General features: G+C 38.4%; 1 protein-coding gene across 2 annotated transcripts; it reads right to left on the reverse strand.

Moving 5' to 3' along the window:
* Positions 1-56,852: 56,852 nt before the first annotated feature.
* On the reverse strand, positions 56,853-107,061 carry SLAIN1 (SLAIN motif family member 1). Of its 2 annotated transcripts, XM_036386228.1 has the most exons (8): positions 106,310-107,061; positions 103,109-103,248; positions 78,236-78,385; positions 76,228-76,377; positions 73,808-74,146; positions 64,148-64,312; positions 61,905-62,196; positions 56,853-57,959 (listed from the first exon to the last, which is right to left on the reverse strand). In XM_036386228.1, exons 1-8 carry the CDS (start codon positions 106,756-106,758, stop codon positions 57,884-57,886), a joined length of 1,761 nt encoding a protein of 586 aa, XP_036242121.1. In that variant the 5' UTR covers positions 106,759-107,061; the 3' UTR covers positions 56,853-57,883. The 2 variants fall into 2 exon arrangements, with proteins under 2 accessions (XP_036242121.1, XP_036242129.1); XM_036386236.1 differs by lacking the exon at positions 73,808-74,146 and having other exon boundaries at positions 106,310-106,828.
* Positions 107,062-144,179: the final 37,118 nt, after the last annotated feature.

A 144,179-nucleotide genomic window follows, 5' to 3' on the forward strand; every position in this document is an offset into this window, starting at 1 on the left:
CCTCTTCATTGCTTTTCCCTTTACTTTTTGCTGTGGTCCAAGGTCTTCACCAACCACTCATTATGAGGAAGAGGAAGCAATTCTTGCACATTTTTTTTTAAGATCCTACAGCATTCTACAGGTAGGCCATAACTGCAGCTTGTTGTCAATTTTCTAAACATGCTAGAACTTACCCATCAATGTGCATGTACAGGTATCTTACATTCTTCAAACACTGCCTTACTCTGAACGCTCTTGAGCAGGGCAGATTTGTCACTCTGGTGTGGGTGATTCACATTTTATTGCACTGCTGCTCTGACCACCACATTTTTGTACTCTGCTCAGGAACGTGACAGAGTTCTCCAGGTACGTGATGTGCTCTTGGGTTCAAGTTTCTAAGCCAAGTTGCTGAATACTTCAGAAGACCAAGGCAGACAAAAGGACTTAAAAGTGCTGTCATTAAATGAAAACCATGACATCTCTTTGGTCTTGTCAGCCCTCCTATGTGCTGTCATTTAGCTGTGCAGGCAGTGAAAAGGCACTACACACACACCCCCCTTTTATTACTATCAGTAAGAAAAATCTACTGTAATGAAAAGTAAAACCTTCAGAAATTACTATTTTACCTTGGTGATCAGTATCCTAAATCTTCATGAAATCATTGTGACAATCCAAGGATGTTCTGATTGTGGGAGGTAGTATCTGGAAGGAATTTTAAAGTACAATGTGGCAAGTAGCCAGACACATCAATATCTATATGATACTCGTCAGTAGATATCTTCAACTTCAGTGTTGCTATAAAACTTTGCATCTTATGTAGGCACACCTAGAGGAGTGCTTTGGAAAAAAGTGGGAGTCAAATCCTAAACCCCAGTAAAACCTGAAAGGACACACTGACGAGGAATTAGGGTAACCAGACCTTCTTCAGAAATCACGTCCTCCATTGCTCATACTATTTTTGCTCTTGGGTGAGTGGGATGAGGGCAAGCATTTGTTGCCCTTTTGCCTTTTCATGATCTTCATTTCCCAAAGTTTGTGTGAGTAACTCATACACCAGATTGCCCTGAAGATATAGATCGATGGTGAAACCAAGGGAGTCAGAAAATGGCTCTCATTTGAAGCTATCAGGGAAAAGAATAATGACAAATCCCCAGAAAGCTCACATCTTCCCCAGATAAATGGGTTCAACTGTTGCAGGAGCAGAGAAACATGCCAAATTAACAAAACCAAAACTGGTGGATTTTATTGGTTTTAGCTGGAGCTGCAAGTGAAATGGCAAAGCAATTCAAGCAAATTGGAATTTTTTTTTCTTAATTAAACTGTACCAAGCATCATAATTGCTAATAGTTGTTCACAGCACCAGAGTGGATCTTACCAAAGATGCAGGAAGCTTCTTCCTGGAAAGCACATACAGCAGGTAGCACATCCTACAAATTTGGCCCCACTGGTCTTGAGGAACTAGCATAGATACAGTATAAAAGGTTCATATCTGCTGCAGTCAAATACTCAACACATGCAATAACCAGGTACATACATTTTTGATGTGTATTTTATATGATTACATAGATAAGAATACATATGTATTTATATATTTATACCTGTGCATATGCAAATAAAATAGATTTCATGTTATGTAGTATAAATTGTGTGGCATACAGAATGCTTTTAATTAGTTTTTATCTGAAAAATTTTCAATGAAATAAAGAATTTTTGAAAAAACCATATCACTCTAACAAAATATGACCCACTGTCTAAAAAACTACAAAGACACCATTTGTAATGTGTTTTATCACTTTAATCTCATATTTTTGAATTTTAAGGGAGTTTTAATATGTTTGGAGACAATTTTACATTTGTTCACACCATAATATGAGTAATGTAAGGTATGTGTGTCACCCATAAAAACAATGAATGTCTGCCTAACCACTGGACTTGTCTATTGCATTTTTAAACTTTGTGTTCATTAGCATGAATAATAAAGATTGCTGAGCACTGATGGAAATATTTTTATTGTTTTCTGATGTGGATATCAGTTTATATTAATAAAAGTTTGAAATGTTGACAAATCATGCACTACTTACACTGAATGGCTAAACTATGAAATGTAATGAAAATATGTATAAACATTTATTAAGTGGTATTCATAAATTCAAGAGAGAATTGGTTAGGAATATTTTTATAATTTTGTCTTTTTAATAATTTATAATTTAAATAATTCATAATATCTAATTTTTTAACTTTTTAGCAATTAAATTACAACAGAAAATACACTTTTCCAAAAAATTCAGAACTTAATGTTTTTATAGGAGATGGAAACAGATTATGAAATGACCCATGACATTAATGCTCTGCATTGAGTACCTCCACATAGGTTATGAAGACACTTCCTGTCAAACTACTAAAATTCTCTTGTTAAGTTTGCTTGCCCAAATTTCATGTTAAAGAACAAATAGACAAAGTCTAGTGCAAGCTTCTTGATATTTTCAACTCATAGTTTAGTATCTTGGAAGCACTTGATCTTTATAATAGTGTTCATACGGAAGTTGAAATATATCGCTTACAAACGTCTTCAGAGGAAAAACAATATGTTACAATAGGTGAGGCCATTTAATATTTGTTTACAAGTGCACTCAGTTCATGCAAGAATTCTACAAATGATTTTTAGTTGACTGAAAAAGAATAAATTGATATTGTAATAATGTGCAAGTCAAATGCCTTTAAATTACTCTATTAACATATCCATGCATATATGCATTTTTACTTCTGTGTGTGTGTAAATACCTACACAAATATACATAAATTACATAGATCACAATACAAAAGATGCTGAAAAAACTAGAGAAGGTATAGCTGGGGGTAAAAATACCAGAAATATATAACACATGTGATTTGCTGAGACTTCTACTGTGCTTTTGCCTGAACTGAAGAGCTTACAGCTTCCAGCCAGAAGTAACCAAATTTTCCAACTCTTCAAGGTTTGACCATCCTTACTCCAGGCTTCCCAATGAGTTGCAAAACCTGCAGTAGAATGACATTTCATGGCACTCTTACAACAGAGCAGGAATGCCAGCCATGGTGTCTTGGCCAAATTCCAAATTAAATAATTACAGTCTGTTTCCTCTGTTCCTCTCACTTCCTGCCAATTGCAGCCTGGGTTAGCAGAGCATCCTGCCCCACTCCTCAGTTTCACACTCTGCATGGAGACATCTGCTCTGTTGTGTGCTGGGGGTGACCACATTTCCATGCTAGAGAGTAGAAGCCTCCCAAATTTGTTGATAATTTGTAGAGTATTTGGGAGTGTTTCAGAATGAAAAGTGAAATTTAAATGTAAAATCAGTATCTCAGAGGTTCTTTAAGCACATGTCAACTCAAGGTTAAGTGGATCTAAATCACCTTTTTGTACTGACTTTGTTACGTTTTATAAACATGTCTTAAAAGGCTTTTAAAACTTTTTGTATCATTTATTTGTATAAATAAATGGAGAGATTTGTTGTGGAGAGATTTATTATGATCTGGAATTCCTTAAATAGTGCTCAAATATTTGAAAAGGCATTAAGGATGTCTACACAGCTGAGTGTAGAAAGTCATGAGCTGCAGAGATCAGTGTTCTCCAAGCTCAGACTTGAAGAAGTTGCAGTGCTTCCAGAGCAAACCAGAATAACTTCTGTTCAACTCAGATCTTAGCTAGACTGAGCTGGTGTCAGTCTGCTGCCGTGCAGGTGGATCCTAAGTGAGGGTTAACAAATTAAAAAGGCAAAACTAAATGTTTGAACCATTAGACTGTACAAGTATAATGAGTTCATCATCATTTATTGCCTGTATTTAAAAAAAAAAAAAAAAAAGGAGTTGCTTGCTTATACTCAGAAATTTCATAGACTGATTTGGGTGGAAGGACAGCAACCTGGTTGCTCAAAGCCCCATCCAGCCTGGCCTAGAACTCTTTGAGGGATGGAGCACCCACACCACAATTTCTCTCAGCAAACTGTTCCAGTGCCTCACCAGCCTCACTGTAAAGGAATTTCTTGCTAATATCCAGTCTAAACCTGTTGTTTCAGTTTAAAGCTGTACCCCCTGCTTCTATCACTATGTGTCCTTGTAAATAGTCCCTCTCCAGGGCCTCTCCAATATATTTGATTGCATTTGTTGGAAACAATCACAAAGAACTGGCAATATTTGCTTCAAGGTATCTAATTACTTAAATGCACTTTTGGAGGATTTGACAGATAAGGAGAGGTTGAGAGAAATGGGAAAATGGGACTCCATACCCTGGAGGAAAGAGGGCTGGGGAGGATAGCTGATGTGTATAAACACCTGCAGTCTTCAGTGGATATTTTGGAAAGATTTTCTTATAACACACCAAAACTGACTTCATTAATCAATGGACATTTGGAAGACAAAGTTGTATTGAACATTCTTAGATAATAGTTTAGTTTAGTTTAGTTAGTTTAGTTTAGTTTAGTTCAATGTGGGCAAATGCATATCAGGTGTAGTGCAAACAATACTAGGCAAGTATGTTTACTTTTTAGTTTAAATATTCAAAGTCTGCATGTCTTCTTTTTGTGGACTATCTGGGGTTTGTCTACACTTTTATATTCTTCGACAGGGCTTAAGTTATGATGGTGCCTCTCACTGCTTTATTATTTCATTGTATAGGAAATACAAAGCCCTGATCTCTCAAGAATTTCTTTTTCTGAATAGATTTTTTTTCTATAACTTGATTAAATAAGATGAACCTGCTGCATCTTTTGGAGGACGAGAAGCAAAGGCATATGTTATTTGTAAGGTGACACTAGTGATAATGTATACACTCTCCTCCATTTTGTCCCATAAACAATTGTATGCATTTCAAGTGACGTTGAAGTAATAATTCTGTTGTTCTGAAACCTTTGATTTTCTTGCACCTCTAGAAAAGCAGGAAGGAAGTTGTGAAACACATATCACATATATACAGATGTCAAGTACAGTTAATGAAGAGAAGCAGATGCATTCCTTAATAGCAATTAAACAGGAGGAGGGAACACACTGTCCGCTTTGATTAGGAATTTTCTCTTCAAGGCTCCCTACTTGACAAGGATTGCCAGCTCCTTCACCTCATTTCTATCAATATATTTTTACTTTACACCTGAAAATATACACCACATTAAAAAACCCCACCAGACTTCTATGTAAGACAGGATTATAGATTTTCAGCTGCAGCTATAGGGTAAGTACTTAAAACAGTGACATTTTGCTGTAACAGGCACATGATAGACACTGACAAACTACTGCACAATATTTAAAAGATATTAAAATAGAAGTTATCTCACAAAATACTTATCATACATATGATTCTCCTTTAAGCATGTTCCAAAATGAGATTTTGGAAAACTGACTTGATGAATCAGAGACCACTAAGGCAGATTGCCTTAGTGGTCTCTGATTCATCAAGTCAGTTTTGAATTCTAGTACCATCTCCCAGATTGCTTCCAGAGTCTATTTCATACTCAATTTCTTAAGTGTACACTGAGTATAAACAGCCCAAACCTGGAAAAGTGCAGAACAGAATCAAATGCACAAATGATTCTTGCAAAGTCTTGCTTGAAATGATCCACTTGCTTTACAGAGATAGGTCCTCCTTGAGGATGTTTTTAGAACATTATGAGTTCAGAACAACCTTAGAGTGATTATCTTTTAGATAAATCTTGTTCAGGGTGTTCACGAGGATATTACATGAGACAAGGTCAAGGAGAGTTGAAGTCCAGCCTCTAAGCTAGTCCTTATTTCTGTCTCATGTAAATCAAACACATCATTGCTTGAACCACCACTGAATACACAGATCTCTTGAGCAGACCCTTCTTTCTGTTCCTGTTCATGCTGTATCCAAGTGATTCTGTGGTGCCTTCTGCTGAAACTACCTTCCCACTCTGAGTTTGGACAACACGGATTGTGAGAAACAGTAAGGAAGGACTGGAAACAATCCTAGGGCCACTATGACTATCCCAGCAAGACACCTCTTATAAAGAGCTATTTTCTGGGATATCCCTTTTTCTGAAGCAGAAGTCAAGCGAAATTGGTGTCCCTGTCATGGCTACTACTTTGAGCACAGGCAGCTAGAGGCTCTGGGCCTGAAGAAATGTTTGTGTGCAAGGGGGCAGGATTCTCAGTGCTGAACTGAACAGTATTCAAAGGAGCTCTGGAAAGGGAAGGGAAGGGAAGGGAAGGGAAGGGAAGGGAAGGGAAGGGAAGGGAAGGGAAGGGAAGGGAAGGGAAGGGAAGGGAACTCAAAATCTATTTTCAGGTCTGCCACATGAGCAGCTCACTCAGTTCATGAAACTATATCTGAAATACCTTCTTGAACAAAAAAGACAGAGGCAGAGGGAACACTTTCTGGTGCAGCTTGGTGCTCTGTAGATTATATTCTGTACTCATGGTCCTCAGGTGTTAAAAAGCACAGTCATGGCACATGATCCTTAAAATAGCACAAAATGCACTCTGGGATGACACAGGTTTTCTCAGCAGCCTTGTACTGTCACATGTCTGTCAGATATGCATTGTCCATGACATGGACTCCACAGGTTCACACACTAATATCCCCATCAGACACTGGACACTTCAAATGAGATAGATTTTGTTTCTTGAAAAACTAATCTACTTTGAAACCACTGAAATGCCCTAAGGACCAAACCAAATCCCAGCAAGTGAAGAACATTTAAGGGCTTATTTACAAACTGCTGTAGACAGGAGACAGAAGCATTTACTTTAGGAGGAATAATTCAGGAGACATCTAAAATTTAAATACAGATTACTCCCTTAATCTATCTGAGTTAACCTACCTATGTGTTCACTACTTTTACACCCATTCTCAGCCTTCTCACCTATTTTTTGTGTAATTTCTATTTATTTTTCAAATTATTAAAGTGTTTCTGTGCTTGCATGTAGTGAGAAGGCTGTAATTTTAATTTTGAGTTTTCATCATATATTTGTGTATTGGCATTGCTTAGGGAAACCATTTTAGAAAGATGTTGTAAAGTTCCAAGTGACTATAGCATGTAGGAAACCCTTGTTGTAGCAAAGTATATCATATACAGCCCTAGCCCACACAGGTATCATGGAATCAGAGAACATCTCTGGAAAATTCCAAGGATGAGACCCAGTAATACAAATAATTACTTGCATGTTGCAAATATTTATCTGGAGTAAATAAAGAGTAAGAGAGGTTCTGGTGCAATGACTCACCTACTGATTGATATGATAAACAGTTACAAACAACTCTGAAAAGGTCTCCATTTGATTTTTGTCTTTTCACAGTTTTTCACAGAAGAGTTATTCATTTCCTCATCATCTATTTCCTCTTCTCAGTATGAATAATGTCACAATAAATCCTGTGTTCCATGTTTCTCATTAAATGATGCAAGTAGGAACATCAGAGCCAAAAAATAGCAAAGAAAACCAGGAATAATGTGTCATAATGTGGCTAATATGCGGAGAGAACCAGACACCCTGTCATGTCTCAGCTATATCTGGACACATAAAAGAGTTTAAAATACCACAATACAAGTTACAGTAATGACTCTACCTTCATTAAAGAGAGAAGCACTTTATTGTGACAATTTTTTTTAGTACATGAAAACAACCTTGCTTAGGGTCTATATTGAACTATACATGCATCAAACAGTTGCACAGCCAGCTCCATCAAGGGAAGCAGCAGAGTCACATTATCACAGATGATTGACTGGCCCTTGTGCTGACACGGTTAATTAGCCAGAGCTCATCACCGGAACAGCACTGCTGTGCTGCTTATCAGATCTCAGGTGGCATCAGCCCCATGTCATGACATACAGATAAACAGCTCTCTCAGAGCACATGTCCATACAGCCACAGATAAAGAGCAGCAGGGCTCAAATGCCCAGTCTGATCCCATCAATGACAGAGTCCAGAGAGTCTCACAGGGTTATTTTTGCTTCAGGATAAGCAAACTTGCCTTTTGAGACATGCCCAATCTAGATTTAAAAACTACCAGTGATACCACACCTCTTCAGTGAGTGAATATAGCCATTAATTTAATGGATTGCTAAGGAAAAAAAGTGCCTTATTTTGTGTTGAAGTTTTAACTTCACCTTTTTGACAGAGGAGTTTGTCAGACCTCTGACTGCTGGACTGAGCAGCTCTTTGCTATTTGTCCTGTTTTGTGTACCATGACCAGTTATCCTTAAGTCATCACGTTGATAAACTGAGTAGATTGCACTGCTGGAGACTTTCCAGGTCCTTAATATTCCCATGGCTTTTTGTTGACCCTTCTCCAAATTATTCACATCCATCATGAATTCTGAGCACTAGAACTGGACGGTCTATTCCAGTAGCAATTGCTTCTCTGCCAAGCGTGGCAACCCTGTAACCTTCCATTTCTGTCTGGATATACCTAAGGATAATATTAGCCAATTTTTTTCCATGTGGTCTAAATAACATGTCCTCTTCAGAATCTCTATTTCACAGGAAATTCCTCTCTCTTGTTTTTATGGCTTACTTTTCTGTCCCTAAATGATAGACCCTCTATTTGTCTGTACAGAACTGTCTCTTTTTTTTCCTATTCTTGCTTACAGTGTCCCTAGATACTCTTTGTTCCTGATCCATCTTTTCTTAATTTTTCACTCCTGTTATCCTGTGTCATCACCAAATTTTTCCAGACAAAATGTGATGTCTTTTTGCTCAGTTATGGTAAAAATGCTCAATTACATAGAGCAAAAATTGTCCCTCTGGGACCTCTTGGAATACACAGTTAACCAAATAAGACACAGATACACTCATATTTACAATTATGTTTGGAGATAAACAGTTTTGCATCAGTGTAATGTGTGCTGCATTGACCTGTTTTTCTGTGGTATATAAGTGAAAATCTCACACAGTACCAAGTCAAACCTCTACCAGAAGTTTCTCAGTTCTCCAACCAAACTTGGGTCTTCATTCAAAATATTCAGTACCTTTGCCAAGATATATTTCTCTCAGTTTTATTGACTGAAATTAATTATATTAAAATATCTAAATATTTTTAATCTGTGTATGTATACTGCTCCATTATTTTTCCTAATACTGTGCTCTGACTGCCAGACATGCATTATTCAGGTCTGGGCTTTCATCCATTTTCTTTTTTAAAATAATGGCACAGTGTTATCTTCTCTGCAGTCCTCTGGAAATTCCAAGGCTTCTTGAAAAGCAACCAGAGGTTCTTTACATTAATCTCAACATTAATCTTGACAAGGGTTTGGTTGCACGATTATTGGAACTGCTAACTTAAAATCATGTGATGTCTTGCACCTGCTAGCTATGCTTAGTGCCACTGGAGAATATCAGCATCATCCAACAGGAAGACATAATTTATTTGTCTCCCCAGTCCATAATAAAGAACTGAAGCTCTTATGGAATGCTTCTGCCTTCTCTATGGCAGACATTGCAATTCTATTAGGGTCATCCTGCTTTTATTATTGTTAGTTTTGGTTTTGTTTGGACCTACTCAGAAAATACTTTAACCCAGATGGTTACTCTTCCATTGCATAATATTTTTTCATTAATTTTCTTTATTTGCTGGCTTTTATGCTGTTCACTGACACCACTCATAAATATATCTCTGATATCACTCATAAATATGTCTTCTTTTTTATTATTTGTTCTGCTCTGATTTCTCGTACATCAAAACTGCTTATTTTCTTAGATACAATACTGTTTTCTTTGGGATACTGTAGCTTTTTCAACCTCTAGTAACATATTTAGAAGCAAGTGCTAGTTATTCATATTTCTTTTCACATTTTTTCTTCTAACTGAATATATATATCATATTGAGTGATAAGGATTAGTTCTGTGCATACAGCTAAGAGATGCAGACTGAATTGCAAAGGCTGCCACTCCCAGACTAATCAGGCATCCTGCCACTTCAGCTATCTGGCAATGGACCAGCACAGGTTTAGCAAGAGAAAACAGGCTCAGAAGGATCTAATTACCATTGCTTTGTACAGAAAGCAGTAAGAGTCTCCCCATCACCAGACAGCAGTACCACCGTCATGTCAGCAGAAAAATACATACAGGAAAGCTTTGCTGACACTGAAGAATTAAACTTGTGTAGCATTCAACAGCTACATCTTTGTAACAGCATATACAAGACCAGTGTCAGATATGAAAAAGAAATATATTAAAAATTTGTTGCAGTCCTTGGTAGTCTTTTTAATAATATATACTATTTGTGCATGCTTAAAATGTGGTTTTTGTTCTTTTTTTTTTAATATATATTTATTGCTTACTTAGAGGCAATTAGAGGAAGCCACAAAATAAAAAGATAAATCCCTCATCCAGTATTTGGTTTGGTTTTTTCTCTGGTTGTAGTAAGTAGAAGCTTTAGTGTGCGTGTTACAACTTACCCTGTTGTCTGATCCCAGGAAAGGGCAGAGTATCATTCCATTCTTTTTCTTGGCTCCACACATCTAGGCTGCCAGCACGAACACTTCCTGTAGCACCTCTGCAAAAATGAATCCAACGGTTACAAATCCCAGCTGTTCTTTTGATGTATGGCTCTGCTGTTTCTCCCATTAGCCTTCCATGCCAACTTGCTTTCTCAGCACCAACTTCATGGCAGAGCAGCATGGTGACAGAGGCCAGGTGGAAATAATCTCCCCTAGCCTAAAACCACAGCTTTTGTTAAACATGAAATGTTTTATTTGGGCAAAAAGGATGTGTCTGTACAGAAACTCCGAGATCCTTAGAACAGAATACCTCCAGTGAAAACTGCTACTGTCTACTATGATGCTTTGGCAATCAGCTGGTAAGAAAATTAAGAAACTGAAGCATAAGCACTTACTTATCACTAAATAATAAATTTAGCAAACTAAAACCCTTCATGTTTTCTCAGACATTAAATATGTCAATTAAATTATTTCATGTATTTAAAAAATAAAAAACAATGTTTCAGAAAAGTTATGTAATACATTGTCCTTTGCCTTTTTATAAGTCTCCTGTCTACGTGCCAGTACCTCCAGAGATCCCTTCCACTTTTTCAGCATTCACAGACACCCACTGATTTCCCTTTGACAACACATCCAACCATTCTATTATAGAAGGCAATCAGATTTGGTTAGGCATGATTTACCCTTGGTAAATTACATTCTTTTCCTCCGTGTGCCTGGAAATGGTCTCCAGGAGGATTTGCTCTATAACTTCCACAGACTAAACTGAAACTAACTGACCTGTAGTCTCCCAGATCCTCTTCCTTGCACTTTCTGAAGCTGTATATTACATTTGTATTTCTCACATCAAGAAACTCCTGCACTCTCTACTGCTTTTCAAAGACCATGCTGAAGAGTATCCCAATGCCATAAACCAGCTACCTCAGCAATCTTCAAGTCATTCTGTCCAGCCCCTTGGACAGAATTCATGTGTCTAATTTGTTTAAGCAGTCTCTAATTCTAACCCACCCTACCACAGATAACAGTTCTCTCTCCGCACAGAGATTTGGGAAGCTGCAAAACAGAACTTGCCAGTAAGAACCAAGTCACTCTGTCAATCTGTCTTTATTCTTCATCATTAAGTCATCCATCCTATTTAGTGGTGGATTTGTATTTTTGTTAGTTTTCCTTTTGCTCCCAATGTACCTGTAGAAGTCCTTCTCATTGCCTTTTCTATTACTCTCCAGTTTAAACTCCAGCCCAACCTGGGTTTTCGTGACTTCACCCCTTCAAGCTCAAGCTACAATTTCCATACTCCTTAGCTGATCCCCACTTCCATTTTCTGTGTATCCCCATTTTGTGTTTGAGCTCAGCCAGGAGCTTGAGTTCCCTGTTCAGCCGAGCTGGCTGCCTGCCACACCTGCTGTTTCCTGCACCTCCGGATGGTCCCTCTTGTGCTTTGAGGAGTTGTCCCTGAAGATCACTGCCCTGCCCTGCTCCTTTGAGAGAGGTCTTGCTACGGAAGTCACTGCCAAAGAGTTCAGATTTTCTACAGTTCTGCTAGAAGAACAGTTTATATTAGGGTTTCCTAATCCGCTTCAGACAAAGCAAACCAGGTAAACTGCTTAAACTAAAGAAATTAACCCAATCAATTTTTCCCAAAATGAGTTCACAAATTGCTTTAGGGCTGGATATAGGGTATTAAATGCCATAGAGGTGATAACAAACAGCTGGAGGGAAACAGACCACTGGAACACTGGTGTATCTATCTCTTCAGCCCAGGAAATACTTAGAGCAAATTCAAATGGGCAATACTTGGAGCGAAATTAGGAAAGGTTGATCTGGCACCAATCAAAGTGAATGTTTTTCAAGTTAGGTGGCAGAACTCCCACCTCCCACACACAACTTTATATTCATATACATCTTATATGTATATATATGCAATTGTCAAATAAATAATTTTAAATTCTTTTTAATATTTTAAATACCTTATATACCTCTAGATACCTGAGATGTTTTTATACTTTCTTTCATTGTCTTTTACTAACACTGTTTCATTTTCTCTTAAATACTTCAGTTCTTCATATGTGAGAATGACAGGTTCTTATAATATTCCAAGCATGGGCTTTCAGCCAGATGAGTGGCAAGAGTCAAGATCATCTCAGAAAAGAGTACTATGTTGAAGTTGCAGCTTCATGATGTAGATTATGGGAAAAATCCCTAATTTTCAGGGGAAAAAAAGTAGAAGCACTTTAAATTTTTTTAATGGATAAAGCCCTGAAAACATCTGAAAAATAAAAACTACTCTTGTAGCTACTGGCTGCACTTGACCTAGTTGTTTCCCTTCCTCGCAGTCCCACTGGGTATCTGTACTCCTGGAACCAAGTGCACAAGCACTCCAGCAGTGATTGTGGTGATTTCTGGCTGTCCTTACCTTGCCAGCAGGCTTGGAAAGGTTGAAGAATAATAGAGCTGGAAGAAACTCTCCACAGTTACCCATGGGCATTGTCACTGTGCAAAATCAAGCTCCTGGCCTTTAATGTGCCACTTCCCTGTTGCTACAAATGTTTTGCTGAATGGCATGTCCAACTGATCACAGATACCAGTTTTATGGTAGATATTCACTTGGGAAATGGTTTCTCCCACACTCTCAGCAGACATGATACAGAGCCTTTGCTAAGCCCTTGCTGTGCACCTCCATCAGGGCTCTCATTTTGTTGGGACCATGAGGGCAAACACAGCAAGCAGAATTCGGGGAGGCTTAATGACTGGTCCCCTGGTTGTGGGATACACCAGAGGCCACCTCAGCACATGGGTCCTATGTGATACCTCTGCCAAAATCTCAAGAGATGGACAGTGTCTATCTATCTGTTCCCAACTAAACAACCAAATTTTGCTAGTTGCAAATATAGGTTGAATTTACATGTACATTTACATTTACATTTCAATCACATTGCTGGCAAATTACCAAACTAATAGGAGAAAATATTATTCAGGTCCAGCCTTATATTTATTGAAACACTTTTATAAAAATTCAGTCACAAATAAATTTAAAACATCGGTGCTTTGGAAAACCAAAAAAGCAGCAATTTCCCTCTCTTTTTCAAATACCTGCACCTTTTTTCCCAGTTATTTCCTGGACAAAAATTCTAATGTTCCCTCCACAACTTGATTTTTTTTCATAATGATTTTGCCATTGTTAAATCTCCTCCCCTTTACTGGAAATAACATTTCATTTTACCCTCTCTTCAAACATCCTACTCTGCAGATGAGCAGGATACAGAAAAAGGCACACCTACTTACTGAATCTAAACATGCCTGAGTTATCATGACATCTTCAAAGTGCTCCTCTTCCTTCCACTCTTCCCCCCACCCTTGTTGCCACATACATATTACAATTGCTTTTGATGTCAATGTGTCTGGATTCCTGGTTCTAGTGACAACCATCATTTAGGATACTTAAAAGAAAAATTGAAAGAGGAAGAACGAGTCAGACTAGGTCTATGTATTGTTGCAGGAAGCCTTCAAGACATAACTCATTTTAGACACAGGAATAATTGGATTAAAATCAGGGGGATTTAACCCATTTGTTTTAAGAAGCTGTGGAAATATGTTGCAAGCCCAAGGTCTAAGGGCCAAAGCTAGATCCATAGTTTTGTAACCATAGCATCACTTGGTACATTGAGGCATGCTAGGAACCAGGAGCCCAAGAGCAGATTAATGGTGTCAGCCATGCTAAGGCCCCAGAAGAGGTCTTCAATTTCCTAAACACCAGTGACCAGAACAGCTGGAGATGTCCTGCCTGCTCTCCCCAGTGTCCTTTTGTGTGGCATAGTTGATGTTCTCAGTGTAATGTGTGGTGAGACACCTCCCTGAGGTCTCTGGGTCATCTCCCACAGATCCCTTCCCTATCCACCCTTCCCCCCCCCACAGTTACATTTTGGATACAGGCCCACATCTACACCAGTGAATGTCCTGTGACAGCCTGCGTCTAAGCAAGCACAAGATTGCTCCTATTTTGGCACAGCTGAGCAGCTCAGCATGTATCTCATGTTTACACATAATTGGGATTTTAAATTATGCCTGTTTTCCAAGAAACCCAGTCTGGCAGGTAGACTCTGCACACATAACACACTTCTAAGGCATAAATTCCATGAAGAATACACCAGTCATGACCACCTTCCTTCTAAAATTCAAAACCATGGCATTTGCTATGCAAAAAATGGTATTTATTATTAAAAAAAAAAAAAAGTTATTCACTGTCTTATTTTTTCTCAACCCTTTATAGAGCAACTCAAGAGACACAGTACCTTCCAAAGAGCAGTGGCTGACAACACTGTCTTCAAATGTCAGTTTGCCTTTCCTCACTCCAAAACATGTACTAAATATCAGGCTGCAGGCTGTTATGTCAAGAAAGAAAGCTTATCTGTCCCTGATGTTCATCTGTGCTACCATACACAAATCAAAAGTGCAGCCAAGATTGATTAGTCTGGAAAACAGCAGAAAGCTGATTACTCTTCTCCAGCAATTAGGACACTCACTCACAAATATGGGCTTCTCATTCCTAGTCCAATGTCTGCATTTGACATGAAACAGTCACTAGCTAGTATGAGCACCGAGTGCATTCATGATTTTCTTTTCTTGCTAAATTTTGCAAAGCCCTGAATGTAAAGAAAAAAGCCAATGAAGTCTTTCTTCACCAGAAAGAATACCTCATCAATACATTTCAAAAGTCATCACAAAAAAGCTGAATTTGCTGTCTGAGACTAAATAGGATCTATTCAAGTCTCTATTTAGAACAAGGACAGTAAGGTCATGGCAAGTCAATCAGCAGAAGTATTTAATTCAGAAATCAAATTATTTTGGATTGCTCTTTGTATTTCTTGCTATGTGTAAAAAGAGAAGAAACCCATTAAGCTGCAGCTTGTGAGACATGCTAGGTATTAGTTCTAAATTCAGAATTTTTAAGGTGGCATAGATAGCAAAGATACATCAGTGTTAAGATTGACACAGATGCACACAAATCTAAAATTGCTGATGGAAAAAATCTTGTACTTTTCTTAAAACAAACTGTAAATAAGACAGAGTCTACCTAAATGTCATGCAAAAGATTGCTTTGCAAATCTGGGATTTATGTCAGTGTAATTATGCTTTTTTTTTTCTTCTGCACTTAGAAGATTTTCTAAAATGTGTCGAGGGGGAGCGTGTGTGCAATATTTTGGGCACATAGAAAACTATTTAAATTCAGTTTCATTTCCAGTACCAGATATTATCTCTAAAGCAAAACAAACAATGAAACGTGTCTAAAATACCAAACCTAGAACTGTGCATGCAGGTTCTTTTTCTTTAAATAATTTTATTTAACGTTTTAAATTTTAACAAGATCAGTGGAGAACATTATGACTTCTTGGTATACAGGTTCTTTGGGCTCTTTTAAATAGATTAATTAACTTAATTTGAGAGTATAATGATGTTTTCAGTCCCAAATTCTAAATGTAGTCAATCCATATGTGTGCACATTTCTCCAGAACATCACACAAAATGTCTGGGAAAATCCAGCCTCAGCAACCAAGGGAAACTACACTCTTATCACCTCTAAAACCAGCAAAGCCCTATCTGTGTTGGCATCTGGTCTTTCACTAAGGTCAGAGAGCAGGCAAGCAGGCAACATTCCCCCTCCAGGACAGAGGACCATTACTTCCCAGGCTACGCATTGCACTCAGCTTTTGTCTGGTCCAGGCAGCCAACAGAGAAGTGTGCAGGATTTTTACTGTCTCTCAGAACTCCTGAAAATACGCACAGTTATCAATGGCCATGTTGCTTCACACAGCTTCATTTTCTGCCTGAAAGTTAATTTAGATAGATTAAAATATATCTATTAGGTAGATTTAAGAGAATTTTTGATATCCATCTAAGATTCAGTGAAGAAATCCTGACTATCCCGATCTCCTGTCTACATAAACTGGATTTGTTTGCAGCATGACTAGAGGTCAGCTGCACAGGAGGTTCACTGAGAACATGTCCTATTTGCAGCAGGTTTCATGTTTACTTTCACAGCTCAAACTGAAAGAGGGTAGATTTAGATGAGATATTGGGTTTACTCTGGGCATGGTGAGGCACTGGAAGAGGTTGCTTGAAGTTGTGGATATACTCCTCCACCCCTTCTCCATTCCTGGGACACAGAGAACACTCACATTCCTAGGACATTCCCTAGATCAGGGATGAAAATGCTCCCCGGAGGAATTTGAGTTATGATGCATGCATCAAGCTCTGTTGTAATCCTTTTATTAAAAAAAAGTGGTTGAGCAGTCTCAGCAGAACTGAGCTGAAGCCAGGATGCCCTTCTTCCCCAAATTTCTCTTCTCCCAAGGATTCAAAAGCAGAGACCTGGCTGACACCCCCATTACCTCACAGGCACTGTCATTCATCACAGAATCACAGAACAATTAAATTTGGAAGGGACCCTGGTGGTTGTCTGGTCCACCACCCCTGCTCAAGCAGAACCACCTAAAGCTGGTTGCCATGGACCATGTCCAGACAGCTTTTCCAGTGGGGGAGACTCTATAGCCACTATGGGAAGCCTGTCCCAGTGCTCAGTCTTTCCCACAATAAGAGTAGTGTTTCCTGATGTTTGAGTTTGTGCCCATTGCCTCGTACATTCAGCCCTGCCCAGAGATTCAGCTTTAACTGCAAATGAGGACCATCCCTGCATCTTTACTTTGGCAGTGATTATATAAAATAGCAACTAAGGATTCAAAGCTCTTTGCAAAAAGAAGGACTCAGAAAACAAAGGCTCCCATTTCCTATTTCATGAGTTCCATGTCCTGTCTATGTTCACACAGCGAAGTTGGGCAAGTGTTTTCCATGTGCTCAGTGGAGCACAGGCATCTATCAACTGCAGAGGGCTTTACCTTCATTTTATCTTCATTTTGTGCTGGTAGCTAAGGACTTTCCAGATATAGAAAGGCTTACAGTCCACAGGAATCACAGGTACCTCAACTGGTAGGCTTAATGTAGCCCTGCAGTTCTCATTGGCCTGTAAATGGATCAAGTAATGCACCAATAGAAGACAGAGATTCCTCGACATGTCAGATGGCAAAAGCCATTATATGAAATAAATTGTTAGTAGTATTTAGCAAACAGGTCTTGTCTTACACACTATCTTACTTTATTAGAATGTAACAGAGATTGGAAGACATGAAGACAAGTAGCAGTTACATTAATAATTTTGTTTATTGCTTGCTGAGTCACTTGAGCCATTCTGAAAGAGACTGAATTTCTAGTTTGGCAAGTCTCTCTGAAGAAGAGGTACTTAACATTTAACAGAAGCATTATTAGTTTGCCCTTTAATACCCCCCGTACTTCAAACCTGACAGCAGTTCAGCATTCAGCCTCCTCTGCACTCAATCTAAATCCCATTAAAGTCAATGCAAGTCTCTCCCATTTTAATGGGATTTAAATCAAGCCTTTAATCCTCAGTGTCTCTGTCCTTTGTGTCATTCACAGACAAAAAATTATGAATGTGTGTTCCTGATGTAGATATTGCTGCAATGGGAGGTGAATGATAGCAATCAGTGCAACTTACTGTGAAAAATATACTTCTGTATCTCTTTCCTATTGAGAGTAGAGTATCTTGTATACTTTAAGAAAAGTTAAAGAAAATATTTAAGCTGTAAAATCTTGGAGCCCTTCATTCTGCTAAATCTACATCTCTGAAGGGATTCATCTGCATTAATGAACTTGCCTAAATATTGGAATCTACTCCTTCAAGTTCCCTTTACAGTGCAAAAGAGTCACCTCCAGGGGGCAATTCATCTTATCTATCTTATGTGTATGTTTTCAGCTGAGATGAACACCTTTCTTCTGATGCTTATGTTTTGCCATTGATCATACTGGTTTAATGGATAACTCAACTATCTCATGTTTAGGTGTCTATAATTAGGGCAGATATATCTCACCCCTTACAAGGCAGGTTTTAAAACCATAAGAGCCTGGAAAGTAGGTAATCCATCTCTAGTGTGATGGTGTTCAGTTACATTTCTAAGGCTAGATGCAAGAGCATAACATGATGGTTTTGAAAACTAATTTTTTCTTTAAACTCAAATGCATATTTTAGGGAAAGCAACTGTTTTTATACACATATTTTGAATTACAGAGATATAATCACATCTTGTTAGGTTGTTGCTATGATTGATTATCCTTACTATTAAACATATTATTCCAGCTGTGGTAGACCTTCATCATTTCTTTAGTATTTGATGCAAATCCTCTCTAATAATTTGGTGTCCATACATGTAAGGATTGCATTTACCCTTTTAATCACAGGAGTATGTGAAGAGCACATAGATAATTTGTTCACTGAAACTCTTTAGTGCTTTTAGGCAAGTTGCTTTTTAAGGCATATATCCTTGAATAGTAATATGATCTATATTCACTTCTCCTGCAGTGAATGCTTCATAATTAGCTGTACTATAAACCTGTTTCTCTCTACTGAAGAGGCTCTGTGAATTTGCTCTGCTAGCAGAGCTATTTCAGCAAAACAAAATACTGAAAGTGTTTTTCCACCAGTGTGTCCACCACGCCTACTTTAATGATGCTCACTAAGCCTGGATTAGAGCTGCACATTGTGTGGACAGATAAATGAGTTTAGGATGTGTGATTTTTTTTCCCCCCAGCTCAGCTGAGACATCATACCAAGAGAAAAACTTTCCATCATCCATATCCATACGTAAAATTTTGCCCACAGAGCTTTACTAATAAAATTATTCTAAGGGAAAGAAAAGCAACCAAACAAAAAGAAAACTTAATGTACACATAGCTTTCAGTATTTACACCAGTATAAAAATATTGCCTCATTTCTAAGTATTTCATTGGTACAGAAGTTCCACCCCAAAAATCTGTCCCTTGATGTTATCACAGGGCTGAAAAAGTGTGGGACACCTGTTTGAGTCTAGCATGCAACATGAGCTGCAGGAATGATCTTTCCTCCTCACAATTCAACTGTTAATACTCTGTGTTATTGATAACATATAACTGCTATAAAAACTTATTGTGAGAGTAAGTTATACATGATGTAATTATCAAATAATGAATTCTTTTGTTCTTTTCCTGCCTTGTATTTGAGGAAAAAAAACAAAATACTAGTTAGAATTGAATAGAGGCAGGTAATTTTTTTTTGCTGAATTTTCTAATAGTATAAAAAATACCTGGTTAGGACTAAATTGCCCCTTATAAACTAGACAATGGAATACGTGTTAAAACACAGGAAAAGTTATTATCCTTTGGGTCTCATAAAAGATGTATAGCTATGAGCAAGAATGTTCTTCAAGTCACATGTAATTTTTACATATTAACGGGTATGTTTTCAGCTGAGGGGAGAATTATGGTGACACAGAAATGTAAGGATCTTGAACAAGTGAACAACTTAATAGGGAAAAGTCTTTTATAAAACTCAAAGACTTGTATGTGTTTGAAAGTCTCTAACATTTTTCTGATAAAATCATTATCAACCAAGATACCCTTGAGAGGAAAAAAAAAGAAAAGAAACAAGTAGGAAGAGTGAAGTGAGTAAAGAAAATTGAGAACCAGGAGTTAATTTTTAATTTGTGGGACTACTTGAGAGCTTACAGCTCACAGCTACTGGCAGATGTAACCGCAGCAGTCAGTCGCAGTAGGTTGCTTGTGCCTTGTCTTCACAATGCTTCCTTTTGTGTGATGGCTGCAAATGTTTGACAGTCATTAGAAAGTCATCCAAGGAAATACTTCCTTTCCATGTGCAAGATCCTTTTTCGTGGATTTTTAACACTGAGCATTCTCAGTAATTCAGCTATCATTAGCAAAAGAATAGTTTCTTACAGCCTGCCTCTGCCCTTAAGGGTCTTTTATAAAGAGGACAGAAGCTCTTTGTTGTCACTCCTTCACACGTTATTAACAGAGGTTTAACAGAAAGAAGAGGGGCTTGTTACATGCCCGCTGCAATTTGTTCTTTTTTGGGTTCATTCAGATTTCATGATGTCCTCCAGAAGATGGATTAACCCAGATCCAGGGAGACTGTTTCCATATTGAATAGAAAATGAATTCAAAAAAGGCAGACAGAATAATCTCTCCTTGTAAAGAATCAAATAATCTAACGAGATGGTGAATATTCCTGCATGCCAGACAACATTTTTGTAAAAAAACCTGTTGTTTGACAAAGGAAAGTTAACACCAGTAAGCTATATTATCTTGATAATTTGATATGATCATCATTTTGCCATCGTTTTTACTTTTTTGTCTCTGCTGCCTAATTCTTTCCATGCTACCTATGCACATCCGTTGCTGATCCTCCCGATTGTTCTGCACAAAGCAGTAATTTACGGTGATTGCTTCCAATCCCATCGCATTTGGGTCTGCAAACTGATAGCTGTGATGGGGCTGTCAGATGGTGTAAAATGGGAATGCTCTACTGATGGCAGCTGACTCAACACTAGCTGAGCCACAGCTTCCTTAGTTCAGCCTTTGGCAGGGTCCAGGCCCCCATAATGACTTGCCACTTTTAGAATTCTAGCAATATTTTCGATGAATTTGGGACCATGTCCAGTATGAATCATACACAAGTCTCCAGCACTGCTGCTCAGGGCTGCTCAGAGCACTGCTGCTCAGTTGTAGAATTTTCCATCATGGCCCAATGAGTCATTTAGGTTTCTGTGAAAATTTCTGTTGGTTTAGAACTTCATAAAGGGATGAAGAAAACTAAAGACACACAAATATGAAAAGGGAGTTCACAACAACTGTCAAGCCAGTGCTACACGTCATGCTGATATACTAAAAACTCTACTAAAAAATTTCTTGACAGTCATGAGGTCTCAACCTAAGATATTTAAGAGTATCTGAATGCTGAAGCTTAAAGACAAGATTGCTTATGAGCAGCTTATCCAGGAAAAGGTATCTAACCCAACTTTTTCTTAGAGCCTCTAAATCTTCCATATCAAGAACAGTACAGTGCAGGTCTACTGGTTTAGTTCACAGTAATTAGAGGACACTCCTTCCCTGCAAGTAAAGTTCTTCCAACTATTGGATGGGTCCTCAATTCAAGGAATGTAACAGTCTCAGAGCCAGCATAGATTTGGTCATGTGTGTGTAATGCAAGATGTTTTCTAAAGAGCCTGGCAAAGAGAGCCAACAGTGGAGCCTGTGGATGATACTGAGTCCTTCACAGTAGCGTAAGCAAAGAGAAGTGTCCTGAGTGACTGAGCAGTAAAATGGCAGTTTGAATTCAGGGCAGATAAATGTGAAGTCATGAGGAAAACCATTTGGAAAAACAGACCTGGTATCACATGTAAAAAATTGTATCACACGAGCTCATGTATTCTGCAGAAAGATTCTGCAGAAAGGAAAAGCTTAGGCTAGATAGCACTGTGAAAGTAGCAATTCAGTGTTCAAAAACCAAGCAGAATATCAGAAAACATTAGGAAAGCATAACCAGATATAACAGGAAAATCTTTATGTCTTTGTTTAAATCCATCATTCAGTCACACCTTGAATAAATATTGTGTACAGCTTTGATGCCTTAATCATAGAGGGGGTATTAGGAACTGACAAAATTTTGCACAATTTTTCCTTCTTTCATGTCCAGACATGGACACGGACACTGGTAGAGCAGGATACCGTACTGGACAGACTCTTTGTCTGAATCATTCCCACGCCCTAATGTGAAGATTATTTTGTGACTGAGAGGTACAGCTTACAGTTCTGAAAAAGGAGTGTCAGCAGCCAGTTCCAGCTGAAAAATGCAATTTGGCAATGGTTTACCTGTTGAATACTCAACATCATGCTTCCATCTGGGGATAGAGGGGAAGAAGACTCAATTACAAAAAGAGCATTTGAAGCACTAAACATATGAGATAATCCCAAATATAATCAGCAATCAGGGTAAACAACTTGCTATGCCACCTATACAGATGTAAAGTTGAATGCTTATGCACGTGGAAGTAATGCTGTAGAATGCAATAACTGCTCAGTACAGTGATCAGGATTAAAATACAGCTCAAAATCTTCACTGTTTGTGATCAAGCCATCACAGGTATAGACACATATTACAATCATCTAAAGCAATGCTCTAATGGGGTTATAAAATAACCAAAGGCTGCTGCACAGACAGGGCTTTTGATGCCATTCTCCCATGTCCAGCTCGAGCCCTCCCCATCTTTCCCAGAGCTGCATACAGGGCACCACCAATGCTGGAAATCTCACAGGCAAATTTATGTGAATTCTCATTAATGATTGCAAATCCCACAAGAAGCTGATTATTCCCCCTTTGTATCAGCAATATTTGTGATGTGGGAAAGTACAAGCAATTCAAAGGATAAATTTCTGCTGCTATGCCAAAATAAAATGTCATTTTCAGATCTCTGAGAATATCACAGACTCTGGTAACACAACAGTACCCCATTGTTGGTGGCAGTCATGAATAACACACACCCCATTCACTTGGCTGCTCAGACACTAAGGGAGGTATTCTCTTCCTCATTCTGCTTCCCCTCCACTCAGCTGCTAAAATGACAAAAGGAGGCCAGCTGAACACTGTGGGCATTTTTATGGAGTAGAAAGCTAATGCCTTCACACGGTCTTAGGAAAACAGTAGTGCAGACACACTCAGCTGCTTCAGAGAGACTGAGCAATATGGAGATACAAGTTGGACAGAGAGAGATCAGCATCGACTCGCATCAGCACTGTGTCTATGCTGCTTGCTGACCATGAAAAAAATGGAGTTGAAAACCTAGATATTGCTGACAGGCTCTTCCTTCCTCAAATTTTATTTGGATTAGGGCTCACAGGCAGTTTGAGTGGCTATTCACCCCTAGTACTGGTATTTCAGGTATCAGCTGGGAAAACGGGCTCAAGTTTAAGGAAGACTTTGATCAAAGCGGTGGTGAGTTCTGGTGGAAGAAGGTCTAACTGGTCTAACTGGTGGAAGCAGAGAGAACAGTTTTTCTGAAATGGAACTTGTGTACAGTATTTTTTTCAGAAACAAGGAGAATATACAACAATCACTGTGGCAGTAACAATGAAATACACCCTTAAGTGTTATTAAAAAATATGGCCCACTGTAAATGAAATGCAACATCCATTGTGCAATGGGTGTCAAAAATGAAGGATGCAGAATAATAGTAGAAACGACAAGGACAGTTAGCTCTGTGATGCCATTCACTATACAGTGAATCCTAGAAAATCTGACAGCCTGGACAGTATGCATGCAGCTAATAAGAAAGCTGCAGTTCATCCCAATACTGGTGTTAAACCCAGGATTGCACAGTGAAAGCAGAGGAAGCCACAAAAAGCATAAGAAGCCGGAAGTAGTGCTGGTAACAGAGGACCCAAATCCCAAAGATATCTTCAGCCTCAAACAGTCTTTATTCAGTGCCACCACCTTCTTTGTGTGTTGTTAAGTGAAATTAGTGCTCCCCAGGTGTGTTAACCAGCCTGGTCATGGTAGATCAGCCTCCAGGAGCTCAGGTTCCCACAGATCTAGATTGGGAAACTTTTGAGGTTATGTGGGATCCTGAGTTTTCAGTTCTTAGGGAACCCTGCACTGGAAGTCTAATAGAATTAGAGATTTGCAAGGGCCATTAGCTGTCTGTTGCATCCTTATTTTTTTTCTTTTGAATCTTGCATTAAAACTCAACCTGAATCCAGGTGAATGCATCTCAAATCTCAGTGTGAACATTCTAATGCAACACTGAGTGTGCCTTTCTGCACCTAAGCATAATCCCAAACTATACCAGTTCTCAAAATTTATTAAACAAAATTGCACAAATGTGTTGCTATTGCAGATAAGGTGGTACACATAAAACTTCAGACATGCTCACCTGGTGCTTTTCTCTCTTCCACATGGTAGGGCTTAGAGAAACCTCCCTTAGATTATGTGATACAACTAGATACCTGAATTTATGTGAAATAAACTCAGAACATATGGCCTGGACAAAAGGATGCTCACAGTGAACACTATCTAGCAGAAAGGCCACTGAAGTGTCTCTCTTACTCAGTGAAGTCAACCAGGTAATCATAAAATACTATTCATTCACAATATGTATGTGAGAACAAGAAATACTTTCTACAGAAGAACATTCACTGCTGCATTTCTTCAAAAAGCCAAAGCAGATCATTTTACCAGGCAGTGTTCAAGTTTGAACTCAGAAGGGAAAGCAGGAAAAAGAAGGAAAAACAACAGCTATGACCTCCGTCTTATACTTTAGGAAATACTTGTTTGGAAGAGTTGCATGAGAACATACAGAATTAATGTTTTTGGTTTCTTATCAGGCTGGACCAAGCTCAAACCAATGACCTCAAGGTTAAAAGTCCTACATGTATTTTCAGGTTTCTAAACAATCTAACCCTTCCTAGTAATAAAATACCTTATTTGGAAGTCCATATGGCTGAATTACATACAGCTTGTAAAAACAACTAAGTCTAGATAAGGATGCTATGAGGTCATGCAGGCAAAAGATTTTAAATTTTTTAGCCTAACTAGAACTTAATGCTGTCACTGCCATAAAAGACAGCTTTAAAAGTTTCTATAAATAGGTGAGCAAAAGAGGAGAATCTTCATCATTTATTGGATGGATATTCTGGCTTGCTGGATGAGCTCAGATGATTGTGGTAAATGATGTTAAATCCAGCTGGTAGTTGATCACAAATGGGTGAACCCCAGGGTTCAGTTCTAGGGCCTGTTTAACATGTTTATTGGTGATCTGAATGAGGGGATTAAGAGCACTTTCAGTTGGTTCACAAATGACACCAAGCTGGGTGGGAATGTTCATCTGCTGGAAAGCAGGAAGGCTCTGCTGAGGAATCTGAGCAGGCTGGATTGAGGGCCCAAGGCCATTTGTATGGGGTTCAAAAAGGCCAAGTACCAGGACTTTCACTTGGGTCACAAATCCCTTGCAGAGCTACAGGCTCAGGGCAGAGTGGCTGGAAAGGTGTCTGGCAGAAAAGGACTTGGGAATGCCAGTTGACAGTAGCTGATCATCAGCTGACAGTGTGCCAGGAGGCCAAGAAGGCCCACGGCATCCATGGCATCCTGGCCTGTCTCAGAAACTGAGTGGCCAGCAGGACCAAGGCAGAGCATTTTGGGGGACCTCAGTGCCCATGGGTATGTCTGAGATCTGTGTGAGCAGGAATTGCTTTGCCAAGAGCACATGGGTGCATATAAATGTAAGAGATGTGTGAGCAGAACTAGGCCAAACTCCATCCTGGGGAGGTGTAGTGGGCATAACTGGCAAGGTCTGGGTGGCAGAAGGCTACAGGAGTGACTTGAACAGGAGAAGGCCATGAACTATCCTGTGCCATCACAGCCAGCTCAACAATCAATCCAAGCTGTGCCAAAACCTCAGTGGTCAGAGGAACACACAGTGCCTCTGCTCTGATGAAGGGAAAGGGAAAGGGAAAGGGAAAGGGAAAGGGAAAGGGAAAGGGAAAGGGAAAGGGAAAGGGAAAGGGAAAGGGAAAGGGAAAGGGAAAGGGAAAGGGAAAGGGAAAGGGAAAGGGAAAGGGAAAGGGAAAGAAAGGGAAAGGGAAGGAAAGGGGATAGGAGCAGAGCTGCCAGATACCCAAGTGCATCTGAGGAGACCCAAGAGGAGGCACAGGAGGGGACATGTGAAAATACAGGAGGAGGGACAGAGAAGGGGACATTTTGAAGGGCACAGGGGGAGATGCATTTGAAGGAGGCACTACTTGCCAGAGGACTGGAGCCCATGGATAAGACTGTGCCAGGATGGATACACCCATCAAGGGACAGTAGTCTGTGGAGAACCCCACACCAGGGCAGAGCAATTAGAGCAAGTAAATGTTCAGGAAAAACCTGGTCTGGGTCAGTTGTTGGTGCTTCATTGAAGCCCCAAGTGCGACCCAGATAGATGAGCAGTCTGTTCTCAGTAGGTGTAATTTAGACAGCGAGTATAAAGAGGCAAGTTACAATTGTCCACAGTAAATCACAACTTGCTCAGTCTGGATAAGTCCAAAAGTTTCAACTTCATCAACATCAAAGAATAAGTTCACCTCATAACAACTTCAGCATTTCAGAGATAGGCACTTTAAAATGGTTAAAAGATGTATTTTCTTTTATGACTCTTTTCCATGTAGCCACACAAAAAAGCCAGACTATTTTGTTATGTGAATTAGCTTGACAACTCAACTAGGTAAATTATGAAAGTAGTCTTTGCATCACATTCTGAATACCTGGATTCCTATAATAGAGTTGCTGATTAAAGCATATACTGTGTCTGAAAATTTCAATTTTTTCAGTTTAATGAAATTTTTGTTTTACTAATTCAGTTCTCTATGTTTGGCTGTAAACACTGCATATATTAGTATTGAATATAGTTTAAATCAAAATGCTGTTTAATTACCTAAAATTTTACTTTATTACAAAGAAAGGTAGTTAGTTCAATATATAGGAAAATGAATGTGTAATTACTAGGATGTTACAAAGATGAATGAGTTGAGGGAATTACAATAATATTATGGGGACGCATTCCAAAAGACACTAGTTGAAAGAACTTTGTGTCATTAACTTTATTGGCAGTCCTTCTAAAAGACTCAAGTTGAAAGAACTCATACCATTAATATATTTGGGAGTAATTCCAAAAAACAGTAGTTGGAAAATATTTTTGTAGGTTGATTTATTTGTTGGTTGAAGCAGTTAACACTTTTTGGTATTAGATGCCAGATTTTGACAGAAATTCACTCTACTACCGGCTTTTGTAAAGGGAAGTAGGATTTCCTAGACTAATGCTCATTAAATGTTGAAGTTAACCACTTGAAATCAGGTAAATTTTCTTCTGTCTTCTCCAAGCCACTTTAAAGAATTTTTTATAGCATGAGCACAAACATTTATTTTCTTGATTCTTCACAGCTTAGCTTTTCTCTATTCTCTCTGTCTTGTATTTATCACTGACATGTGTTGCTACTATTACTTTTTCATTTGAAGCATGCTTTTTCTGCCATAACAAATCATGTTCCTGCAGACAAACTCTCAAAATTTTTAATTTACTGGTCAGTGCTTCTTTACTGGTAGTAGGTTGAAATGCTTACTTGTCTTCTTCCACTTCAAGACTGCCTGAAAAAAGGATATTCTCTGTAGCACATAGTACTGAATCCAGTACTAGGAAATTTTCTGCAGTCTCTTACATAATCAGGGAGATAGCGTGCATATTATGCTGGATCATACTGTATCACAGCTCCACCTTATTTTCACATCTCTTCATACCCCTATCTCCCTTTTTTTCTCAGATAATTTTGGGACAGGACTTGTGTTTTCTGTCCTTTTGGAAGAGCACTGAATATAGAGGAGTCCTGGCCACTGCTTAATTCCAAATAGTGTCCTATTTTTGTAGCAATGGAGAACAAAATCTCTCACATATCTTTATTGTCATGTTGCTGTATCCCATGTTTCACATTCCAGTCTCAGTCTATTGATCTTCCTGGCCATATGCATGCTGTTTACCATCCAGTATTCCACGTGTGGTTGTGTTGGAAGGTCTGAAGTCTAAAGAGTTTACTTGTGAAAAAAAGAAGTGCAAGCATGAACTGGAAAACAGTGAATGCCAGAGTTTTGTTCCTATACATAACAAAAAAATAAATCCTGGCAGCTCTGGTTTTTTCAGCCTGTAGGCTTCATGGCCTTGTGTGCCCTTCCTGATTCTCATGCTATAGACCAAAATAACTTGCCTTAACCTTGGCAACGTGCTACAATACATTCCTGTGTTAGATTGTGAGACACTTGTCTTGTTTGTGTCCATTGGTGAACAAAATGGTGCCAAACAGCATTTAAAGAAGTGGCAGCTGGAGCCAAGAGGAGATCAACACTCATGGTTTCACCACTTTAAATTCGGAAAACATCATCTGAAGCCAGCAAAGAAGCTAGAATTTGAGGGAAGTTTCAATATTTCCCAAATATGCACAACATCTTGGATGGAGAATTAGCTATGGAACATGCCTATGAAACCATGTGCTCAGGCCACACCCTATACAGAGGTGCTAGAGTCCAAGAGACAGGTCTGTGTCCCAGCATCTCCAGACTACCCAAAGCTGTGCAACATTCCACAGGATTAGCCTCCAGATGGTAGAAACCAGGGGATTAACTGGACAAGCACATGGTCGTGACATTCATGAATCTCCTCACTGATCATCAATGCTCTGCAGGATCAGGAAGTGATGCCTCTACTGATTCACACAGTTTTAGCTCTTAGCAGGGGGAAATCTGCAGGAAAGTGTCCCTTTAGTGTGGTATATGCACAGTCGGAAGGTGCACTTATTGCTTCAGAAAGGCCAAGAGCCCAAAACAGGGAGGACAGGAGAAGGGTCTTGCCTTACCTTTCCTCTGAGTCAGCTAAGTTAACTTTCTCCAAACCACTGTGGGGTGGACAGCTCTCTAGGGCCATTTCCTGTCCATGAAAGAAAGGTTCTGAAGATGCCACGTTGCTGCTGCAGGGCACAAATGAACCATCCTCCACACCAAGAACTTCATATGCTCCAATTCCTAACTTCAAGTTATGGAGACACTTTGAGCATCCCAAGTCTAAAATAGAATGCTGCCATCAGATGCTGCCATCCCTCTCATCAAGAACTGCTCCTCAACAACAAAGTCTGTGGCTTCCCTCCTGACAGAGTGAGATAAAAAGTTGTGTTACCATCAAAACAGCTTTGTCTGAGAGCATTGGAGACAGGAGGGGGCCATCTTGCCAAGGTCTGCTCATCCTCTGCTAGACATCTTTCCTCAAGCAAAGGAGGTGTGAACAAACCTGAAATATTCTTCCCAGTCATAACACAGTCAATAAGAAATCAGGAGCCACACCAATGGACAAATTATTTAACAGGTCCAAATAAGAGGCTAAGTGCCTGTCTCTGTCATACAGAGAACTGGAGATATTTAAAACCCATGTGGACAAGATCCTGAGCAACCTTATCCAAGGTGACACTGCTTCAAGCAGAGTGTTATATCAAAGAAAATCAAGAGGTCTCCTGCAGCTTAAATTACTCTTTGATTCAGTGATTCTAACATATATCTATGTTAGAATATCATTATAGTCATGTGTAGGAGAAAAAATAAACACCTAATTTAGAAGACCACTGTGCAGTCAAAATGAAATCATTGCTAGTGATTGTGATACTACAATATAAAGCTTGAAAGTTCTTCAGAGGCTGAACATACCACCTCTCCCTGCCTTCACTACGTATGTGAAAAATAGAATACATATAATAAATAGCATGGAGTAATTTTCAAATTACTTTTTATGTACAGCATTTTTCTTTGCAGTAAATCATTCACTATACAAGATACATTATGACAAATAATATGTGCAGCATGAAACCACAATTTTAAAATGACAGTCTACATCTTGTACTCAATTTCAAAGGAGAATGCAATTATCTGTAGACTTAAACATGAAACCCTGTTCTGTAGTCTGTCTTTCAAGACTAAATAGTGTAACAATGTGTATCTAAACACAAGAACACATATCAAAATAACAATTTTGTCTCATCCACACAGAGCAAAATTCTGCTTCCCATTGTCATCACAGTCTCTGACTCTTCATTCTCTCCCTCAAAGTTTGATTTTTCAAATGCATTGATTTTGAAATTTGGTATGCATATACTGTGCAGACCTAATAGAAACTCATATTTGCCTTCAGAACCACTAAGAAACATTTGATTTACCACACTTGTATAAATATACAATCAGAGAAAATATCAGGACCACAAAACTTAGAGCATACACAAGTCAGACAAAGGGCAGAGGAAAGGATGAACATACAAGCACAGCAAATAATGTGGTAGTAGCAAATACTATCTCTGTTACCATTGCTATAATTTGCTTTATTTGTTGCTTAAATCTCTCCAAGGAAGTTCTGAGAGGAATTAGATAGGTGGAAAAAAAAAAGAATAGGAGTAAATCTGTGAGAGCAAATGGCAGATTTACATGGACAACAGGTTATATGGAATTAAGACAGCAGAAATAAGCCTTTAAAGTCACCACAGCTTTCAGCTTCCACAGTTTCTGCATTGACTCTGTCAGCTTTACTGTTTGGCTGGCTCAGGTCTGCTGCTTCTTTTGTAGATTTTAAAACCTGTATGGTGAAGAAAGGAAACATTTAAGCTGTGTCCAATTTACCATCAGTGATGTAGTCCCAGATGTCCACACGATGGTCTGTTTAAGCAGAGTAACTTCTGCCCAGTGTCTCTCTCCATCACCCCAGTTGTAGATGCACTTCTAAGCCTGATCATCTAGACATAGCCTTAGTGATTCCTAGTCCATACTTCTCAGTTTGGAAAGTTATACAGCTTTACAGAAATCTTTAAGCATCACTTGCCTATGTAGAGTATATAGCAAGGCTGAGTACTAGCTGAGGATAAAGCTTTTAAAAAATAACAAATGCAGTTAGCAGAGGGTGGTCTCACCAATACTGTAGGAGGGAATTTCAGACTCAGATGGAATTTTGGACAGAAAAAGGAACATTTTTGCACTCCTGCTTTTATAAAACACCATACAGGTTATTTAAGGACTGAAAAAAACTAAGAGAACCAGAAATGCTTTATATTGGCTCAGCTGAACAGAGATATTGAGCAAACTTTCAAGATGTGTTGCATATGCCAGAAGACTAAGCCAAGTCAAGCAAAAGAGCCCCTATTGGTGGCACAGGAAAAATTGTTCCCTTGGAACAACATGGGCTTAGATTTGTTTAGATTGGCCAAGAAAATAAATGCACTTTTTTTTTTCTGGAGTAAGTTTAATAAGAAGCTGTATTTTGTAAGTTTGGGTATAGACAAGTTACCGCTAGTATGCCCTTGGTCATAATCCAAGTGACTTTTGAAAAATTTACTACAAATAAATTACAGGATATGACAACTAAATACAGGTTGTCATCTGTAGGTATTTGTTTTAGTAGACAGGGAGAATTCTAACACTTTTACTGATGATAGAAGTCAATGTCAGAGTTTTGTGGAAGTATAAATACAGCTGTATGCAATATGATCAATCACCTGACTCAAAGCACTGTCTATGCACATAATGGAAATTAGTGAGCAGAACACTAAAGAGATGGAGGAGCACAAAGTCCAAGAAAAGTGCCTCATGCCATGCACTCTATTCATATGATGATTGACCAAATTTCTCCAATTTTCCACCTTTTCCTAGTTACACTGTGCTAGACAGAGATGGACTAGGATATTGCTGTTCCACATGAGAATGACATCAGTAGACGGGTGCTGCTGCCTCCAGTTTCAGGAGAGGATTCAAGAATCATCGAGCGCTTTTTCTTTTTTTGTCTTTTCTAGTCATCTTAGGCAGAATAAGCACATAAGACTTACAGCACATAAGACATTTAAACTCCAGGTTCTTAATACTACCTAAATAAACAACTTACAATTTCCAATTAGCAACAGTTATGATATTTCCAGAGAGACCTGTCATCTGAGAGACTAGTCAAAAATACCTCATCACATGAAAACCAGTTTATGTAGTAGATTCATTGCAATATTATTGGAATAATAATATTGCAATATTGCAAATATTGCAAATATCTGGAAGCAAGCCCCATACATGTAGCTTAAGCATTAAGTGTTTTGGTCAGGATGTTGAGCAAAGAAGATCATGCTCTGCATGCATGGAAGACCTCTTAGATTATGCCTCTTTGCTGGCACAGAGGAGAAAGTAAGGAAGCTGGAGGAAAGAACAAAAGGACATGCTTAGGTATGTTTTATGTTCATTTCTTGTTGTATATCCATCTAAAAATTCATACTAAACACAAAAATATTATGCAACTGCAACTCCAGTAAAAAAGCCTCCTAATCCTTCATCCTAAACTGGGAGATATTTGGCTTTGACACTTGGATGGTTCTATAGTGACTGAGATACAACCAAAAGTATCAAGTAACCAGAGCTCTGCAGTTCTTGGACTCAAACTAGAAGCTGTGTACTTCAGGGAAGAAGATGTACATTGTTTCTGATTCTTTGTTTCCCCTCCTCCCCTTCCTTCTTCCCTCCTTTCTGCACTCTCTAGCACTGTTTAATTTATAAATTTGTTTGTTTCACCACAAATATCCGGAGAACTATTTTTCCAGACAAAATATGTTTATTTTCCCAGGTTTCCAGGTGAATATTCAAATCTCTTTTAGAAAAGAAACTTCTAGCAGCCTTGTTTTGCTGCCATTAAGGCCTGAGAAAAAGACTTACTGTCATTAAGTTTTAGCTTGGAAAATAAACTGTGATGTTTGAAATCTTACCTTTAAGGAGTTCATCTTGGAAAGTGTGTAACTGATCAAAAAGGGTGTATCCACAATCACAAACCCTGAGGTTACCTGGTTTGCCTGTTGACCACAAACTGCTCAATAAAGCATCCCACTTTGGCTGGCACCAGCATGCTTGCCTCAAACTGGCCTAGGACTAACCTCCTAGAAACTTGTCTTGGAGATATCTGGTTGAAACAGTCCAAAAGAAAGACAGGGAATGAATTAGGAATTAAACTATGTAGACCATGTTGGGTGTAGTTCCTGAGCTTCCTCCTCAGCTGTCTTCTTTTCAGGAGCAAGAAGTCTCTCAACCAGGACAGAACAGAGGAGGTATCTCTGCTAACTGTCTCAGGATTGCTCCTCAGAAAGCTTTGATTATTCCAAGCTATTATGTGGTGTGGCTGTGCTATTATGTGGCAGTCACACCAGCCTTGCACCACAGTTTACTCCTCTGCATGCATTGTGTTGCACCATTCACAGATATGCAATAAAGTCATAGGGAATCTCCTGCAAGTAGTTTCCAGAAGCTGACATGAACACAAAAGTTCTAGCTGTTAGCAGGGATGGTGCTGACAGCTCTTTGGAAGGACCTGATGATAAGGGATCTCAAGATGTCAGCCACCCTCCCCAGAGGTGGTATGGAGCCATCCCATTGCATTTGACTTTCCAGATCCCCTTTCAGATGGATGGCTTGTTTATCCACAAAATGTCTCTTTAAGAGTCACCCCTCTTTAAGAGTTGCTGTCTCTTCTGCCAAGGCAAGGGAGGGACTGAGCTGTTACCTCAAAGCCTGTGCTATACTCATCCTCTTTAGATTTAATGCAGATTTAAAAAATGTTCCAGCAACTATAGAACATCCAAAGGACTTCTAGCCTGTGACAAAGCATATTCCTGGACCAGAGCTGCTAGAGGCATTGTGTTACATGAATGGTCAGCTGTCAGTTGTATTTTCTTTTGGACATGGGAACATAGTCATTTAAAAATAAAACCCAAACCACTCTACCATGCTAGTCATACTTCTTACAGATGTTATGAACTGCCCTCTGTGACAAAAAAATAATTTTGTGCACACAAAAGCCTCTTACAAACACCATCTAGAGATGATTTTTTTTTATAATATTTTTATCACTCCTTCAGCCATTACCTTTCTACAACATTTTAGCACATATGAGCTGTCATATGTTTCATTTAGCACATACATCATATGTGCTAAAATGCTGTAGAAAGGTAATGCCTGTTGTATGTGACATTCTGTCATGTCACAGAATACCATATGACTAGCTGTAGGAATAAATTGATGTATGCTACTGCATAACTTAATATAAACATCCTAAAATGTATAAACATGTACTCCTTAAAACCTACCACATAAAATTCAAACAAATGAGAATGAAACGAGCATGAAAAAAGGGTTTATGAGCTAAATAAACCCCAAGTCACTCTTACTTAGTTTTAACATAGTCTCATTTATCTAACTGGTACTGAATCAATTACTTTAACACAAGGCAAGTGTACACCAATTGGAAAATCTCTCTTAATAAATAATTCCACTGCTCTCAAATAAAATGCCACCATATGCCTGCAAGTAGAAGAATTTGGCTTCTACAAGTCAGATCAAAACCCATTATAATCAGCAATCTATTTTTCTGAAAATTTTCTATATAATTTCTAGCTCTCCAGACAGCACTGAGAGTAGTAATTAAATGTGCTTTGATTGTAAGGGGAGCTTAGACATGAATTCATTTGCAAGCATTCCATTCAGGCATTTACAGTCTGGTACTAAATCCCTCTCCTAAATGGTTTAAATGGTGAAAACTTGAGATTATAGGACTTGATTCAAAAGCTTAACTACAACAGGGCATCAGGCTGGGCCTCCTGCCTTCTGTAAGGGAAGAGCACAGGCCTCCCACAAATTCTGGTACTGTATCTCTCAGTCTCATGTGTATGGCTCAAGGTACCTTATGGAGCAGGCAGTTATGTTCAGAAAATTGAATTGGTTCCCACATTTCAGTTTCTAGTTGTCATGAACAAATGCCTGCTTTTCTCTGCTGAGTATAAAGAAAGAATAGCAGGTAGCTCAGGTATCAAAGCTGGGCAGAAGAATCCCACAGCAAATGATGTGAGTGTGATGTGATGGTGACTTAGCAGTAGCTGGAGAATGAACTCTTCCCATTTGAAAAATCCTGAAGAGAAGTTCAGTATGTAAACTTTAGCCCAGTCTTTGTGCACATCCAGAGACAGATAAACTATCTTAAAAATTCTTTGAGTATATCATCTTGAAGAGAAAACAAGGAAAGCAACATCATTTCCTATCTGAGGCTCATCTTGCAGAGAGAAAACTCCTTTTAATACCAAGTTTACAGTTTCCAGCTAAATTTCAGTGCTTCCATGTGTCAGTAGTCATTGATTACCAACTCACAAAAGCTCCTGTACTGCTGTTTACCCTTCATCTTTTCCTCAGCCTTACAGCATGACTCTTGCAGGTACTCTCCAGGTATAATCTCACCCCAAAGAACCTGGTCTAGGGCCAGGGCAAGATGGAACCTGCAGCTTCCAAAGCTCGAGGTTATTTGATAATATTGATAATATTGATAATATTATTTATTATCAATAAATAATATGTGTTTCAGAAGGAAATTAATTTTCTGGGGAATTAATGTTAGAACACACCCAAAAACTCCACAACAGCAAGATGTGTCATAAGAAATTTCATGTAAAGGAGTTGTTCTTACTAAGATGGATTTTGTGATGTGTTATATCAGGAAAGGTAAACGAGGATGGGGAAATTGTGTATGTTTGTATACACTGAAAGAAGCTCAAAGCTTCTTCACCTCCATGGAAAAACACTGTGAAAACCAAGCTAAATGGATGGGAAAATTGTGGGTTACACAGTAAAGATCACAGTTTTATTTAAAAAATCAGAGCAAAAATCATTTTTTCAGACAATTAACATGTTGTTTTAATCTCCAGGAAAGATGGTATTAGACCTTTCTTTTGCATCTTGACACCTTTTCCAGGCTAAGGTGTTGAATTTCCTTTACCTAAGTGCCAAGAGTTTCCATTTTCTATAGCCAGTCTCCTGGAGAAGAGCTAAAATTCCAGCTGTCTTTGCTCTAAAAATCACAGTCCTCATTCTTTCCTACCATACTGAAAAATTGACTGTTTATAATTACTCACAGTCAAATTTCAAGGGCCATTCTCCCACCTTGGAACCATTTTTGGACAGAGAATTTGTTTTGATTTTACTTCTCTGCTTCCTAAAAATTATTCTGTGTGATCCTCAGAGTCTTTTGCTTTTTCCTCTGCAGCAACATATCTATAAATGCAGAGTATTTCTGCAAGCTCTCTCTGTCTCAAATCCTACCTGCTACTGGTCGCATTGAATTCTCTGAGTTTTCAAAGCATGTGATAACTGCTGCACTTTCCATTTCCTCATCTGGACATCCTTTGTCTGCATTAGATCCAGCACTTTGTCAGAAATCATCATTTAACATGAAATCTGAATGTACAACAGTAGAGCCAGGATTCATCCCCTGTAATTATTAATATTTTGGTGAGGAACTGAGACAGAAGTGTAAATATCTGATACTGCAGTCAGTGAAGAGAAGTAAGCATTTCAGAAAGACTGAATTACCTTCCTGCTAAGTATTTCCCTCTATTGACTAAATAGGAAATGAAATTCATATTTAAGATACTGTAGTTAGACACCTGACTTTCATGAGAATACCTCCAAGAAAAAAAGCTAGAAATTATACTTCTAACATAAATCAAAAGGGTGAAGTTAAAGCCAGGAGTCTCTTGTGGATATACCTCTACTTATTTCACATATATTACAGTAAAAAAAAAAAGAATGTACTGATATCAGGCTGAGGTACCTAGCTTGATTATCTTAAAATCCTTTAAAAAACTCCCTCTAGTAAAAAATAGAATATTAAATAATGTATTTTCCTAGTATATTACCAACATCAATACAAAATTTATACCTCTTTATTTTTGTGGCTCTCCCTCAACAAAATTCTGAAATAGGTAATAGCTTTTTTTGTACTGGAGTCTAGTAAAAAGAAAACTCAGTTTCTAGAAAACTTTTTTTTTGGGGAATAAAGACAAAAGACAGGCAACCTGATTTTCTTCTCAGTTATCTGTTAAGAGAGTACTACTTCTTGTATGTAGCTGTTACTTTGCAAAGCCACAACATATCAGCATGAGATGAGTTATTCAACATTTACATCTGTTTAGGAATGCATTAAATGTGAATGACTCTAACTACCAGGGAAACAAGTGGTTCCTATAACTCCAGGAATCAGGAGTAAACAATTTGTGAGCAGAAACCACAGAGAAGCATACTTGTGTCGGGGATGAGAACAGCTGTAAGTGAGGACAAATTGACATTTAAGGATAAGAAACATAATAGAGAGTAAGTAAGAACGCGATGAGATTAAAAAAAAAAAGAGGAGAAATGTCTTATTCCTACATAATTAGTGTGATGGGTGCCTCCCATGTTGCCCATCAGCACCTTATTTCTGCACAAACTCCAGTGGTTACTTGAGCAGTTAGTGTTCATCATATTTGCTTTAATGTCTACAGTAACTTAGCAATCAGAATGCTTCAGACAAAAAAAACCCAAAACTTGTTTACTATACAAGTAGTACAAACATTGTATGTGAGTACCTGCACAAAGAAGAAAGAGAAGGTTCATTTCCAGCACCATTTAAGTCTTTCTGAAGTTTCCCATGGGCACATATCATATGACATTGAATCACTTATTTTAAATGTGCAAACACACTCTCACAAACTATCACTGGGAAAAGAAGCAGTGTTTGGAAGAAATGAACTCTAGTTTTGTCAATGAAAGAGTCTTTTAATTAATTTAATATCAATCCTAATGTTCCACTGGCAGGAATCTTTAAAGGATGGGTAACACTCTTTGCATCCCAGAGGCTCTAGGACAAGACAGGGATGTGTTGGACTGGGGACAGGATTCCTCTCATCACAGAGTATGATTTAGTTCTTAGATCCTCTCTGGTCCTCTCAGCCTAATGAAGAGACTCTGACACTTCCATGAATAAAGGTGAAAGAAAAAGTGCTCCAAAGAGAATCTTATCTTTCTTTGTTGAATATGGGGAAATCCTGTATGGACAGCTTGACAGAGATACCTAACTTTGGGATGACTCAATTTCATTTAAATACATCCCTTCAGAAATTATATTTTTTACTATATATTTTTAATATTTCAGAAACAAAGAAGAACAGATGACAGAGCAACATCGATACACCTGCAACAGCACTGAAGGAGGGGGCAAGGCAGTGGGCCCAGAAGGAGCAAATGGTGTGTACAACAGGGTTGTTCTCTATCAGTTGCCCCATTTGGCAGTTTTTATCTCCACTTAGATTAATAAATCAAATAACAAAACCGCCTCTCTTGTTTTATTACTTGTTTGTACTGTTTTATGCGTTTACTGGTGCTGAACTGTGAATACATGAAAGCAATGAAAAAGCAGGCATATACAGTAGGCAAACACACAAATCAAACAAAAGAGAAAGGCCCCTTTTGTATTCGAAGTAGCAAATTTCATTTTCATGCAGCCAGATCAGCTGCTGGAAACTCTGTCTCATACTGACTGGAGAGATTGTGCCCTTGTGCCATTCAGATGTTACTGCTGGCAACTGCTAACGTGGGTTTGCATTTCCACCCGCAAGCTGATCATATTGACAGATTGAGGTCAAAGCACTGAGGAAGCAATTCACACCTGGTCTGAAGATCTGGACAGGCAAATACATACTGATGAAAACCTTCACTGTATTTAGACTTAGAGTCCAGTTTTTTCAGTGCTGCTGTAGTTTGTTCACTATATATGTAGTTTGTTCACTAGCAGTCATGTACAGACAAGCTAACTTCTAAAAGCTGGAAGGGTATTCCTTCCTACACTTTGTGTTTTAAAATTGGCCAATTGCCTTCGTTGGCTTTGGAGTTTCTTTTGTATAATTTAGCTACTGTTTCATGAAAAAACCTTAAAACTAATGAAAACAAATAGTACCCAAGAAACCTTAGAAGACATGGAAGTAATGATAAGCACCGAGTTATCTCCACCAATGAATTTCCTCTCTTCCTGTGCTTGTCATGCACTCTAGGCTATTCACATCCAATAGCAATGTATATAGAAACATTGTGCTGAACACATTGCTTGGGTTAAACCAAATATCATCATCGTTATGTTATAGGAGACCTATAAGTCCTAATCATGTTTCTATTACCATCGCAAGACACAGATCCCTCAGTCAGTTCCCTTGTCCAAAGCCTCAGTCCAGAACAGGTACAGCAGTTCAAGCATTTTGAACAATGCCCACTGTGAGCAGGCAGCAGGCCATCCAAAAGGCATCCCAGACACCAATGGGCACTTTATTGTAAAGTACTTTCTTCTTCGCTTCCAACCAAACTTGAAAGAACCGAGATGTGTGAGCATGTTAGCGTTCAAAAACACATAATCACATAAGCGATTATATGCGGTGCTTGTTATTGAAGAGCTCTGGGAATCGGCATAGTTTTCCACCCAAATCTGATTCCGACCATACATTCGAGGTGAACGTGTTTTATACTCTATCGTTATATAACTTTCATGTTAATTATTAAACTTATATTGTTCTATTGTATACACAGATTTCAGCTAAACCTAGCCCCCTTTAAATTTCCAACATAGTTTCTCACAATTCTTCTTATGGTTATATACTAATTATATTTAATTACTAAACAATCATCACATCTAACAATTATATCTTTTATCATACTGCTTACGCAGGTGCAGTGATCTGAGGAAACACAAAGCCTAACATTTTAAAAGACTATTTTTAACATTTTCCAGGGCTCCACTATCAAGCACTGTGTTAGGTCTTCCTTAGAGGATCCTTGCTCAGCAAACTGAGCAGCTGTGTTTTGTCCTAGCTGAGTTTCCCAGGTGGCGTTTTCAGTGCAACCCCACCAAGAGAGAGCTTTCCAATGCCATGGCCCAGTAGAATAAAAAAGGACATTACTGTGGCTAGACCATTGCTCCAAAATTAGGCACACAAGCAACCCATTGAAATCAGAGTAGCTCCTTTGATTTTGTGGGCTGAATACATTCATATTAGACCTGAGGCACAAAAGTCAAAAACATTTCCACAACAGTTTACCATTGTTTCAGAGATTTTCAAGGGCAATGAGACCAAATAAAATCCTTAGTAAGCCAATGCAAATAATGACTTTTAATTTTAAGAACTTTTTCCAGCTGACAGTGTTGTCTTTCCCGACCAACAAGCAACACACCCATCCATACCTGAATTCAGGACTGCACCTGAATATAGATTTCCTCAACCTGAAACCCAGTAGTCTGTACAGAGAAATGCTTGTCAGGAAGGGACATAAGCAGAAGCAGCATGAACACATGGATACAATTATTTAATGTTCAGGAGAGATGCCATGGAAAGAGAGACAGTGGAAGAGCCCCACTGCATGGGATAGAAATGTTGACAGAATTTGGGAAAGAGGAACACAGACATGACACAGGCACCTGCAGTCCTTCTTCCTGCACTGTGCTACAACTTCTCTCCAGCCTTGGAAGAGCAGTGCTCAGCTGTTACAAATCTAAGTCACCTGCACAAGACAAGAGGGAAGAAAAGCAGGATTAAGAAGAAAAGAGAAATCCGTAAGTCATTTTCTCAGTAAAACTCTTTCTTAAAGAAATGGAAGAGAGTGCACTGAACGCACTAGTGTACTGTTCTGCAGTAAAGCAAAAATGTAAGGATGTGAGAGAATTTGTATAAAAACAATTCTAGAGTAAATGAAAAATTCTTTTTGACAGACAATAAGTGGGAAAAATACATTTGAAATTAAAAAAAATTAGTTCCCTTCAATATAGTAAAGAAAAAACTTCCAAAATAATGAGTAAGCAGGAGGGCAGACAAGCTTTATTAAAGATTAAACAAAAAATGAAAAACCAAAGCAAGTCCTTTTTTCTTTTTTTTTTATAAGAGTACTTCTTAAGCTGGAATTAAGGAACCACACACCAGAGTGTTTCTGGTTTTTGAGTGTGCCTTAGTGGCACTCAGTATTGAGAACCATTCCTTAGCTGCCTTAAAATCCATGTATACTTTGGCTGTTACTGCTCAAGACTGTGTTTCATTAGAGCCACTTGGGGATCATTTGGGTATCCATAATTGTGGGTCAATACAGTTCATTCTGCTCAGATGTTTGACAAGATACTCCCTGTCCTAAAGGAAATGTGATTTACTTCACCACATATGAAAGATCTGCAGACATACATTGAGGCAAATTTCACCATCTGCAAAATCACTGAGGTAAGGGGAATACCACAACCCTACAAACCCTATAGTTTTTATTTTCCCTACAACAGGAATGTACCTATTCAGAGGGGAAGGAGATATATATTTTACATGTCAGGTGGTAAAAAAAAAAAATCCTATTATCTCAGAATAAAAGCTTTTACACTTAAGAATTCTTACTCTCCCTCCTGTCCTCTGGGCAAAAAGATGCAGTGCAGTTTACCAGTGCTCTGGGGGGGGGGGGTGTCGTGCACAAAACTTTAAAAGTTCCTGTTTATTCTGAGTAGACATTTGAGATCCTGGTACACAGATCATAAAACTAGGCCTTTTTTCTTTTATACTTTGCCAGCAGCAGACTGTTCACTCTTCTGTGGTAGCATACATGCATATGTAACAGCTTTTGGATCATCTGAAAGACCACATAAATGTAAGCTATAAGGAAGGTAGTGAAACTTGAGAATCATGTGTAGCTTGTCAGACTGGGAATTATGACAGCCATCTACTTTAAGAGTGAGACTATAAAGATCTCTTATGAGGAAATCCATTCTACTTAAAGCATCCACAGACAGCTGCTCATATTTTTTTAAAAAATACTATTACCCTGCAACACTAGCAGTCCTAGTTCTAGTAAAAAAAAATCCAAAAAACCCAAACAAAAACAAAACAAACAACAAAGCTGTGCAGTATTACTGAGTCATATGTTAGTGTGACAACTCCTGTTTATCTTAACTTTCTGCAGCTTTAAACATGAAATCTAAGAGGGAGGAAGCAGGAAGACAATTTAGTGGTCAAGAATAGCTGGTGTGAAAGGAAGGGAGGGAGCTTTCCCCTTGGGCTGTGAAAAGATAACTTTCAAAGTCTTGCTGTTTCTTTCAAAATCCACTTAAAATTGAGGAGGGTGATTTACTGAATACACAGGTTCTGATACTTATTAGAAATAATTTATGCCAACTTTTTTTTTTTCCAGAAATACAATAATCTGCTTTTGGTCCAAAATATTTTTTTAGAAAGAAATAGGTTCCATAAAATGAACAAGAAGATTGTAGGTGACCTTGTGCATGCATATTATTTTGTGATGTACCTTAAAAACATAAACTGACTTGGGTTGGAAGGGACCTCAAAGATCATCTATTCCAATCCCTTTTCCATGGGCAGAGACACCTTCCATTAGACCAGATTGCTCACAAACCCATCCAACCTTGTCTTTTTTCCTTTATTTTCTATAATGATTTTGAAATCTAATTTTTATAGCTTACAGCAAAAAAAAACAAAAAACAAAAAACCAAAACACACACACAAGAAACCAAACAACACCCCCCTCACTGAAAAAAAAGAAAAAAAAAAAAAAAAACAACCAAAAAATCAAAACCCTGTTAAGTTCAAGCAAGTTCTTGTCATTCAAGTTAAAAAAAAGTTTTGATTCCAGTTCTGGGTTTTAAAATGGTTTTAGAATGTATCTTTTGATACACTTAAATTTCCTTCAGGGAAGGGGGAAGATATTCCAGTATTTTAGACAGCTGTGCAAATGTCCCCATTTAGGGGTTTTTGCATTCAGCAGTTGTAACGAGGAGGAGCAAAACTGACTCAGCTGTGCTGCCTTGTACACTGACAGGGATGGATTTTCTCCTCATTCACAGGGAGTTTCTCTCCCCAAAACGAGCAACAAATATGGTACAAAGTAAAGCTTTGGACAGCAACAAACAAGGGGTTCTACAGCTCCTCACATGTCTGCCTGATTTTGAGGAGTTAGCCTGTATAAATCTGCAATCTTGCCACCAAGTGGAATGAAGATTTTGAGCCGTGCACATTCACATACACAGAAGCCACAGGAGCTGCTGCCTGTAGCATCCCTTCTTCCACTGTGATAATTCAGTTACACTGTTGTAGCACTTCCATTCCATAATTCATTTCCATAGCTTAAAATGAAGCTATGTGATTAAGCAAACTGCTATCTGTAAAAGAAAATTTGAGAACTATAGAAAAAAGCTCAATTATTTTTAGTGATGAGAAAGCCACAGATGCAAGAGACAACTGAAAATATCTTAAACATAGGTTTTTTATTTACATAGAGGCTCTCAGGTAGACACTGTGACTGTCTGGTGGTGACTGATGTGAATGCTGCTTTTCCAGAAGGCAGAGCACTTGGCACAAACCCAAAAGTCATGAGACTTGCATGAGACACAGACATTACCATCTGTACCTTCGACCTCTTTTGTAAAATGCTAAGAACTGCCACTGTTCTCCCTTGAATGGCTTCTAAAAAGCCTAACTAATCACTGTTAATAAAGTACACTGAGGCTTTCTCACAACACGAGTATTTGGTTCCCTGGGACAGAAGAAAATGAGACAAAAGACAAAAAAAGAGCTATCAATGCAGAGTTGCAATTCCATCTTAGAAAATGAAATTTTGTTTTAGGATTACTAAGACACACAGAATGAGATCCTCAAAATGGCATCTTTATTGAAGCCTGCTGAACTTATTCAACATAGCTCAGTAAAATATATGGACCTGTGTTTTTAAGAAGCAGCATTTTAAAAATGTTTGAGAACTGGAAATTAATGCATGAGTGCTTTGGCTCTTCAAATTCAGAAGTGCCCATACAGAGTATGCAATTAAGTTTATTAAATATACATTGCAATTAATATTAGGCACCTATTTTCATGCTTTCTTGAATAGGAGCAATACCAGTGCTGTTTAAGAGCTTTCTCAGTCAGTTTCTTCTAGCTGCAGTTATTAAAACAATAGATAGGGCTGTTTCTGAACCTTCAAAACAGAACTCCATGTCCCCTGTGTGTAGTGAAACAATATCTATTTAATGTTCATTTCAGAGAACACAAACTCTCTAAACTATTTTTCAACTGTATGTTCACAGTGTTCATTTCCCTGGTATCTGGAGAGGTTAAAGAGCCTTGCTCATCTACAGCAAAAGCAATAATGTTTCTGCCAATACCTGGAATGAAAGCTGAAACAGCACTCAAAATACATCTTGAATAAATGTTCAAAAACATATCCTTAGGGTAGTTTCCCTTGTTACTGGCAAATCAAGTTTGCGTGTGTCTGATAAAATGGTTTGAACTAGGGAAGTTTAATACTGCAAAGAATGTTTGATGATGTTAGGACATGCCACATGACAAGCTCAGAGCAACTCACGATTCTCCTGGTGCACCAGTACTCGCTACTAAAAAAAAATCTATTCGATGTGTTAAGCTGGACATTCACTTTCTTCATCTTTCTACCATTTTACAGTTAATTCCTGAAGTTTTACTCCCTACTAATTTTTTGTAAGCCTGAGAATTTGTATTAACTTGTCTTTGTTACAGCACATGACATGAAACTCTGTGAACTATTTTTCCTAAATGATCAAAATGATAGTCAATGACTTTTACATTACTCAAGTGAGAAACAAGGCACATATTTTTGCCAGTGAGGAGGACAATTAGCAAAAGAAAACTATATGAGGGAAAAATTCTTGTCTTTTTCTCTCTCCTGAGCACTTCAAATCATCACTAGGTAACTTCCCAGAGATTCAGGTAAACACGGAGGTCAATGGTGAGATAAATGCATAAACTTGTAGAAAACAGGAAAGATTTTAATCAAGATAGAGTCATAAAAGCAAAGCATACTAAGCCAAGCCAAATGGAAAAAAAAAAAAGGCAAGAGTAGTACTGCATTAAATGAGCTTAAACCTTTTATTGAATTCTAACAATCCAATTTGAGGACTTTACTGGGCAGAGATGCTCTTCCACTACCACCTTTGTAACTGCCACCCCAGCAATGTTTTATGTTCACCCCACTATGTAAAGTTCCACCCATGCGTGAGGAGAGCAAGCCAGTTATGAAAGACATCCCAAACACCAGAGGCTCTAGGATGGTGGGAAATATGGATCCAGTTTCTATTTATTCAATCAAATAGGGACCCCTAGAAACTGAGGAATTATATTGCACAATACTTTTTTCAGTTGCAACATTAATTCCATTTTCTTCTACTTGTGAAATTTCTACTTTTCAGAAACAAGAAGTTTCCCAATGTCTTATCAGTGCTTGTGGTGGTGTCAGAACCATGGAGAACAAAAAGGAAAACTTTTCAGTTCTCTATTGGTTTTTAGTGATTGAAATATTCAACTAGTATTTTGGCTGACCCAGAGCTCTGGTCAAAAGAGAGAACTGGGATCATGCTAGAAACAAACCAGTGCTCAGCAACAGCTTGACTGCATTAGGCCTGATTTGGTGGTGACTCCGCACCATTTTAGGTTGCGGAATGTTCCTTGATTTCTTCCAGGACATACAAACTGCAAATATTTTTTTTGTGGAAACTTTTCAAAGCCAATGCACATTGAAAGCCTCTGAAAACTGAGCACAACCTTTTTAAAGAGGTACTCCATAAAGGTATTTGCAAAGTATTTGTGGATGGATACATTTGCCTTTGGCTATTATGTTCCAGTTTGCATCTGCAGAGCAATAAAAAAAAAAGTGTGTTTGTTTGGCTTATGGCTTTAACTATAGCAACTAAACACTGAGGCAATTAATAATCCTATTACTAGGATTTTAAGACTGCTAATTTTCCCCACCATGATCTCCCCTCTTCTGGTCACATTTTGAAATAATAACTCTTGTAAGCCATGGCCACAAATAAAACCCAAACAGGCAGAAACCACAGGTTCTGTCTGCTGATGCTAGTTACTACCACCTGCACAGAGGTTTGCAATGTTGAGTACATCTAACAGCTGCAGCCTCTTCCAGAAAAAAGCAGTGAAAAAGGCTCTATTACAAGAGATGCATTTCAAATTCTCCTGCTGAACACAAGCCTTTCTGTGATAATATACACAGCCTGCATCTATATCTTGTACCTACAATTGCCATGACTGCTTTACAGAAACCTCTTACCTCTTTGGGGATTTTTCAAAGCTTTTTTTTTTTAAGAAAGAGAACAAATAAAGGGAACTGTAGGCATTTAAACTGCATGGTAATTCCTGTAATTAAGACTTGTTTAATCTACAGAAATAGTTGCAGGAGAAAAGCAACAAATCAAATCAAACCCAACCAACACAGTGTTTTCTTTCCCTTAACTGTTAGCATTCAAAGCTATGCAAAGCTATTCTCTCTCTCTGGCCTGAAGTTTCCAGTAGTTTTTCTGTCCAGTTTAACAGGAGAGGTTGAGGGAACTTCATGGCAGTGGCACTCCTTTGAACCTATAAAATCGGCTACTACTTCTTCAGGAAACCTTACAACTATTGATGGCTGCATAGAGGGCTGTTGTCTTAGAGAATCTTTTAAGGCTGGTAGTTCTTTTCAGATCTCACAAGGCACATCTTTACTGCTAAATATGAGGCAGAATTTGGGTTAAGCAGCAGGCCCACAAATAATGCACAATATTTATATGTTAGTTCACACCCCAGTTCCTTTTCAGGCTGCTTCAGGTGTCTCTCTCCATGATAAATTTAGTTCCAGAAGAAGCCTCAGCTGTGCAGCCATGAGCCAGTTTGTGCCATTCGGCTTTGAGGCCAGGGGTTGGCTCATGGCCCCTTTTTAATTAGCATCCTAAACATCTCTTTAAAGAGCATATGTGGGTGTCAACCCTCATTAGAGGATTTGTGGTTGTGAATTCCAAGTGAGAAGAGTCATCTCTGCTGAAGACTTAATTCAAGCACCTGCAGTATGGAAAAAAGGAAGGATTTAATTAGAATTTCTTATTAGTTAGACCTAATGGGAGCAGTCCTCTGAGGTGTTTCTCTTTCCCTCAGCAATTAGGATGCTTCCTAACTTTATTTAGTATTTTGGATTGCCAACTAGGACAGGAATGCCAAAGGTAGACATCACATTTTGTATCATGTAGGCAACCCACCTCCACAATCAGATCCACCCCTACACTTCTCCACAAAGAATTATTCTTTTGCAGGTTTTCACCAGACTTAGACTTAATCTTTGCTCATTCAGCCTCTGCTGATGCAAATTTAAATGAAGAACAGAAGCTTCCTGGTTGGAACTTCTCAGAAGTGGTCAAAAGCCCAGACAGGACAGAACGTCACACACTGGGGAAAAAAAAGAGTGTCACAAGATTTTATAACATCAAATAATAGAACCATGTTATTTTTCCTCTGCTGGTTTTCAAGTCATCATAGATGCTATCACTCCTGCTCTTCCTTTCCCCTTTAAGGGGTCCACATCAGCTCCGGGATAACCACAGTCGTGTGGTCGCTGGCTCAGAGTCCTTGATCTCAGAACTAATACTTCAAGCCCAGCTCCTGTGGCAAATCCAAAAAAGAGGATGCCAAAGAAAGTTGCCAGAGACCTTTCCCTTTCAAGTACAAACAACCTAAACCATATCTGATTTGTTCTATAAAAGTACACAGGGTTTGTTTTGTTTAGTATTATATTTCTTTTTTTCCTTGCTTTTCAGACTTTTAAACTCTTCAAGGCAGGAACCTGTTCTTGACTTGACTCAGTTTTACCTCCTGACCAACACCATGTGCACAGCAGCTGAATGGCTCCAGTTCTGAACTAACACTGACTGCCCTGAGTATGAGAAAACAGAATGGTATTTGTATTTAGATATTTTAACACACAAAACACCAAAGTGTTTGGATTGTGATGGAAAGGCCAGTGAATGCATAACTAATATATACTGTTAGAACACCACGTGTTCTAGCCCAGATGCTCTGGTTCAGTATTACATTTGTGAGCTACCCCAATATAATGTAATATAATAACAAATACAGATGAGCTGCAATTATCTCAGTTTTCTACCATCCTCTCTCCTTCTTCTCCTCAGTCTTGACAGCTGGACTAGTAGCTGGCACCTGTAATAGTGGAAACAAGAGAACATTAATATTTCCTCCATTTTCTGCTACTTGAATTCAGGTCGTACCTCTCTCACCTTGTCTCTCTCACATCCCAGGAAAATTCACTATCCTTCAGGGTAAGAATCAGTACGTGTGAGATTAAGAATGAGTAGCACTTATCTGTGCTTTTGATGTCTCTGGAGATTTTTTTTAAACCAGCTCTCTGTTTACAGCTCAAAGGGACAATTAAGTGTCTCCCTGTTGTGGCCTTTCCACTGTTGCACATGACAGATCAGTACCTCCTATGGAACTCTCCTTGTCTTCAAACAAGTGCTGTTTCCTTCCATTACCTTTATTTCTGCTTCTCTTTCTCCCTTTTCCTTTCACTTGTAGTTGTCTTATTTTTTGCATGACATGAAAATATGAAACTTCATCAGCACACAGAACAATTCCCAAAACCCAACAGGCTGTGCATAATTATTTCCTTATGGATTCCTAAACTTGTTTTATGTTCATCCTACTATGTAAAGTTCCACCCACGTGTGAGGAGAGCAAGCCAGTTATGAAAGACTTCATAACTGCTAGCCAGACTTTGCTCATTGACTAAATGCATTGATAACACAAAATAATCCCATTTACACAACATATATCTACAAGATACATGAATCTACAAGTACAAGAATTTATTTTCAAATTTGAATTATGAAGTTCTGTTATTCTGCTGCTCTTCTTCACTGCTACCTGTGTTCAATAGAGTAAAAAAAAAAATATTTGCTTCACTGTAGTTCCCATAAAACCTAAACAACTCTATGTGTACATGGTAAGTTTGCTAAAACAAGAAGTATAAGGAGAAACTCAGTTATGAAAGAACACAAAAATGATCAGCCTTAGAGAAAATGTATAGGAAAGAGAATCCAGGTTTTCTGATTTTCAGTTACTGAACTGACTGTTCCTATTTTGGAATCAGTTCTGCAATTCACTTGCAGCTGGAAGAGCTTTATTCACATGACAAGGTGCACAGAGCTTAGGCAATGCCCTCACTTAGACTGCCAGCTGCTTTGGACAAGGCTTTTTGGCTTTATTCCATGAAATCCAAGTTGCTTGCAGCCCACAGACACTACCATTTAATCCCATTACTCAAGTGTGAGCATGTTAGGCAGGTTTTCTGGTACTACTGAGGTTTCAAGAAAATGCATTCATTTCTACTGCTTTGTGATTCTATCCGCAGGCTAACACATGCCATGAGACAAATTTTCCCATATCTCTTTTTCTACCCAGAGGAAAGGGGAAAAAAACCCCAAACTATTTCACAACAAACTTAACCGCTCTGTGGAACTAAGGAAAAGTTTGAAAACAGAGGGCAAAGCCGACGCTTACTGCTTTACAAAGGATTAAAGGAATATACAGGAGATGTACTTTGTAAGTTCTCTTCAAGGAGATGGTCTGCTTTTATGTAAACTGCCTTTCATCTTATCATATATTGTTCACACTGAGGATATAAAGTAGACAGGATATTGAGTGAGGCTATGAAATGATGCAGCAGGAAACAAGGCTCTTTTCAGCAGCTTATGTTCCAAAACACTGCTGAAACACTCCAAGATTTTCACATCTCCCTATCTTTCTTGGAAATATGCTTGTGCTTATGTAAACCCCACACACACCTGTGATTTGTATTTTGAAGCAGGACATCAGTTTCTGGAGCAAACTGTTGGTTTAATCTATATGGAAAGAGTAAGTCTGCTCTTGGGAATGATGCTAAGGCTTTCCATGATGGAGCCCTCCATTATGTTAATGTCCTTAAGGGTAGCTTTTGCTCTGCTACATCATAAAGTCAACATGGATTTTTATGAATACCTGATACTTTTCAATCAATATTGGCATTTACAGTCAATACCGTACAAAGATGTGTGCCAGGGAAAATGATCATCCCAATTGTCTGGAATAGCTTGCCAAATAAATAGCACATTTCTTCCTGTTTCCTTTGGAAAACAGATCACTGACAATGCAAAACAATCTAAACCACTTCTTTTAACAGAATGTTCTGTGCAGTGAGTTTGGAATTCGACAGAAGTACAAAATATCCATGCCCAGACACTGAATCTTATCCAAGCCATTCTCAGTCAATGCCATTGTATAAACTGATTTCTGAGTAAACTTTAAGATACTGACCTGTGAAAATACAGTAATGAAACTTCATTTTAAATGGGACCTTAGTGAGACAATATCAGGAAGATAATTCTTCCCAGTGTCTAATTTCAGAGGTGCTAGAAGTCTTACCACTTAAACTAGATGCAGCTGGGGCTGCAAGTACTCAGTGCTTCAGAAAAGCATGCCCATGTTGTCAGACTGTGCATAATTACATTTGGCTCCTCATCAAAGAGAATCACTCAGCTCACACACAAACCACAGGGCTGGATAACAAAGCCACAGATTTGTTATCAGCTACCAGGCTGATAGTACTGAACATGGTAAGGCAGATGCATGGTCTCCCTCTACCCCATCCACCCAACCACAGAGCTCCTCCTGCACAGGACGAGCCAAAGTAATACCATGTCTTCAGAAGCAAGATAAGCTCCACTAACACACACACAGCTTCTGGATCAGACTGCACTTATCAGTGAGATGAGAGCATAATTAAAGGAGTTGAGCCCAGCTGCATCAACCCAAGTAGCTGCATCTGTAAATTAAGTGGGATGGGACCCATTTTATATCATCAGTGCTGCTTCTCATTGATTGAAAGGATCAGGTGCTAAAAGTGTTCCTTTTTATAAGGCAGAAGTAGGTTGCTTAATGTGAATTGAGATCCGGTGAAGAATGAGCCATTGCTAAAGCTATACATTTTTGTCTGATGCTTTTTTCCTTCTTTCATATACAGAAAAATCCTTTCCATTGAATATGTATTACCTACTCAGACCTGCATAATTTACTGCAGTCAGTGACTGCCTAGAAAAACATGGATTAAATCAAAACATATTTTTATGATTTTCTTTGGCTTAAAAAAATATCAGTTTTTCTAAATATTTTTTTCTTCTGAGTTCCTGAACTTTCAATTATTTACATTTTAAAGGAACTGAATGGGATAGTGGCAACATTATGTAAAGAAACTATATTATATCCTGATGCTAGCTATTGGAATATTTCAGTTCTAGAAACAATGTAAGTCTCCTAAAGAGGTCAGTATTCATTAAACATATTGCTAAAATTGAATTCAGCACATTTGTATTGGCTTAATGAAATTCGTAGGAAAAGAAAAAGCATGTATCAAGGGTTCCAAACTTGAAGTTAGTATAGCCTCCTGCAGGAAGGGTTGAAAAGCAAAAGAAACATTAGAAGTACCTTTTCTGTTTTCTATTATTGCAAAACAAATGGTTCCAAAAATTTCAGATTAGGTGTATTTTAGTTGACATCCTCATCATGTTATCTGCTGCTTCTATTACTGAAAATTTCAGTCTTTTTGGATACAGATAATATACCTTGTTTAGTAACATCTGCGTGCAGACTGCAAAGTATTAAGGGTTGGCTGGATTGCTAGAGCTCAGTTTGGGAATTTGGCCACAGGCTCATTCTTTCTATATGTCTGGCCACAAAGACAAAAGAATATTTTGTTTTTCTAGTGGAACAACAGAAATGTCAGGGGCAAGAAGTGAACAGAAACAAAGAAGAAATACTATTTCAAAATTTTTTTAACACAGAAGAAACATTATTTTAATACTTCTAACTAAAAAATATTAGTCAAAATAGAAAACCACAATAACAAATGCATGAGCATAGTGAAAGAATTCTACAGAGCAGAAAGATCATGTCTGAAAAAGCAAAACATTATCTTTTAGCTATGCTCACAGAACAAAAATAACATGTTTGAGAATCAATGTCTCATTGGACTCTGCCCCAGAAATGAGACTCTTTTAAGCACTCAATCTTAGCAAGAAAGGCATGTCTCCTCTCTGGTACCTCCACAGAAAGCAGTGGGCAGCCAGGGCTGCATCTGGGTGCCAGCTGTGCAGAGGGCACCTGTGCTCGTGGAAAACAACAAGGCTACTGCAGAGCAATGGATCTGTCCTGCTGATCCACACTGCATGGCCAAGTCTACTCCATGGCTAGGAGCCACAAGGCTTTTTTTCTGATCAGCCACAAAAACAACTTTCACAGTCTCTTTCAGATATTCAATCTCTCTTCAAAGAGAGCTGAATTGAGTAAAGAAGCAGCAAATACCTAACAGAGTTGCCTTCATTTTTGTGTATTTGTCATATATTTTTTCAAGTAACAGTCACTTAATAGTCTGTGAACATTATCTTTTGCTTATCTAGCTGTAGTTTCATACAATTTTGACATCTGCATCTGGGAAATGTGCACCCCTTTTGATTGTGTTAGATACCGAACTTCTTTCTACTTCCAAAAAGTCAAGATAGGTTCACTTTTGAAGTATTTCTCTGCAAAAAGTTGAAAGTTCAACCAATTCATTGTCCAAACTTCTTACCATGGTTCAGACAGTCAAATCTGTCCATTGTTCACATGAACCAGTGAAAAACAAGAACTACCAGCTGCTTTTATACATATCCTATACCTGCTAAAGGTAATGGATGAATTAAGAAATGTGTTTACTTCTTTAAAGAATTAAGCAAGAATCATAGAATCATTAAGTTTGGAAAAGTCCTTCAAGATGACTGAATACAACCTTTGGCCAAGTAACAGAAAGCAATACGTATCCTGGGCTGCATCCAAAGCAGCGTGGGCAGCAGGGACAGGGAGGGGATTCTGCCCCTCTGCTCTGCTCTGACCCCACCTGCAGGGCTGCATCAGCTCTGGGGTCCCAGCACAGGGAGGACATGGACCTGTTGGAGTGAGTCCAGAGGAGGGCCAGCAGCATGATTAGAGGGATGGAGCAGCTCTCCCATGAGGAAAGGCTGAGAAAATCAGGATTGTCCAGGCTGCAGAAGAGAAGGCTTCAGGGTAACCTAATTGTGGCCTTGCAGTACCTAAAGGGAACCTACAAGAAACCTAGAGACTCTCTACTAGAGTATATAGGGATAGGAAAAGGGGGAATAGCTTCAAACTGAAAGAGGGTAGGCTTAGATTAGATGTTAGGAAGAAATTCTTTACACTGAGGGTGGTAAGGAATGGTAACACTTGCCCAGAGAAGTTGTGGATGCCCCATTCCTGGAAATGTTTAAGGCCAGGTTGGACAGGGTTTGGAGATCCCTGGCCTAGTGGAAAGTGTGCTTGCCTGTGGTGGGGGGTGTTGGAACTAGATTATCTTCGAACTCCCTTCCAACCAAAACCATTCCATGATTATGCCACAATCAACATTTGGGTACCAAATGATTCTTGTTTGTTTGTTTATAGGCAAGGGATTCATAATGCTTCAGTCACCTAAATAATTATGGCTTATATAAAATGGCTTATTTAAAAGAGGAATGAGGTTTCAAGAATACGCTTATCTAATCACTCCCTTCCTTCCATGAGATACTTTATATAAACTATTGTTGAACTGCACATGTAGAAACAGCACCTCTTGGGCCTCTTTAGGTCAAAGATAATCCCTTGAATTCCCCTTGCAGCAACCAGGCAGCCTGGTCACATCCAAGCGCAGAGGTATGACCCCTACTCGCAGACATTCATTCAGATTAAGCACAACTGCTTACCTTGGCAGGTAAGAGCTGAAAGTCCCACTCATGGAGACAGAAGACACACTGAGCACTCACTGCTCCCAGGCTGGAGAGTAAGGAGCAGAATAGCAGGGTGGGAATCTGCAGGTGGATGGTCAAGAACTGCACCAGCCACACAAGCCACAAGAGCTACAAAGAGCATGTGTAATCACTGAGAGAGATCATGAGGTTTGAATCTCGGGAGTGCAAGAGGTAGAAATATTGATGAGGGGGAAAGGTGGCTGAGTAGATGGGCTGGTCAAACAGGAAAAAGAAAACTAAATCAGACTAAGCAGAACATACCTGTGACCATGGTCACAGGGGTTTTCAGGTAAAGGAAGAGACGAGAATGTTGACTCTATGATTAGAAGGCTTGATTTATTATTTTATGATATATAATATATATTACATTATAACTATACTAAAAAGAAAAAGAAGGGAAAGGTTTCCTCCGAAGCTTGCTAAGCTAAGAATAGGAAAAGAATGATAACAAAGGCAGCTCTCTCGGACTCTGCCTGAGATAGCTCGGTTCTTGATTGGCCATTAATTATAAACATCCAAGATGGGCCAATCACAGGTGGACCTGCTGCATTCTACAGCATCAGATAACCATTGTTTACTTTCTGTCTCTGAGGCCTCTTAGCTTCTCAGAAGGAAAACTCCTAAAGAAAGGATTTTTAGTGAAAAGATGTCTGCGACACATACCCTTTCACTTTCAGTGACAGGGAAAGTCACCCAGGCTTAGTCACCTCCTTTTTTAACCAGTATTTCTGAATTAGTAAGTCATGCCAGAGGATTAAACACCACATATCTGCTTTCAAGAGTGATTGTGCTACTACCCCAAATCCTTTTAATTATGAAACCTCACCCATCATTCACAGTGGATATTTAAATAGTGTGTTCTGTATGAAAATGCTGATTTTTACTATGTTTATTAGTATACAGGCATTGTAATGGTGGGCCCGAAATCCTCCTGGGCTTTGTACCTTAAAAATCCAAAGGAAAAAGACAGCAGTCTATGTCTCCAACAATCTGTAGTTCAGGTACAGCTATAATCACCAGTCAAATTTAAAATGGTGGGCTTAAAAGCAAAAGATGACAACACTGATAATTTAGCTGTTGTCCTGCTTGGCAAAGAAAAAAAATCTTTTAAGAAGTATTTGATGGTGAATTTAAAAATGGAGATGCCCAGCAATTCCCTACAGTGAGGGATAACACAGAAGGAGCTAGCAGGTGCTTTGCTTGCAGCGTGCACAACCCAGGCTGGCATCATGGACTTTGATATGGTAATTCACTTCAACACTCAATGAGAAACTAATAGTGAGGATGGGATAGTGTCCATGGCTTTGCAGAAGAGTACAACTACATCACAACAATTATTTTCAACAGAGAGGGGAAAATCAGCAATACCCATGAAATGGTCAAAGCAGTGACACTGTCAAAGAAGAGAGAAAAATTATCTTAGCAGTTTTACTTTGGACAGATTTTACATACCAAAGCCACTGCGAGGCCGAAGATTACTTCAGGTGAGGAGGTAATGGATGAATTCCATATGTAGGGGTGATAAAAAGAAATGTGTATCTTCAATGCAGGACTTCAGACTATTAGCTTGTGGAAAAATCAAAGACAATGCCCCAGATTATGGGGCTCAAAGACTGGAAACACAGGGGTTTTATTCCCATTGACTAAAGAGAGAGGGGAAAAGACCTTTAGGAGAAAGGTTGTGACTCACACAGTAGCTCAAGAGGTGAGCCCAAGAGTACAGTTTGGACTGAAGGAGATACATCATTTTTGGGATGCAGTAACAAGGATGCAGGAGCAGGATTTGCATTCGTGGACCAAAAGAGAAGAACCAAAGAGAAAGAAAAGCTCCCTTACGCTAAGAAATTATTTTTTCCTTGCGAAAAGTAAGTTTGAGTCTTTATTTTTAAAGATAACTGTATTTTCCATTGTCTTGGAGGAGATTTTTGCCTCTCACAAAATTGAGCCTGACAGAAGTAACTTTGTGCTGCATATTCCACTCAGTTTGCTCCCACTGAGACTTGTGGCGAAGTCTGTGACACTGTGCAGTAATACCCTGTTCAGTGATGTAAATTTGAGGGGAAACAGCCAGCTCCACCAGCTACAGACAAAGAGCATCAGTATCACAGCCCATGGTTGAAATGAGTGTGATTCTCTTGATTCTTAGATTCAGGTGCTCACACCTTGGGTTTCCTTCTAGAGCTTAATGGAATCCAGTGTGACAGATACTTGACAAAAACATTTAGAACAGAAAAGCTGTAAGGTTACCAAATATTGACATCATGTGTTACAAGGGAACAGGGTAATTAAAAAGGAGAAAACAAATGGATCTTCTCAAAGAGCTCCTAATATTTAGAGCCTGGAAAACAGATCAGCTTTAGCTACCAAAAAGAAAATATTTTCAAAGTATATACTGCCCTCTTGTGTACAACCCGGTATTAAATACAACAGCTGCAACCTATTTCAAAAATTGAAAGTAATGTGGTGCTGTGGTGTCCCAGATAATGTAGGAACAGTGGTAAAATCCTGGCACTGGGGAACAAATTGAAGAGACAGTTCTGACCAGGGCTGTCATCAATGAGAAACTGATCACTGCCATGGGCCTTCATCATCTTTTATGAAGATCATGCTGGATCCCTAGCACCAGAAGCCATGAGAGCTGCAGAACTCCGCACAGGCAATAGGGAAAGCACCCCCAAGCTGCCTCTGAAGCCCACCACAATCACAGACTGTACACAAATGACTGACTGCTTTAACTGAAAGTAATTTCTTTCAATTAAAGCATCTAACAAACAATGTGAGTTTGGTACACTCCTGCTTAAATGCTTACCTGTGCCAGGTTAATTTCTTTTTTTGATTACTCTTGATACCTTCTTCAACAGTTCTGTTCTTTTGGAAAGGAAAAAAAAAAAGGATTTTAACTGTATTAAAAGAACCTCAGTGTGAAAAATTACCTGTTTATTTCTGTTAAACAACACTATGCTGTGCAGAGATCCTAGTGCACTAGTATATATCACTTCTCAGCATAATGAAAGTTTTACTCACAAGTATTTCCCCTCTGCTTTTTATTTTAGCTTGCCCTTTTCAGAAAAGCAGGTCCTCAAGCAACCATGGAGCAAAACTGAGAGCAAATTCATAGCCACAGTGAAAGGTACACAATCTCTGTTTTCCATTGCAAGTCATACTTGCATGCTCTAAACATTAAATCGAAAAACTCCCTTAAGATCATAGTTAGATTGATTTGAGAATAATACATATTTTTCTTCTAGCCACACCATGGCTTCCTAACACAATTTAAAAAAAATAATTTTTTATGTAACTCAGTTACTATTTGCAAAAATCCAGAATAATCTTTATAAAAGTTAAGTAAAAACTTATGGAGCTAAGTAGATGTGAGTAGCTAAGTTCTCACAATGTTTACACGGCACACTGAAGAACAGCATTATTGCTGAAATAGATTCTTTATTTCCTGAAACATTCCAAAACAGCAGTATACACAGTTGTAATCAAATATTAAGTCATATGCCATTATAAGAAAGCATTGATTAGTGCAACTGGATTTTGTAAAAGATCTATCAAAAAGATTTATTTGCATTAAAACTCATTTTCCATAAGCAACTGTTAATAAAACATTACAATTTTATTCTTTGTAATAAAGTACTGAAAATCAACAGTAGTTTTAGGATCACTGTACCTTTTGTAAGTGCAATGTGATTTATGCTGCCATTTAAATACAAAACACTATGACAATAAATTAACAATTCAACAAATGGTGATAGACCAACAAAACCATGCTGACCCAGCTGGATGGCAATTTCCAGTGAATGCTACCTTTTTTTTTGTGCTTCTGCAACATAAATATACTGCTTTGTATTGCCAATTGGTAAGATTCTGTAAGATATGTTTCTAGCACTAAAAAAGTACATTACCCCAAAAATATCATTTATGGCACAGAAAAAGTTAAATTATCTCTCTGTAGTTCAAGGTTCAGGCAAGTTTAAATGAACTTAAGTATACAAAATAAAATGTACTGAAAACACTAGAAAAAAATTCAAGCACATACTTAAGTAGCCCAAAATTCAAAATAAAATGTGTGATGCCTTTACACTGAATAAATTATCTCAGAACTTCAGTATGGCAAAGCTGCCCAAAAGCAAAATCTCCTAGTTCGTTCCAAGGAAATATTCTTGTATTTTGCACACATATAATACTTTCTTCAGTTCCAAATGCCAACACTGCCATTGTTAGTCTGATAACAATGCAGCTGTTCAGGCAACTGATTAAGTGCAATATTTAGTATTTGACTTGAAGATGTTCATTTTTTAAAAATGACATGGCATTTTAGATGGTTACACATTAAGATCCTGGGGAAAATAATACTGTATGACCCTCCTTTTCCAAATCATTGTTACCCAGCCAGCTGGGTAATGAAATCCACATTATGTGTTCTCCACTGTTGAGGGGCATCCTTCATCAATAGCAGCCATCTCTCCAGTTCCCATCTCGTATCGTGCTCAGTGATGACAGTGGCTTTGGAGGCTGAAGGAAACTGTATTAACCAAATGACAAGGGGAAAAAAAAAGGAAAAGAAGGTCATAATTCCTGTGAAAGATCAAGGTAAAAGACATCATTTACTTCTGCAGTAACAATGGCTTTGGGGCTTGCTTAGAGACATCCCTCTGGTGCATTTCTGGCTATATATTAATGCACATATAAAGATCTAAGGTGAAATTAAGGGCACTTCCAATGAGAAGAGCATGAAAGATTTGTAAAAAGGAATTGAGTGAATAACTGTAGTCATGAATGAGATGCCTCTAAATGGCATCTCGTTTTCAGGGATAAAGATAGTAAAAACATATTTTTGTCACTATGGGCAGCAGAGAGCTAATGGGAAACACTTCCCAAAAAGCTCAGCATGCTCATGAAAAACCAGCAGTTTGTAAAAGTACCATGCAAGCAGCAAAGAATTTCATCAGCTGGAGAACTCCACTAATTCTGCTCCATACCCTCTTTTATCTGTCACAAGACATGTGATGATGTGTTTCCAGACCCACCAGTTCCAGCACTGCAACTCCTGACAGGAACTCATCATCCCCTGGGTCACCACCCTCACACCTGGGCTGCATCTCTCACTCATAAATGAGAACTTCCAAAACACTTCCGGACCATCTTCCAAACCCTCCAGGTACTACTGAGGCAACTATTTCAAGTAAAACTAAACAAAGGAAAAACAACCATCTGACTTGATCTTAAGTACTGGTAACACAGCAGGCTCTGTACCTAATTTGCCACAGCCATAATTATGTCACATCCCAATTGGCTGAAAAAAATGTGTTCTATTTCATATAAAAGCAGACATCAAGCCTTGTTTTCACATTACTCTGTTTTTATTATAAGTTACTGATGCCTCCTCTCCCTTCCAAATGCTTTTTGCTGTAAAAAGGCAGAGATATCTTGTAAAGCAGGCAGTCAGTAAGTCAGTCAACAGAGCAGCTTCAACTCTCTGCTACCACTTCTTTTCTAGTAGCAAAAACATTGCACCTAAGTAAAAACATTTGGTTAAAGTTAGATTCAGCCAAGCTGCTTTTGTGCAGCTCCACTTCAGTGCAGCATCATTTATCTTTGATGTAAATCCAGTTACTTGAGACTAAGAACATAATCTGCTTCTGCTGTTTTCTGCAACTGCTGCTTTCGTTTCCAGAGAAAAAAGAAAGCATATTTAATAATCATCAAAAAAAACCCCAAACCAGAAAGGGAAAAAAAAAAAAGCTAACTTAAAAATAATTTGTAAGAATACTGCTATGTATCTAGAGGTGAATCTCTGCTACAGTGCACTGACAGAAAAATGTGCCAGCAATGAAAACCATTTCAAACAAGCACAAGCTGTCAGTATGACATCACGTGGCTTGAGACAACAGAGTTTTGGAGGAGTCATTGTGCATTTCTACTTTTCCATCATCAGCTGGATAGCAGCAACTGGCTCCAGTCCAAGGCAGCATGAATAGGCAAGCCCTGACTCCACAGGTATGCTTACATTCCTGCCACATTTGTGCCTGGTATCTGGCACGATCCAGACCCTGAGCTGCTGACTGACATTCTGGCTTTAGCTGGAACCTGTCTCATCACTGTGGCCTTGTCTGGAAACTGGGAGTGTTGGCTGACCCTGCTCACCATCAGTGCTGCTCTAGGCTGGGCACTGCAGGGCAGCCCAGCTGTCCCACTCAGCTCCCTGCTCACCCTGCCCTAAGGGCAGCTGCCCCCACCACCCTTCACACTGCATAAAGTTAAAACACACAGAACTGGAAGGTGGGGTCTGCAAGAAGCCCTGCAACTGGAGTTGGAAAGGGATGAGAGTTTTGTGGATCCACTCAACAGGAGGAAAAAAAAAAAAGGTGCTGTTTGAATTCTAAGGCTAAGAAGAGATGGATTACACTATCACAATTTCTTTACACTGCTTGAATCGCTGATGGTAAGGAGAAAACCAGTTAATATTTACTTACTTTTCCTGGCTATTATAATTTTTTATTACAAATTGTTAAAAGCACTCCCTCCTCTAGTGTTTCATTCTATGCAGTAAGTACTAAAGTTCCCTAATGCAAACCCAATAAAATGTGTCTAAGAACCCATTTTAAGTATCTAAAATACCAGTAACTTGGCTACTTAACAGTCCAGCCAAAGGTAGGAAGACAGATTTGCTCTGAGTGTGCACTTCTCCCTAAACATCTGATTTATTTAAAAAAACAAAAGACCTGTTCTATTTTTAATCAAGTCATGACTACAAACACTATTTAAGTTTGAAAGAAGACTCTTAAACTGATAATCAGAAATACAATTAATTAGAAAATACCACAGTGAAAAAAATGACAACTGAATTCCTTCCAACAAAAGTCTGTATGAACTGAAACTGTTTGTGTTTTTCCAAATGAATCTATAAAATTGAACAAGGGTTCAGAGGAACTGCAGGCTGACATCCAGTCTACCTGGGGGTTTTGAGTCCCATGAACTCCGCACTCCCACAGTGCCAAGACCTTCCATCTTCAACCATCACTGGTTTGGCTCTATGGCAACACAGGATGCTCCTAAGGCACATTGGTGGGAAAGGAGACAGGAGCCCAGACTTCCTGGACTATAAATAGTTTTGTTACTGATTTGAATCAGCTTCTAATAAAAACAGTGTTGAGAGTATAGTGTCTCAGTCTCCCACAGAAACCCCTTAATTTTGTTTTTATTTAATATTGTCTGTTGTAGGAGAAGTTACAAAATAGCAAGGGACTGGTCTTCATGACCCAGAAAGGCTTTTTCACATATTGCTATGAAAGATTTAAGAGCTCTGCAGAAGAACATGAAGTAGAGGAAACGAAAAAGAAAAAAGGAAAGAAAACCCTCAGCTATAAAGAAGTCTAACTGAGAGAGCTTCCTGCTGAGAGCAAAGAAGGTTATAATAGAAATCTCATGGTACAGTCTTCATCAAAGAAGAAACCTGACAGCTCTTTATCAAAGTTTCACCACAGTTGGTCAAAATCTGCTGTTAGTCACATCAGTGTAATCCCCAAGTAACTCAACCAAAGAGAGAATGTGAACAATTGAACTTATTCTGGATCTAGCCAGTATGTAGTGAAAAGTACAAGAATGATGAGAGCTAAACAGTGACAGTCCATCCAACAGAAAATGAAGTGGCCACACAGCAGGCCCTCACAAGAGGAGGGATGTGTGCAACGCAAAGAAATAATTGGAGGAGTTAACACAAGTTGAGAGAAGTTTTTCCTTGAGAAGACTTAATTCCTATTAGTTACAGAACATGCAGCGAAGACTTTAACTCCCAGCTACGATAAGGTGATTAAAACACATCTTTCATCAAGACTATTTTATTGCTTGACCCAAAAATAATTTGAAAATGAATTTCTCTCTTTTTTACATGCAAAAATTTGCATTTGCTTACAGTACAGCTTATTGCAACTCTGTGATAGTCCAGGATCCCTGTGTGCTTATTGTCTCCCAGCTGGAATTGAAAAAATGCTGGTTCAACCCGTGACTGTACTATCCACATTATTTCCTTCTGCACAATGCTGTAATGGTACAACATGCAGTTTTACAGACTACTGCCATTTACAACAACAGGGATGCAGCTCTTTCTATGTGAGCACTCTAAGATTAGCTCATGCCATGACACTGAAATAGCAGTAGGCACAAGTCAGGGGGAAGGTAAGCCACATCAGTTAATGATATGAGGTTTGTGTTTGTTTGGATTTCTTACTGACAAGTGGCAATCCATTCCTATTCACATGTGATTACACACTATCCATGATCAGAGTTTACCAGGGGCTACCAGCACGCACTGTCCATCACTATTTCTGGCAAGTGATCTTCACCCATTCAGTGACTCAGCACAGAAGCTTATGGTTTATAGCTCCATATTCAGGAGGTAAAAAACTTCCACAATTTAAGTCTAAGCCTAAGCCATCCACACAGAGACTGAGGCCTGCTTAACTCTCACCTTCGCACTGGCTGTGCAATTTTACTTCTGGGAATGCCACTCCCATTGACGGCCAGCGATGGTCTTGGAAGAGCACTGCGCCCTACGATGCCTTGACCAGCAGTCTTGTTTGGCATTGGGATCCCAGTGTTGGAATACAGCTGTGAGTTGCTGGACACTGGAATACTGCTACTGGTACTACTCCCTTGTACAGTTGGGCTTACATAGGCAGTAGCTTTGAGAGGCTGTCTGACAGACACTGGAAAATGTCCCACACTGTGAACTCGGTGTTGAAGCTGTCCTGGTGATGGAACTGTGAAGAGTGGTAGAAAACAAAGCAATAAGGTCAGTATGCAACAAATAAGACCAGGTAGTAATGCTCATTTCTAGATAGATCTGAGTAAGGATAAACACATCATTATACAATTTACTTGCTGATTACAGACTGCTGAAAAACCTCTTGAATCCAATACTGTATCCAGTAACACTGCACTGAACTAAAATATCTTGTTCCACCCCCATCCTGAAAAAAAATCCCAGTCCATATTCATCCTTCTTCCTCCCTTCAGAGAGATTAAATTAGCCATTATAAGCACTAAATCCACCCACGCATTTAGAGCTTTAAACAGGAGAAACTGCTGAAGGTATAAATTAGTCACTGTTAGGTGATTTTGAGTGAGGTGGCATGCAACCACCACATCTTGTTCAAGCAACACTGCATTAAAGCATTACGAAGCATCATAGAAGTGTAAGCTCTATGCAGCAAAAGAATTAAAAGGCTATAAAAGGTCTTGAATGTAACAGCATATTCCACAGCTGATGTTATGTAAACCATGATTTTAAATCAAGGCTATGAGCTCCAGAAGCTTTATATATATAGATTTTCCTACCCAATCCTGCCCTCTGGTGTACATTTGGCTAGCATCACTTTCTGAGTCCACTATCAACAGCCTGAAGCATATAAATTAAGATGCTACATTTAGAGCAATCCTTTTTCAAGTCTTTAAAAAAAGGACATCTTTAAACCATTTAAAGTCACAGGAAAAATTGCAGGGGAGTGATTCAATTAAGACTATACAGTCAATATATTGTTATGGAACACTTATCATCACATAGCTCCTAAAATACCCCAACACAGCCACTTACTATGAATGTTTTTTTAAAAAAGTATTTCAGAAAAATTGAATTTTTTACACACACATATATAAGAGCATGAACATACAAAGAAATACGTATCTCTAAAATAATAAACAAAATTAAACTTTTAATGCACAACCATAAAAATCCATGTGGAAACCTGAACTATTTCCATTCTCATATTCAAGCAGGAAAAAATACAACAAAATAACCCACCAGTCAAGAATATTTTCCAGAAAAGAAGCAATTTAATTGAAAAAATTTATAACTTGTGCTCAACTTTGAAAGAAAACACCCAAAAGAAGCTTTTGCCAACTTCTCCCTCCAAAACCTCACAGGAAGTGGAGAGCATAAGTTAAATCCCTTCTTCCCAAATTATTTATTTTTTCCTCTTTTTCCAGAGGCTTCTGCCTGTGTTCAGTGAAATTCACTTCTCCCATTTCCACTCAAGAACCTCAACCACTGTGCTAGAAAAGATGGGTTTGGATCTTGATCTATCTTGCTCACATACTATTTAATAATTAATTAATATTTCAGCTACTAGATCAATACTCCCTTCATCCCCCCATCAAGAAGTTACCTAAATTAAACCAATTACAGAGAAATTTTAATTCCCCCACTCAACAAGTATATTATACTTCAGAATATAACCCTCTTTTTACTGCATTTCCTCAGAAGAAAGTGGCTCAACTTCAGTAGGAGAGAGGTCATGTACTTTAAGATAGCGTTTATACAGAGTACTGTACAACCAGTATCGTATAAATTACCAAGAAAAGCAGATTTCAATTGTAGTATCAAAACTAAAAATGCGAGCTTACATGAATTAATTGCATTTTTGCTGTTTCTACAATATTACTACTTATTATTACTATCATTATTATTTCTGTTTTAATGCTGGCACAAGATAAATGGACAAAGGAAAAAAAAAGTGAAGACACTTTCAATAACAAGACTGGCAGAATTTGCTTTCCAAAACAGAAACTTTGAATATCCTGAGGATTATTAAAATCTGGTGCAAAAGAACCATTTGCTTTTAAATTTTCATCAAACAAAGGATCAGTGACCAGGACATGTATTCTACCACTTTCTCCATCTCTTGTGCTCAGGTAAAGAACACAGGTACTTACTACACGACTGCATCCTTGAAATCCCATTACTGGCTCCATGTAAATTGGAGTCAAAGCTCTGGCTATTCCTCACAGTGACAGGAGAACCAGCAAAGCCAGCAGTACTGCTGATGGTGGGGGTGCTTGGCATCCGAGCAAGGTTAGGCATGCTTCTGCGGAGTTTGTCTGCAGCAAAAGAAGACAACACCCACAGTCAGGTCAGAACTTCCAACAAACACAAGCAGCCTCACTGTCAGTCCTGTAGAAAATCAGGAAATCAGTATCATAACAAACCATTTCAACAAAAAGAGATGTTTTGCTCTACCAGAAGAACACGAATATGTTATTGACAGCCTTCAAGTTGAACCATTATGTCTATTGTAACAGCATGATTATTCATAAGTAATTTTAAAGACACCAAGAGGCAGTACATTTGCAGAACTGCAAGGATTTAAACAATAAATAGTGATGAGTTTCACATGGATGTGTAAAGTAGGTCAGGTGAACCATGCCCTAAATGTGCCTGTTTCTTTGCAGTGAATACAAAGCAAGTCTGCACTGGCAGCCAGACACAGCTATGTACTCTGTGGATGTCAAAAGACAGGTGAGAAATCCACCCTAAGTGATTGAAGTCTTGCTTTCAGGTGCCAATAAGATGCTAAATAACTCCATTCAGAACCTAACCTTGCTAGCATGTTAAGTTTCTGCAGGGAGCCACATGCAAAAAGTGCTAAGTCTTGATGCTGTTCAGTTGCTTGGAGCCCTGGGTTGATACAAGAATTTTCAGATCTGGTGTTTCTCCCTCCTACCTCACTTGTGGTACCTGATTTGGTAGGCATTTTCAGAGTAGGTTTTTTTGTAGGGTTTTTCACAAAAACAAAGCTGCAAATGCCCCAGATGTTTTTGGGGCAGGTACAACCACTAGCGCAAGTGTCTTAAGAGGTCAGAAGACACCTTCAATCCCATTCACACCAGTTTGTCTGAAGAGAGAAACTGAAACCTTCCTGACATCTCAAGGCAGCTTCCCAACCACACCACCGTGAGGGAATCTAAGGGAAAACTCTTCTGGTCTCTTCTGCCATCAGGGCAAAGGGAGATGACTCAGTTATGTGCAATCAGAAGGGACTGGGACAAAGGGACAGACTGAAGGACCTGGTCCTGTGACATGGCAGATTTCAGTAAAGCACTGCTGTGGGAAAACAGTGGGCATTTATTAAACTGTCATTGACAACATCACCAAGGTTTGCCTCTTGGCCAGGTTCAGAAGCACAAGTGCTGCGCCCTCCTGAGGTGGCTACGTCCCTCCTCACGGAATGGCCAGCACAGAGGTCATCAGCTCCTGTTCCACATAGGTTCCAAAGGCTGGCAGATGACAGAAAGACTTACACTTCTCACACTGCAACAGAAAGCAGGGGTGTGCTTGTCCTGTCACAGCAGCTGCAACTGCTCTCTCCCACAGAGAGCAGGGCATTTCCAGACTGATGCTTTGGTTTTATGCATAGGAACAACACAGCACACTGCTTGGAACTGCAGCATGGGTCAACCTCCTGGCTCATACAGGGCAAGTTCAGTTCAGAGAAACTGCAGATTTATTTAGAAACCTCTGTTGATCAGTCCACATAAATACACAACATATTTAGCACCATCATTAGCTCCTCTAATCCTTAAAACTGCTAACAAGTGAAAAGTAATAAGACGTGACAGTACAGTTCTATCTATACAAGTTATTACGAGTCACTGACAGTAACTTCAATACATGTGATGCCTACATAACTCCAGTAACCTGTGTCACAGAAAGGCTATATCTCCAGCAGGAAAAGGAAATGAAAGGTTTGAATCGTGGAATCCAGAGTACAGTCAAATCCTAATAAAGAACTACAGTACGGACAATCTTCCACCAAACAAGTCAGAATTGTGCTTCAGTGACTCACTACTGACTGAAACTGTCAGTGGTACAGCAATGAACAGCAAGGGGATCACCACTGTGGTGCAGCCAGGTAGTAAGTATTAATATCAGTGATGTAACAATGATAAAACAGTTATCAGGCTTCCAAAACTGTCCTGGGGATGCAAACAATAGCACCCACACAGCTACTGTATGTATCTATCTCTAAAATATTCAAGAATTCTGCAAACTGAAGAGGGAACTGTCACCCTGTGATGCAATCCTTGGGCAAGATTGGCAAAAAAATCATGAATATGGGATGTCTGTAGCTACAGTTAATTCTGGAATCCTAGCCTACCCTTTCAAAGTCCTAGGTCCCAAAATCCTAATTCAACATCACAGAACTTGGCAAAGAAAGGTCTGAGCAGCAGGATGGCGGTAGGGAGGATGGCACTGCATAAAACAGCTTTTTAAGTATCATATTGTATAGTAGAATTCTTTGGACTCTACATGCTCTTTCCTTCTGAGATGGCATCAGCCATCCCAAGCATTATTTGTGCCTTGAACTGTCCAGTAGATGCAGCTACAATAGCAGAAAAATAGGTACAGAAGTAGCTTGGGATTTCCTCCATGTCTTGGGTGGCCACGTCTTTTGCCTCCTGTTCATTAGTCCCTTCTTGTTCCAGCAGTTTGCTCTGCTGCTGATTCATTCATTCCTCAGGCAGCAGATTCCTGCTGCACCTGCAAATTCTCATCCATCAAGCAGCTGCATTACTTCTTTGATGGGTCCTTGTGTCTGCTGAGATAAATGGCCCTGAAAAGCAATGAAAATAGCGGGTCAGTTCTGTGTTTGGAGAAAACCCAGAAACGTTCGCCTTGATGGCATTTTGCAGCTTTCATCTCTGTGGATGATGCATCCTCTTTCATCTCCTTCTTGAAGTTTGTTCTGTCACCTGCTTCCCTCCTAAGAACAGTAGAAAGAGTCTTAGAGATGTTTTGTTTGTAAATGAAATGATGGCTCTTGTGAGCTTAATATATGGAACCAGAAGGTGGGAATTATGTGATTTTAATATAATTTCAGGCCACTGAGATGTGAATAGATATGAACTTGCTGAAAATTTATGAGAAGAAAAAAAAATATTTTTCCAAGCTGCTTCACTTTTCAGACCTCTTTGCTGTCCTAAGACTGACGAGAAAATTAATAGAGAGGAGATGGAATAGAGATGTATTCTCAGTTGAGAATTAATTTGCTCAAACATCCTGTTTGTGATGAACACTGGAATTTGCTACAGTTTCTGCTACCTCTTCTGCACTAATCTGGTTCAGTGACAAACCTAAAACAATCATCAGTTGCTTGCAGCTGGTTTTTTAGGAAGAAGTTGATAGTAACACCAGTAAGGGACTTCAAAGGACCTACACCTGTTCAAGAAATTACTGGATGTGGCACTTGGTGCCATGGTCTAGCTGGCAAGGTGGTTGCCAGTCAAAGACTGGAGCTGATGATCTCCACAGCATCCATAGCTGTTACTGTGACCCACTACTGAGTCTCAACTATAACTTAGGCTGAAAAAAAGATGGTGTTTAAGTAGAATGCAGCCATATAAAGCACTACAGGTGTTATCTTCACCTTTCCCAGCCTTCTTTGAGATAAAATATTATGACCTACAGACAATGATTGCATTGTTGAGGTATTTGTACGTGTGAAGAAAATTCAAGGATAGGTCATGCAAGGGGAGTTAATAATTGGTTCCTGGCTCTAACCACCTTCTAAGAATAATTCATGCAAATACACATGTGCTTGTAATTTCATGAGCTTTCTTTAGGCAGCACACATTGCTCTTTCACATATCTGCAGTAGAACTGCCTACTGCATGTTTATACTTTTCCCCACATGTGGCATCCATGCTGAATTAGCCCATTGCCTCTAGAGCACAAGAAAAGCTGGAACTGTGAAATACAGATCCTATGCCCTCAACTGAAAATGTACATGAAAAGGCCACCTCACAGCACAGATCGTATTCACTACTACTAGAAACAGGTCAAAAAGCAGGAAAAGGCGTCCCTTCTTTGTCAAACATTCCACAAAATTACAGTGAAGACAACGGTTCACCTCTCACCCAGCAGCCTCAGTTCTGATTTTTTGCCAGGAAGTTCTTCCTCTGATGCTATTTCTTCTCTGAAGTCAGCTCAGGATCAGTGGCCCAGCTTCTTTCTGGCAGGACACCAGAACAGGCAGCACCTGCTTTCTGTCTTCTGATCCCTGCACCGCTGGTGGCTGTCCCCATTCCACTGCTGCTTTTCTCTTCCCTTCCCTGACCTGATACTATCACTGGCCAAAGATTAATTCCATGCAAACAGACCTTGTCCTCAGAGCAAAGCTGCTCCAGAAGAGGGGCACTCTTGGTGGGCTGCCAGATGGGGACTTCTGTAGCAGTCTTTGGCCAGTATCATCTTCTAGCTGCCAAAATGCCTCATCCAATGAGGTTCTCCTTGCAGGGAGGGCTTAAGTTGACTCTACAGTGAAGTCTCTTAAAACACATTTTTTCCTTCACAGTTATTCTCTGCAAGTGTTGTCAATGTTTTATTTGAACAAAAGGACTCCCAAACCTCACCAAAAGCACAGAAATGTAATACAATGAATCAGAATTATTGGTGTCTCAGAGAAATCTGTATCACTGTTTGAGGTACCTTAGCAGGTTCTCACACATATTTAAATCTTTCACAGAAATCCTGCAAATTCAATTCTGCCTTAGCCGCATTGTATGTACAAATAGGTCAGGGTAAAGCCATAAGGAAAAAAACCCATGCTTCTTGATTTTAAATATTATGTTCCATATTATGTAGACATTCAGAGTGTGTTCTAAAATCCTTAACAACTTGTAGACTTTATAACAACTTCTCTTGTAGACTCTATTACAACTTCACTTTATGGGATTATTCTCTTCCTCATCTCTGAAGACTTGAGATGAGTATCTGCAATATATTTGTCACAGTTATAGCATTTGTAACATCCCAAATACACCAGGGTCTTTTAAATGGTCTGTGGAATCACAAGCTGATACAATAGTCATCAGTGTGTAAAAGCACAAATACAGATTAAAGCAAGTCCTCCAGTTAAGTGAGTGATGCCATTCTCAATAATGTCAATACCTACATTTTATTCAGAATTATTACTTCATCTCATCCTGGCTCCACATGCATATGTCTCCCGCCACAGACAGAGCCAATTAAAGATTTTTCCATTAGCCTTCCATGAGTTCTCCCATTGATCATTGTCCTCAATATTATCCAAAGGCAGCAAAGTAATATTGTTTTAGTCCTTTTCTGTAATAAAGTCTGCAATAATTTCCTTTCTTACCAAGCAAGAGAGGTTATGAGAACACCTCATAAGTCTATGCTGAACCTATATCTAAACACAATTTACTGCTGCTCTTCTATGTCTGCCTGGAGTTTGCTTAAAAAACCCAAACAACAAATGGAAACCACAACTGCAGCTTTCAAAATGAGGCAATTGCCAATGATATTCATCGTATTTTTGAAGTATAGGCGAGAAAGTTACTCATAATTAGTAATTTCTGGAAAAGAGAATTTTTTCAAGTGAATATCTGTGGCTTTTTTATGAAGGTATATGCCAAGCCAAAAACTTAAAAAGCAATGTGAAAAGGAAGTAGAAAATAACATTAGGATTAACCAGACTGAATGTGTTGCTACTCCATGAACCATATATTTTTCATCCACCCCTTCTTACTGTATTATAATAAACTCATTCTTTACCTGGATAATTTGTCCAAAATACAACGCTTCCAATTTTCACATATTATAAAAAGAGACACTTTAAAATGCATATGAAATAAGTGGTGCCAGGATAAAAGGTTGTGAGCAAGTTGGCCTCAAGAGATGGAAAGTAGGCCTGAACACAAGAAAAATCAATCCCATTTTCAGTATCTTGTCTATCCTGGATCTTGATTACTCTGGATGATTTCACAGCACTATAGTTAACCATTACTTCTGGTTTCAGAAAAACAGATGCATAAAAGGCAAAAACCCTATCAGCTAATTAATAGAATTACTAAACAGAAATAAAATATATTTTAAAAAAGTTGAAGTGAAAGCAGTTACTTTTGAATCAAAGTAAGAAAAAGAATGTATACTTGTGGACAACATAAAGCAGAAACCAGCTTGGTTTTATGAATTTCGGTGGTATTTCTTCTACAAAAATGATTATATATAAAGTATTCTTGATATTAATAGTTAGCAGTGTTTTAAGTTGTTAACCAGTAACTTCTTCAAATTAGACTAAGGGGAGAGAGACGTAAGAATAAATCTTTCCACTGCAAACACATTAGAAGTTATTAAAGCATAAAACACACACTAACTAGACAAACTCACTTCAGCTAATTGAAACAAATACTTAAAAAGCTGTTCATACCCTATCTCTCTCAGTTTTTCTTTAAATTATCTATTTTCTGACACATCAACTAACTACAAAATCCCCCAAAATCAGGATACCTTAAAAAGTTCACAAATGTAATTTTTCTGATGTAACTCATCATTACAGAAAATTCAGCTGATTTAGGAAGAGGGTGTGATTCAACAAGGAAAACAAATCCAGACAGATTTCACACAAAGCTTACCTATATTCTTGCCAGAACTGGCAATAAAACCTATTAGAAAGCAAAGATTACATACACACTCCACAGACAGTGGCTGTGAAAATGCTGTTTAAGAGGTAACAACCAGTACACCTACAGCTCATGCTACAAGTGGCCCCACATACACCTCAAACACATTGCAATATATTTCACATCTAAACATATTAAGATTGGCACACACCTGCCACTTTATGCTAATGTTTACCAAGAGCCTTCCAGTACAGCAAGCTGTTGGGGACTGGCAGTAAATGTGACTGACACCATTCATTTAGACATGAGGGGAATAAGGTGAGATAAAGAACCTGGACCTGAGAGAGGTGATAACATGGTGTGGTGTGGTCCAGAAGTACGTAATTTTATCTTCAAAAAGATGTACAGCAATTGAAAACAGGGCAGAGTGTCAATATTACAGCAGGGGCAGCACTTTGCTACAACACAATAGCAAGAACAATGTGCGAGCTCACTAAATTATAGCTTCAGACACAGCTGGAAAACATTTGAGAGACTATTCTCACCCCTAGAAAAGGCAGAAGATCACTAGAGGACCAGAAACTGCAAACCATTTATTTGCTACCTAAAATATAATCCTGTGAATGGAGAACAAGCTACAGTGAGAGACCAGACAACTGGTGCACAAGTCAGTGCCTATGTGAAGGTAGCACATGGCATCCCACAGATCCTGGGGTGTTTATGGAAGCTAAACAGCATTGACACAGGGTGATGGTGAAGCCAGGGTGCACCGAAGTACCTCATGCAATTCTACCTGGACAGCTGAATTAGGCCCTTAATACAGAGGTAGGCACCCATATTTTAGCACATAAATGTAGGTGCTTCTCATCAGGCAAAAAATACTATACTCCTAAAAGAATTATTGAAGTTTTCCAGTTTATCACACCTTCACCATATTTTTCACATGCAGGGAATTAAGTACCTCACCTAGAGGACCATGCCAAACAAAGGTCACCAAAAGAAAGTAGGGCAGCATCCCTCAAACTATTTGCCTAAAGGCAAAAAGTTGTAATTAAGCTAAATATGCAAACTAGTTTAGTGGAAATACTGTGTCAAAGCTAAATACTGGGGTTTTTACCCTAGACCGAGTGTCAAAATTCAACAGTTACTTGCTGCTTGTTTTTCTTTTATGAAAAGCTCTGTGAATGCCCAGATGAAGCAGAGGCCAGACCCCTAACTACACATACAAGAACAAAAGTGATCTCTTTGGGGGAAGACAAACAACTAAAGATTTCGGAAGACTGCTGGAATGGCCAGCAGTACAGCATGTGGTACGTGTGACTTAATAATTAATTATGGATCATGCTTTCCCCATTTACTGAAGGCAGAAACTAAAGGTTCTGTTTTTCCATCTTTCACATCCTTCCTTCACAACTGCCCTCGTAAACTAGCAGTGTGGAACACACCATCCATCACAGAGAGCTACAGACAAATTCTTGTTTTGCAGTCTACCTCCATTTCAGTGTGTAGGAATTCTTGAGAGACAATGAAATTGTTGCCAAGATGGTAAGTGCTGATAAGATGCAATACTACACAGACACCCTCAGTACAGTGAACACTTGCCTCCTTATCTCCTTGTCTGCCAAAAGAACACAGTCAAACAAAATGTTTCTCACCATCAGTATTTGCCACTTATGTGGATCAGAGTTTCATGTGTTAGAGGCTGAAGGTGTAGAAGCTGAGGAGATCATCCCTCCTAAAGACAGTGGTACTGACTATTACAGCACTGTCATTCCTGCAAACAGGTAACTGAAGTCATGTCCCCAGCTTCTGGGTTATGCCAAACACATTAACCAAACACTTCAAAGATCCTGAGAAAAAAGTCAACCAGGCGATAAAACTGGTGGTCTTTTACATTTATACACTTCACAGTTAATAAACTAAGAGTCTAATGTTTTTAGTACCTTAAAGGTTTTCATGCCTTTCTATGCAGGAAATCCAATCCTTAAGTTCCACTGACATGGAACATAAAAAAAATAATTCAAAACACATTTGGGAGCCACATAAAAACATGGCAGCAACAAATCATTCTCTTATTCCTGAACAAAAGTGCCCCAAAGCCTTCCCTTCTAACTCCCAACATTTCTGCAAGCCCAGCAATGCTGTCCCACTCTTGTACCTCCCTGACAAGAGAAGTAACATTAAAATTAATATGGCACAAATGCTGTACCAACAGACACCCACGCTGCTCTAACCTCTGTTAACATCACTTCTCCTGCCACTTGTCAATTATATTTCCATGCCAGGGCTTACTTTGAATAGAAGTGTTTTGGGCACCAACCTGTCACGTCTTGTTTGTCAGAAAAGCAACATGCATACCTGTAGCACCATAAATAGCAACTATACGTTGTTTTGAACAACACATTTATTTTTTTGCCCAAGGGTGAGCTGTAACCTCCAATGTTACAAACAAGACCTTGGCTAGAAATGGATTGTTTAGAATTAACTTGGGGGAAAGACTGAAGATACAGTAAAGTAAAATGCAGCAGAAAGAAGAAAAGTTGTGATCATAATAAGGAAAGAAAAGAAGTTAACAGCAAAAATGGAGGGAAACTTAAATCGCAAGTAAGCACAGAGATACAATCTTCCATATTCTGGAATGCATCTCAAATGCAGTGCAAAAAAGCAGCAATATCTCAGGATAGTTCGGGAGTGACATTGTCTCCAACTACTTTAACAATCAGCCTTATCAGACCTGGAACAGAAGCAAAGGGCCACAAGCACTCATCACAGCACAGCTGCATTAACAGCAAACTCAGGGATAAGAAAAGGAAATTAAAATCTGAAAACCCAGATCTGTATTTTACTGCATCCACAATGGACATATGTACATCAAGCTTGAAAGCCCCAGAGGTTCTTCTAGCCAACTATTAGCCTGCTAAAACATGCCCTGCTTTACTTTCTGTTTCTTTCTTCACTTGTGGTCATCTTTGCAGCATTTTAAAACAGACTAAAGCAACAACTTTCATGACCAGGTCACAGATTACATTTTGTAGAAAACTGCTTAGCAATAACATCCCTTCATCATTTACGCAGGCTTAAATTACTTGTCACAATTTATGTACAATTCATCTTTAAAATGGCACTGGCACTTGGCAGAGACAAGACCACTTCTCAGAAAAGCATGCAACCCACCTCCATTAATCCTATTTGGTTGCTGCTCTGGAGTTTGGGCTTGAGGAGAGTAGAAGGGCTGCTGATAGGTATTTGTAGGGAATTGTGGGGAAGTAGGGCTCCTCCTGCAGTCCCGGATACTGGAGAAAGTCTGTGAGTGAGGAATCCCTCTCTGGAAGGGGGAGCAGCGAGTCAGACGTGGCTGCGGAGGTGGAAGGTGGTCAAACTCTTCCTCATCCTCAAGACTATAGCGATCATACTCCTGGTCACTGCATGTCCCTTTTTTTCCCGCATTCAGAGAAACACTGGAAGTGTGCCTTGACACAGATGCTGAAGTTGAAGCATAATCTTGCCTAAGGCCTGTAAATTCCAAGAGGAGGATGATTCAGCTTCTGCTAAGTGATTAACTCTAAATATGCACTTCAATCTTGAAAACTACACAGGTAAGTAGACAGAATTTTACATCAAGAATTGAATTTAAAATGTAATCAGGCTGAGGATCTGATGGAGGATTCATCTGATCCACCTCTCAGGCATCTAAGCCTGAATTCTCTCCTTGAATTATTTTTTTTTTAAATAAAATACTAAAACAGAATACAGGAGTCCCCAAATGATGTCTTAGATGCCTTTCTTAAGAGGAACCTCTCTCAGGAGGCACATATTTCTCTGCCAATAAGGATTACATGAGTACTAAGTTTTTAACTTCTCAATACTCTTAATCAGAGGAATTACACACACATTAGTTTTCCAAGCTGTTGCTATTGAACATTTGTATTCGTGCAACAAAAATGTTTACAATGACATTTCTTAAGCCTACAACCCACCTAAATCTCCTGGCTCTCCAAACTCTCTGAACAAGAATTACTTCCTGATAGCATCCAGTCCCATGGACAAGGCTTAGTGGTAACACAACTGTATTTTACACAGGTACACAATCTTCTCAGACTGTATTTTACACAGTACACCCTCTTCTCAGAATGCCAAGTTTTGAAAACCATCTTACAATAAGCACTACCCTCTAAGAGCCTGTTTGCTCAGGGTCAAGTGAGAGGGAAACATTTACATCACTTGCACATCCATCCTTTCTCCAGATGCACAGCAAAAACAGAAAAAACACTGCACTTCCAGGAGACAAGTAACTCTGAAGTAGCTGCAGATAACAACCTTCCTAGACCTTCAAGAAGCCCTAATTTTTAACAGATGTCTTTGCTTCATAATGCAAACTTCTTAATATGCTTCCTCTCCCTCTCCTCAAGTGGGAGTTTCTATTTGTGGCTGTGAAGAGAGCGTGCCTGCGTGCACGTATAGAACTGCCACTTTCCACGGGATTAAGTGGTCAACAACTGTCACGTGCTCACTCTCCATCAGCTGCCACTACAAGGATGACATACAATCAATTGCACATGAAACAGATTTGAAGAGAAACCAGCATTTTTCTTTCCAGCCTGCCAATGCCCTGATTCCTTAAAGAGCTAAGTACCTGAAGTATTTTTTAAACCTCACTGTGAAGGAGATGAGCACAGCTGTCATTTAAATAATGCAATCCTTTGTATGCTTGACAGACATAACTCTTTTTCTTTTTAAAATTAGAAGACTTGTTAATTTCACTGCTGAACCTGATGCATGCCACCAGATATTCAGCAAGCTCTCCTGCTGGCAGGTGATCACTCTGCCTGCCCAGTCTGGTGGCTTCGGCCAGATCATGGCTCTACTTTTTTTTCTCATTTTATTATTTTTGATTTATATAATCACTTATTACTTGGCATTTTCATTCAGGCCCCGTCTGTGAATTTCTCTTGCTTTTAATCTCATCACTTCCTCCTTGATATCTCACTTGGCACTAACTGGATTCAGGAGAAATACTCCACTTAATGTCTCAGTAACCTCTAAGTCAAATGCCCTTTATTTATTAATAAAGACATTTTACAAAAATTACTATTAAGCCAAACTAAAATCTATGTCAAAGAAGACTTTAGACTCAGATTTGTGCATAATTACTATTTTTAAACCAAAGTATTGAATTTAAAAGCCCCAATTCTGTATTTAAGTGGGATTTCATTTCAAAACTCACCTGAAAATATAAGAAAATTGAAGTGGAGGCAAAGAAAGCCAAGAGAGCTGCTTATTTTTACCTTTCTCATTAAATGCATGCATGAGAAAAAATGCTTTAGGATCTTCCCTCTCCAGAAATAAAATGATTTCAATTAACATTCAGGAAAACATAAACATCAAATGTTGAAAGATCCAGTACCAGTTCAGATTAACATGAACCCAACAACATGCACACCTTCTCCATGCAGGTGAAGAGTACTTCCACTTGCCACTCAAGAGGCAATACAACTCAAAAAATATTTACTTCACTGAGACCAGACTGGAGCAGTTTTAACTATAATGAGAAGTCTTCCTCAGACTGTTATGAAAACCAAAAAAGTGCCACCTACTCTCCTCCTGTAGACGAGCCATGATTTGAACATCAGTGAGGTCCTGCAGCTTGTATCCCATGGAGATGGAATCATCTTCCAGCTCCGAAGTGCTCAGTTCACTGTCTATCGATGACTGTGGACTCAAAGGGGAACTCCTAGAAATGTACCCTAAGTAAGAAAGCATACACTTTAGGCTACAAATATGTCTGGCCACCTTCATTCAGAATCATCTAAATTTACATTACAGTAGCTTAAAACATTTTCTGAATAGCACATAAAAACTTTCAGAAGTGTAGTGCAATTCACTAACAATTAGCAAAGAGCTTTGATATTCATGAGAAGTAGTAAGTGTAGGTATGGATCATGAATTCCTTGGCTTGTTCCCAAAATAGCATTGCATAGCCCAGACAATGAATAATTTACCCAATACTGTTCTGATACAGCTCAGATTAGTGTAGTCTAACCAACATCTGCATTTGCATATCTCTTATGGGACTGGGTTTCTCCCTACTCTGTTTTGAAAAACAAGTGGATATGTGTCACTGACTTCTGCTCAATACTCAAATGCCATTTAGCTAAATTTTACTATTCTCTTTTTATACTATATATAATTATCATATAACTCAATCTCAGTAACAATTAAGGTTGAACATTATGCAACAGAGAAAGCATTACTTTCTTCACAGAGCTACCTTTTTGAAAGGCTCTGGATTTTTCCCTGAGTTTGATAGTAAAATATAAACTAATCTGCATGAGTTAGTTGTTGTCCAGCTTTAAAGAAAAATCCCATCAACTAAAACAGTAAATAATTTTCTAATGTCCTGTGGACCACCAGAGAGACCCACAGCCTGCAGGGCAAGAACCGCTGTGACTACGGCTCTCCAGCTGTGCTTGTATCACAGGTGTGTCTGCATCCTCAAGCACTGCTGAAAGCAGCCACCTAAAATTCATCCTAAATTCAGCTATTTTCTAATAATATCTCCAAAAGAAAAGGACAGGCAGGGGATTACTTTGCTTTGAAGGATTGTATGGAGTAAATGCGTTTGCTTTCTTAAATGTGCAAGTTACAGCAGTCCCTGAGGTTCTGCAGAGGTAGAAACAGCTGTGCTCTTTTGGAGCCGCAGAGGGAAGCTAGACAAAGTACCTGAGGGTATCTCAAAGAGCATGAGTTCATTTAGCAACTAGGCTTCATCCCACTGAATAGGGAAGACATTTTACTCACATGCAGACAGCTACAGCAGGCACTCTGTCTGGAGCTATTTCTCACTCACAGTGCCCATATCCCTCAAAATAGGGATTTCTGCAGTGATTTCAAGCGCTGTAAGGAACACTGCACACAGATGGGTGTGACACTGATCATCAGCCTATCCTCAGCCCATGCCTGCTCCTGCCAGCAATAAAACATTAATGCCTCTTGCCCAGAAGATTGTTTTCTCCACTGCCACTGCAGTTTAAGATAAGTCACAGATACAAACTGACTCCTGATATTTGTAGTGAAGAAGGAAAATGAAAATCCTTGCAATTTACAGACCACAGAAAGTTTTCTATTTTCCCAGAACTTGTGTATTCCCTATAGTGGAAAACATAAAATAAATCTTGAACAAATAGCAACAATATCAGCTTGAAAACAGGCACGATTCTGCCAGCTCTTCTTATTATAAGTTCTCACTGCCAATTTCATTACACAGCTGTACCTATGTTTCGGTGGACACAAGGAAGGGGCACCAAGGGGCAGAAATAAGTAACAAAGCTGGGGATTGTTTAAGCTGACACAGTCACAACTGTACTACTGGTAAATCATTAGTGGTATTTACTAGTATCACTCTCCCGTAACATGCTGCATAACACTTGTAGTTAACAGCCAAACTTTAGGGTATTAAAAAAAATGCCCAAAACTCCAATTTCCCTCTGAGATATGAGTTCATACACAATTATCCAAAAAGAGTACTGCTGTTAATGCTAGCAGGATTAGATACAATCAAGCACTTTTGTAAGCACCATAAATCAATAAAAAGATAAGCATTACCTGTCCGTTCAGGTGTTAGTATTGCTTTACTGGAAGTTTTAGAGAAGCTGGGACTATTACAGCCATTGGTATATGGGGTGAGTCTTGCAACAGGACTATAGGGAAAAGCCAAGGAGACAGGCGTAGAGAAGAGGTTCCGCCATCGGCTAGCTGTTATGGATGCGAGGGAGGAGGGGGAGAAAACAAGATTTACAGTTATTAATAGAACAGTACTGTCAGAGAGAAAAATCATCTCATCTTAATCTGTTCATCATACATTTTCTACTTAATACAAGAGGAAAAAAATGGTGAAAATTCAGCAGCAAATCAGAGGATCAGTGCAGTCTTCTGCGTGTAAAAGTGAGCTCTAAAAGGTTTTCTAGCAAATAAATCTTGACTACATTTTGCATGTACACCTTTTTGGTATATATTCATCACATACATCACTGGGTGACCAACACACAAATAACAGAGGAAGTAAAAGCTGCTATAGTTAGCAGAGAAATGAAAATGAAATTTATAGTGCTCTTCAAGGAATTGTTCATGACAATTAATCATCACACAATTGAATTAGCAGCTAAATTATCAGTTATGGGAGTTCAGAGACAGAGCAGTAAAAGACACTTAACCATCAAGTGCTAAAAACAACTGTAATCCCACATCAAGCTTTTAAGCTACCATATTTTCCTTTCTCTTTTTACACCACCAAACTTCTGATTGCATAAGCATGATTTTTTTTTCACTGTTTCTGGAATATCAGAACAAGGCATCCCTTTTTCTATACATTGTTTACAAAAAGCTTGCAAGGCATCTGGTCTTCTAAGCAATATCACAAAGCACTCAGAGTCAGCAAAAATAAAGCTAAAGGCTTATTTCATTTACATTTATTTAATTTACATTTTCTTACTCACCCAGTAAAAGTATTAATACAACTGTCCTTTGTTCGCCTATTTTACGTACCTTGAAAAAGTAAAATAAACAACATTCACATGCTCTTCCAAAAATAAGTAAATATTAGTAATAAAATTGTTTTAAGAAAAAGGAAAATTTAAAAATACATCCATTTCAGAGAACTCATACAAATACAAGGAAAGATGAAAAACATACGATGGGATTGCTTTTTTTTAATAGAATCTATTTTCTACTCATAGATGTTATGTAAAGTGAGACAAGAGGGGGAGCCATGAAAATACTTACACCTAGCTTTGAAATCAATGGCATAACCTCAATGTTCAGCAGGTGCTCTTTGCAGTGTCAGATGCCACAAATTGATTTTCAAAACCAGAAGGGTCCAAAAGCCCCCAAAAGCCATTCTCCATTGCATGGCTACTTAATACTACAATCTGCTGTGTAATTTGGACTTGTTCATCTGGTCATTTTACATGCTAACAGCCAGTCAAATAATACTCAAGTTTCCTGTTTTCAAACCTCACTACCACCAAAATGATTTATTAGGACATACAAACTTTATTCCTCTTTCTTGCTAACATCAACTTCAAGTATTCAAGTATTCAACTTCATGGGAAGGATGTCTTGGTGGGCTGTCAATCACATCCTCACAACTTTTGGAGTAATCAGTTTGTCATCAATCCAAACAGTGCCATTTCTCCTCCTATTCCTTTTGCTTTGACCTACTTAAATGTATCCTGGGTTTTTAAGGAGTAAAAGCCTCTTCAACTCTTCCCACAAGTGCTACTAAGCTTAGAATGAAGACAACTGCCTGGTTCCAGCACAAGCACAAAGCAGACTGCTGGGGACAGGGAGTACCTGCAGGGCTCAGGCTCTGAGGAAGGTAGCTTAGTACACATAAGTAACATAAAAATTCAAACTGCGTTCTTTGCTGTCCCGTCACCAAAGAATTACTGCAATTCTCTCATTTTTGGTGATTCTAGTTCCTTCAAGCTCAAAGAAACCCAAAGTTCTGAGATCTTTAAAGGCAGCATCAGCACCACTTTCAGGAAATTGCTCGATGCCAACCAAGGCACACAACACAAACTTCCCAGCTGGACTGTTTGTCCTCAACATTCACTAACAGGATCAGTTCTAAAGTGAAGCATGCAAGTGTCTCAGGACAAAAAGGAATACAAACACAGATGAACATAACTCTACAAACTAGCAGTTAACATGAGTCCCTGGGGATGAGATTAATTCACAAGGTGTTAATAACAGCAAATTGATCTAAGGTATTCACTGAAATAAATCCATACAGAAAGAGCAGATCTCAATATCACATCCACAGCTAATGTCTGTCATTTCCACCAGGAACCATCAATAAGAGCAAGGGATGACAGTTGCCTGAGATTTTATTTTCCTGCCTAGGACAAGCTACTGCTTTGTAGCAGCCTGATCATTTGCCAGGCCAATTAGCTGCCAGCATGTTCTCACCCCCAGATGTGGTTGGGCACACGGCATAAATAAACATCATTCATTACCCTCTACAATAACCACTGTGAGCTGGCCCACTGAGCACAAGGCAGCAGTTATTGTGACTCTGAAAGCAAGAACCCACACCAAGAATTTAATTAGTATTTATGGCTAACCAGATTTCAAACTCCTCTTTCAAACAGTATGTGTTCTCAAGGAAAGATGGATGGATGGATGGATGGATGGATGGATGGATGGATGGATGGATGGATGGATGGATGGATGGATGGATGGATGGGGCCAGGAAGCTCTATCTACACTAACCTCTATATATACACTAAATCTCTAGGGATACCAATGTAAAATATTCCCAATCCTACAAACTTCTGCCTCTCTGCCTAAAATAAAACTTTCCAGTCTAAACATCAGGAAATTATGGATACTTTTTAGGCATATGAGTAAATCCATTGTTTAGGATCAAATATAAAAAACAGCTTTCATTAGGTTTCAAATAGGAATATCAACATACATATTGAGCACTTTATCATACTAAGAAAGACTGCAAAATTAGACTTACTGAAGTATTGTGCTAATGCCAAAACCATAAAAAGGTACGTAGGAAGTGAGTGCTATAGACATGCAAGCAAATATGTAAATTCATGTAATATTTGTAAAATCCCAAAAGTGCAATAGATAGTAATTTTAGAACACTTATTTTGCTCCAAACTGAATGTGAGACTGTCCTGGTTAGCATGATAAGCACCACTCTGCTATGCATGGATGAGACAATGTTGTTAAGACCTTTATATTAAGTTTAAAATCCCAGCTGTTCAGCTCTGAATTTTACAGTATTTGTAGCTTCTTCTTAAAGCCCCAATGCCAGTTACCTGCAGATGAAGTAAGATGATCGGGGACCCTTTAAAAACAAAGTAAGTTTCTAATCTTTGCAGTTGAATAGAAATATAGATAATTCTGCTCTGAGTAACTTATACTGAAGATGCACTGAAGGAAGGAAGAGATTCAGCCATGAAAAGGAAAGCAGAGGCATCTAAAACAACAACCAAGAGAAAAGAAGCCAAAAAATCCATTTCATTTGCTGACATTGAAGATGTAAATGCTCTAAATTTCACTTCTTGAAGCGTTAAGGTGGTGGAATGAACATTGTAATAAAATAAGCATAAACTGTCCCAGTCATCTTAAGTCTACAGCTATTAGAAGTGTCCAACTTTTTGCATATTATTTCCTTAGTTTTGATAAATTCTTAATAACTAGACTGCTGATAATGCACTGTGTTACACAATACCTACTCTAATATGTTAAAAAAAGGACTTTCAAACTGACCACATAAGTGAGCAATCAAAACCTTTCCTTCCAAAAATAAAATCAGCAACAAGTGAGACTGCTCATACCTTTTAAATATTTACTAACAGAACTGAAGGTTTAAAAATTAATTAACTTTATTTTTATAACATCCCCGGGGATATCAAAATGCTAAAACAGATGAAAATAGTAACTCATATAGGAAAATATGAGCAAATAATTTAAAAAAAAATATTCACCATACTGACAGCCTGTGAATAATCAGTATCCAATAAGAACTGTTGCAAAATTTCACATGAAAGCCTGAACAAGTGAACATCCACAGAATTGCAGCACTCAAAAGGAACCACACACCCTGCAAAACCACAGGATTCTGTACCATCTTTAAAGCAATCCCCTTGCCTAAAACTAATTCCTCATTTAAGCCACATAAGGTAAAAAAAAAAGTCCTAAACACATACAGAAGCATGTTTTTGAAAGGGAAGATGAAATTTGCTATTTAAATTAATGGGAATGTTCATCAGCTGGAACACAAGGTAATAACAGGTAGAGATCCTTATTATGTTGTTTTAGTTATGAGGGGTTACACTGGTGTGAACAGGGACAGTTCAAGAAAAGATCCTCTATTGGAGGAATCAGATACACCCAGAACATCATATGTGATGTTTCTAGGACAAGTGGATGACCAACCTGGAACAGGTTGCCCAGAGAGATTGTGGAGTCTCCCTTACCAGAGGTACTTGAAAGCCCTATGGACACAACCCTGTGCAATGTATTATAGGATAACCCTGCCTGAGCAGGGAAGTTGCACCAGATGACCCACTATGGTCCCTTCCAGTGTGACCCATTCTGTGATTCTGTTGTTGTATTAGCTAAGGGTGCAAGGGTTTCCAAGAAACCAAACCAAGTACATGCACATTTTAAACACCTTCACATTTTCAGAACTCCATTATGAAACTCAGTGAGCTCAGTTTGCCAGAACAAGAACTTTCTTTCACTCTAAGCAACACAAACAAACAATTTTTTTTTTGCTATAAAACCAGAAAACAATAAAATCATATATATCAGTCTTGTACTACTGACTAAACATGCTAAAATTATATCAGGCATCATCTGGCATGTTTATGCACTCAATTAGTTAACTTTTGCATAGGCCTTCAGGCAAAGTCAAACATACTTTTTAAGCTCAAGCTTAAAACAAATTATATAGCATACATGCAGACATTTGAATATGGGTTCTAATTACAAAGTCTGAACAAAATCCTCTTTTGAGCCAGCACTGGAGGAACACTTACAATACTGTCAATCCGCAGCACTGCAAATAATTTTCTGCCAACACAATTTCTTTAGAGCAGAAAACCCAAACCACTTCCCTGGTGTATTCTGCATATGTGTGGTTGCACAGCAGCCACACTTAAAATAAAAATATCTGTCATGGGAGTAAAATATGGAGGACCTACATGGAAAACAGAAGCATTTAGCTGATCACAGGAGAAAATCCAGAGTACTAGAAGGGAATTCAAAACCCTCTCTTTACCAAAGATAAGAATGTCTAGGCCAACTAAGAGGCATCAGTGAAGCATAACTAATACCTCCCTCCCAAAGATCGATATTTAACCTTCACTTTTGGTCCCTGTAAAAAAGCAATGCAGAGTTTGATAATCAGACTACTCCTGCAGTCAGATATACATCTGGGAATTGCTATGTGTCTAACATGCCTGAAAAGCCTGACAGAGGAAAACATGAAGATATTCCCCACTACTCACTGATTAGTGCTGTTATCCAATACTGGCTCAAGAAGCAGGGAACATGGGCTGTTATCCAGTACTGGCTCAAGAAGCAGGGAACATGGGCTCCCACTACTCAGCAGCCTGTAGAGATTTACTTGAGTCACTTGAAAACCCAGAGTTCCTGTAAGAACTTGAGCAAGAAGCAGGGAACATGGGCTCCCACTACTCAGCAATAAAAAAACTTCAGGGAGCCAAGCTTTCAAAAAAGCAGAATCTGTATTTCAAGTACCTCAGTAGCTCCTGAACACATGAACCTTCGAACTACATGCAATCCTTTGGTCTGTTTCACAAGGTGAGGCACTCAGTCCTGTGCTCAGAAGGACTGTAATACCTTCCACAGTTTTTCAAAACACAATGTTCAAAGCTTTCCTTTGCAATTTTAAGTCATAAAACTCACTTTTTAGAAAAAATTATGGGTTTATCATTTACAAGATTGTAAAATCTGGGCTTAAGACAGCAATGTTTTTAGTTCCAATAACTGTGAGTAAAGAGCATTGAGTCATACCTGTAAATCTGGAAGTTAGTTTGGGGCACGTCCATTTTCCCATCTTCTTGAATGTTATACAGCAAACTCCTGACTTTTTAAGCAGCACACTCCTAGTTCCAGTCTCCCACAGCCATCAGCTTTGGTCATCCCATCAGCTTATTCCAGTTTGATTTCCTAACCACAGCTGTAGCTCAGCCAGCCATCCTACTAGTGGCAGAAACTTTGCTATCAGGCACAGTCACACCTCATATGCTTAATGCACATTTGCAGTCACACTGAAACTGTCATTGCCCAGAACTATTTCCTTGCCCTGTCACACAGAGATCACAAAATGCTTGAGGCTTGTTTGTCATGTCTGTCCGTTGATTTCTCCATCACGAGAGGGAGAGCACCCCCTCATTCCCAACTGCAATGAGAACAGAAACTTCCCAGTATAGACTGCAAAAGGGACTCCTTTCAAGAGTCAGAAGAATTGAGGGGTGGGGGGAAGGTGTTTTAAGATTTGGTTTTATTTCTCATTATTGTACTCTGATTTGATTGGTAATAAAATGAATTTTTCCCTAAGTCAAGTCTGATTTGCCCATGATGCTAACTGGTGACTGATCTCTCCCTGCCCTCATCTTGACACACAATCCTTCCATTAAATTCTCTCTCCCCTGTGTAGGTGAGGATGGGAACAAGAGCATAGTTTTGGTGGGCAGCTGGTGTCTAGCTAGGGGCAATGCACCACATGGACAAACAGAGACAAATTAGGAGGAGCTGAGAAAATTAATAGAGTGTCCACTTGCCCCTAAGCCTAGGAAACTGAAAAGCAACTTCAAGAGTATGTGAGAACTTCAGTTTTAAAAATGTGAGAAAACTGGGAGTACCTGAGAAATTTATTTCCCAGTTCATTTACACGAACTGATCTAGTATTAGCATAGAATGAGAAAGCAGTTCAGTTGGTATATATTAGCATAAAACTGCTTGATATACAGAGCTACAGCATATATCTCAAGAGCTGCCCCAGAAAAAACAGCACAGACCTCTTTTAAAGGTGGAATCAGAAAGACTGTCTAAATTGCAGCAGTTCCTGTAACTTGCAGCTAGCACAGCAAGGAATGCAATTAGCAGTGGTGTCTGGCATACTGCTATTGGTGCCAAATTGTAAATCTAAGATTCAGGACTAATACTTTGCATGACACAATCTAGTAGTGCCAATGACTACCTACTGGTGTGAGCAGGAAAGTTTCAAAGGTAATTGCAAATTACTCTTCTAGTTTAATGTATTCCAGTGAAAGACTGACCTGAAAATTGTTTTTGTACACACTGAATGCTGAAAACACAACCACAGCACCGTCCAGCTGCAGCACGCTGAAGAGCATGGAAACTCCAATCACCATTCACTGACCCAATTTTGTCACAAAAATTATTTTATGACATCAAAGGATTCAAAAGACTAGAAAGGAAATGGAATCACAGGGTGCAAGCTACTTCCTACAAATCCCAAAGAAGGATTTTAGCTATGCCCTTTGGAGGGTAAGGTTGTGGGTTTTTTTCTTGTTTTGTGGGTTTTTTTTTAACTTGGCTCTTTTTTTGAGGCAAACCTTTTACTGTATAGCTATGTAAAAAGACAAGCACAGAGGCTCTGTGAAAAATGCAACTCTCTCAGCATTCATTTTCCTCCTGGGTACAAAACTCTACCCTGCACTCACACACCCAAAAGCAAATGTTTGATTAGAGCTAACAGCCAAACTTGGCTTCCCAGCTTCCCGCCTTTGAGAACCTGGCCAAATACTATGCTGAAATATTAAGCCTTAGGCATGACCTAGGGCCCAAATATCTGTTCTCTCCCCAGCTCCCAGTTTTTACACAAAAAGTCAGTCTGATTCATTTCCATTCTATTTGGTGGATTGACCAGAACCCATGATCATACATGAGCAGCTCACATTTCAGCTAGTTTGAAGTAAGACAGAGCTTTCTGAGCAGACGACTCATTCTCATGTACCAATACACAGGGTAACCTGGAACAAAATATACAGTCCCAGATTCTTCTACCAAACTATTAGTATCTCATTCATTAGGAAGAGCATTTACTCCACCTAATTAAAAGCCTTCAAATAAGGCCTTAAGAGCCTTCAAAAACAGGATTTTCTAAGGATTCCTACCAAAGGGCACTGTGAATGCAAAAATTAACACAGGAAGAATATACAAACTCACAAAAGAAGAATCCACCAAAGGTTAATAAAACACATCTAATTCAGGGTTCACATCTGGTTCTGTCAGTCACTGAACTGGCTATACAGCTAGCATGGTGTCAGGGCAGGCATATATAGTACTTCCCCACTATATTCTCTCTCTTCTAGTATCTATTTATGGTGCTTTAGGGTGCTGGATCCTGTGCCCCAGCCACAAGGAAGATGCTCTTACATACAGACATCAATGGCTGACCTTGTCACCTCAGGACACTATTTATTTCCAAGAGGAAGGATAGGGAATGATTCATCTCACCTCTGCTTGCAAAGGACAAAGGGGTATAGCACCCCTTGCAAAGGGAGCTATACCCCTTTGTCTGCTCTGCCTACAATGGCAGCACAGTGTGACTGGCTCCAATACAGATCTCTGCATACATTCAAACTAAACTCTCTGACTGAATTCATTACAGAGAACAATAAACAGAGCTTAAAAACAGAGTTCAAAGACTGCCTTTAGTCTTCACTTTTTCTAAACAACTGAAAAAGACAACTCTCACAGCACTAGAGCACTGCAAAGCTTGCATACATCCTCCTGAAAACAGCTTGTATTCAACTGAAGTCACCAAAAAACTCTCTCAGCAGCAGTTCCAGTTGGAAGGGGACCTCTTTGTTAATTAATTTTTTTAAACAAGGAAGAATTTCTCAATCCCCTTTACCAGGAAGATGAAGATCACTTGTGCCATCACATTTAAGGGAGAGATGGAGAAGTGGAAAACAGTGGCAGGAAGGTGGGACAGCTGAAGTAACACTGCCTCCAAAAAAAACACATCAGAGAACAGCCTCCAAGGTGTGTGTAAGGGCAGGAGAGATGAAGTCCATGTCTGAATCCAGTCATTCACACACCCACACAGCACAGAGTAAAGCAAGAGCATTTTCAGCGTATTTTAACAACTGGCAACAAAAAAGGGAACAAAATTGTAACCACCTCATGATGTCACTCACTGATAAAGATCTACCATCAGGATGTGCAGACAATGCACCTCAGGCCACTGAAATATCTTCCCCAACTCTTTCTGGGCCAGCTGGATAGACCTCCTGTCTCTGCTGGTTCTGGCTGTAAATTCCCAGTTCTCTGGTAAAGTACACCCAGCAGGTACAGACTGAATTGGGCATCATCCAATCATCTCTGCTAGTAGATCTGAAGGGGCAGCAACCTCTGTAAGCACAAATGAAGAGCTCTGAAGAAGCTCTGAGAAGACTAGTGCATCACCCAGGGGAAGATAGGACTGCAGCAAGAAACTAATGTCTCTTCTACAATCAGCATACCTTCAAATCAGCCAGCTGCACCCCAGCAGAAATTAATCTGTTGAAATAACTTTGCCAAAAACTCCACACCACACCAATTCAGGAGTTGTGGCCCTACTGGTCTAACGTGGAAAAGGTATCTTCACAAAGACTTTGCTATTGCAGCCTGTGGCACAAAGATTTAAGCAGAGCTGTGCCACAAGTCATATCATATCACTTCAACATTGTTGGAGTATTGTGATCATCATGAATCACATTTTACTCACTGCCTACTAATCCAAAGGGAAATCATTTCTGCTGGCACAATTTGTTAAGGAGTTTATATTTTCTTTAATGAAACACAGATCTATCATTGATTACACACATGCACACATTACCACAACATCACAGGCAAAATCCAAAGTCTCATACTCATTTTGCATAAACATTGTGAAACTCATCCCAACCTAGTTTTCTCTCTTGAATTTGCTACCTTTGGTAACTGCTTTGTTTGTATTTCAGTGACAGTGTGATACAGCAAAATCCCACAGAATACTGTGGGAAGAGTATTGTGCAATCACTCGGAATTGGTTTAATTGTTCTGTTTGCCACAACATTCCACAAGCAACAAAAACAGGTAGATTTTGAACAGAAAAAGGTCTTTTTGTCTTTTTCTTTTAATGCTGGTTGGGTCTGTGGCATCTCCCGGGTCTGAGAGACAGCATGTCTGGGTCTCAGGACATCTCTTCACTGCCTACTTGATTGCAGAGTGCTAGCAGACTTTGTCTACTGTATAGTTCATACCTTATAAATTCAGTGGAGATTTGCTTTGCAGACCAGTATGACATTTTCTTTCTAGGTCTGGAACAGTCAAGGGAATGTCTGCAGATATGCAGCAGCAAGAAGTATGTGGCTGTGGCCATCACCTCCACAGCTGCCATAATTCCAAACCTGCAGCATCTTCAGCGAAGATGCCTGCCCAGGATGCAGCTCATGTGGTAAAATACTGGTGACTAGTAGTTTGATAGCCACTGTGCCAGATTTATTACCACCACAGTTCTGTGGCTTATGGCCATTACCCAGGATTATGAGGATGTAGGCAGATCTGTTTTCTCTGGCTCAAAACTGCTATACTTATCATCTTGCACAGAGGTGCCTTGACTGTAACTAGATTGCTGACATATCCTCACAGAGGAAAGAGGCACAATTTTGGCAACCTCACTCGAAATCATGTTGTTTGTAGGGTTTGCCACTGATTTTCAGGTCTGGTATAAAGAAACAAAGAAAGTTTAAAGTCTAGAGTCAGGCCCTGATCAAGATATTAAAAAAAAAAAAAAAAACCAAAAACCAAATTCCTTCCACTTTGATATGGAAAATAGTTACCAGAGCTGTTATTTTGCAAGACTGCAAACCACTTAACAGAAAGGAACAGGAGAGCTGTAGCACTACAACCCTCACTGGACACAATCCCCTGGGGCAGGCTGAGCCCTCTAACTTACAACTCTCGATAACCAAGATTCTGGATCAATGAAGAGAGAAACCTGGTATTACATTTAAAATTAATAATGTACGTTGGAGTGGGAGTTGCTTCTAATATAGGCCCATGATCATAAATCTGTGCACTTAAATAAGCCCTTCATCATCCTAAAACTTATCCAGTGGTGAAGCTGACTGAGAGGAATCTGGCCTGCTGCTTCTTTGGAAATCCATCTGGTATATACACTGGTTATGTGACTTTTGTTAGATATCCTCCTCCTCTCCAGCCAGTCAGCTCTATCCCTTGTGGTCATCCTTATATGAGGAGTTTGCCTCACCACAAAGAGGAAGAAGCAGTTTCATGCCCCCTATTCAGAGGGCTCCATCTACCCCCATCCATCCATACACATCATGGTGGCTGTAGTGACAACCATTTTCAGTTGCAGTAGAAGCTGGTAAATTCATTTTGGAATGGTTCTCTGTCAGACAACTCACTGTACTACTACTTATGACAATGCTGCTTTTCTTGGGCATCTGCCTTGCAGATAGAAGATACTTGTTTCCCCTAATCCATCTACTCCACACACGCACTCAATCCTTTGGATTCCTTAATATGAAAACCAAATAAGCCTGTTGGTGAAGGGGTATTTTGCCAACACAGTAGAATAACATCTGTAAATGACTTTTACACCACTGAGCAAAGTTGCTCTTTATAAAACACTCCACAAGCATTGCCATGAACTAGACAGGCTGTATCAATACAAGCAAAACTTCCCAGAACAAATGTACGTACATACCAGGGACTTTGGCCAAAGCAGGTCACAGATGTACATCTTTTCACATTCTTGGATGAACAAAACCACACTGCATTCACATCTCTAGCACAGGCCTGACCTTCCCAACACTTGTACAAATGGCAAGTAGCTCTGTTATATGAGTCAGAAGAACATCATGGTGTCTAGGCAAGTTTTGCAAAGTCCCCCTGTAGTAAAATCTCTAAATATAGGAGATAAAATTCCAGAATTTGAAATAATTTGTACCTATCATTTCCAGCCAAATCTAGAGCATAAAATTACTTCTTTTTCCATCATGTTGGAAACAATACACATGGAATTTCAGCTTACCAGATTTTTAACTTCAAATATAAAGCAGAAGACTCCTCTCAAAGTTATTTGACACTCATCCCCAAAAGCATACAATTCATAGGCAAATACCTGGAGGAATATAAAGATAATGCACAAACCCCAGGTAAATTAAAGACTTCCAGTGACTTCAGTAGGCTTTGAATCCACACAGTCTTTTTCTTAGTACATTTCTATGATTTTAAGTTTCCTACTACTTCTATCTAGACTATGTTAGACATAATCACAGAAGATTTTTTAAATGGTATTTATTTAGTTACCTTCCTTTGTACCACAAAACTGGAGACACTTGATTCTTGTCTCAGGTTAGTCCTGAAGTTGCAGAAAGCCTGTTTTCAACAGATTTAATTCCAGTATACCACAGGGCAAGTAAAAGCTGGAAATTAATTTTGCTTGATGATTAAAAATTCTTATGAGAGTTACAGTACAGAAGCCAATCTGAATTTCAGTCACAGAGGAGAAGGAGAACATTTGGCAAAACACAGCATATCCTCCATCTTTAAGAAACTGTGACCTGTATTCATCTCAGCTAGTGCACAATATTCAAAGGTGACCTCCAGTCCTACCTAACCAACGATGATACTCTCTGTCACTGGAGGAAGACAGATCTCATGCTTTGAAGATGTTGCCTTTTTTTCAACTAGTAACTAATTTCAAGCCTGAAGTTTAAGATGGCTTAAATAAAATAGTATGAACCTTGAAAGCACTTACAGCATGTTTAACAATGTTTAACACAGAGAGAAACAGATATGGTAACTAGAAACCTGAAAACCAAAACATGAGCACTGTCATGACATTCATTCATGCTGGATCCCAGTGACAGCTATACCAATGGGTACTATCCATGCAGCACTGCTCTGCAGGGTGTAGACAGGCTGTGTGCACTGACACAATCAACTCGTACAGTCTCCTGTTAGGTACTTATGCTTTGGTAACACAACAAGAACATGTGAGGGCTTCTGTGTGCCTGGATATGCTCCGTATCCTTCAAGGCTACTAAGAACATGAGAAGCTTTTCTCTCATCAGCAAACTACGTTCTACATAGCAAAAAAATTATGAGTCTTACAGTATTTTCTTAACTTCAGCCTGAGAAGGAGGCCTGTTTTCAAGACCACTTAGCCAAATCAGGCTTTTTTTGGTGCAGAAATAAATCTCCCCACTCTCTTAAATCAGTATATTAGACATCCCCACAATATGGAGCCAATAGCAGATTTAAAATCCCACTGATAGCAATTCATCCACTATTTCAGAAATATTCTCAGTCCTTAGAAAGTAACAGCTGCTTTGTAATTTCAATTCTTTGTATTGGTTGCTGCTGAGCCACTGCAATCACAGCAATCCCAGAGAACTCTACCGAACAGACTCCCCTTCTGCAGCTTTGGTCTTCAAAGTTGAGTAAGTGATAGGAGAAGACAATAGATACCGCACCATTGCAGAAAAACAAATTAAGATCAAATCACCACTATGTAATAATCAGGACAAACATTCAATGACAGTATAAAAATTTTTATTTTTGAAAAGCACTGAAGATATTTCAAGAAGAGCTCAACTGCTATTGACAAAGTGAACGAAGATGAAGGGTGCCTCTGCCCTTTCACTCTGTAAGTCCTCGCTTAGGGAGTTCCTCTAGGATAAGGAGCAAGGCTTCTCTGTGTGATTTAAAGAACAGGTATTAGTTAACTCCCCTTGCAGATCAGAGCTCAGCTACTACACAAGGTACTCTCATGCTGAAAATGTACTATTCATTTAGTCTATACATTGCACTAGTATAAAAAATGCTATTATGAACTGTTTAGTGGACTCTTCAGAGACAGTAACTCCAGTTAATGAAACAGAATTTCATCTCCACATGCCACACAGGCTGTAGAACACTCCTAAATGGACACGTGCTATACTGCTAATCAGACACAATAGCAAGAATTTGAAGCAAAGGTGTATTTTTGCTCTTAACAAGTTGCTGGAGGAAAAATACAGTTAAAAATATATAATTACATTTCCTAAATTTAAATTTTCTGGTAGCTTACATAATTCTTTCTTTGTTGCAATACCATCGGCAAAACAGACAAGAATAAAAGGTAGGGGATCCATTCTGTTAAAAACTGACTCAAAGAAGGACAATTTCCCATTCTTCTTCTAACAGTATCTTTGTTATATACTAGTTAGAATTCAAATATCTGTGTCTGTTGGGATATAACTCTCTTGATCATTTATGACAGATGAAAAGACAAAAAAAATAGTCCAATTAATCCAGGATTAACACTAAATTGCACTTTTCCTATCATTACTGTTTAGTCCTGAAATTCCTCTGCATCCCAGCAACACCTATACAAACACTACAGCTCCCCCTAAAACGGTATCTGCTTGCCATCTGTATTCATAGGTTAAATTTCTGGCAGGAGGCTTCTGCCAGAGAGCTCAATTTACAGTTTCTGACTTCAATATTGTTCCAAGATGCCATACTCCCTTCTTTGTTCAAGTATATCTGCTGTCTATATTGAGGCAGACTGAAAAAGCTAAATCTAAGGCTCAAATCGAGGTCAAAAGCAGCACTTACCCTCCAGGAACCCTGTGGCTTTTGGATAAATATAGCAGGTGTCACAGTTATGTGATTATCATGGAAAACTGTTAACACTATTACCAAAAGCATTAAAAAGATACAAAACACTTAAAAAATAAAAGCTACTGTGAAACAGATTTTTCATACTTCTAAAACACCATACAGGAAAAAAATTTGTGAGTGTTTATGATTAATAAAGTTCTAATAGAGGTTTAACTGACTGTTAAATATAGTAACATATTCAGAATATGTATTCTCATACAGAATTAAAGTTCAACACCAACCCTGAGTCAAATTAAAAAGCACTAACCAAAAAATTTCTACTAGGAAAATGGGTAAAGTGACATAAAAAAACCCATTATCATTACTATCATAGGAGTTAGAGCTTCTGCAACAATTTTGAAGCTAAGCAGACTAGTCTCTTCAGATTCCCTGGAGAAAGACCAATGTCTCCTGACAATAACTCAGAGCACATTCCTACATTTAAAGTTCCCTGAGGTGATTTCAGGTATCTCAAGGGAGAATCCTTAGGTAAACTTTGCCTTGCAAGTACCTTCCAGATGTACAATGCACCAAGAACTGTCCAAGCATTTAACAAAGAGGCATTCCTTGCTCCTCACTAACAAGCAACACAGGTATAAGATGGCAGAGGAGAGAGGAGTATATATAATTGTTACCCAAGAAAATGGTACAACAGGGAAGGCACGAGAATGGCACACCAACAGGAGTCAAAAGCACACAAATTGCAGAAGCACCATCAGCACAACTATTACACTGCTGCAGCATCCTTCTGCCCCATCTTACTGTTCAGGATAAAAGGTACTCTGCAGCATCTTTTACATGTTTCCATCACCAGAACCTGTCATGTCCACGATAAGCAGAAGTGGGCTTGACAATATAATTTGAGCTATTCCTTCAAGCTTCTCTAGAAAGAAACATTTTATTTCTTTCAGATAATTATTAGAGATCTATCAGCATCCACATAAACCAGAAACAGCTAAAATATTTTTGGACTATGTCCACCACAACAAGAACATATGTGCCTACATACAAACTGAGATTATTTTTTTCGATTATAAATAAAGATCCATTTGCGATGATAGTGAAATATTTCACACCCAGTGCTTCAAAAGAGGCAACCATGAGGCAGTCTGAATACTGGCTATACAACTACAATACATGAAGCACAAATGACAAAATAGAAAACTGATGACATATGTAGGTACATGCTGAAGCCAAGATTCGACCACTCCACCCTGCCCTGTTTCATGCTAGACTGCAAATCACTCTATATCCTGCCTTTCCTATGGGCTAGGAAGGAGGAACAAAGAACATGGAAAAGGTTTGCTAGCATTTCACAGAGCTGCTTGAAGGACATGGTGGACTTTTAGGAAGAAAGGACATTGAGATGCTGAGCCAAGTCTTCTCAGCTGCTATCACCCACATAACAGCAGGCCACAAAACCCTGCCCTTCAAGGACTCCAAACATGTTATGAAGAAAAAATTGCCTGAAGACAAAAGTCACAGATACATCAAGTGCCAACTAACTCTAAAATAAAACAAAATAATAATTTAAAAAATATATGGTGCCAGTCAGACACAAATTCTAAAGACCTATACTCAATCATACTCTTTTGTTAAAACTACATTGGGGTAGGACCTTGAGCCCAATGAAACTGGAATTACATTATATGAGCCACTCCTAAAGAATAAAACAAATTAGAGCCCCTAGCCCAAAGAAATCACTTTATATAATCTGACACAATCTTTACATGATTTTCAAATGTTTTTAAATGAAATGGCAAGCAGCTAATACTACTTAAAATCAACTTGCAGTGGTATACTTTCACCACATGAGTGATCTTGCACTTACTTTCTTGTGTGCTGATAATTTTTCTATGAAATGACAGCATCAATATAAAGTGCATATTGTATTTTCTTATATGCAAAAAGCATATCTAAACAGAAAAGACAAAAAATGCATACATACACACAGAAGGGCCTACTTGTAGACAGCCTTACTTCAACACCTACAGTCTGGAGCAGAACCAATCCTTCAGCATAAAACAGAAAGGGCATGACTCAGTCATCTAAAACCAGAATGCAATGACATTTTGGTGCTCCAGCTGGTCCAGTTCAGTAAGGCTGTTGTGCAGATCCTGTATCATACCCATCTGCCCACCTAGATATATGCCAAGGATGCAAAAGAGTGTCAGATTATTCTTGGCACCCTCACTAAGATCAATGGATCACAGTCAAAGTGACTGAACCTTAAACTATGTATTTACTAGACACAAACCTAAAATTAGGTGGAACAAACCTGGACCATCATATGTTCTATGAATTCCCATAAATACCTGAGACCCAACAACAAGGTCCTTACAGCCAGACACAAGAGGAAAAGCTCCATGTCTGGAGATGGAAACTGAAACACAAAATGTATGTCCAAGGAAGATTCAATCACACAGATGTTCCTCTGTGATACAGATACAACACAAAGCAATATCCCATGCGTCTAACTGAAGGCAGACAAAACAATAGAATTTACACCACTTCACCAGTGATTGGAATGTGGAACAAAACTTTTGTGCCTTTCATAGAACAGTACAGATAGCTACTGGTATGTGAAAACACAAAAAATCTGCAAGCACCCAGCATCCTCATTTTGGAGAATACGCTAAGCTTCCAAACAAATTATTACAAACAAGGTCAGAAATACCATGATTGAATAGGAGACCATGAGAAACTATCTCTGCATGAGAGGCACCAGGGCTATTGTTGCAAAATGCAGAAGGTATTCAAAACTTGTTAAAAATCCAACTCCTTCTGACACTAAGTACACTGAAGCTTTTCTCTAATTAGTGGAGAGAAACTACTGTCTCCAGACTCAGTTCAGCCAACTGCTTAAGAACAGCTGGGTGCACTGTCCTTTGGCTTCTTCAGCATCAGTGGACACAGTTTCTCCCAAGTATCGAGCTTAAATGACTTAAGGTTCAGTGAAATTATGTGTAACACTTAGTATCAAAAAGAGCTCCTAAAAATCCTGACTGTACTTAACTTGGAAACAATCTGTCCTCCATCATCTACACACAAAACTAAGAAAGAGCAACTGATCTCTCCTATGCAGCAGAGGACACAATTCATCAACATTTACAGAGGAATTTATCTGATTGCATGAGGATATCTTCCAAGTTATCCACCTCTACCTCTCTGAGTAACCATTTTAGTATTGTGCACTTCATGGTACCAAGTCTCCTCACCCTGAACTAATACAGGGCAGGCAGCAAAATCAACACTGGTACTTGGTACTACCTAATGGGAAAAGACAAGTGAATACAAAGAAGCTTTCTTTCCAAATAGCAGGAAAAGTAAGAGACTTGTTCCACGTCACACTGCAAGAAGTGCAATGCCCCACTCTGCATTAGAGGGGCACACAGGGGTTGGCTAAGTTGAGCAAACAGCCAAAATGAAAATACAGGAATAACTAACCCTTTAGTAAAGAAGCAGTGCTACCTCTATCACATTCTGAAATGTCATTCCCAGCTCTCTTCTGCAGACATGAAAAAAAACAGACTGTGAAAGAAAGACAACATGAAAGACAAAAGCTGCAACAATAATTTGGGGGCTAACAAACAGTGAGTAAGTAAGCACATAAGACTTATCAGAAGCAATAATGAAATAACAGCATCCAGAACAGTCCAGTTTTGAAAAGATCCTCATTTCAATAGAAAAAATATCTCCAGACGATAGGCTTCCAAACGCCCTCAAGTCAATTATTAAAACCTAGGTTTCTTTTTAATTTCTATACAGGAAAGTAGTTGCACACTCCAGAAGCCAACCCAGGGATTAGTAGGTAACACTACATGTCCCTTGACTTTTAGCATAAAGTGTTGATGCGACTTCTATTGCTTTTAGACACACTGCATTACAGGCTTTGAACTTCCATTGTGAGTATAAATTATTTTAAGTAAGAAAAAGCCTATTGAAATCCTCACATGAATTTTAACAGTGTTTCTAGCTGTTTAACCACTCATGATGAGATGATAATCCCAGCTCAGCAGTCAGCATGGATTAAAAAAAAAAACAAACCACACTCTAAAATGGGATGAGTGTCTTCTCAGCTGAGGCATGATCTAACACCACCTCTCTACCTTTACAGACACATCAGAATTCAGTTTCCCCTTGAAAGTAAAATTATAACCAGAACTCTATTCTAAGCAAATAATTATGAGCTACACAACAATCAATCCCCAAATAGGAAATTAAACTCTTAAATAGTATGCATATTGTAATTTAATAAAAAGCAGAAATCATATTGAAGAGCTGTAGTAAAAAGGCAAGAGATATCTCTGAAGTTAATCGAAAGTTAAGTGTCTGATCTTGTACACATTTGTTGCCATAAGGGTTTTAAACCAAACACTTCCATCTTCAAGTGTACTTTCAGAGCAGCAATGTTACAGTGACAGAGAAAAATATTCTGTTTGAAATGCAAGTCAAGGACCAAGCCTGAGTTTTTCCAACTTGAACTACACAAATTCTCAGCAGCTGTGCTACAAGATCCAGAGATATCAGCATTTGCAAAACCTCTAAGAAGTGCTTGGAATTATGCAGCTGTTACAAGAAATTACTTCAAATAAATGAAATCCACTACGAAGTAACTGCTGTGCATGTATAGGTACACTCCAAGCATTTAGCCTGCACTGCAGCAGAAGATGCCTAAACAGCCTGACCTCCAAAATGCCACATTCCTCAAAAGGTGCTTAGATGTGGATAAGAGCTATGGCTGCTTATCATTTTTTACAATCAGAAACACACACAAAAAGGAACCAAAACTTCATGTCACTTTTTTCATTCTTTCTAGAGCTTTAAAAACTTTATTTAAGATGGAAACAACAATAATCTCTAAGCTTCTACATGTTATTACTTCCTGCCTCAAAAGCATTTTACATAGAACTAACCTGCATTTTATATGATCAAGAAAGCTACGTGAAATTTTATTAATCCATTTAAGTATCACAACATACATATCTGATCCATCAATGGACAGCTAATAAAATTAAATCTAAAAAATCTACCTTAAAAAAAAAAAAAGCAAACGAAAAATCCACCTTGCTCTTGTTTCAGCACCGGATACACGTCAAGCATACAAGATAAAAACTTTTTTTTCCCCCCACAGTAATTTCTGTTTGTTTCTGTTGTTAATAAACTACAGGATAAAAATTCCCTTTGACACTGGTTTTTAACAGTTGAAGTGTTCCCATATCCTGAAGACTCATTATTTCACTATGAACCCATGGAAAGTGGAAGAGAGTTAGGATAAGGGGAGAGAACACTGCCTCTTCCTGCATAAGCCACAAGCTACACGTACATCTGTAGCAAACCCCATGGAGCTTGGGAAAGCTCCATGGAGGACTGACCAGTAGGAACTGCTGAGTCATGATGAGACAGCAAAATAAGTTCCTGTCTTTGACCTCCTGCCCCAAAGCTCATCCTTGTAACCTAATAGGTCATTCTCCCTAACCCTTACTATTGGACAAGTTTGGATCCCCCTATACCCTATAAAAAGGGCCTGTTTTAGCCCACTCGACAGAAGAAGAGCTGTCGCTGAAACCTTCACGGTCTCTCCCCCAATAAACCATCGCTGTGGAACACCAGGGCGCTCCTTCTCCTCTCTCACCGTCTGCTGCTGCCTCAAGCCAAGGGCACCCCAGCCCAGCAAGCAAAGAGCTGATATCCTAAGAGAGCTGATATCACTAAAGAGCTGACGATCACCAAGCTTGCTAAGGGGCTAGCCTGCGGCGATGGCCACGAGCTAGCTGAGCTTTCGGGCACTCTGCTCTCTGAGGGACTGGGCTCCCGGACCATATTGCACTGCTCGATAATAAGGCCAAGATCGAGGCCTTATTATATACATCCAGGTAAAACCTTCTGCCTGGGGTCCTACCAGCTGTAACCTAACAGGTTTTTTTTTTTAATAGGTAAGAAGAACACACTACTATCAAAATGAATCATTTTGTTTGGTCTCCTCATGGTTTTTCTTCTGGGTATGTTGTATGTTTGGGTATCAACCTTAACTACTATGTATCATTGGGATATGGCACAATAACAAATGAAATTCCTCTAACAAGAAACTTTGTTTAGTGGAATCTCAAGCAAAGGAGAGAAACTGCAATGGATCTGTTGCACAACAAATCTTGTCATCCACAGATGACATAACAGCATTCATCCTGAAGCACAATAATAATCTGAGAAAGAAAACAGAGTTTGCCTCCTTTAACTATGAACTACTATAGCCAACTGCAAAACCTACAGACTTCAGCTGTCTACAGTTCTTAAACATCTGAAGTGGTATTTCTGAGTAAGAACTCATCTAAGACAAATTCTGAATCAAGCCAATATTTCATATTCCCCAATAAAGAAGAGCTTCCTATCTGGAAGGCTGAATTGGATGAGTTACACTTTTAGGCCCTGCATTAAAGCTGAGCTCCTACAGACTGACTCCTTGCTAAGCCTCTTCAATCCTCAGTTTATCCACCCGCCTGCTTCAGAGCTTTTTCAGAAGTGAAGTTCAGCAGGGTATCTTCAGCCAGGGTGTCAGTCACCACCACCTCATCACTTTCAGAGTGGTTATACCCATCTGCATCAGCTAGGAAGTTTACACGTCACATCTCTCTTCTCACTGATTTAATGCATGTCCCAGCATCTTCAACTACTGCTAAGAAAACACAGAAGAGGCTCTACCACACAATTAAGACCGTTAGGTGGCCCTGTTCACTTCAATTAACCTAAAAACATAAAATAAGACAGCAAGACTAAAATCCAAACAGCAAGCTAATTGACCCTACAATATAAAAAGAACTGCTGTAAGCATGACAAACCAGAAAGGTTTCAAACAAAAGATAACTGATGAAGAGTAAGAACAAAGATGCAATCCAGTCCAGCCCACAGAGATAAAACAACTGACACAAACAGCAAACAAATGTTACCTCAACACTGTAACTGCTCATGGAAAACAGGCACAATTCAAGCAAAGATCCTATCATAGGAGGTCACATTAAACTTTCATCCTCCTTAAAGCTAGCATGCTTAATCCACAGAAACAGGGTTTGTAATAAGCCTAGTTCATTATAAACATTATAAAAGCTTTACCTACTTAGTGGTAGACCAAAGGAATGCTGAGAAGCTTGCCCAAGTTCTCAGAGTGGCTCACAGAAAAACCACCTGCTGGAGACCACCTCTGTGCTTGTAATAAACCCTAAGGATTTATGCCAAAATGAATTCTTAACTTCCACTGTGAAATACTCAAAACAGTCATTTTGACTAGAAAAGAAACAGGCTGGTGAGCACAGCAAAGTGAAACGAAAATACCACCATTCAAGTGATTTTCTGGCCTCAAAGACCAAGTAGCTGTTAAGACTATATCACTGCTTTGGCAGAAGTCTCTCACAAGACTTTTAGCCTTGTTATGAGATATCCTAATGCTGGGATATTTCAAAAAACAAATGAAAACTTTTACGAAAATCAGGATGTAATGCAGTAAAAAAATTTCACAGGAGCAGGAATAAATGAGAGCAGGACTAAATGTCTTAGTAAGAAAATCGGAATTATTTACAACTCAAATAAGACTGGCAATTTTAATTTTTTTTGGCTCACAGCGTTTCTCTCTGCATGAACTTATTCAGATATGCTGACTTTGCAGTCAAAAATCAGTTTTTACTGCTTTTTATTTCCATGTGCACTCTGGTGTCTAAAGAGGCTGCAACAACTAAACTGGTTTAAGTTTTGGCTAATGCACCATGCACTAAGCAAATTCTACCAATAAGCCATTTCAGAAATCACACTCTGGTACACTATAAATGTTTTCTGACTACTCATTTAATAGTTCTCAAGTACTTCAGTGTTAACCATTGATTCAGAGCCAAGCAGAAGAGGCACATTTCAAAATACCTTGAAATTTCAAAATACCTTGAAAATGCCCTTGCAAGGCTTACGGCCAAAAGGGGAAAACAGCATTCAACTTACAAGTACAAAGCCTGAAACTTTAGTACCAGAAAGAAGAATTATATACTTAGTGAGTCACTTATAAAATCAGGATGGATTATGTGAGCATATTTATACATGTGTAATACTGATTGAGTGCCCTGCAAAACAAAACATGGGGAAGTGAGGTTATAGAAAGTTTGCTGTACCTCAAAAACCAAATTATTAGATTCTTAGAAAACTCTCACATCTGGTTGAAAAACTAAGGAATAAATAAATATAGTGAAATCAACTTCTAAAAATTTAAGAGTAAGAAGGATGATGTTTGCTTATTATGTATTATTTACAAAGGTACAGGTGCCCAATGAAAATATTTAGAAATACTAGTGTTAATCAAGTCTTAACTGAATTATTAATTAAGAAATTTTACCAAAGAATTGCTGCAGTATAAATACAAGTCTATTCACTCCTTGAACATACTGCTCCCATAATAGGTTTTATTTATGGCATATCATTTCTCAAAACCTTTTTACAGAGCTCAGGAAATTCTTGAGCCAATTTCCCTGAGCAGAACATATGGATCAGAGTAACTCATTGTCAACATAACTTGGTGACATATGCCATTTGCTGTGACTTCTGTAGAGAGAGAGACTGAACTGATAACCATAGAGTGATTTCAATTTGAAACCTTTATTGCCTATTCAATTTAAATCAATCCTTTTAAGAGAAAAAAAAAGGGTCATGCAGTCCTCTTGCTTGTCTCTACACTGACATTACCAGCTTGACTCAATTCTTCATACCTGGATGTGCCTACCCACCTGAGAGGCCCTTGGGGAGGCCAAGGTGTCATTAAAGGACAGTAAAAGCACAGATCCTTTGGAAGGTCTGCATCTGTCCTGAATAGACAACAGGGTAACAGGCCATCTCCAAGGGCACTATTTACCTGTGTGGGGTAATCTGAGCAGAGCTTCTACACCAGACTGCACTCCATTGTTGGATGCCCAGCCCCACACAGAGGCACCTTCAGGTAAGCATGTGGGGTTGAGTGCCAAGCACTCACTACTGTCAGTGGACTCAAGAGAGCTACTAAATTCATTCTACAGTCAACACCTAAATCTTGTCACCTGAGCAGCTCCCCAAATTCCTCTGACTCTACATACAAATCTTCCACTGATAGTCAAACATGACACTCAGCTCACCCTGCAGACACCGGAACTCAGACACCCAATTAACAAGCCAAAGTCCACCCTAAAACTAGATGGATGATCACCAACATAGGAACCACAGTCTGGCCCACGTAACTTGAGGCAAACAGGCTCAAGTAAATATTTCCAGAGCAATAATCATTGTATTATTGATCTATTTTTTTTTTTTTTTGCAGTCAATGCAAAGAGGCCAATGCCTTCAGAGCCTGATTCACTTAAACACTTGATTTTGGATAAGATTTATCCAGCTACCCATATCCTCCAAAGCATACAGGAAAATACTCAATCTCTCTTAATGATGGCTGTAGCTAACTTATACAGCCATATGTTCATGCTGTCATTAGCTTTATTCCTTCTTCTGTCATGTTCATATATTGTTCATTTTCTTCTTCTTTCCTAGTGAGTTATAAACCTTAATATCCTTCCTTAACTGCTTTCTTCAACACCACTTAATACAATCTAAATGAGACCCCAGATGCTACGAAAATAAGAAAAGTGCTGTCTGATATTTATTTAAAACAAAAGTCAGAGCACACAGAGAACTCCACAAGTTCACCAGCACTGATCAGCCATCAGACAGATTCCAGTACCTGAGATTACAGAGAGGCCAACAAAACAGCACCACAGTCAAGTTACAGCTCTTTTTGGTGGGTGCTAAACTCAGCACAGTTCTAACACTACATCATATGTTGATAAATATGTCTGTAAAGATTTATAGCCCCATGATAATTCTGACTTTACAAAAAACTACAAGCACCCTTTTCCAAACCTCAATAGATATACCAATAGTAAAGTTAGCATCAGTATTTCCTTGCCAGGAGGTCCTCTATTTTAAGCCCTGGATGAAAACTGACAAGTTAGAACAACAAGTTGTGCAGGAAAAAAGAAAGGATAACAAAGTAGGCAAATACTTTAAAAACTGCATGATCAGAAACAAAAAAAAAATCAATCATTTGTTAGCATTTATGTAATGAAGGAAGACCTGCATACATATGAAGAAACTCCACATCTACCATGTGTAAAGCCTGCTAAATTGTGAAAACACCATAGAGTGGTGAAACACCAGACCAGAAATGCCAACCTCCTAATAACAGAATTAACACAATAAGATTACCTTGCTCCAGTCTAAAGCATAGGGAACGTTTTGCAGCTTCTATCTCAGGAGTTGGATGATCCAGAACACGTCTGCACCACTGCAGAGGACTCAGTGATTTCTCTTGAGGAGTGCGAGTTTTGGTAGGCAAGACGTACAACCTTAACCAAAACACACAGAAGTATCAGCAAGACATGCAATACTGCAAAGTTTGCTTTTGTATGCTCACTTTCCTATTAGATCACTAATAATTTATAACATCCAAAGCCCTGCAAGAAGATATCTAATAAAAAGAAACATATCCTGAAGTAGAAGAGTTTACATTTCTCTTCTTTGTTCCCTCCTCAGAAAAATAGGTGGCAAAATATCAACTCTACAGGTCTGGCATGTCCAAACAAAGTTCAAGTAGATTACACATTAAAATCTTCTATCTAATCACTACCATTGTCTAAATTTCAGCACTGCCCAAAGTTCAAATGTATTAGGTGCTGTACACACACCAAAGGTGCTCTTGTTTTTCCCTATACTTATATTTACTGGAGATTTAGATAATTTCAGCATCTGAATTTATCTTCACACAGATGAACCAGATGTTGTTCAAGTCATATTTGTAATGATTAAAAAACACTCAATGAGAAAACACAGAAAATCTATTTCCAACATTCAACACCAGCAGAAAAGAAAAAAAAAAAAGCACATATGCAAAAAAAAGGTAGCGTACGTGCATTATTCTCAGACAAGAGTTGGCAACTGATTAGTTGCACATCAGGAAAGCTGGTTTCAAAGCAGATTTCATGGGAGAATTCTTGAGGCTGAGATCTGGGTTGCTGCTGTCGCCCTGGCAGATTAGCAGGCACAGCAGATGCCAACTCACCTGGGAGAGTGCAAATCTTCCAGGGAGCAAACTATTCTTGTCTGCTGGACAAGACTCCGAGTCACAGCTCCCCTGGCCTGACCACCTCCGAGACATGGCGCTAGGCACACCCAGAGCCAGATTATCAAAGCACCAGAAAAACACTGCACATGCCTTAAAGGGATCTGCCTGCACAAAGGGGGAGTGAAAGACAAAACCAAAAACTAAACAGGATTTTGCCCCTCAAGGGGGGGCAAATAACAGGTAGCAGCAGCCTTTCACCTTCACAGTTTTGGCTCAAGAGCTACCCAAGTCCCACCAGAGCACCCCTTCTCCAGTGTCTGCTCCATGGAGTTTGCCTTTGAAGTCAATCAGCACTGTCTATCCAGCTCTCAAGGAACAAATATCCTCACTGCCTGCGACTGCCATCTCTCTCTCGGCAATCCCAGCAGAGATCAGCTACTGAATTGCTCTGGGGAGAGGACTCATTTCCCCAGACTTCCTGCAATGCCTGACTACATGAAAACCAAAAAGCAAAGGAAAGAAAAGCTTTCGCATTTCCTGTTAACCTGCAGAAGTGCTTCAAAAGCTAAACATCTGACTGATGATCTTCCTGTAAAAAGCTAAACACCACAAAGTAGTTTGACAAGGTTGGTTGGTTGGTCTTGGGGTTTTTGTAACTGCAGTCAAAAACAAAAAAAAAGGCAAGCAAAACACAAAACCCCAAAGGTATTTAAGGCCTAAATTACAAATCAAAAACTAGGATATGCACTGAAGGCTTTGGCTTTCCAGGCAGCAGTTTGCTTTAAAGACTGAGATTACAAAAAAGCCCCAAGCAACTGGCATCACACGCCTGACCTTTCATGGAAAATGACGGAGATTTATCCTTGAACTAAAAACATTCAACAGTTAAAACAACTACTCCTAGTGCAATAAATTTGTTAACAAATTGCTGTCATGAAATTCTGCCTGTGGACACACACATATGTGACATACAGGTAAATTTTGGCACCCAATCTAGGATTGGTCCCAGGGAGGAAATCAAATTGGAAATTTCACTATGGCACAACAATGACTGACTACCACCGTAAAATGTAAACAAGGAAAGCATTTTGTTTAACAAGACATTATCAAACAAATCTGATATTCCTTAATGCTAGGAAAGCTAGAAGTTAGAACCAATGTAAAATTTGATTTAAGTCTGGACTGACAAGCCCAAGCCAGCCCTGCAGACCAACCACACACAATGAAGCAACGCTGACAAAAATTTCCACGCAATTTTTACATGATTCTCAAAAGCCATTTTCAGAAACACGATATTGTGTACTATGAAGCACATAGAATCAGAAACATTTCTGATATTAAGATTAATTTTTGAACATTTTATCTTAATTAAGGACCAAAATTAAGGATATTTTAACACATCTCAGCCTCTTTATACTACATTTTATTCTCATCTGACATTAACTTACAGCTTGATTCAAAAACTAACCTCATAAAAAGGAAAGCTACGTGGAAGCTTAGACAGATCTCTAAAACTTATTTAAATAAAGGTAATCTATATATTGCTATTGACACTTGAAAACAAATTGACGTTCCACATGGCTAAACGGCCAATACAGTATTCCAGCACTGCCCCTGCGATGCTCGCCCACGCTGCTGAAACAGGTTTTGAGGCACCAGCTTCACTGATCTACTTATACCTCTATCTTGCAGTCTCCCCTTCTGTTTCTTTTTACGGGAGTGTAACCATTACAGGTTACACACGTTAACCAGTCCAGGTCGATTTCATTTTTTGCTCTATCCATTTCGCTACTCCTTTACGATTTATTCAATTTACTAGCACCCTGCCGTGCCTTTTCAAAGCTACATGGGCGCGTAAGACACACAATTTAGATCAACGTCTAAAAGACAAAAGCCCTCCCAAATCCCTGAAGATGGGAGTCAATTTGGCAGAGATTTTAGGATAAGCAGGCAGCGCTGCTCAGATCAAGGCTTTCCCGGAACGAAATTCCGCTATTTTTAATTCCTTATGTAAACACGGGGCTGAAACTAGGCTGAGATCTGTACGATATTCCTCGGGGTGGAAAACGAGTTCTGCTCCCCACGGAGGGCGCGACGCCCCGGGCGAGCCGAGCGGTTCTGAATCCCCGACCTGAGCCTCGTCTCGTACACGGGGCCCTTCCCTCGGCAGGGCAGCACGGTTTGGAAAGGGGGAGAAAAAAAGGAGAAAAAAGCAGATTTCAGTCTAAGCGGGGAGATCAAGTGAATTTGGGGGCTAATGCTAATCAGAGCCGGGGACCGCTGCGGAAGGCCCGGCCGGGGGCACAGCCGGGCCGGGGAGCAGGGCAGGGCCGAGCCGCATGTACCATGTATCCTCGTCCTCTCCGCAGCCGTCCTCCAGCTCCAGCACCGCCACCTCGTCCAGCACCGTGGCCGCCGCCCCCGTGCAGCCGCCGCCTTCCTGCCCGCCGCCAGCGGCCGGCGGCCCGGGCGAGGGCTTGAAGTAGGCGAGGGGCTCCGGCGGGCACAGCAGGGTGGGCACCGGGCTGGGCATGCACGGCGGGCCCGCGGCGGGGGGGCTGGCGGGGCGCAGCCCGCCCGGGGCCGGCGGCGGGGCCAGCAGCAGGTGCGGGCTGGGCGGGCCGGTGGCCACCGCGGCGGCGGCGGCGCGGCTCCGGAGCTGTTCGTTCTGCTTCTCCAGCTTCCGCACCAGCTCCTGCAGCTTCTTCACCTCCAGCTCGGCGCTAACGGCAGAGCCGGCGCCGCTCCCCTTCACCTCCGCCATCATCGCCGGCTTCAGCAAGGCAGCCTCCATCCTGCCGGCCCGCTGCCGCCGCCGGCACCTGCTCCGCCGCGCCGCCGGAGGGCAGCGCCCGGCCCCCGGGGGAGGCGGGAGCGCCGGGGAGCGCGGCTCGCAGCGCCGGGGTCCGGCCCTGCGCCGCCGAGCCACCCGCCCGGCGGGCCCCGCTCCGCCGCTCCTGCGTCTCCCGTTAACGGCGGCGCGGGCGGGATCCCCTCCCACTCCGGCAGCCCGAGCGCCGCGCACACGCACTCGGCAGGAACAAAGAGCCGCCCGGCGCCCCCGCCATCCAGCCCCGGGGAAGGGCGGCAGGGACCACCTCCGAGGGGAGCCCCGGGTGTTTAAAGAATAAAGTGCCTTCCCCCAGTGCCCCCCACCGCGGCTCGCCCCGCCTCGGCCGCGGGCTGGATCCGGCCCAGGGCGCCGCGCCTCTCGTGAGCCGTGTAATTAGAGCCTGGTGGTGTCAGGGATGTAATTATGCAGATTGAGAGTGTGAGGGGAATGGGAATCACAAATAGAGGCTTTGTTGGGCTTGAAAGGAGCTAATTCAGCCAAAAGCCGCCGTTTGTAGGTTTGAAACATGCTGATTCCGGGAGTTTTGGCACAAAGCGAGGAAAGCGACGCGTTCTTGAAGTTGCGTTGGTGGTGAAGCAAACACTGAACCGAGCATTGCTAAAAACTACGTAACTATGTTTTGGTTATGTATAGGAGAGCTCCTGAGGTGAAAGGTGCCCTCGTATTGAAATGTCTTTCTTAACACAATCCAGATACATAGGTGGGCTTGCAGCTTGCAGATCTTTGAGAGAGGTATGAGTAGTGTTCACTTAACAGTAGTGGTTTTGCGTTGTCTTTCGTTGCTCAGCACAGTAAGAAGCCATTGCTTGTGTCACCTAGGATGTGAGCAGGGATTCAGTGTTGCCCAGGACAGCTCAGGCATCACACGACCCTCGTTCAGTTCATTTCCTCTGGCTACAGCTTTAGGGGACAACCTCCTAAGTCACAGTTTAGTTTCCTACGGCTCTGATATGAAATCAAATGTCACGAAGTCAGGGCAGGTTTAGATTAGAGATTATAAAATATTTCTTCACCAAAAGTGTCATCAAGCATTAGAACAGAGTGCCCGGGGAAGTGGTTGAGTCACCATCCTGCAAGTATTTGCAAGATGTGTAGATGTAGCACTTGGGGATGGTTTAGCGAGGAGTTGGCAGTGCTGGCTTAACACTCTCAGTGATCTTTGATGTCTTTGCCAGCCTAAATGATTCCGTGGGTCTAAGGGTTGTAAATTGGTCAGCTGCCCACTAAAAATAGCTATTGGTCAGTCACTACCCAGTTCTTGAACATCAGCTTTAGGCAGAGCAGTCAGCCACTGCTGCCTTCACCCCGCTTTGCTGCTGTCTCAGGTTTCTGGTGTAAGGAGGAACAGACAGTGATTCTCTGTTCAGGGCATAAGTCAACTTTGAAATCATCCAGCCTTCCAGATGATATAATTTCTATCAGAGTAAAGAGAATAAATACCCTCAGTAGCCCCCAGTGTACTACTTTGCAACCAGATAGCAAAGACAAAACTTTGGTTGTGTCTTCTCTGTCCCTTTGGAAGAAAGAAGGGGGAAATGTTGAGTGTAAAAACCATCTGACCCCAATTCTACCATGTTTTATTAGAATGAGTAACAGAATCCAGTCTTCACTACTACAGATACCTGTAATTTTTATTCCCACAAGTAAAAGGAGAATTGAGCTTCTACATGTTTAGTCCCAGGCAAAATGTGTGTCTCTCAGTTTGTTATCACTAATAATGGTACTAGCCTTAATTCTTAGATGTGCATTGTTACTCCAGTAAGATTGCAAAATTATATAAAAAGACTAATTAGCAGCATATGTAATATTGAATTTATTATACAGCACTAGTGTACAATGAAAAAAAAAAGCCAAGAAGAAGTTTATTATAATATCAGTCCTGGAGGATGCAATGAGGAAGTAGAGCTTCAGTTATATATCATAGCATTTTTTTCACTGAAATAGTAGTTAGGCATTGCAATAAGTTGCCCATGTAATTTATTACATTAGTGGTTCCACCACTGTCTCTGGAAGCATTCAAGAGGTGTCTGGATCTGGCAGTTGGGGATATGGTTTAGGGGTGATAATAGTGGTGCCAGGTTGATGGTTGGACTAGATGATCTTGAAGGTGTCTTCCAACCCTGATGATTCTGTGAAATACTCAAAAGAGATTCAAAATGGCAAATTTTTTTTTTTAATTTGAACCAAGGATCCAAAGTCTTTTAGTGGACCAGCAAAAAAACCCACGAAATGGGTTTTTATTATTTGAATTTTCAGTTCTCATAATAGGAATATGACAGTGTGATCTGGATATTGCATGATTTGCAATATCCTGATGCAGACACCAGTTTGGAGATATATCAGGAGACACATTTGAAGACAGGGCAGAGCATGTAGCATCATAGTACAGGATCTGAAGAGTCACCATGGGAAAGCTTATCCTCAGTTATGAGTATAAGCAGTTGAAAATTTTCAAATGCTCTCTACTGTTTGTGCCACCTACACAAATGTTGCTTGCAGGCATTCATTTCAGAACTCAGTTGCCAAAGAGAAAAAGCTTAGGACTCGGTGTCATGCCCTAGCATGGATACAAATACATATTCTCCAGAGAGATGCATTGATCACAGACATCATATCACCAAGAAAATGGTCCAGAGATTGGCTCCTCCTTGACTGGGACTTCTTAAGTGAGATACCCAGTAGTATGGGTAGAAAGCAGCTTGAACTTATGCATACTTCAGCTACCATGCTCACAGTCAGTGTGAGAGACTCTGTCTTTTTCAGGCCTTTCCTGTACAAGTGGATTTAGTAAAGGGTAAAAATGCATTTCACTGTGTTGTATTTGTTGCTGTATTTTAAATGTACATGTAATTTCACTAACACATAATTCCACTAATAACATAGCTTCACACAGAGGTGCTGGCAGGTAATATGTATGTCGATGACTACACTGTCCCATGGTTTTCAGGTTGGTCAGTTTGAATGCTGCAGAGATGATTTGAACATCTTAGTTGTTTAAATAGTTAACCTAATTGTTTGGGGTTTTAAACATAAATTACTCTCCTCCCAATATTGGCATTACTAATAAATTGTTAATGAGTTCCATTCAGTATGTCAGCAATAAATGATGAGTTTGATAAACCCAGAACTTCATCAGCACTTTACAAACCACACTGAAGGCTTGATGGTTCCATTCTTTTTTTAAGGCATTGATAAAATGTGTCTAACCCCAACCCCAAACGTCCTAATGCGCCATGAAACCTATTACTCCTGGACTTGAGAAATCATATGCCCTAAATCAGTAGAAATCTACCACAGAATTCTACTTACACTGTATCCTCTGTTAGGAATTTCTGAATCACTGTAGTCTCTAATAGGGTGTCGATGCAGAGAACAAAGAAGCAGGAAGTCCGCAAATCCCATCTGCTCTTTTCTGGTAATAAGCTTGTTGCTTTATGCTGCAATAGCTGCAGGCAGGCTGGATCTGCCTTTCAGGCAAGCCAGTAAAGAATTAATTGCTGTAATCCAGTCTGGGCTATACAAAAGATGTGTAACAATAAGGTCAGAGCATGGACAGTAAACTCCAAGTCTTGTGAGATTATTTTAAAGTGCAGTTCCAGTCTGAAAAATGGCTATGAAAGTTGTTTTATAAAAACAGAGCCACTATCATGCCAGCAGAAGTGCATCCTATCCAGTATTCTGCCTTTAGCAAGGCCTTATAAGGCCTTATAAGCTTTGTAAGGAAAATATCTCAGAAACAAGAAAAATATTGAGGGATATTTTCCCTCTTTCAGAAGTCATTGAATCAGGACATCTGGATCATTTAATTTTGATAGCAACCAGTGTGTAATAATATTCCATTTGCTGAGACCCATTTTTAAGCCATTTAAACATGAGGGCTCTACAACCCCCTGTGGCAATTAGAGCTGCAATTTAATAATGTATTGTTAGAAAAACTGCTTCTTATTATCTACTTTAAAATCTGCTGCTTAGTAATTTGATTGGGTGCCCCTTAGTTCTGGTTTTCTGAGAAAGACAGAATGATTAATCATTCTCTATTCAGCTTCTCTTTGTCATTCATGACTATATAAAATTTAGATACTTCTCTTCCCAGCTGACAAGCCCTAATTTATGTAGCCTTATCCCCACAGAAGTCAGGCCAAACCTCCCATTGTTTCCTGTCTCACTCCATAATGAAAACGGAATTTTCTAACCCATTTTTTTTCTTTCTATTCTCACTTCATGTTTTCTTATAAAGCCAAATTTTCTCAGTTAAAGAAATCAGCTTAACCAGAAGCATATTGGCTTCTTCAGAAACACTCATCTATTTATGAGCATGCCCTGCTTGAAAAAATCTCCTCCAATAGATTGAAAAAATCTCCTCCTGTAGACTCTTCTCCAATATATCATACATATCCATAGCTTTTATATTCTGTTATTTATTTCAATTTGTACAAATTGGCTTGATTAAAAAAAAAAAAGACTAAATTAAATGTAGTTCCCCAGAGCAGTTTTCGTGGTTTTTTCAAGGCTGATGTCCCAGCTAATGCATCCAATTTGTTTGGCACCAAGCCTGCCTTGATTGGTAGGGTAAATGTTTGTGAGAAGTTCAACACTGTCACTTGAGCTGCCATAGAGATTTTGCATAGATCCTAGACCTAGCAATTTGTTATTGTTAAATTTATATGTTTACTCTGCATTATTTGAGCAATTAATCACTTTCCTGAAGTTACAGCATGGATTCTTCATTCTCAGTGTGTCTTGCAAACATTTTAACTTCTAGCTGTTGCTAATTTCATGCTAATTGACTTTCTCTTTTTTATACTGTTTCCTTCTCTGAGCTACCATGGTTCCTTCCAGCTTTTTCCTTATTTAATTAATATTAAATTGAAGTACATTGTAATCACCATTAGAATGGATTTACTTTAAGAACAAATCCAAAATTGCATCATTTCAGTGAGCTCAAATTGCTCCAGTGCTTATGGTATCCAGAGATACTCTCTGTGAATTCAACTCAGGCTCTGCTAGTTCATAGATCCATCTAGACAGAATTATCCATGACAGCTCTTGTTCAAGGGGTTGTTATTTGATTGTTATCAAATCACTCTGACTTTCAAATGCTTTAGACTCCCTTCTCTTCCCTCTCCCCCTTCCCATCCCTTCTGTTTATTATAAACTGAAAACATCAAGCTGAATCTTGCAAATCAGGATGGGTTTCTTTCTAATGATCTTCATTGATAACAAAGACTAATTAGACTTTCAAAGAAGTTTGAATATTTACATTGTCTCCAGTATACAAAGCTATTGGAGAGTATAATTTGGTTTACCACTGATGAATAAGAAAGAGAAGGTTGAGGGGGAGATGTGATGTTCAAGGTTGTTAATAAATGAGCTGATAATCTAAAAGTAAAGTTTTTGAAACACTGTTTGAGTGTGAAGTGCCGAAGATCATAATGACAGAAATACAGCTTCTCTCCAGAAGGCTAAAAATCCATGGCACACCTTCTGCCAAGACTCCAGATTTCAGCTTGACTTATCTTCAGGGAACAGTGGCAGTTGATTCAGGAAAAATGCCTTATTTTGTGATAAAATGATTATAGGAATCATCTAATCCTGGTTATGATTTTTTCTGGTTTTTTTTTCCTTTTATTCATCTTCTGTCATCTTTACTTTTTGTCTATTTGCATATAGTTGGGGAAAGAGATTGAAGAAATTAATCAACTTTGCAAAAAAGTGGAAAAAATTACTATCTATGTTAGCAAGTCCATCATGTGGATACATAAGTGATCTTTACAGTTTGCAAAATGTTAGTATGTGTAGGCCAACAGACTCAAGACTTTATGATGCTGCAAAGTGGTTTAGAAGTTATCATCCTAAAAGAATAAACAGCAATATGCTTAGCATTGGTTATGTGACGTATGTAGGAAAAAAATTAAATCATAGAAAAAACCCTCAGTCCAGCAATAATTGTGTTTGAGAAGGCAGATCTGAGTAGCACCATGTCAAAGGAGCATGGAAAATTTGCAGTTGCTTGAAAGGCTTTTCTTGTGTGAAAGTGGGCGTGTTAGCTTTTCAGATAGGGAATGGTTTAAAATAATAAGTACCTGAACTTTCATGTAGGTTCAGTTTGGTTGAGGAAGAATCTTTGCTGACTATCCAGAAAAGCTGATGTAATTTATTTTTATCATTTAGTTTTTACTGTGAGGTGGGATAGGAAAAAAAGCCTGTAAAAATAGTGTGTAAAAACTTGTGTATAAAAACTTGTCCTTGCACTATCTATAACCCACTGAATCACAAAAGATACAATAAAATGGCAGAGATACCTAGAGGGTAATTTAGGTACAGTTAGAAAACTTAGATCCAAACTTTTTTTTCTGGACCCAGTGTTCCATAAACTGTATATAACTTGCATAGTACTTGAGATCTTTCCTGCAGCATCACTAGACTGGCATAAAACCCCTTGCCCTTCCTCCTGCCATGCCAGAGCTCCTGGGTCTGGGTAGTGATGGATCTATCAATCTTACTGGATCTATCTGGATCCCTTTTGTCCATCCTTGAGATGTGCAATCAGTTCTGGACACACTTCCAGGGCTGGGGGAGAGCTGGTCTAAAATCAGCCCTTTCTGGGACAATCTGGAAGTAGAAGTAGTGCAGTACAGCAAAGGTATTTCTTGAGTACATTCACTGGATTGATGAAGGGTGTATGAATTGTGGTATTACTAAAGGAGTGTATTCTTCTTAGCTAGATCTTTTCCTTGTGTTTGCTCTAATTTCATCATAAGAAGCAAGTCCCTGCTATCTTCACTCCCAGTTTCATTTATGTTTCTACTGAGGAGATTCTGATTCTGAATTCGAAGGCAGGGGAGTTTTTAGATAGTCCTGGTGATCTCCAAATTAAAACCCAGAAACCACAGTTCTCAAAGCATGTGCCCTCCTCTGACTGGATATTTGGGATGTCTCTCACTAGAGTGGAAGAGGCAGAAAAAAACATTGCTCCTTCCCAGCTTTTGTCCTTCAGCTTTCCAAAGATGTCAGTCATGTCAGAACTGGTATGCTTGCTCCCAGACAGAATTTTGCTCTGAGAAAACTGGTGTTTTGTTCAAAAGGCTTTTCTGTTACTTTCACATATGTCACTTGGGCAAATGGATAAAGTCAATGCTCAAAAGCATTATCAATTGTGAAAACAGTTAAAAACAGTGTTCAAATGCATTATCAGTCAGATACTTCCGTAGATTTCCCAAATATTGTTTAACTATTTGGCTATTTGAAATTACAATGCTACAAGTATGGTTAGCTGGATTCTCATTCTTAATTCCAAGATTTGAACTACATACAGGGATAATATTATTCAAAGTTCTGTGGGTGGAAACTCCCTGGAGGAGTTATATCTTCTCCCTGGAGAAGATATGCAGACCAATGTTTTCTGGAATATTCCATCTTACAGTCAAGTTTGACTATTAATTTCAATGGCACCATTATTAACACTAGTACTGTTAAAATTCCTTAATTGACTTATTTACATAGTGCTTTCATCTTTTTCATAATGTTTTCTCCCTTTTCTGCTGCTTTTAGTATTTAAACATACAAAAATGGCTTGAATGATAGAAGAAGTTTGTCCTTTCTTTCCAGAATGGATTGTCTTCTTTTTTTCCTGAGTAAGTAGTTTTAAAATGTTGGCTGCCAATTGTTTTGACCACAATAGCTGTCTAAGCTCCCTAAACAGATGTCTGATGACTGCATAGCAATGCCAAGATTCAGACAAGTGCTTTTGGCATCATTATATTCAGATATTGATTCTAACAGGACCAAACCAGTCACTTTTAAATCCCAGCACAGCCTACAATGCTGTAGCTGTCAATTTATAACTGACACAGTTATAAAAACCCCATGAAAAAATATTCCATTTCCTAGCAGCTTTCTTGGAAAGGGAGGTAAACTCTGGATTTTTCTTGGGTCATACAGGTGCAGCAGTACCACCCAGAGGCCACTGCTATGCTGGACACTGCACAAACTGGAGAGACTTCCTGTCCAAAAGGGCTCAGAGGCTGGAAAGGCAAAGAAAACACTAAGGCTTAGAAGAGATTATCATATAAAGATGTATTTGTAATAGTCTTCAGATGAAAACCCCCAAAATTTAATTCCCTCACTATCCTACTCAAGCCAAATCTGAATGTAGACAACCCTTCTAATCATTGACGCTGCTTTTAATTCTTAATTAGACCACTTGGATAAGATGATGAAATTCCAGGATTTGGGTTTTGGTCCCAAGACAATGTATTTTTTGTTCAGGAGTCATTCCTGAGCTATCAACAAGCATATAATGAATGTGCAAGCAAGTGTGGCTATCCAGTGGAACGTGGGCCATAAGGATCCAGCCTTCTCTGGGTAGGGAGTGTGGCAAAATGACTACCAGGAACATCTTGTTTATTCCACCCATCCAGCTGTTCCACATGCTGCACAGCATGCTTAGGTATGTTGGGGGAGACATTGAACTTGGCACTTCTATTTTCTGGGGCCAGTTCCTCTGTTCAGAGAACATAATCTCCATGGTTTTAGGAGGTGGTAGTTATTCAGGTGTTCAAGAAGGTCTCATTTTAGCAGACTGTGCCAAACATATTTGAGAATACCTGCAGATTCTTCTCTCTGAAATTCAAGGAATGTTTGTAAGTCCTAGTTTTGCTGATGATTTTAGAGTTGAGTTGCTCAGACCAGGCAAAGCACAAAACAGAAGAGGAGGCCTTTGAAGTCAAAGAAGGACCTTATAGGTTTAAGAACTCAGTTGTTCTGCATCAGTTAAGCAGCTAAACAGAGCTGTTTTGGTCAACAATTTCAGACTTCAGCACATCAAACCTACGTATGTATTTAGTCTCTTTATCCTTTGCCTTTATGGAATGATGGATGTCTCTGCTGCTGTGAAGAAAAATGAGGTGTTGTGGTGCAGCAGAAGGAAGAAAAGGAGGCATTTCTCCCTTGTAGTCTGGCATCAACTAGTCTGAAAGCTGAAATCACTTCCTGATGTAATAGAGTAGCTACAATGAGCAATGTTCAAGTATGATCAGAGAGCAAAACCAACCAAGAAAGTGGGTACTTTTCATTCTAAGCAATGAGATTATGTTAAAACATCAAGTATCAAGGAAGGCAAGCAGAGTTCTGACCTTACTGTTGTGAGTAAATAAACTGAACACCTGAAGCTGTCCCAGTACACACATCCCTATATTAAGAAGCAAGGAACAGAGGTGACCTATGGAGTAAATGCAAGATCCATTTGATGTTTTTTACAAGCCTAGGTAAGGAGACTCTGTGAAATAACAGAGAGTGTGTCTTGTCAAACTGACATGGATCTTTATTTCCAGAGGAAGAGGATGAGGGGACAGTGTTACAGATGTTTGCCACTCTCTGTCAAGCACTGATAGGGAGGGATGCTAAGGCTGAGCATTCTGTGGGACCCTACACAGGATACAACAGAATATATTAACACTGCAAAGATGTTCTTATGACATTCCTTGTTCTTGTAAGTATCAGTAGTTTTGAAGCAATCTACATATTTAAATGCATCAATATGCATTATATGCATTATTTCACTCCTTTCTTCTGATTGCTTGATTCCCCTCCCCATAGAGCAATGCCCCAGCTTTGTAAAATAAAGTATCCATTACACACTGAAAAAATGGGCCTGATGAATCACAAACCCCCCACATAATTTAGTACATCATCTCTCAATACAGCTTTTCAGTCTAATTTAATGCATTATTGAAGATAACACGTTCATTAAAACAGCTGCCAGCAAACTCTTCATTTGGATTGTTTCATGGAAGGACTAGTCAAAGGGAAATGAAACACCACAGGCTAATGATATGCAAAAAGGACAAAAAACATGTAAGTTTTGATACATTGGTATTGAGATGTTAATATGATTTTTCTTAATGAGTACTGCTCTGCCAGATACGGTAAATCACAAACCTGGTGTTTCTTCTTAGCCAACTTACAACATATAATAAAAAATAACAAAAAAACACATGGCAAAATTACCAAGGCTATTCAGTGAGGATGACTTAATGAGCACAGAATTATTATTTTTTGTTTCTTATTGCTACTTCTCTGTCAGTGAGCATTTAAGTAGCAGATATTTTCATCCAGAGCTCCTGGTTTTTGGGGGAGTGAACTGAAATCTCTCATCCTCTCAAACACTAGGAAGTCCTAGATTCTAATGTGCTGGCTCAAATGAATGTCTAACATCTTCCATTGTAACTGGGCTTTAGCAATAAGTGTTGGTCTCTCAACAGGACCAAATTTGTGATGTTAAAATTTTGCCAATATTTTTTTCACCCTGTTGTACCATTTTTTACTGGTGAAGCACAGAGTTTTAATAATTATTGTTTCACTAGGACATGTCATCAGCAAGAGACACACACCAGAAAAATTATCAATAACTAAAGATTTATTAGAGTTACTGACATTAATTAATAAGATATTCATAAAATTAACAAAAAAAAAATCTGCTGTCTCATGTCTCCATTGCTTAATCAGTCTGAACATTCTTTAAGCCAGACAACATACTCAGCTGCAGGCCCAGTGCTTTAAATTACACAGACATCCATACCTCCTGCCTCCCCTGTGAAATGTGCAATCAAGGAGAGAGAGTTTGACTGGGACAGCTACTCACCAGTCTATTATTAACCTATGGCTTTAATACTTTGCATGCTTTTAAGCTCTTGCCTAGGTCCAGCAGCCTTCAAACACTAACTCTGTCTTTGTCATGTCCAGGAAGTCCACTTAAACTGAGATGTAAGGAAGAAAAATCCGTTCTGAATAAATCATAATCTAAAGCATCTCGTGACAAAGACTAGTAGTCAATACCTTTGTCTGTCCAGTAAGCTACTGAACTATTGATTATTTCAGACAACATATTATAAGAAAGCATGAATTCTTCTTTCAGTTTCAATAGTTATATTCTCTCCCAAATGAAAAAAAAAAGGTTTCACTGTAGTCTCAAAGGAAGGAGTGTGACTGACATAGTGTAGATGTCTAGAAATCTGAGCTGTTCATTCCAGGTTCCTTTGCAAACCATGGAAGCAAAGATGTACATTGATTAATGTCACAGTAAAATAGATGTTTGCAATCTGACCAATTGAATTGCTTCCTACAAATGCCTGCTTCTCTCTATAGGATAGAATAAATCAAGTAACTCAGAAACAGAAATCTACACTGTAGATGTATAAATTTAGGCAAGATGAATCGATCCAAAGTGTTTCGATAGTCAGTTTAATAAAAGTAGGAAAGATAAATACAACATACTGTCATACAAAGTAGGTGTTTGATTATTTCATGGCAACTATTAAGTGTGCACTTCTTAAAAAATGGTGATTAAATAGTTACCAGAATTGCAAACATGGAGTGGGGTAGTTCTTAAAACCCTCTAGCAATTTTTCTCCAGATTTCTTCTGCAGTAGTAGAGATGCATTTTCCAAAAATTATTTGTTCCATCTCAAACTTATCGTTCAAGTTATTTAGGAAGAACCTTTCTCTGGAGTTTGATGTCTCCCCTTGAAGGTGCAATACAAACCTACTTCCCTCTGCATGAAAAACAATCATTTAAGCTGAATTACTGACTTCTAAATGGCTAATCTTGATGAGGAGAATCCCATTCATGCTATATTAAGCAAACAGGTCTTTATATTGGAGGAAAAGAGAATACAGCCCCTTCAAATCAAATATGTAGGAATGTCCTGGCATTCAGAAAATTTCAATCAATTTTCATTGATTTTACTTAAAATTTAGTGGTTTCACAGATCTGATAAATATACTGACCAATATCTTGTTTTGCTTCCTACAATGTGTGTATGAAAATGCATCTAAATTCTCATTAAAATAATTATTTTAATAACCATGCAGTAGGACTTTGTTCAGAGAATTCCCAGCAGTAAAAATGAATAACTTCCCACAGTATTTTGAATTAACAGGCCAATGCAGTTAACTTAACATTAGTAATTTCTTCATCATACATTCTGTGTGTCAAAATTAGTAGATCCATTTTTCTGCAAAAGAGAAAAGATTGGTCAGAGATGCCAAGCAAATGATTATGCTCTAAGTGTCCTACAAGGAAACTTCAGATTTTTTTTTCTTTTTTAGAATGTCTACTGAAGTCTGTCTGTCTGTCTTGTAACTTGATGAAACAGGACATGCCAATTTATTGTGCTTAATATAGAGATCCTTGCTATGTCTTCATACAGTTTTATAACTGTTACTATGCTTTATTAATTTTCTGATCTGATTATTTGCAAAATTCCCCATTCCCATCAGATTTTGCAATGAGTTAATAACAAAAGTATTCTAAGAAAACAAGTTTTTAATATAATTTTAGTTAACATGATCTTATCTCAGAAATAGTTGAAAACCCGCTTGTCAGAGTATTTCATCTACATCTCTGTTTGTATTAATTTGGTACAGAGGTGCTGATTTATAGTATTGTGAAATAATAATTGCCATGAAGAGAGAAGACTTAAAATCTATCAACTTCTGGACAAATTAATAAAACAAAACGTTTATTTGTCCCTGCCTTGCACATTTTTTTACTCACTTTGCTCCTCACAAAGGTAAGAATCATAATCACATGTAATATCTTCATTATAATATCATAGATTTTGTATCGCCTCTCATCACAATTACTCCACTAGGTGAAAATACCTCTGCACCCTGGCTTATTTGTTTCAGTAGTACAATCTGATTCTCAGATGGCCTTGTAATTTATTCTCACTTCCAGGGCAAGATGCCATTGCTCCCCTCTAGATGTCTCTATTGATTGCACAGGTACAACTCTACAGAGAGACTTGAAGAGATGAACTTGCAGTGCGACCAAGATCTCCTCACAGATACAGAATAACTGTGTCTAGATATCATCCTAGGGGTTGGATATCATCCTAAGCACCAAGACTTACTGAAGTAGATGCTTTGGAAAGGTTTAAGTACACACAAATGGTCAAAAGCAACAGCTGTGTTGCCATATATCGAAGTCTTTTGAATGAAGTTCACTAAATGGTTTTTCCCACCTTCAGTATTATACATCTTGTGCCTTACCTTTAACTTTGGAATAACAAGGCTCACAGTGCACAGTTTGTTTGTAAATCCAAATGCTGTCTCCTGCTTTTAGATCTTCCAGAGGTCTCTTACATACTTCACACTTCAACACACAAGTCAAAGAATTAAGAAAAATTGAAATGAAACATTTCTCTAATACTCTTACCCAGCATGCTTTCCTTTAGGAAACAAACCCAGACTAGAATAGAAGTTATTAGTACTGCAATATAAAAATGAACTCTGAAAGAGTAGTTTTAGAAAACAAGAAGTTAGATATCTGACTATGTCACTTTTGGATATCTAAAAATCAGATACCAGTGTCTCAACTAGTTGCCTAGGTATTCATTACACTCAACAACCCTGTCCCTCCTCCAGACATTTCCAAAGAGTACTTTTACTTTCTCTGTCTTAGCTTAGGTGTTTATCCTGCAATAAGATGAATCACCATTTTGAGATCCTTTTACTTCTTCACTGAATAAAGGGAGAATGATCACACATAATCATCTAACTCTGAGTAGATCTTAAAGAATCTAGATCTGCTTATTTCAAAATATCTTATGACACTTTATCTTAACAGTTAACTATGTTTCCCATTCTTGCAGTATCTGGACACTGCTTTCACAAACATCTCAAAAAAGGTAATTTTTTGAGATAGAGAAGCATTTCCCATGTTTCACATATGAAAATGCACAGATACACACAGAGGCTGATGTACCAAGATCACAGGTAAAGCCTACAGTGGATCAAGAAGCATGGTAATTTGATACAGAAACTAGGATCTTGATACCCAGATAATTTTATTTATTTATTTAAATCTGATGAAAGAATAGTAAATTCTGGGTTCTTTGCATATTTTATCCACTGATAAGTGAAAATCAGCATTAGTATTAAGGTGCTGTTAAAACAAACTGCTGTCTTCACTGATTTTATATTTCTTTGTTTAAATCAGCAAAAGGGTGGACATGTGTTCAAAGTTCAAAGATCACCAATATTAGCTAGAATTTTTACACAGAGGAAAAAAATCTAAAATTTGGGTTATTTAATAATGGGCTTTTGGTATATACCTTTACAAGGAAATGAAGATGGTGTACTGCTGTCAGCTATGTGCAAATCTCTAATGGATACAGGGTATTTGTTAGGAACTAAATGAATATTAATGATAAGAAATTGCACTACTTAGCTAAATATATACCTACAAGCATGAACCACAGACCTACATCAATTGTTTAAATTTTTTTGCCAACGCTTTCATAAGTTTGTAGTTATACAAAAATTAAGCTGAATATTCCTGGCCAGATAGGTCCCCATTTGATAATAGGTAACAAAAATAGTTTAAAAAATAAACATAAGTATTTAACAGATAATATAGACACTACCAACATGTAAATACTCCTAATGAACAGCCCATTCTTCTTTATATGGGCTGATCTGTCTAAAAAGAATGGAAGCAGACCAGAACTTATATTTACTTGCAATAACAGTATTGAGGACATATTACATAGTAGTTCCCATGGAAGAAAATGCCTTTCTGGTGCTCAGAGAGCTCAAAATGTCCACAGTAAACAAAAAGCACATGAAGCTTCACACATGTGAAGTGCAACCTTACTGCTGTATTCTGATTTGTGTTACTTTTCATGTAGTAAATAGGGACTGCTGTGAGAAGCAGAAGTAAAAGCTGTGCAGGACTGGGCAGAAATATGAGCTGTGCTAATGCAGTGACTTTGCTGAGTATTGTTTGTTAGAACAACAAACTCTGTGTGTAGATGCAAGCAGAAATAAGACAAATGAGGCAGAAAGAAAACAGACTATGGGACTGAGCACTGCCAGGCACCCCCTGAGAAAAGTTAAAGAGTGAATTTTAGGCTAAGGCCTAGGGCTTGGAATTACAAACAAAAGAGAAATTTCTTCTGTGCTTTCATTCTTAATGGAAATAAGAAAAAAATACCTACTTTTTAATAATTAAGACTGTTTTAGATGTCAATCAAGAGCAACTAAAAAACTTCATAAAAAACTGAATAAAATTTTACAACATGAAGAAAGTATAAGTTGATATAATTCACTGTATCAGACTTGAAGTGAAGGCTTATAAATGTGTAGGACTTTAAGAATACATTCAGCTGCATCCTTTATCCTGCTTATGGTTGCAAGGGAGGAGAGTAGAGGGAGAAGGAGAGAGGGAGATAGAAAGAAAAAGGAAGGGATTGTGTAGGGAAGAGAGGCAAACAGAGAGATTAGTATTTCCTACATTAATCTACTCCTCCAGTCTCAAGACTTCTTATTCTCACAGGTGTAGAAGGCCTAAGGCCTAAATAATCTCTTATTATATGTGTACTATAATGCAGGTATTACAATCAAATTTCATTTCTTGATAGCACGTGAAATCTTCTTACCTTGAAGCAGGTCGAATGACAGTGAATTTGCAAGGCATCTAAGATCATTTTGGCATCTATGCCCAAGGGCTTCCTGCAGTATGTACATATATCTTTTCCAATTATACTCCTGTGTATATAATATAACATCAGCTGTCAGAAAAAGAGCTGCAATTGAAATCTCAAGCAGAAAATTGATAAGGCTAGCACACTGAGTGGGGAAGACATTTGTGTACTGTACAGTGGCCATAATGGGAAAACGTCATTTGTGTATTCTCTCCATTCCAGTTGATAGGTGTCATACATGTGCTCCTGTGATGGGCAAATTGCTGAGCACAATTGTCAAGTTACAAAAATACCTTGGTAGATAGAATGGTCTTCTCTGGTAAACTGAATTAAGCTGCTTAATGTTTGGGAGCATGTATACTAAACAGGGATAAGGTGGAGGGGAATGATTTTAATGTTTTAATCTCAAAAGTAATCTGGTAGTTGAATTCAAAGTGCCATAATTTGATCAGTCTGGTCCACAGAAATCTCTGTGATGCAGAGGTGCCTGAAAACTTTTTTGACTTTCTGCACTGTGGACAGAACTCATACCTTCTTGGCAATTATAACAAATTAATGTATGAACAGCCTACAGGGTATTTGTGACAAAAACATTTTAAAAAATTTTCTCAGCTCTTGCTGCACTCCTATGTGACATCACTCTGTACATTGTCTAGATACAACTGTTGGTTTGTTTTAGCATTACTAAATCAATGGCTCTTGCTCCTTGCCTGTCAGTGACAAACTGCTGTACTGATATTTAATCATCCCCAGAGTTCCTTATCCTTAGTTGGAAAGGATACAAGTTTTTCTGATTAGGTAGTTCCACGTAGTAGGGCTGTCCAAATGGAATTGAAAATTGTGGGTCCTTTTAACTTCTTTTTCCCCATGAGGTAGGTTATTACAGATTGAGCAAATAGCCTTCTTATATTTGGGAATGCCTTACTGCTGTGAAAAGATAGTTTTCAACAGCTCACCACTGTCACGTGAACCTATTCCTCCATGCTTGTACATAAATTTGGTCATTACCATTCTCACAAAGGAAGGAAATTTTGCAAAGTAAGCGGCTGCCTGAGATAGAAACCTACAGAATCGCAAAGCCAACTCTGTCACTTCAGGCATTGGCTCTCATTTCTATAGATATTTTCAAATGTCAGCTGTGACAAGCCTAACATAATATTAGGCTGCTGAACTGTGGTAATGATTTGATGGCAAGATCTCACTGAAAGGAGCTTTGTATGAAAAGCTGTCTCATGATGGTGACTTCCAGGGCTCTCTTTTGTCTGAAGACTTGAATGCTTATGTAAATGTCTGTGTCCTTTGCTACTATACGATGTTATTAATGTGTACTTACCGATCAGAAGTAGAATAAACAGTTTTGATAGTATTTCCAGTTATATTTTTTTCATAGGCACCAAGTGATGATTTGCTGTGAAGCAAAGAGTACATAGATATCACTAAACAGTACTACATTTTTTAAAGGCTTCACTACATGGACGATAATATGCAAAATAAACTAAGACAACATGCTTGTAAAAAAACATACTTGGTGATGAGTTCTTTTTCTGTTTTTTTTCACAACCGACAAGAATAATATATCAAATGAAAAATGTAAATTAGTAATATAGTAATATTTTTAATATAGTGTCCTTAGACTGTGTTCTATTTTTGAATGATTCTTCAGTCCTTCAGAATTAAATCCATGAGTCCACTGAGCAAAATTTACATAACAGTATTGGGTTTCCTGTGTTGATATCTCAACCTAAATGATACATATCAGAGAATGGTGAAAGACTACATTTTTTCATTTTCCTCTTCTTTTCACTTGTCCTCAAAGAGCTGTCAAACAGCCAAACAAAATTACAATATGTCCCTAGAATTAGAGTGAGAGTCTTTATAATACAGGCTTTTCAGTGTATGATTTGTGTTCACTACAGTAACTGTATTGTTCCTTATATCAGAGTAGAAAGGAATATACTGAATTTAATTATCAGGGAATAAAATCTTCCATTTTTAATACTCCCATTTCCAAGTTACTTAAATGTCAGTTTTGTTTCCATGGAAGGGATGAACATGTATGTGACAGTTGAAGAAGTTATCTTGCCATATGTGTTTTGAAGATTTCTGAATTGATTTATTTATCCTATTCTCTGTAAATTCTTAGGGCATATAGTAATTGTTACATGTTTCATATCACTCCTGAATAATGCTCTGCAACATTAGGAGCAATTGTTTATAATCATGTGTGTTTACCAAATGTTGATTTTTTTTTCCAGGAAATACGACAGATTGATAACATGTGTGTGTAAGGTTTTATGAAGCTCAGATACTCTTTTCTACATACCTGTATTTTGTAAAGTACATATATCTTATTTGATTTCTGTGCAGCGCCAGAAATGTATTTAAATTTCAGTTACTGATAAGGTGAAATGATAAATGGTTTATTTATATTTCATAGAATATAACATAGAAATAACAATGGGCTTGTTATTTAATCAGAATGTAACAAACCTGGGTTTGCTCACCACAGAGGAATTATCTCATGTTCACATGAACACCTAGAGCTCCATTTACATTTCAGGTGAGATGAAAGTAAGCTTACTAAGTAGGAATGCAAACTAAAGTGATCACCTTTTGAAAGAGTTTCTCTGACTGAGAAATTCTCTTGACCAAGAATGTGCACAACACATGTCACAAGGTGCAGTAAATTGATAGTGCAGTTGCCTAAAGTTTCTTGCTACAGTGAAAAGTGGCAAAGGAATATGATTTATTTGTTCCTGTAAAGTATGTCTATGTTTGTTATTTTTGTTGTTAAGCTTATTTTTTCCCAAATCTTCCATTCCACTTGTATTTAACTGTGGAATCCTGGGGAAAGTGAGTACTGTGCATTGGACACTCGACATAATATGGGCATTTACATGCTGCGTGCCTGAAAGCAACATTATCTTACAGGAAATCAAGTGTCCTAGTGTAGAGAACAGCAGCCCTTGGATTTTACTAACTGTATAATGGTTTAAATACACAAGAATATATATAATCACAGCTTAGGTAGGAAACCTCAACTGGAGTATGTAAAATAAAAAATGCTGAAGCTACAGGAAAAATATTTCCAAAGCATCAGTTTCTAACCTTGTCAACTGAAAATGTAAGGAAACTCAGAACATTTAAATAAATGCATAGTCTGACAGCTTGACGAGACACCAAGTGAAAAGTGAGTCCCAGTGTAGCCTGAGAATTGTGCATCTGATCACGTCCCTTCTTTCAGTTCATATCAGTTGCTCCTTTACTTGCTATGGTGTGACTTGTTCATGCAGCAAACTACTCAACAAAAAAAACTCTGTAGAACCTATTGCATAACACCTGAAAGAATAACCTACAAAGACCATTCATTTAATAAGTTTTCATGAATTAAAATGGGATTAGATGTTCAGGTAGAGGGTATAAAGTCTATCAAGTGTAAGGTAACATTGCATATTGCAGCACATTCTTTGCCCTGTCGTTCTTCTATTACTGATCTCTATTTTAACTTTCAAAGATAATCAGAATATTACAACTCAAAGCCGTTATGTGCACAAAATTCTGAAAAATGCTAATTAATTTTTCTGTTGAATATTAATTTTTAATCTTAAATTGTAGGCTGTTTAGCTTTGCTTTTATTCTCAGCCAATTTATGGGTCTGTCCTTCAAGGTCATGCAGAATTTTCAGAATACACAGATTTCAACTGTATTTCAACTGCAGATGTAAGAATATGAGGGAATAAAGATCCTGTGCCCATTCATATCTACAGCAAGGATCAGGTGTGCAAAAGGTTAAGGATGGGGACATTGACCATAATTCCTATTAAGTATCAGACTGTGACCTTTTACTTTCCCTGTCAGCAAGGCTCAATAGATTTCTCCTCTCCCTGCTGAGTCATCAACCATGGCTCAGGCAGTTTGCAACTATTATACAGCAATACAAACCTATAGGTTATGTCTTTAAACAATCCTTCCTACATAAATAATTCGTCCATATAGATGGGTAGATTGATACTGAAGAGAGGTTTTCTTAATCCAAAAAGGTCTTTCACTCAAGAACTATAAATCTTATACTTTTTTGTTGTCATATTTTGTGAAAACAACTTTGACCATGAAGAACAAGATAATGTTTCCTTTTATTTCAATTATTTCCTGATACCAATAGACATGGTATACAGGTAGCTCTATTGAATATCCCTACATCACATTTTTCACTCAGATTTGCAATGTGTGGTTTTGTAGAGGCAGAATCCAGCTAGAGCATGAATACTGCAAGAGAAATGTTTTTTAAAATAGTTTGTTCTTGGTCAGAAAGTCAGAATCCCATGCCACAGTGTCAGTGGCATTGGGTTGGGTTGATGCTATGTGGGTTCAGATTCATCCCATATAGGTGTAGGAAGTTAAAAGGGCACTTTAAGGGAAGAGGTAATGTCTTCCTTACAGTCTCATAAAGGAAAAAGTTCATAAGAAATAAGAGCATTCAAGAAATGCCTTTCCTCTATTGATTAGATAAGAATTCTGGCTTAGCTGCCCTCCTAAATTTTATGTTTCAGCTCTCTCTCTAGAGCTACACAGGGTGTGTCTTGTTCTCCTCACTCTGTGCACTTGAGTTAGGATTTGTGACCTTCTGTGCCTGGGATCCAGGAAGTAGATTTGTAAAGTGGCTGCCATGATTCCAGAGACCAATGAGAGCCTTCTAAGAATTCCTGGAATTTCTTGCTTTTTATGGATTATTTATGAAAAAAGCTTTTTATTAGTTATTTTCAAGAAATGGCACTTTAGCCATTACAGTACCCAATTAATTTTCCACAGTACCTGGTCTTTCTTTCATTGTCACTAGAGTACTTTATTTCTGGGAGATTACTTCGAGCCCTTGGAGGATTTTCATAAGCTTTCTCAATTATCCTAAAATAAAAAAGAAACCACACAACAAGAAAATAAACAATCTTTAGAAATCTTTTTCAGCTACACAGTTTTAATTTACACTTACAGTCATTAATGCAGAAGCTTGGACTAGAAAAAGCAGGTTAAATAAATTTAGCTTATTTTGGTCAAATAATTGCTGGTGAAAAATAATAGTCACTGACCTATAATTTTTAGTCCTCCTTTATGCTGATATATTCATATATATTCATATTGGAAACTTCATCTAACTTTAATTGAACTCTAGTTTCCTCAAAGTGCCCACTGGGGTTTTCAGCTGTGCAATAATTCTCAGTTGTTAATAGCATCCCACATTTTCTTGTCAGTATTCCATAATGTTTTATTCTTAGGCTTTTAGTTCCAAATTTTCTTTTTTGGATGTACTACTGTTATGTTTTAATTAGAAATGACTAAATAAATGTAGATACGTAGACTTAATTTCAAAAAGCAGGACTATGATTGAAGCAAGAGAAACCTCCTCCTGCAGTTTTCCCTGCCACAAAACATGCCAGGCAAACAAACATAAAAATAGACCTTGTCATACAAATTATGGGATATCAGGAATAAGTGCTAATAATGTTTCTGATGATTTTACAAAGCAGCTCAGACAAAGGCTGCCCTTGTTTGGTTCTGCCAAAGGTTATATTCGGGAACAACGTGCTCATTATCTGCCTTAACTCTGGATGTGTGGGCTGCAGCTTGATTATTTCAGTGAGCTTGCCAAGGACAGAGGCTCTGCTGAGCGACCCTCACTCAGTGCTCATGGTGCTTTATATGCAGAGCGGGGCTGCAGGAAGCAGCACCTCCTTTGTGCCCAACTCCTGATGGGGCAGGCCCCTGCCAGAACTGAAAGAGAAACTCATTCACTGGAGATGCTCAGTATATGCTTCCCTGGTCAGACTGTCCAGTGAAACTGCTGGGATAAAAATATTTTCTATTAAAAAAATAGAAAAACTGCCTATCTATACAGATAACTACATTCTCCCTCTTCATGTGGATATACAACAAAATGGAAGACTCAAAAAAGACCATCAGAATGGTGCCTAAAACATACTACTAATCTCACTTTAATTGTCCAAAATGGATCCTAGATTTTGTAAATAATGAAATCTAGTAGCAGTTAAGCTTTTATACTAGGAATGCATTTTCTTTTAGTTGTTTGAGATGCCAGCAGCTGAATTCACAAAACACTTAGATAAGCACAAAAATACTAAGGAGGATCTTGTCACTAGTCATTTTCATTCTCCACAAGAGACTATAGGTTTGACTCATTGCTTATCAAAATACATGCAGCTTTATTGTTAAATTTGGTTAATCAGGCACATTTTAGAAATAATACAGATATCTTACACTGGGCAAATTCTGTCTGCTTGTAATGGGAATTCATATTTTCTGATTCTACTAAACAGCTACAAGTCTTGATATTTGATCATTAAACTTTAGAGGGAATTATGCATTGATTCTCACCACTTTTTACTTTGGCCATCAGCAGACTTTACTTCAGTGTGATCCCCAAGGTCCTCATCTCTGAAAGTGAGAAAGACCTCAGAATTAATAGAAGTATTTTATTTAACCTAAACATATTAAATGGTCTAAATTATTTATGCTGAAGAAGAAAAAAAAACCTATGTGCATTTCCCAGGTAAGACTCCTGACTACAATGAGTGAGTTATCTGTTCAGGTTATGATATTTTTCAGTTTCTTTCCAATGTGACACTGCAAAAGAATTACAAATGGCTCAGAAATGTCAAGTCCTTTATAGTATTGTAGGATAATTCAGGTTGGAATTCAGGGACTTCAGGACCTCTTTGGTCCAACCTTCTTCTCAAAGCAGGGGCAGCACTGAGGCCAGACCAGGCTGCTCAAGTATTTGTCTATTTGGATCATGAAAACCTTCAAGGAGAGAGATGGCACAATCTCTCCAAGCAAGCTGCTCCAGTGCTGGACAGCCGTGCATGCAGCCAGTCAGAATGTCTCATGTTTCAGCTCATGGCCACTGTGTCGCATCGTGGTGCCACCCTACTGGTGAAGGTCCTGCCTACATCTTCCAAACTGACTGTGGCTCTGTCACTTTCACTTGGTAAGTGACTTTCATTCAGTTCATGCATCAGTACCATGAGCTATGGAAATGGCTATCAAAGCGTGTCCCTTGCTTTGTTATCATATCCAGTCCAAATCTCTCTTCCAACTGCTGTTAGCTAGGGTTATGTACAATCTCTAGGTCCATGTGGTCACATTTATACCAGTAACTCACCTATCATTGGCTGTGAAAAAGCTGATTTAATATAATAAATTTCATGTATTAACATACGTCAGGTATATAAAATATAATTTTACATTCATATTGGATAGTAAATGCTCTATAATAAAAATATGACCCATTGACAAATAGTTTGAGTTTTAAAAAAGGTCACTGTTGTCCTCATTTGAAAACAAATAAAAATCTAATTGTTTTTACTGAACAGAACCTATTAATACTAATATTAAATCCACCACAAATATTTTATAAGTATATAAGAGGCAGATTATGACAGGCTTACCTCTTATTTTTCTGATCAGCAGTATTTTTTTCAGTCAAAGCTGAAAGGTTTTTTTCTCTGAAAAAAAAAACCCCAAATAGAACTGTTAAGATACTCCCTCTATCTAGGAAGGGACAAAGTGTCATAAAAGAAAGAAATATATATGCACACATTTAAAAGAAAAAAAGTAAACTTTTAGTTAATTTTATGTTAAAATTTTGCAAAAATGAGTGTTCTTCAAAAAAATATGTTTGTAATTTTCCCCTAGAAAGGTAAAGTTCTGTACTATTTATTTATAAAAATTATTATCTAGTACATCCAAGAAACTAAAAATGCTTTTAAAAATTGTATTAATTCCATAGTTTAAGATTGTTCTTTGCCAGTGAAGACAGTGAAGAAGAAACATGAAGTTTCAAAGAATTTATAATTAATTTACAGATTCCAAGCAGCTTAATCCATGTTTGCATCATTTATTTGCAAAAATAAATTTTTATTTAAATTAAGACACTTCAGCTTCTGAAGATAAAACCTAAATATATGGCCACATGTCCAAAATTTCACTCCTGGAATGACAAGAAATTACCTCTGTGTGTCATCATGGTTAACAATTAAAGCACTGGTCATGTCTGTATTTATATTGAAAATGTTAGTATCTGAACACTTGCAGATTTTACACATAAGGAAACCTTTTATTTGATTTCTAAATGCAATTAAATTAGAGGCTAGGGTTTTTTTTTTTTTATTTTCTTTACTATTTTAAAGTGGTTCCATGGATTCAGGAATGGAATGACTTATGAAAATAGTGTAAGAAAAACCCCATGGTTCTCTTTGGGTAGAAGGAGAGAGCAAAACAGAAGGCCAAGCTAGCTCTGTGAAACTCCTAATTTGGTCACTTCAATTCATGATAGGCTTAAAACTTTGGATACTACTAAAATTCAGTAGTGTCTCAAAGCCTTGGACTCTATCCTAATAAATTCTCTACGAATTAACAGGTTTTTTTTTAAAAAGATACCCAACTTAGAGTTTAGTATTAAATGTATATCTGTATGTATGCCTATGTGTGCATATATGTAAGATTGTCTACCGTAAAATAGATGATCACAGGTTAGCAACATTTATCTGCTGTTACTGTTTAGAACATGGTTCTTGAAATTATTTGTAGAGTATCAGTGCTCAATGTGACAAATATTACACAGCTCTCACTAGGACAGTACTCCACCAGTTCCTCCCTTTCTCTGTGCTGAAGGGCTACTTGCAGATCTCCCGAAAAGTGGCTTGAAACTCGTTGAACTGACACACTGTTCAAAAAAGAAAGTTGAAGCTGTTCTCTATTGATCACTTCCCTTGCTGATTGAAATGCATTGTTGCACCTGGGCAACACTTACCATCCTTGAGTTCTCCAATATTTTGCTTACTGCCCTTTTTCTAACCATATCAAAATATTTCAGTGATAGTTCAATGTGGAAACATGTGAGGCATGTATGGAAGCTTGCCTTAGGTAGTACTTGTTCTGCTGACTGTGCACATGCGAGTGAATTAATCTGTATTTCTATATTCATCTTTCTGTATAAGGAATGCTACTTATTAATCTATAGACAATTTAAAGGTTAGCAACATTACCTTTCCTGACATTCTTATAGTTGCAAACTACTAACTGCCTTAGAAATGTACAAACTTTGAACACTTACTCTTTGTCACTTGTGGAAGAACTTGGAATCGCTTTGCTGAGATTATTGAGGTCTTGGTTCCTTTAGAAACAGAACAAAACCCAGATCAAATCACAATTAGTATAGCCAGCTGTCAATTAGTCAAATGCTCATTTAAAAAACTGTTATAATTGACACATTCTTTATGAAAGAAAAAATTTAACAGATGACAATCATTTTAGTAATTCAAAGGTATTCATAGATACAGCAATATGCCCACCATATGCACATACTCTTCCTGGAATAAAAAGACCAATTTATGTTTTGGAAACAAAAGGTTATATCTAGTGCTATTGTCCAAATGATAATTCCTGCTGAACATGCATTGTGGACAACTTCAAAGAGTGTCTGACCTCAAACATGCTATGATATAAGAAAAAATCTTTACCAAGTAGCACAATCAACCAAGTACTCCTGATATGTGTATGAATCATATCTTACCTAAAAAGTGATTATGGACTAAGTCTTTCTGTCTAAATAAAAAAAAAAAACCAATCAAGTCCTTTTATCTATTTGGTAGGCTATCTTGACCACCTCCTTCCCAAGTAAACTCTCCCTTCTCATAAGAAATGTCGTATATAAACTGAGGAGTGCTGAGATCTGGGTACACACACTGATTCTTGCCCTTCCACACAGGGATAGAATTTCATTTATCATTAATATCTGATGTAAGGAGAAAAAAAATCTTCCTTGAATTACATCCTGTTGGTTAATTATTTTACCTTTTTCAATATACTAATATTAAACATATATTAATGTAACAAAACTATTAAAAATAGAAATGTAAATTAATGTATTTTATACTTTTTGAATTAAACTTTTAGAAGTATCGTGGCAAAACATGGACTGTTGCTTTGAGTACCTTTATTTTCCTTCAAAGTATTGCACTGGTGTTAACATTTCTGTCAAATACCTCACTTCTGTGAAAATGCATTTTCAAAAGGCAAACTCCTCTACTTGAAAATTTTCCAGCAGCTTTACCTAAAAAGCTACCATCTATAACATTAGCTCACTACAAAAAAATTATAATTTTACTCCTCAAAAGAAAGCAATGGGGAAAGAATGATGCCTTTGATGATATGACCTCCTATATAACCTGTTATATAACCTGGCAGTCAACAATGTTCCATATGTTTGTTTACTGACTTTTCATTCTGACCTGTTCTGTCATGAAACAACATCTCCATGGAACATAAAAGTAGCCATTTCAGGTTTCCTCTTGGTCATATTTGTCAGATTTGGGGCTGCCTTTGATAGGATTATCAAGATCTCCATTTTTTTAGGAATTAAACAGTTCAGTGCAAATAGAGTCAACTGCCATTTAGCTAGAATTCCGTAACAGTCCTTAATAAACTATATACTTGTGGAAAATATTTTTATATTCTCACCGACTTAACACTTTTCAGAGTATTCCTTCAGAAGCTGAAGCCTTGCAATTATCCAAAAATATCCTTTCCTTGCTGAACCGGATAGCAAAGTGCTTCCTCACTATGTGAAGGTAGCAACACTAAAATTATAATAAGTGTAAATGAGAGCTCAGGTAGTTACTTAACTTATATTTTTGCAACTTTTATTAAAAAAAAACAACAGCCAAACCCAGCTGTGCATTTGTCTGGCTTGAGTAAATATGAATTATTATTCTTGTCTCTTGCATCCTCCATATCTTTCTGTTCTTAGAGGTATTTTAAATATTCACTTCAAGTCTTCTCTAAAGTCTATTGAAGGTTTGAAGATCTCAATTATGATCTTTATGCTCTGTGCAACCTGCACATATAAGTCAGCCTCAGTATTGTATATTGACCCAAAACACAGGAAGCAGATTTGAGGCTCCTGTTCACATTCTGCTTGCAATCACAGGATTATGTGCAGTTTACTCAGCACAGTTATCAGTAACCTTTCTGCCGACTTCTGCTGCCTTTCCCAGCATGGAGCAATGGAAAAGCTGTGACAGTAGCAAAGCTGTGCCCTGCAGGCCACTGTGTCTGCACCCTCCCATGTCTGATTGTCAAAGGCATGTAAGCATTTGCAGAACCAAATCCCAATGTACTTCCAATGAGATTTTGCTCAGTAATACAGATATGTTTGAAATTTTTACTCGTGGTGTAGATGTAAAATATTACATTCACTTTTGTATGATTTTCAATTTAATAGTCTTAATAATTCCTGTGGGCTCCTCTTTCAGAATTAGATACGTTAATTGAAGCAGCCTTCCTATAAAAATATTCCAATACAATGCAGATACAATGCCAAAAACTAGAACTTTCTGTGTTAATCCTTGTAAGAAATGTTAAAATATCTCAGTATTATTGTATCAAATAGTACATAATTGCATGAATAATGCTATAAAAATATATTTTAGAGCACTGGGAAGTTGTATCACCTATATATTTGTTCTTCTAGGTAGTAGCTTTCTGTCAAAAGGGGTGCAAGAAATTCCTTTGAGATGAGCAGGAAAGATTCTGGCTCTAAGACATGTTCTTTTTAAGTTTTCACATGTATTTTAACACTCTTCCCACATAACTTCACATTTCTTTACCTTAAATTGCTCTGTTCACTTTGCACAGAATTTTCAAAAACAGAATGACAGTTATCTAAAATAGTTCAAACTTGGCTTCTGCCTGTTTGGAAATAAGGGGGAAAAGAAATTTCTAATAATTTAAGACTTACTCCTTCAGAAATGCATGTACTAGCCCATATTAATCCTTGGTGCAACTCAAAGGATAGATGAGTTAGTTCCCTTCTGTAATCTTTAAATCATCCTGACTGTAGCTGACAGCATTTTGTTATTTCCTCTCACATTATTCTGCTCTTGAAGGTGCTTTGGGTATCCCAGTGCACTGACTGGCTTGCAAGGAAGATTTTACTTGCTATCTAGGTGAGACTACTCATGCACTCCTTGTTACCTGCAGCCTGATTCATAGAACACCAACCCTGAAGGGTCCTAATAAGAGAACAGAAACAGTTGCTGCTGCAGATTGCAGCACAAAAAAACAAGCAGACTGACCTGTTCAGCTACACATTATGGCTCCTATGAAAGAGAACTTCTGTAAAAGAGAGCCTTGGAAGATAGTAATTTATTGTGCACTTCGCAAACTTTCAGCCCCAGGAAACATCTTGACATGACTGCAGCAAGTATCCAGGACTGATGTCCTGCAAGTTCTTTGCCTTGAGATGGCTGGCTTAGTGCAAAGCAGAGGTCATAGGATACACAACTGCAAGCTACTGGTTCAGGTTAGTTCAGGTTATTAGCACCTGAAATTAAAGAGCTGTTATTTATAAAAGAACAAAATGTAAGGTAGAACAAGCTGTAGGACATGGAGCATAACTCAGAATTTATCTGGTTGTGCTCAGGGCATACTTTTGCTGACTTTTTACATCTCTCTTTGCTCACAAAGCTACGTCTTTAGCATTAGCACTCAGTACTATCAACCAGTGTTGATATTAGGACATAATCCAGCCTCACATTGAAAGTTCGAGTAGATTTGCATTACAGAACCTAAACAGAATTTCAGGTTAGGTTTCATTCGAGAGTTGTTACTTTGTTAAAAATCAGCAACAAAACTTACACCTTTTTAATACTTCTGAAAGATGACAAGTATTAAAGTAGGAAAAAACTAAAGTATATTCATACATTAAAAAAGCTCCTTGAATCACAGTATCAGATGCAGTGAAAGGCTCCTGTGAACTCTTCTCCAGGAGAAGAGTTTCCAGTTGCAAGTATAATTTTCACTTGAAAAAATGAACTATTGTTGTGTCCAAGGCTGGCTGAACTGAATTCATACTTCTTGCATTTGTCAACAACTTTTTAAAACATAGATGATGATGGAAAACAGCAGCATAAAACTTCTATACAAAGCAGTTTAGACAAACTAGGGGTAATATGTTTCAAATACAGTAGGTGGCTTGGAATAGATGTTGACATTTTTCATAGGTCATTCCAAAGGATGCCACCTTGAAGTATAGTATTTTCTGAGACAGCCATTAAATCCCTGTGAACATTCTGCCTAGGGTGAGTATTTTGAAATGGATGAAAATGAGGTAGGTCAGACAGCCTGCCAGGAGGAGAATATATAGTTTGCTCACAAACTTAATAGGATGAAATATTTTAATAAAGACTCAGGATATGGCTGGAAGTTTTTAGGAGCACCTAACTCAGGACAACTAATATGCATTTTTGCATTCTACATAAAAATACTTAGAATGGCAGTACAGAAGATTTTGTATTGCATATGGTACAAAAGGCTCCCAAGTACTGAAGAAAACAAATTAATTTATTATAAAATATAAACATTAAGTTTTGGATTAAGACCTAGGTATGCTTGTCATTATTGTTAAAGTATGGAAGACAATTCTCTTGATTCAATTAATTTTCTGTTTGTAAGTGACCACCTCATGGAAAAAAAAAAAAAAAGCCTATTTTGTCTTTAACAACATCTTTGCAGAAAAAAATGCACCAAATAGCACTGTGAATCCAAAGAAAGCCCCACCCTGAATGATAGAATAGCTCATGTGCAGCTTTGCTGCTGTGGGCCTTATGCTATAGACTTGTTAGCCATGAAGTTTGCTGCTTCTCTCTGCTATTTTGCCTCTAGCTGCCTGTGTAAAATAGGATTAGAAATCTGACAACTAATGAAGACAGTCCAGCAGAATAAGAGTAGCAAAGAGTATAAGTAGGTTTAAAAAAAGCTGTCAAGGCAGGCTGCATGCAAAATGTACTGCTCAGTTTAGCCAGGGACTCCTGTTTTGCCATATCTTGGATCCCTATGCCCCTCAGACACAATCAGAAAGGGAAATTATATAAGGCTTGTGTGACAAACTCTACAGAAGTTAGCGAAATTCCAAAAGCTTAATATCTCTGATCCTATATCAATATCAGCAAATGTTCCTTCTTTATGGAACAAGTGTGGTTTGCATTACCAGATTGTATTAATGCCTTCCTTGATTAAATGTATGAAAGATCTATGGACATCTTCTGTAAGCAATCTTTAAAAGTAGAAAAATTAATGTAATATGTAATCACAAAGAGTGATTCTTTTTCCTTTTATGCTCTGTATCAAAAAGTTAGAGAAATTGAATTGTCTACATTTTGCTTTGCTTTTCAGTCTGCCTTTGATTTCTAACTCAGTTCACTTGAGATAGAGCAATAATATAATACTTTTCAGGTCTTCTGCTCTGTGATCTGTGCTTGTGAATCTCACTTATTTCAGATATTAGTTTTGAAATTCTGGTGTATCTGGTGAGAAGTCAGATTACCAACAAAAAGAAAAACATAAATTAATCTGATCCACACATTCAAACACATCTCCTAGTTCTTTCTGATTTCTTGGGGTTTTTTTTAATATTGAAAACATACAGATAAAGTTTCAATTAGGAAACATGAATCACACCTACAAAAAAGATTTAGTGATGTTATTCTTTAGTGAAAGCAATGAAAATATTTTTAATATTTGCATTTAAAATTCTGAAGGCAATGAAGAAAGCATCAATGCAAATAAACTGTCCCTAATGCTGAGGTGAAATTGAAGTTGATCCTAGACATGTGGGAGTGAAAAACAAAATTTTAAACAGACCCCAGTTAAACTCTTGAACATCAAGGATCAGGAAGCAGAGTATGAGCCCACAGTTCTCTCATTATTTAGTGAATACTTCCCTAACCTGTAAAAGTCCTGAGCCTCTGTCTAGTTCCAAATGTTCCCTAATTCTTGGAGGCATTCTTTCCCTATTGCCAAGAATTTTATCATCCATCTTAGCAGCTACACCAACAGTTGACATATTACCCAAGCACCAATAGCACCAATACTTTGTTATTTTATGGACTAGAAAAGTAAAGGACCATGCATAGTTGAGGCACTTGATGTGAAATCCAGGGATACTCAGTGAGGTTTTGAATTTAGTCACTCTGTCATCATCGACATAATCATGAGCAATCAAGAGGCAGCTTTATTAAAGGAATCATATACAGTATTTTTAATAGATCTGCATCTGTTTTCTGATTAAAAGCCCTGAACAGAATTATAAAAACTACCAAGATGACTCCCTATTTCTAATATATGATATAATAAGATATATATAATATGCTTAAATGTGATACCAAATAAGGTCTATCTGATGTCCATTCTTCAGTGATCTCCCTGTTGACCTACAAAGCATTCTGGTCAACAGCTTCTTCTTCTGACATGATGGAATATGAAAAGAACACGATAAGAAAGTCTGGCTAAAACCATAAGGATATTTTTGATTTGGTCATATCAGCATAGGAGAAGAAAAAAACAACCAATTTCCAAGTGGGCCTTCCAATGCTGAAATAAAAGAATTGTCTAGAGTATATTAAACAAGCCAGCCATCTTACTGGGTAAAGTTTAGCATCATGGGCCCAGCTGAATTTTGATGCTCTGTTATGGCTGCTTTACTGTCCCTGTAAATCCTGTCCATCAGCTTTTGTCAAGTATAACTGAGGATGAATAAAGGAACTTTTTGAGAGAAGATTGGCATTTATCCTGGAGCAGAGTGCATTTCCTTCCACATTGCTATGCTCACTAATCAGTGCCAGGAGCCCTCGCTCAGACCTTTCATCAATAACAGCTGAGAGTTAGGGCACAGAAGATGACTGCAGTCAACTGTGAAAACCAATTTAGAATGTGCCAAAACAAGTGTAATGCTTAGCCCAGAGGATTTTGGAGTTATATACAGAGGAAGAAGCTGTTGATCAGAATGTTTTATGGGAGATAGACTGAGAAAGATCACTGGAAGAAGACAACATATTCCGTATTTCTGGAAAGATATGTATCACCCTGTAAACACTGTATTAAAATTTCATTTTGGAGTAAGGGGCTTGGATCTCTTAAAGAAGCTGTGCAACAGTGAATCATTTGTATCAACATGCAGAAAATCTGCAAACAAGTGTTACAGTGAATGCCAAATCTATCAGAATTGAGAGACAGGAGGAGTGTGTCACTTGGAAGGGCCTGCTGCTGAAATACAAAAAAAAAAAAATTAAAAACTACTGCATTGACTTGTATTATCAAAAAAATTTAGAAAGTGTAAAGTGACTTCACTTTACCATAAAGAAACAATTGTCATTGTAGCAAAAGCAATCTAGTGAATTATGGGTGTGCTTTTATGAGTTCTGCTTCAGTATCCTTTCTTCCAACAACTTTTGAGGGACACAGGTGACCTCCAGAACATTTTAGAGATCTCTAGATGGTCTAGCTAAAAAGTCAAAGCAAATAAAAGACATCCCAAGGGAAAATTCATACAGGAATTACTCATGTGGGAGCCATGTCTTTAAACTTTGGCCATCTAAACCTCAGTCCAGTCTAAGATAATTCCTTTGAATATTTCTTGTGGCTCTTTGGAACTGCATATCTTACAGACTCATAGAATGGTTTGGGTTGGAGCTAAAAGATCACCCAGCTCCAGCCCCTGTGCCGTGGGCAGGGAGACATTTCACTAGGCCAGCTTGCTCAGAGCTCCATCCAGCCTGGCCTTGAACACTCCCAGGGATGGCAATTTAATGAGAACACATAATTGGCCAATGTCTCAAAATGCACCTACACGTTCTTTCAATTTTATGCTTTACACAGCTCTAGAGCAAGAAAGGTTTCGTCAATAAATGTTTGTTTAGGAGACCTGACATCATGGTTTTAATTCCATTGGTTTGGAAAATTCCAAGTCAATAACAAGTCACTAATTTTATTTTTTTTTAATAGAACCCCTGTAAGTTAGCTTTTTTTCAACTTTTAAAAGTTCCCAGTTGTTGATAGACACAGCAATGTGAGTCCTTATCAGAAGAGTTAGTTTAAGCATAGGTAATTAATGTGTTCTTCTTTCACAATCTATTGCAATGATAACTTGGAACACATCTTGGGTCAAACAGGAATATCATTAAAAAGGAGCATAGTACACACAGATTTACAGCATTGTCTGAATTTTCTGCTACCTGAGAGGAGTAATAATAGTGAGTTATCCTGTACACTAGGGGAAAAACTTGCACAGGAGCAAGAATGTAGGATTCTGTTAATAATGCCAGAAAAATTTATTCTAGTCCCTTGTTTCTCTTCCCTAGAAATTGCCTCTCTCACCCACATACTTACAAATAAACAGCTGAACTATTTTCTTCAAGACAACTTCTGTAGCTGCCATACCAAAAAGACATCTTTATGTAAGGGTTTCTGCAATATGCCCTTTGTCCCCACAGACTAATAATCTTTCCCTGCTAGCAGACAATCTCACTACAGATGCTTTAAGAGCTGAGTGAGAGCTCTCTCTAATCTCTTGTATAGCCCGTTACTATCACCTCAAAGCTTTTCCTAAGGTATGTCCAGCATTAATTAATTCTGACATATCTATGAAAAATAAAAGATAAATTAATTAGTTAGACAGTCTATGAACTTATGGAAATACAACATTTTGATTATTCTGCATTCTTGGTTGGTAATAATTTTGTATGCCCTGGTAAATGTGGCTCACTGTGCCACCATTACTTTCTGTGATTATGTAGTTCAATACACATGAACTCCATTATAAAAGCCTTTTTATAGAAACATAGATTTTTTTGTATCCCAGTAGTAATCATTATTGAAAGACTGACTAAAGCTGTGTTTAACACCCTCAGAATGTTTGAAGTGGTTTAACATGATTTTCTACAGAACAATGTTCTTTAAAAAATGGTTTTTAACACCTGCATTTAATGGTTAATACAATTATGGAAAGGAAAAAGGCAGAGGGAGAATCTTGCATTTTCACTGATGTGGAAAAAAGCACAAAAAGGACTTGATAAGCCACAAGTAACAGGCCCATTGAGGAAATCAGAAAAATATCTCTGAACATATCCAGTGTAGTGCTCATCTCCTGTTGCATTTGTGAGATACCAAAAGACCTGATTTGACCTGTTATGCTCTGAAATGTTCACAATTCTTAGGCAGTAATCTTCTCTTCTTCTGTGTCCTAGCCTACTTATGCTGCCTAGAGTATATATAGATGCCCTAGCTAGTCATGAGATGCCCATTCTCTGAATCAAATCCAACAGGTGAAGGTCCATAAATCCATGCCTTCAGATGTGAGATGTGTATATATATATATATATATATATATATATATATATATACACATACACACTGTGTTTTAAGATGGATGCCAGGTCTAACTGTTGTCCTTAAAAACAATGCTTTTTCTTTTTACAATTTTAGCCAGAAGAGAGTATCTGACATCCTTTTCAGGTAAATCCCTTCTGAAAGATTTTCCTTGTATCACTGAACAGTTTGTTAGAAAGCCAATTGCCATCTTCCAGTTATTTTATATTGAAATTAATTCCTTATTCCTTTAACATCCCTATCAGAATCCTGAATGACAGACAATTAATGAATTAAGTCTGAAAAAAGCATGACCTGAAAATCTTTCTATTCCAAGTAAAAATATAGGTACCTAAAGGATGTAAATTAAAACAGTATTCTAATACACATTTGTATTACTATATATACTCTTCATGTAACTGTTTCCTTGCGTGACACAACCATTTTTGCCAAAAACATAGTATTTATGAGACATCTTTAAAAAAGGGTAACTTTTGCTGGCAGCTGATTAATGCAATTTTTTCTAGCAAAAATGTAACAAAAATCTGTAGTTTTGTGAAGCTAACCCATCAGCAGCAGATGGATGACATCTGAAGCACTAGCCAAATGTAAAGGAATTATAGCAGCAGTAGAGAGGGCTGAATTTTGCCCACTAAGATTACAGACTACTTACAGTTTATATACTGACACAAATAGCAGTGCAGTGTTGCCATAGAAACTTGTAGACCAGTAAAATATTCCTCCAGCTCTTCACCAATGAAGGGACAGGAATACAGAGCTTGGTATGGTAATGAGAGCAACCAGGGGATGATTAATGTGAACTGATTGAGGGTGAGGATTAAGTCAGACCCTAACAAGCCCTTAGCAGTGAAGAATGGCTGTGACTTCCCTACTTAATACTAGGCGTATTTAATTCTCTAAGATCTCCCACGTTTGTTGACAGGAAAATGTTTCACAGAAACATTGCCTTTCTTTTTTTCCCTTTTCCTAGGGATTACACTGTCAGACATCTTTGGGATGCTTTCTTAGTCATTTTGTACTGGTTTTACATTTTTAGGACTTTGGGGGAGGGGAACAGGATTCAAAATAGTAAAGACTAGCTTCAGATCTCATAAAACTGAGCTTTATGAATCAAATTAAATAAAATTAACTAATTTAAATTAATTTTAATGTTTGCACCATTTAATATTTCCACATAAAAACTGCAAATGAGCTATTGTAATTCTCAGTGCATATCTAGAAATCTCTTTCTAATTTAATTCATTTTATAATTGCATATTCAGGCATTTTACTCTGGTCAAGGTCACAGAGTAAAATTTTTTGCATGTTTATAGAATCATAGAATCATAGAATGTCCTTGAGTTGGAAGGAACCTTAAGAAGGATCCCATTCCAATCCCCTTCCCTTGGGCAGGGGCATCTTCCACTAGACCAGGTTGCTTAGAGCCCCATCCAGCCTGGCCTGTAACACTTCCAGGGATGGGGCAGTTATTGCTGATTGCTTTGAAAAATGTAACATCTCTATCAGTACAGGACCTTACAATTTCCTGAAATTTTAGTTTAAAAATGTTTAAAAAAACACCAAAAGTCAGTGTCTTTTCCACCAACAATTTTTATGGTATTCTGCAGACTTTCAAAGATTAGTTGATATGGCATCTAACTCATCCCTCAGAAACAAGTCCATCTGTTGAGACATGCTAATTTTGTCACCCTAAAGGGTATATGTTGGGTTTTTACTATTCAAAATGCTTACACCACAGTGCACAAGTTGGGGTGTTTTTAGATACATAGTATAGTTACTACCTCTCTCATAATGTCTGAAATGCAAAGAAAATACACTGTATAATCCATACTACCCTGATTTTTCTGTTTCCAAACATTTACAGCAACTTAAGAAACATGCTGCTTTTTAGGATGCAGGCTGGACAGACTGGAAGATTAAAAAATTAAACAGCTATAAACTGGCAAGTCAATGAGAGGGAACTCAGAGTTTGGACTTCTAGGCCAATGGTTAAGACTGTTTAAATGCTGCATTAATCACACACCATGGCCAAACAAGCTATCAAATACAGAAGTAAAGCAAACTGAGTACTTAACATCCCAATAACCGATGCTTATGAAAACACTGGTTTGATTATACTATTTATGTTACCTTGCTGTAGCTTGATTGTCCACATCAGTCTCTGATTTCTGAGGAGTCACCTGTTCTGATGAAGGGGCAGCCCTGCAACAGGAATGGTGAAAGCATATTTAAGGCACAAGAAGACATTTGAAAATATTGTATCATTTAAATGGTTTATCATTGTAGATACTACACCTTCTTTCAGGTGTAACTACAAGGAGTTCACATTGTCTTTGAGAAATTTTTTCTGGTTTTTTGTTTAAATATATGTTTTATATCTGTATATAACATGTGTATAAAGAATTATACATTTATTAAAAAAGAAATGTGATGCTTCTTCAGTTCACTGGATTACCACATCCACTGAGCCTTTTGAAAAACGAATATCCCTGGACTAGTTATTTGGCTAATATGGATATAGTAATAAAGTGGAGTTTCCTTTACTGTTCAAAAATTATTTTAGTAGTAAAAACACTCGAAAAACCTCTCTCCTTCCTAATATATCTTATTTAGTAAAGACAAAACTTTTATTTAACTAGAAGAGTACCGATTTTTAAAAAGCTAAATAAATAAACATTTACACTTTCCTATTTTTCTTTATGTGACCAACCAAATTGGTCTCTACAGGGATAGTAAAATTATAAGTGATTATAAGAAAAGGAGAAGGTGGCAGATCGAGTTGATGAGGGTTACCTGCTGCTTTAGAGTATTTTTCTGTTAGTATGGCAACTAAACCATGACAAGTTGCATAGCGGTCTTAATTATAAGTCATGAAACTGCAGTCTGGTTAAGTAATCTTTTCTTAATTTAGACCATGTGAAATGGACATTTAATTAATGAATTAATTTAATAAATTTATTTTCTAAAATTAGAGCAATATTTCCAGACACTAAAGTTTAGAGTACTTTGCATTGATTAATCTTAATGCCTTCTATTACAGGCCTTTGCATGTGCAGAGCTCTTGATTTAACTTTCTGTTTATTCACATTGCTTACATGCTCTTTAACAGTTTCTTTTTCTTTGCATAGCTCACACTCTTTCACTGACTTTAGAGCAGCAGTTGTATATAAAAGAGTATTTGCATTAGCAACATATATGACTGTGGAACTAAAACTGCAAAGCAGTTTTTAATGTTTTATGCAGTTTAATGGGTTTTTTTCAATTTGAGTAAATATCCAGTGAAATATTTTAAGCTATATGCAAATAATTGCATTTCTGCAGGAAAGGAAGTCTTCTTCATGCAGTTCTGCAATGTCAGCTACAGAGGAGCCCTCCCAGGTAAATTACACAGTGTTTGTATTATAAATAAATGTAAAATATAATTGAGGTTTATGCAAAGGAGCGTGTTAAATTTCTAAATCTACTAAGAAGCAAAGTAAGACATACGTTGTTGGAGCCTCTGAATTTTCTGAAGTAGTTCTAGAGAAAGAAAAGAGTAAGCATTTCAGAAACCAAGTAGCCAAATGCTAGTATTGAAGCACTTTGCAAGATTAGTATATTTCTAAGATTCAAGATTTCAAGCAACAGCAAGTACTT

Source organism: Molothrus ater, chromosome 2, assembly GCF_012460135.2.
Source record: "Molothrus ater isolate BHLD 08-10-18 breed brown headed cowbird chromosome 2, BPBGC_Mater_1.1, whole genome shotgun sequence".
In the NCBI taxonomy this organism is placed as follows: Eukaryota; Metazoa; Chordata; class Aves; order Passeriformes; family Icteridae; genus Molothrus; species Molothrus ater.

Bases quoted from the DNA above. Each gene is read 5' to 3' on its own strand.
- SLAIN1 (XM_036386228.1), bottom strand. From the start codon at position 106,758: ATGGAGGCTGCCTTGCTGAAGCCGGCGATGATGGCGGAGGTGAAGGGG. The intron at 78,386-103,108 runs GTAATCTTATTG...CATCCATAACAG, and splicing joins ATGCTTTAGACTGGAGCAAG to CTAGCCGATGGCGGAACCTC. The intron at 57,960-61,904 runs GTGAGAGTTAAG...TGGTTAATACAG, and splicing joins ATTGCACAGCCAGTGCGAAG to TTTCCTTCAGCCTCCAAAGC.